Source organism: Lissotriton vulgaris, chromosome 6 (genome assembly GCF_964263255.1).
Source record: "Lissotriton vulgaris chromosome 6, aLisVul1.2, whole genome shotgun sequence".
In the NCBI taxonomy this organism is placed as follows: Eukaryota; Metazoa; Chordata; class Amphibia; order Caudata; family Salamandridae; genus Lissotriton; species Lissotriton vulgaris.
The window spans coordinates 1,909,561,953-1,909,706,131 of NC_141694.1; the positions used below are offsets into that span (position 1 = coordinate 1,909,561,953).

At 47.5% G+C, this 144,179-nt stretch overlaps 1 protein-coding gene across 1 annotated transcript; it reads left to right on the forward strand.

Annotated features, from left to right (window-relative positions):
- The first annotated feature begins 22,894 nt into the window (after positions 1 to 22,894).
- Positions 22,895 to 98,011, forward strand: LOC147709887 (uncharacterized). The gene is made up of 2 exons (XM_086928325.1): positions 22,895 to 22,947; positions 89,980 to 98,011. Exon 2 carries the CDS (start codon positions 90,446 to 90,448, stop codon positions 93,098 to 93,100), a length of 2,655 nt encoding a protein of 884 aa, XP_086784451.1. The 5' UTR covers positions 22,895 to 22,947; positions 89,980 to 90,445; the 3' UTR covers positions 93,101 to 98,011.
- Positions 98,012 to 144,179: the final 46,168 nt, after the last annotated feature.

The window sequence follows — 144,179 nt, forward strand, 5'->3', positions numbered from 1 at the left end:
CCCCACCCCGGTCACAACAGGTGATGATTATCGCGCAGCTGGACATTCCGCCAATTCACGGAATGTGTGGAGTTGATCGGATCTCATGGGGTGAAGGGTGTTCGATCGACTCGAGGGTCCTTTGATAGGGGGAAGCTTCCTACTGTACGGGGGCGTGATAAACAGTATCCGCAGGGCCAGGTGGCGGCCTGGGAACAAGGGAGACAAACGGGCACACAGGAAAAGGGGGTTCGTATCAAAGGACTTGGGACCATGAAAGGGATGAAGGGAGGTGTCGCGCTGGGAACAGGATGGGATTCCGAGGCAAAGCTGCGCTGAAGAGGGGTTTATGACCTGAGGCATATGGGAGCGGGAGGGGGTTGTCAGCGTGCAAGGGATGCCTGCGAGGTTAGGAGAGAGAGAGAGAGAGAGAGACGCGCTGGCTATCAGCGAGGGCAGGGAGGCCATGGTGCTTAAAATGGCTGCCGCTTACGCGCAAGGCATCTGGGAGCGGGAGTGATCAGTGCGTGGGGGTGTTTGTGAGGGTGAAGAGCCGTGCTGGGGGTCAGGGGTGTGCAGAGGATGGTTCTGATCAAGGCAGCTGAAATGGCGGGGGGTGTACGATAAAAAGTGTGGCATCGGAGAAAAGGGAAAGATGGCGCAGATAATGTTCACCAAACCGTATTAATTTTCCACACACTGGGCCCCCTGGGCCCTCTAAAACACGGATGCCATAGCAGCCTTCACCCACACTCGGCCCCCTGGACCCTCTAAAACACGGATGCCATAGCATCCTTCACCCACACTGGGCCCCCTGGATCCTCTAAAACACGGATGCCATAGCAGCCTTCACCCACACTCGGCCCCCTGGGCCCTCTAAAACACGGATGCCATAGCAGCCTTCACCCACACTCGGCCCCCTGGATCCTCTAAAACACAGATGCCATAGCAGCCTTCACCCACACTGGCCCCCCTGGCTCCTATAAAACACGGATGCCATAGCAGCCTTCACCCACACTGGCCCCCCTGGCTCCTATAAAACACGGACGCCATAGCAGCTTTCACCCACACTGGGCTCCCTGGATCCTCTAAAACACGGACGCCATAGCAGCTTTCACCCACACTGGGCTCCCTGGATCCTCTAAAACACGGACGCCATAGCAGCCTTCACCCACTCTGGGCCCCCTGGACCCTCTAAAACACGGATGCCATAGCAGCCTTCACCCACACTGGGCTCCCTGGATCCTCTAAAACACGGATGCCATAGCAGCTTTCACCCACACTCGGCCCCCTGGATCCTCTAAAACACGGATGCCATAGCAGCCTTCACCCACACTGGGCTCCCTGGATCCTCTAAAACACGGATGCCATAGCAGCTTTCACCCACACTCGGCCCCCTGGATCCTCTAAAACACAGATGCCATAGCAGCCTTCACCCACGCTCGGCTCCCAGGATCCTCTAAAACACGGATGCCATAGCAGCCTTCACCCACTCTGGCCCCCCTGGACCCTCTAAAACACGGATGCCATAGCAGCCTTCACCCACTCTAGGCCCCCTGGATCCTCTAAAACACAGATGCCATAGCAGCCTTCACCCACGCTGGGCCCCCTGGACCCTATAAAACACGGATGCCATAGCATCCTTCACCCACTCTAGGCCCCCTGGATCCTCTAAAACACAGATGCCATATCAGCCTTCACCCACGCTGGGCCCCCCGGATCCTCCTTGACACGGATGCCATAGCAGCCTTCACCCACGCTGGGCCCCCTGGATCCTCTAAAACACGGATGCCATAGCAGCCTTCACCCACTCTGGCCCCTCTGGCTCCTATAAAACACGGACGCCATAGCAGCCTTCACCCACACTCGGCCCCCTGGATCCTCTAAAACACGGATGCCATAGCAGCCTTCACCCACACTGGCCCCCCTGGCTCCTATAAAACACGGATGCCATAGCAGCCTTCACCCACACTGGCCCCCCTGGCTCCTCTAAAACACGTTGGCATAGCAGCCTTCACCCACACTGGGCCCTCTGGATCTTCTGAAACACAGATGCCATAGCAGCCTTCACCCACGCTGGGCCCCCTGGATCCTCCTTGACACGGATGCCATAGCAGCCTTCACCCACGCTGGGCCCCCTGGATCCTCTAAAACAAGGATGCCATAGCAGCCTTCACCCACTCTGGGCCCCCTGCATCCTTCTTGAACACAGATGCCATAGCAGCCTTCACCCACTCTGGGCCCCCTGGATCCTCTAAAACACGGATGCCATAGCGGCCTTTACCCACACTGGGCCCCCTGGATCCTCTAAAACACGGATGCCATAGCAGCCTTCACCCACTCTGGGCCCCCTGCATCCTTCTTGAACACAGATGCCATAGCAGCCTTCACCCACTCTGGGCCCCCTGGATCCTCTAAAACACGGATGCCATAGCGGCCTTCACCCACGCTGGGCCCCCTGGATCCTCTAAAACAAGGATGCCATAGCAGCCTTCACCCACTCTGGGCCCCCTGCATCCTTCTTGAACACAGATGCCATAGCAGCCTTCACCCACTCTGGGCCCCCTGGATCCTCTAAAACACGGATGCCATAGCGGCCTTCACCCACACTGGGCCCCCTGGATCCTCTAAAACACGGATGCCATAGCAGCCTTCACCCACGCTGGGCCCCCTGGATCCTCTAAAACATGGATGCCATAGCAGCCTTCACCCACACTGGGACCCCTGGACCCTCTAAAACACAGATGCCATAGCAGCCTTCACCCACACTGGGCCCCCTGGATCCTCCTTGAACACGGATGCCATAGCAGCCTTCACCCACACTGGGCCCCCTGGGCCCTCTAAAACACGGATGCCATAGCAGCCTTCACCCACGCTGGGCCCCCTGGATCCTCTAAAACAAGGATGCCATAGCAGCCTTCACCCACACTGGGCCCCCTGGGTCCTCTAAAACAAGGATGCCATAGCAGCATTCACCCACGCTGGGCCCCCTGGATCCTCTAAAACACGGATGCCATAGCAGCCTTCACCCACACTGGGCCCCCTCGATCCTCTAAAACACGGATGCCATAGCAGCCTTCACCCATACTGGGCCCCCTGGATCCTCTAAAACACGGATGCCATAGCAGCCTTCACCCACACTGGGCCCCCTGGGCCCTCTAAAACAAGGATGCCATAGCAGCCTTCACCCACACTGGGCCCCCTCGATCCTCTAAAACACGGATGCCATAGCAGCCTTCACCCACGCTGGGCCCCCTGGATCCTCTAAAACAAGGATGCCATAGCAGCCTTCACCCACACTGGCCCCCCTGGCTCCTATAAAACACGGATGCCATAGCAGCCTTCACCCACACTGGCCCCCCTGGCTCCTATAAAACACGGATGCCATAGCAGCCTTTACCCACACTGGCCCCCCTGGCTCCTATAAAACACGGATGCCATAGCAGCCTTCACCCACACTGGGCCCCCTGGATCCTCTAAAACACGGATGCCATAGCAGCCTTCACCCACGCTGGGCCCCCTGGATCCTCTAAAACACGGATGCCATAGCAGCCTTCACCCACACTGGGCCCCCTGGATCCTCTAAAACACGGATGCCATAGCAGCCTTCACCCACGCTGGGCCCCCTGGATCCTCTAAAACACGGATGCCATAGCAGCCTTCACCCACTCTGGGCCCCCTGGATCCTCTAAAACACGGATGCCATAGCAGCCTTCACCCGTACTGGGCTCCCTGGATCCTCTAAAACACGGATGCCACAGCAGCCTTCACCCACACTGGGCTCCATGGACCCTCTAAAACACAGATGCCGTAGCAGCCTTCACCCACGCTGGGCCCCCTGGACCCTCTAAAACACAGATGCCATAGCAGCCTTCACCCACTCTGGTATCCCTGGATCCTCGAAAACACGGATGCCATAGCAGCCTTCACCCACTCTGGGCCCCCTGGATCCTCTAAAACACGGATGCCATAGCAGCCTTCACCCGTACTGGGCTCCCTGGATCCTCTAAAACACGGATGCCATAGCAGCCTTCACCCGTACTGGGCTCCCTGGATCCTCTAAAACACAGATGCCATAGCAGCCTTCACCCACACTGGGCCCCTGGACCCTCTAAAACACAGATGCCGTAGCAGCCTTCACCCACGCTGGGCCCCCTGGACCCTCTAAAACACAGATGCCATAGCAGCCTTCACCCACTCTGGTATCCCTGGATCCTCGAAAACACAGATGCCATAGCAGCCTTCACCCACACTGGGCCCCCTCGATCCTCTAAAACAAGGACCCCATAGCAGCCTTCCCCCATACTGGGCCCCCTGGATCCTCTAAAACACGGATGCCATAGCAGCCTTCACCCACGCTGGGCCCCCTGGATCCTCTAAAACACGGATGCCATAGCAGCCTTCACCCGTACTGGGCTCCCTGGATCCTCTAAAACACGGATGCCATAGCAGCCTTCACCCACACTGGGCCCCCTCGATCCTCTAAAACAAGGACGCCATAGCAGCCTTCACCCATACTGGGCCCCCTGGATCCTCTAAAACACGGATGCCATAGCAGCCTTCACCCACGCTGGGCCCCCTGGATCCTCTAAAACACGGATGCCATAGCAGCCTTCACCCGTACTGGGCTCCCTGGATCCTCTAAAACACAGATGCCGTAGCAGCCTTCACCCATACTGGGCCCCCTGGACCCTCTAAAACACGGATGCCATAGCAGCCTTCACCCACGCTGGGCCCCCTGGATCCTCTAAAACACGGATGCCACAGCAGCCTTCACCCACACTAACCCCCCTGGATCCTCTAAAACACAGATGCCATAGCAGCCTTCACCCACACTGGGCCCCCTCGATCCTCTAAAACAAGGATGCCATAGCAGCCTTCAGCCACACTGGGCCCCCTGGGTCCTTCTTGAACAAGGATGCCATAGCAGCCTTCACCCACGCTGGGCCCCCTGGATCCTCTAAAACACGGATGCCACAGCAGCCTTCACCCATGCTGGGCCTCCTGGATCCTCTAAAACACGGATGCCACAGCAGCCTTCACCCACGCTGGGCCTCCTGGATCCTCTAAAACACGGATGCCATAGCAGCCTTCACCCACACTGGGCCCCTTCGATCCTCTAAAACAAGGATGCCATAGCAGCCTTCACCCACACTGGGCCCCCTCGATCCTCTAAAACACGGATGCCATAGCAGCCTTCACCCATGCTGGGCCCCCTGGACCCTCTAAAACACGGATGCCATAGCAGCCTTCACCCATACTGGGCCCCCTGGATCCTCTAAAACACGGATGCCATAGCAGCCTTCACCCACACTGGGCCCCCTGGGCCCTCTAAAACACGGATGCCATAGCAGCCTTCACCCACGCTGGGCCCCCTGGATCCTCTAAAACACGGATGCCATAGCAGCCTTCACCCACGCTGGGCCCCCTGGATCCTCTAAAACACGGATGCCATAGCAGCCTTCAGCCACGCTGGGCCCCCTGGATCCTCTAAAACACGGATGCCATAGCAGCCTTCACCCATACTGGGCCCCCTGGATCCTCTAAAACACGGATGCCATAGCAGCCTTCACCCACGCTGGGCCCCCTGGATCCTCTAAAACACGGATGCCATAGCAGCCTTCACCCGTACTGGGCTCCCTGGATCCTTTAAAACACGGATGCCATAGCAGCCTTCACCCACACTGGGCCCCCTGGATCCTCTAAAACACGGATGCCAAAGCAGCCTTCACCCACTCTGGGCCCCCTGGATCCTCCTTGAACACTGATGCCATAGCAGCCTTCACCCACGCTGGGCCCCCTGGATCCTCTAAAACACGGATGCCATAGCAGCCTTCACCCGTACTGGGCTCCCTGGATCCTCTAAAACACAGATGCCATAGCAGCCTTCACCCACACTGGCCCCCTGGACCCTCTAAAACACGGATGCCATAGCAGCCTTCACCCACGCTGGTCCCCTGGATCCTCTAAAACACGGATGCCACAGCAGCCTTCACCCACACTGGGCCCCCTGGATCCTCTATCACACAGATGCCACAGCAGCCTTCACCCACGCTGGGCCCCATGGACCCTCTAAAACACGGATGCCATAGCAGCCTTCACCCACACTGGGCCCCATGGACCCTCTAAAACACGGATGCCATAGCAGCCTTCACCCACTCTGGGCCCCCTGGATCCTCTAAAACACGGACGCCATAGCAGCCTTCACCCACACTGGGCCTCCTGGATCCTCCTTGAACATGGATGCCATAGCAGCCTTCACCCGTACTGGGCTCCCTGGACCCTCTAAAACACGGATGCCATAGCAGCCTTCACCCACACTGGGCCCCCCGGACCCTCTAAAACACGGATGCCATAGCAGCCTTCACCCACGCTGGGTCCCCTGAATCCTCCTTGCGGCCGGCAATCAATCAATCAAGTCAAGATGCAGAGCTTCAGTGTGGACTCCCACCTTGGACCTGGCCCACAACAGAAGGATGTGAGGCCCCAACATGAGCAACACGGACCCCAGCTGTAATGCCTCTGAGCTGCAACAGTAGTAGGCTCCTTGCTGTCACCCGCTCGAGCCTTGCCTGTTCAGTGCTGCATAGTTTTCAGACGTCTTTTGCAAGGATACCAGGTTCTCCACTCTGGCCGAAGCTCTTCAGAGGGGTGGCGCAGGGAGTCGTGCTCCTGAAGCCATACTGAGTTGAGATTGGGACTGTAAGCCTCGCCAGCTGGTCTTTACCTTTTGAAAGAACCATGGCGCAGTGCTACCGGCATGGAAGGCAGCAGGTGAGTTTGCACAACTTTCCAAAATTGACTCCAACAGCCCTTACACAGAAAAAGGCTCTACGGTTTGCATTTTTATCAATAATGCTATTTTATTTTATTTTAACGCGCAGCTCCTAAAGCTTCACCATCGTGAAGTATGAGCGGTTGCAGAGAGCAGCAATTAGGAAACAGGCAGCTGCACACATGGAGCAGCAGACTCACCCCATTGAACAATATAATTTAAACAAATAACAACATCTCTCTCTGTCTCAGTGACGACAGTTAAAAACGCACTCCGGAAACTACAATACATAGTTGCTTGCATCCATAAACTGTCAAGATACAAGAACGTGCAGCGGCCGTGCTGTTCAATACACTCCATTTACTCTGCAAGCGTTAAATAGACAATTTGACACTCAGCTGTTTTCACACTTACTGGCGAGGAGAGCACGGAATTTCGGTTTATGGGCCGACCACCCGGTCCCTTAGGGTCCGTCTTCAACTTCTTCATCGACTCCCATGGCAATGGTAAACGTGCCCCCACCCTCCCAACTCACCTCAGGCTCAGCAGCAGTGCAGAGCATCGCAGCAGACTGCAGCGGCCCCCGCGGTCCGCAGTGGCCGTGGGGGATTAGGTCATCATTGATTTTAATTTACTGCCGCAAGCCTTGTGCAAGCAGTGCTGTCATGCAACCTAGCCAGGCAGCCAACCACACATTTAACTGCGGCTGCAGGAGGAGGATATGACATCACATCCTGTATAACTAAAGAAAGTCAGTGTCGCTGTGTCGAACCTGAGTCGGCTGCCTGGTAAAGTCAGTCAGAACTTAATGCTGTGCTGCGGCGGGAATCTGGATTTCTTCATTCATGCACATAGCTGCCAAGGTTTCAGATTGCTATGTTAAAACTTAGGCTGCAAACGTCAACATTATTGGCGCCATCTTGCCCCATTTTGAGCCCATTCGTATGCGTAAGCGACAGCCATTTTGAGTACCATGGCCTCTCTGCCCCTCGCTGATAGCCAGCGCGTCTCTCTCTCTCTCTCCTAACCTCGCAAGCATCCCCCGCACGCTGACAACCCCCACTCACACATGCCTTGGGTCATAAACCCCTCTTCAGTGCAGCTCTGCCTCGGAACCCCATCCTGTTCCCAGCGCGACACCTCCCTTCATTCCTTTCATGGTCCCGGGCCCTTTGATAAAACCCCCTTTTCCTGTGTGCCCGTTTGTCTTCCTCGTTCCCAGGCCGCCACCTGGCCCTGCGGATACTGTTTATTGCCCCCCTGTACAGTAGGAAGCTCCCCCCCCATCAAAGGACCCTCGAGTTGATCAAAGCCCCCACCCTATGAGATCCGATCAACCCCACACATTCCGTGAATCGGCGGAATATCCAGCTGCGCGATAATCATCACCTGTTGTGACCGGGGTGGGGACTCCAACTGTAAATGTGTGTGGGAACGGGCCTGAAGAGGGGATTCCGAGGATGTCTTTCCGTACATCAAAGAATTGACAGAGATGTGTTTCATACAATAAAGCAATAAACTTGTGTATAAGAGGCCAGGCCTCAGAGATGCGGTTAGAGCACCTCGAGAAGATACCCTGTTGTCTGATTTGATGTGTTCTGCTCCGTCGGAATAAAACTTCTGTTTCCTGCCTTCCAGTCTCCAGCGCCTGCCTCTTTGTTTGGTAACTTGAGTGGGTATAGAGGCGGTTAACGCCGGGCAACTCTGAAAAAGGTCAACAGCCCTACCTTTTTCCACAATTGGCGTCCCAAACGTGGGGCCCATCAGCGACTCGTGGATACAGTGGGAGAGGTCCTGACGACAGAGTGAACGACTGCAACGATCGGGAGAGCTCCTGTCCGATAGACCCTCGTCTGACAGCCGATCATCCGAACTTCACTGGTTCCGAACAGACCTCTCTCGAGTGATCTACAGTCCTGACTGGGAACCATCAGGAGTGCCACGAGGATCACGAAGAATAGAGGACGATCGGGCGCTGGATTCGGAAGACAAGAAACTCTCCATGCGGTCCGGGTAAGGTCGTGTAAACACGACGAATTGCGAAATGATTGTTTGATTGTTTGGAAAATACTAGTATTACTCTTTTGTTGATTTGTTTGGAGATTCGCTGTCTGCAAACGGAGAAACAACAGGCTCTCTCTTTGCAAGCAGTGAAGGATAGGTAACGCAGACTTTTGTCCCCGTTGTAATCCGTCGTGCCTATCTTCCTCCCCCACTGATTGATTGTTTGACCCGAACTACTGTTCGTGGATTGTTCTCTGGAGATTCTCTGTCTGCAAACGGGGAAGAACAGGTTCTCTCTTTGCAGGTAGTGAAAGGGTAGGTAACGCAGACTTTTGTCCCCGTTGTAACCCGTCATGCCTACTTATTCTCCCCATTGATTGTTTGATTGACCGAACATTGACTGTTCGATATTGGTTCTTTTTGAGGTATTCACCGCCTGCAAACAACGAAGAATAGAAATATTCTGTCTAGTCTTTGCACGCAGTGATAAGATAGGTAGTGCAGACTTTTGTCCCCGTTGTAATCCGTCATGCCTGTCTTCTCCCCACTGATTGGTAGCCTGTTTAGCCCGGACCGCTTATTAGAGATGAACCATCCGGCTCCTCTGGAAGGCACCCCTAATAAGGACATGTTCATGAAGCATGGATTGATCGCCATAGCTTATAGCAAGCTGTGGCATAAATACACGAAAAAGGATCGAGAAAGTCAGTGGCCACTGATAGGATCCTTCGATAAGGATAAAATAAGCGCGCTAGAAACAGCCCTTGGTAAACACAAGACAACGCCCACTATGCTTGATAGTCTCGGCATGTGGCGCAAAGAAACCGAACAACGTAAAAAGAGAACTGAGAGTAGGTTGGGAAAAGAGCTGCGAAAGGCAGCCCACCTAGCTGCTCAGAAACTAGAAGAAGAGATTAAGGAAAGAGAGGAATCCAAACAGAAACTAGAGGTGGAAACATCAAGCCAGTGTCCGGTTAGAACGCCCTCTACGCTCTATCCTGAATTGCCTTTGAAACAGCGAGCCAACGATGATCTGTTGTTAGGTCCTCCGATCATCTACATGCCCCCTCCATATGCCCCTTCCCAACTCTTAGCACAGCACCCACCACCCCCAAGCACAGACGAGAGTAGTGCCAGAGCTTCGGCCCCCGTGGCCTCTGTGCCGGCCGAACCCCTTGTATTAGGTACAGCACAAGCGTCAGTGTTAAATGACCCAGAGGCACGAAAGGCTGATTCCGCAAGAACGAACAGATTAAGCAAGGAAGAGCGAGCAGGGATTGACAAGGTAGTGAGGACATTGGTAGAAAGAAAGGAAAGTGAAGAGCACGTCACGGACATGTTCAACACGTACACAGGGAGCCACAGACAACATTTTACCGTACGACTGTGTTACCACATCTTGAACGCGTACGAGGACCGATATCGAGAAAAGGGTCCCGAGAGTCTAACGACTCTGTACAGGAAGGTCGATATCGGGGATGAGGGTGAGTGTGATGTGACGGACCTCCTTACGCGTACGCTTGAGGTTTTCCGCCACCTCACTGAACAAGAATCGGAAGCTAAACCCCCGACATCTGTAGCAACCGAACCCCAAACTGAGCGAGCTAACACCATGATGCCAATAAGAGAGGCTGCCCCCTACTGGGTTCCTCCACGAGGTCTAGGAACTCACGATGACGTCAACCACAAAGATGCAAGAGGGAGGGTAGTGTACAACTGGGTCTACCAGCCATGGGATCGGCAGGATATTCTGACGTTCCGGAAATCTCTGCCTGATCTGCGTAAAAACCCCACTGCCTTCTATACTGAATTAGGTACAGCCCTAGGTTCAACAATCATGACCCTGGCTGACATCGATTTGTTTTTCGGGTTATGTCTACCAGCTGATGTGTGGAAGCAAATCCGGAAAGTCGACCACCTTGAGCTGTTCGGACATACCTGGTCACAACTCGATGACATAGATAGGCAACGAGAACCTGGACAGAAACCTTTGAAATCCATTTTAGACCTCCCAGATAAAATCGTACAGAAATTAAAAACCCTGATTCCAGAAAAGAAAGTAGACTGGTCGATAGTAACGGCTTGTCGCCAGAAACCCCAGGAGGATGTATCGGAATACTTCTCCCGGTTTGAAACGGTGTTCTCCGATTACAGCGGCCAGGACATGACCACTGCAACCGGACACCATCTGTTTGTCCAAAATTATGTTAAAGGTTTGTCACCGGAGGTCTCCCAGAAACTGCAGGCCAGCGAGAGTAGTTGGGCAGCCTCCAAACCTGCGGCTATCCTTCAGATGGCCCAATATTACGAACACCAGAAAAACGAAAACGATAGAGCGACAGAAAGAAAGAAGAAAGACTTAAAAGAGAGGGTGATGATTGCGCAATTGCAAGGGGTGACTATAGGACGAGAGCAATACAAAGGAAACTATCAGACGAATGTCCCTAAGAACGCACCTCCTAAAGACCGCACCTCGACACCCCACATTGGACGTACAGACATTAGAGAGGACCAGTGTGCCTTCTGTAAAGGATTCGGCCATTGGAAATCCCAGTGCCCGGTTCTTTCAGAGATGAACAGAAATAGGGACCCCAAAGACGTAGCGGGTGGACCAAGAAATAGAGGACAGCAACGGGGGCCCACAAATGACACGACAAACGACAGATCAAACAGACCGAATACATTTGACCGACCCAGACAGAATCAGTACCAACAGTCTGACTGCGACAATGCCCACGACTTTGCATAGGACTGCCAAGGGCAAGGGAGGGATCCAGTCGAGCTCTATGTTGACCAGCAAGGTCCTTATGTCACTGCTAAGGTCCTGGGTACGAAGTCTCCATTCCTGGTAGACACTGGCGCAACACGTAGTGCGTTATCTAAACGACTGATTCCAAGGGCACCCTTGTCTGGCTCACTTGTGACATCGATAGGTTTCGATGGAACGCCCTCCACTAACCCTTTGTCCGCTCCGATCCCCTTCGACTTAGAAAACAATACCACTGACACGACGTTTTTACTTTCCTCCAATACTCCTGACGCCATTATGGGACTTGCCTTACTGAAACACTTCCGAGCGACCATTAGGTGTTCCCAAGACGGAGTTCGAGTTTTCCTGTACGACAACCCCATTCTGCTTAGACATTGCCCTTCCCGACGCATGTTTTCTATCACTGACGCTGACACATCCCTGCTTGACACTCTGCCTCCGTATCTATGGGCCAAGACGGATTCGGACGTAGGGCGCATGATGATTGACCCAGTGCACATTACTGTCCGACCAGACGCAATACTCCCGAAACTTCCACAATATCGGATATCGCCCGAGGGCGAGAAGGCATTGGTAAAGATTATTCAGTCACTGATAGACGCAGGAGTGGTAGAGGAAGTGGTTAGCAACGTTTGCAACAGTCCTATCTTGCCCATCATCAAGAAACAAGGAGAGGGGGATGAGAAAGCATACCGCTTCATCATCGACCTTCGAGAGATCAACAAAGTGGTTGTACCCCAGTACCCCGTGGTCTCAGACATCACCACTATCCTGACCTTGATTCCCTCCACTGCCACCACCTTCACTGTCATTGACCTCAAAAACGCATTTTTCTCTATCCCCATCCACCCGGACAGCCGATATCTCTTCGGCTTCACCCTAAAAGCCCGCTCATTTAGGTTCTGCCGAGCACCCCAAGGCTACACTGAAAGCCCCAGTATCTACAGTCAGGCCCTCAAGAGACAACTGGATCAAGTCCAGTTGCCCGATGGAGTGGTGTTAGTACAATACATCGATGACATCCTTTTGGCGGCCGACACCACTCCACTAGCAGTCACAGCCACCATTCAACTCCTGCACTTCCTTGCGGAAAATGGCCACAAGGTCTCCAAAAAGAAGTTGCAATTCTGCCAACCCCAGGTCACTTACTTAGGCCACCTCCTGTCCAAAGACGGAAGGAAACTTACTCCCGACCGAATCCAAACCATTCTTGAAACCCCTGTCCCTAAGACTCAGAAACAGGTCCGCTCCCTACTAGGCCTCACCTCCTTCTGCCGACAGTGGTTACCAAACTTCAGCCTCATTGTGAAACCGCTGCTTTCTCTGCTAGCTAAAGATGTCCCCTTCCCACTCCCTTGGACCCCTGAGTGCCAAACCTCCTTCACGGAACTACGAGATGCCCTTTGTTCGGCCCCTGTCCTAGGTACCCCCGATTACACAAAGCCCTTCTCCCTCTACACTCACGAAAGGGAGGGGTGCGCTTTATCTGTCCTAACCCAGTCCATTGGCCCAAAGCAACGACCGTGCGCTTACTTCTCTGCCACTCTTGACCCTGTAGCCAGAGCCTTACCTGCCTGGCTTCGAGCTGTAGCTGCCGCTGCTATCTCTATCCGACAGAGTGAGGGGATCGTGCTCTCGAATTCCCTCACGGTACTAGTACCCCATGCAGTTGACACCCTCCTGAACCAAACCAAGATGCAACACCTGACGAGTGCACGACTGACTGGATACGAGCTGACTTTGCTTGCACCCCATATCACCCTGAAAAGATGCACCACGCTGAACCCGGCAACTTTGCTTCCCCTACCAGAGAACGATCCCAATGTGCCCCCTGTACATGACTGTGTGACTCTCACGGACGAACAGACTAGAAGTAGGGTTGACCTCAGAGACACGGCTTTTCCTGACCCCGACGGAGAGCTGTGGGTGGACGGCTCATGCATCAAACTCCCCGATGGCACCACTTCAGCTGCCTATGCAGTCACCACGGCTCGAACTGTAGTCGAGACAGCCCGCATCACACAACGATCTGCCCAGGCAGCGGAACTGATTGCCCTAACACGAGCATGCATCCTAGCAGCAGGAACCACAGCAAACATTTACACCGACAGCCAGTATGCCTTCGGGGTGGTTCACCATTTTGGGCTCCTTTGGAGGGAAAGGGGATTCTTGACCTCACACGGCACCCCTATCTTGCATGGAGATTTAGTCTCCGCCTTGATCGAAGCTGTCCTTCTCCCCAAAAGACTTGCGGTTATCAAATGCCAGGCACACAAGAAAGTGACAGACATTATTGGACAGGGAAATGCACTAGCGGACCTCACTGCTCGAACGACAGCTGAAAATAGGACGACAACACGCATGTACGTGACCAGGTCACAAGCAGAAAAATGGACTGACGCTAGGGACACTGTTAGGGACATTCAAATGGCTAGCACACAACGCGAATTGACTGAATGGGCACGGGTGGGATTAAAGGACGATGACGGCTGCTGGCAGACAAAAGACGCAAACAAATGGTTGTTACCTGACTCATACCTGATTCCCATACTGACTATGGCACACTCCCCTGCTCACATAGGGTCAGCCCCCATGATTGAACTTGTCTCCAGAGTCTGGCACAACGATAAAATCACGGACTCTGCCAAACGTCTGGTCCAACAATGCCTGATATGCCTGCAACATAACCCCGGGAAAGGAACTGTGGTCCCCCGGGGAGGGTTTGGGGTTCCCAATCACCCATTTGAAGTCCTACAGATGGACTACATCCAACTAGACAGATGCCAAGGCCTGAAATATGTACTCGTAGTGGTGTGTGCATTTAGCAAGTGGGTGGAGGCATACCCAACCCGTGATAACACTGCTATGGCCACTGCAAAGGTACTGCTAAAAGAATTCTTCCCTCGCTACGGCCTTTGTCGAATTTTATGGAGCGACAATGGCCCCCACTTCATAGCCAAAGTCATCCAGCTCATCTTAAAGGGGCTGGGTATCACACAAAAGTTCCACGCAGTCTTCCACCCCCAGTCTGCTGGACTAGTCGAGCGACACAATGCCACACTGAAGTTAAAATTAGCTAAGATAGTGGCTACCACAGGACTGAAATGGCCAGACGCTCTCCCACTGGCATTGCTATCAATGCGTTCCACCCCCACCAAACACCACCTGACACCATACGAGGTCGTTTTCGGCCGACCCATGAGCGTCTGGTCTGCACCTAAACCAACCTCCATTCATGACGTCCCGGACGTCCTAATGTCTGATTATTTGTACAAGTTAACTGAAACTCTGTCTGTCATTCATCAGCAGGTGCAGCAGGCCATCCCCGATGCTTCCAGGGGTCCGGGCCACGACATCCAACCGGGGGACTACGTATTAGTCCGAAATTTTCAGCGGACGAAGAGTTTGGAACCCCGGTGGACGGGCCCCTGGCAAGTGCTTATCACCACCCGGATGGCGCTTCGAGTGGAGGGGAAACGGCACTGGCTGCACGCACACCACTGCAAGAAGGTCTCCTCGACCCTGGCCACAACAGAAAACATCGACAACCAAGAAGAGCTCCTGAGCAAGGATCGACCATCACTGAACTACTATCCTGACACCGAGGCACTTGAACTTGCCAAATTCTCTGATCCCACTGTGCCAACCAGAGAAGGGTATTTCCTGCGTCGAAAGGAGGGAGCTTCGGCTAAGTAGACCACAGATTGAGTTAAATCTCAGAACGGTGACCTAAACACTACCAAGGGTTACCCGGAGAGAAGCTAAACAAAGTCTGTGGTTCTGCCCGCTACCGAGCACCTTGAAGATGATGGAAGCGCCAGATAAGAAGATGATGGAAGCGCCAGATAAGAAGATGATGGAAGCAACAGGAAATACCCACTACAGGAACCCAAAGACTGACAATATGCACAAATCAAAGACAATCGCCTTCTTCATTGTCTTCCTCTTTTGCCTCCTCCTCATGACCTCCTTCTGGATCTTGGAGGAAAGCACACCTGCTCATCAGATACTGCTAACCACTGCACAGCCTACCACCATGAAAGAACATTATTTGATCTCACTCTCTCCTCAACTCAGAGAAAGGCGAAAGGAGTTCTGGAATAACTCTTTTGTGCAGCTACTCCACCAGCACAATCTCGCCACCAATGCCACCAACTGCTGGATCTGTGGGTTGCTCCCCCACGCCACTGGACATTCGATACCTTTCATTCCTTCACCCTTTTCAATTCACGGCTCCTGCCTTGCTTGGCTGATCCTCCTGCAAGAAAGCTATAAGGACAATGCCACCTCCAGCAAAACCATGACGCACTTCTTTCACGGGGTCTGGCGAAACAAAACAAAGACACACTTCTGCCCGCAGACCTCCAACGATTCTATCCACATGGACATCCCTGCTAAAGAACGAATTGAAATGCAGGTGTTCAACAATCCAACCAGACCCACCTTCTCCTACTTGCGGAAACGAACGGCTGCCACTCTGACTGTGGCCCTGTCTGTCATCAACGTCACAGGCCACATGTGCATAGAAGGGCTTGGGACACAGCTGGTAGGCCGCAGTGCTTGCCGTTTCACCAGAACTTTGGACTCTACCGATCCACCTTCCTTTGTATCCTCTCCAAATATGTACTTCGTTTGTGGCACAAAGGCTTACACCTGGCTCCCCAAAGGCTGGGGGGGCACTTGTTTCATCTCCTTCATCCTTCCTCCGACCTATGTGGCCTCAGCAAATCACCATAGACAAAAGCGAGCCAAGGATATTGAACAAGCCGACTCAACAGGAGCACAGTTCCTCGATGCTATGAAGGGACTTGTTCCACTCTGGGGCCCGATGGCAAACAGCCGTGCCATCCGACATCTGACTCAGGCAGTCGAGACAACAATGAACATCACAGCTGGTATTCTTGCTAACAACACAGCCGAACTTCAAGCGGTCCGCCTGGTGGCTCTCCAGAACTGCCTGGTTCTAGACGTGGTTCTTGCGAACCGTGGTGGAGCATGCCGCATTATTGGGTCCAGCTGTTGTACATATATACCGGACAATTCACCCTCAGTATACAAGGCCATCGAACACCTCCACAGACTCTCTTCAGAAGTCCACCAGGAACAGGAAGAATGGTCGCTTGGTGGTTGGTTTTGGAACACCGTTAAGAACTGGGGCTGGAGACTGTTTACCATTATCCTGATTCCTGTAATTGCTATATGTGGGTTGTGCTTAGGAATTCAATGCCTGTCGCCTTTGTGTTACTTATGTATGAATTGTATTTGCCCTAGGACTGTGGACATTGGAAATGAACGCATGGGAGCATTATATGATGCCGAGGTTAGGAATGTGATGAAGATCGACATCGAATAGGCAAGCTGGCTAAGATATGTTGAAAAGGGAGGACTGTTAAAACTTAGGCTGCAAACGTCAACATTATTGGCGCCATCTTGCCCCATTTTGAGCCCATTCGTGCGCGTAAGGGACAGCCATTTTGAGTACCATGGCCTCTCTGCCCCTCGCTGATAGCCAGCGCGTCTCTCTCTCTCTCTCCTAACCTCGCAAGCATCCCCCGCACGCTGACAACCCCCCCTCACACATGCCTTGGGTCATAAACCCCTCTTCAGTGCAGCTCTGCCTCGGAACCCCATCCTGTTCCCAGCGCGACACCTCCCTTCATTCCTTTCATGGTCCCGGGCCCTTTGATAAAACCCCCTTTTTCTGTGTGCCCGTTTGTCTTCCTCGTTCCCCGGCCGCCACCTGGCCCTGCGGATACTGTTTATTGCCCCCCTGTACAGTAGGAAGCTCCCCCCCCATCAAAGGACCCTCGAGTTGATCAAAGCCCCCACCCTATGAGATCCGATCAACCCCACACATTCCGTGAATCGGCGGAATATCCAGCTGCGCGATAATCATCACCTGTTGTGACCGGGGTGGGGACTCCAACTGTAAATGTGTGTGGGAACGGGCCTGAAGGGGGGATTCCGAGGATGTCTTTCCGTACATCAAAGAATTGACAGAGATGTGTTTCATACAATAATGCAATAAACTTGTGTATAAGAGGCCAGGCCTCAGAGATGCGGTTAGAGCACCTCGAGAAGATACCCTGTTGTCTGATTTGATGTGTTCTGCTCCGTCGGAATAAAACTTCTGTTTCCTGCCTTCCAGTCTCCAGCGCCTGCCTCTTTGTTTGGTAACTTGAGTGGGTATAGAGGCGGTTAACGCCGGGCAACTCTGAAAAAGGTCAACAGCCCTACCTTTTTCCACAGCTATGTGTGACATTTTCTTAATTTCAGTATAATTAGGAGTGACATTTCAACAACTATGAGTGACACTTTCTCGCGAGCAAAATATAGCAATGAAGACACGAGAAATATATACATTTCAGAAATGACACCCATTTGAGCTACAAGGAACTCTAAAACGAGTCACATCAATCATCATCCACAAGCTGGTCCTCCATGCCACCCACTACCTGCCACACCCTGCTGGTGGCACCATCACTCCACTCGCAGTTTGTCACACAGAGATACACTACAGGCTCTGCTGACTCAGTGATGCTTGGCGCACTGAGAAGTTACGTTGGCAAGCACCAGTGGCTCTCGCAATCACCTGACCCAGGTGCGAGCAACTACTTACACAGCTTACAGTCAGTGAGAAGACAGACTGCTACGTGACGTACAGTCAGTTCTCAGCTGTAACAGGGCAGACAGGTGGCAGCTCAGAAGAAAACCATGGCTGTGGCACAATTATAAAAAAATGTACTATCAGGGGTATTGCCAAGCAGTCCTGCACACATGAACAAAAACAAGAAAAATAAAGATGCGCAGTTAAATTCGGCACAAAGCTGAGACTTGTACTCCATGAAAACTTCTCCGAAAACGAGCTGCTCAACGAGTCCCTATATCGTCTCTGCTACACTTTATGAGACCACTTGCAATTCTAGCATAACCTGATGTGAATACAGAGCCCGCAAGCTGCACAGATGAACAGACTCTGGGGGCCCTATATACATTGTTTTCAGAAGTATAATGTGATATTCTCTTCAACCATCTGGTTCTCCTTTGCACACCCTACTGTTGTATAATTCTGGAGACAGAGTGAGAAAAGCCACTCTTACAGTGCCGCCCCTACTCGGCAATTGATCAAGTTTAAACCGGCCTAGTTTTTCCTAGACCTGCTCTATTGCTGCATACAGTTATCGAAACTCAATCATTATAGTAATAGTAAAAGCATGAACAACTGGCAGCACGGCGCGCGCCATTAATAAAACAATTTGCAGCATAGAGAGATACATCACGAGGCACTACTTACTTACTTTCCGACACAATCATTTTTCATACGGGCCGCACCTTGCCTAAAGACTCCCGCCGCAGCAAACACCGGCCTGGGCATGATGGGTGGCTCAGCAACTCCAATGGCTGCCCCGGTCTGTGCGGGGGTCTTAGCTGAGCCGCTGGTTGGGTCCGTTGCCTATTTGAAATGAATAACCAGTGCACAACTTTGTCATACTGAGAGCAGCGCTGCCATTGCATTAAGCCTGCCATGAGTTTCATGGTACTGTAGCCGCTCTGCACTTCTTAGTTTGCGCCCGCGGTGACCATCACTAGTACTACCGATGTTGATGGCGCCTCTGATGATCTCTGGAATCCCCCGCCGTTCTGACCTGCCAACCCCCTTACCTCACTTCCTCTTGGCTCCTCCAGGATGTGACGGGGCCCGAGGTCCCAATCTCGGGGCCCCCACGGTGCAACACAGCTGCAGCAGCCACTGCTGAGGGGGCAGGCTCCGGCCGCCCTCGGGTCTGATGAGTGGCCTCTGAAAGCCGGGCCGCGGCAGCAAATGACATGCAGCCAGGCAGCAGGGGAGGCATGATTGTAACATTGTAGCCCTCAAGAGCTGAGCAGTCAGTTCTTTCATTATTAAGGTACTGAAGAGAGCGCTGCTGGTAACGCACGTCTGTTGGAGCAGCAGAACCGTGGCACAGAATATGCTACAGGCACCGGCGGCGCGCACTGGCACTGTAAAGTAGCCAGTTTGAGAGTGGCATGATTACAATTATGCGTGACAATGCATTTAAGTGCGGTGACGCGGAACACCACACTGAAATGCGTTAGTGTCACACACGATGCGTGATACTTGACAGGCATGCATGAATTGTAGCAGCCAGCGAGTTATCAGCTATTAGCTCAGTCAGCCCCCAAGCCTGCGGAGAATAGTGCGCTGCCACGCCAGCTTTAGTTTACTCATACAAGTGCATTAACAGCTCGACAGCCGAGCCAGGCGCTATACTCATTAAGCGTGACTTAGCATTTCAGTGTGGTGATACGGATAACCACACTGAAATGCGTTAGTCTAACGCACGATGCGTGGTTCTCGGTAGGGCCGCACCTCACCTAGCTAAGCTCCAGCAGGAACAACCGGAAGCAGCCACGCAGAAGCTCCGCCTTCCTGCCAAGCCTGTGCGAGATGGCGTGCCTCGAGGCCCCGCCCACACCGCGGCTGAGCCAATCACAACAATAGAAATTAATAACTGCTACTCTGTGGGCGTGGCAGCACGTGAAGCCGGTCCCTTATAGGTAGCGCTTCTGTGCTGGCAATGATTGATGGCTCTAGCGGTGCCAAATGGGCAAATAAAGGCCAGATGTGTGCACCTCACCATCAGAGGTCTATCCCGCTGGGACTGTGAAGAGTTGAGGTGAGAACCTGCGCATGTGCTGAGCCGAGATTAGTATTTTCTACTGTCTCTCCTGTTGCCTCTGACACACTCCTCACTGTCTTATTCACCACTATCTGCCTCCCTCTCTCGTTTACCTCACGTGCCTGCCCTTCTCTGTGACTCTTAGAGTATATCCAGTCCTATCCCTTCCCTATGTATATAGAGATAACTCTAATCACTAGTATATGCAGTAGACCTTTGTACTCTCTACCATTCCTATGTGACTCTTAGAGTATATCCGTGTGTATCCTTACCCTATGAGTATAGAGATAACTCTAATCACTAGTATATGCTGTAGCCTATGTGACTCTTCGAGTATATCCATGTCTATCCCTTCCCTATGTATATAGAGATAACTCTAATCACTAGTATGTGCAGTAGACCTTTGTACTCTCTACCATTCCTATGTGACTCTTAGAGTATATCCATTCGTATCCTTACCCTATGTATATAGAGATAACTCTAATCAGTTTTTTTTCAGTTTTTAACGTCTTTATTTCGAATTTTCTTCATAAAAGACACACATATAAGCAAAATTACATAAAATACAATTAGTGTGGCAAAGTCATAAATATTTATAACAAACTAGACATAAGAAAATAACGAGAATAGTTAAAAAACTCAATTAAACATACATATAAAGACGTCAAGGGAAAATTATTAGAACATTTAGGTATATGTATATATAAAAAGCAGATCATCAATACTGGTAAAATCAAAATGTAGTAGGCTAACATACTATTTGGGTTATTCAGGTCGAGGTGCTACGAACTGACTTAATCCTTATTAACCAAGCCCACCCAAGGAATTTGGCCAATCCGATGGATAGCCATTCAGAAGTGTTAGTTCTCAAAATATACAATGCTTCACTACTCACTCGGGTGTTTAATCTAGTACATATAGGTTTTAGCCACTTGTAACGTGGTTCACGGTAAGCAGTGCATACAAATAAAAAGTGACCTAATGTTTCTTTACAGTCGGTACAACAAGGACAGAGGGATGACTCTGACTTCTGCCAGCCACTAGAAAAAGCCCTTAGTGGCAGTGTACCTACACGAAACTGATGGTATAGTTTCCTATCTAATGTTTTAAGGATAGCATCCCAATAGGTCTCTGTGTGGGGAACTGCTTTATGGAGCAAGAACTGGCCTGTCAAGTTCGGTTTCTCCGAAAGAGCAACGTGTTCTTCTTTTACCATGGACCAAAGGAGAAGTTTAAAATCTTTCTTTGAGGGAAAGGTATGAGAGCCCGGCTCAAACCAAAGCAAGGGAAGACCCATTTCAATAAGAGTATTCCTGATTAGCTTTAACCATGGTATATCACCTGCCCCCTGTTGCATTCTCACATCCTGTAGTTCTAGAGCAAAAATGGCAAGTTCCGGGGTAGAGCATATGCGTCTCCATAACGCCACCATCCTATAGAGGGCTTGGTGTTTAATGGAATAAGTGCCCATGTCCATCAAGAGTGGTAGGACTGGTGTTGAGGAAGGGAGACTGACTAAATTTCGAAAGAATTTATTCTGTATCCTATCTAGGACAGCCAGGTCCACACAACCCCAAATATCGGCCCCGTATAATATGGCTGAGCTAATTTTAGCACTATAAATTTTGAGTGCGGGCAGTACTCTTTTGGTCAAGGAACACCGCTGCTCCTTCACTAAGCAACCGGATAACTCTAATCACTAGTATATGCAGTAGACCTTTGTACTCCCTACCATTCCTATGTGACTCTTAGAGTATATCCATGTGTATCCGTACCCTATGTATATAGAGATAACTCTAATCACTAGTATATGCTGTAGCCTATGTGACTCTTAGAGTATATCCATGTGTATCCGTACCCTATGTATATAGAGATAACTCTAATCACTAGTATATGCTGTAGCCTATGTGACTCTTAGAGTATATCCATGTCTATCCCTTCCCTATGTATATAGAGATAACTCTAATCACTAGTATATGCTGTAGCCTATGTGACTCTTAGTGTATATCCATGTCTATCCCTTCCCTATGTATATAGAGATAACTCTAATCAGTAGTATATGCTGTAGACCGCTGTACTCTCTCCCATTCCTATGTAACTCTTGGAGTATATCCAGTCATATCCCTTCCCTATGTATATAGAGATAACTCCTACGACTAGTCTCCTATGTGACTTTTAGAGTATATTCATGTGTATCCCCTCCCTATGTTGATAGAGATATTACTAGTATAGGCCTAGAGTATATCCATTTGTATCTCCTCCTTGTGTGACTTTATCTCTTGTACATTTGCAATTTTTTCTGTTTGTACCTTTTTTGTAAGGCATGTAATCCTAAATCCGTATGCTTTCAACTGGTTCTTATGTAATGCAAACATTTGCAATCTTTTTACGCATGTAACCGTCAGTCCTTATGTTTTCAACTGGATCCTATGTAAAGCGCTCTGACACCTTCGGGTAAAGTTCGCGCTATATAAAATCGCACAAATAAAAATAAAAATAAATAAATAAAAGTATAATCAGTGCGCACGCGCTGTGCTTCGGTCACAAGTTCGAATGGGACTCAATGACAGCGCTTGCATCGGACCGGAAGTTGGGAGCCGCCCATGCGCAGTTCCTGGTTGTGCTCGAGACGGCGGTTCAAAGCTCTGCGCATGCGCAGTGGGTGACCCTGCTTCCCGGACAGCTTCCGCCTGACCTTAGGGCGTTGCTGCTGCAGTGAAGAGCAGGATCCCTGCAGGGTGAGTGCGGCGTCAGCACTGTGTGTGTTTTATATGATAATGATGATGAGAATATTTCTCGCCCCGTCGCATGCTTTTATCTCCGCTCATACAAAGTCTCCGCCTGGGGCCGGTTGTTGTCGGTCTGTCCGGCGCTGCTGGACTCGGGGTCATTATAGGTTGGATCAAGTCTGCCGAAGCAGTGACCCCGGGAGCGCAGGGTTTGGGTTTGGGTTCAAGTCACAGACTCTCGAGGGATGCCCGGGCGGGGAGGTGTTCCACCTGGGGGGGGGGGAGGTGTTCCACCTGGGGGGGGGGAGGGGGGGGGGGACCATGGTGAAGGTCGGCAGCAGGGGGTTTCCAGCCGCCTATAGCACCGTGAGGAGAGCCTCCTGGAGGAGTGACCTTCACCGACCCCTCTCCACTGAAGGGTCACTCGGGGAGTTTAACAGACAGAGTCTAGGAGCGGAATAATCATGGACTTTGCATTTCACGCAGAGGGGGTCAAATGAAGTTCTCTGTGTATTGCATTGTCATATATAGCGCTTCCTACCCTCTGCTGGGCGCTGAAGCACTTGCCTCCATGCCTAACAGGCTCCCCCGTGCAGAGTGTGTTGGGTGTTGTCTAGTTCTGATCATATGTGGTAAGTGTTTTTATCTGATCATATGTGGTAAGTGTTTCCAGTCCATGTCCAGCTCGGCAGTCGGCTTCCTTCGGGGTCGGGTGCTGTCCTTACAACCCCTTCACCTCACTTGATGCGGACGGGGTGTGCTCCCCATGCAGGCGCCAGCACGGGGACCACTTTCCTCCGCTTTCCTCACAATTGGGGGGGCTCCTGATTTCACGTCTTCTTTTGGGGGTGCACGGACCAGGGTAGGCTCCTGGCTCCGCTTGTCTTGCAATCGGGGTGGACTCCTGATTTCGCGTACTCTTTTTGGGGGGCAACAGACTGGGGTAGGCTCCTGGTTTTGTCTTCTTTGAGCCAGATGAGCTCCCAACGGCACGGTTTTCGTTCCGATGGTCGACGGACCAGAGTGGGCTCCTGGTTCCATTTGGACATTGTCAAGGGGCCGCACGCTTCTGATGCCGATTCCTCATCCCACCTGATCGTCACCAGTTGTCATATGTTTGGAATGACCCACGCAGAGACAGGTAGGTGCTCACGTCACTCTTTATTAGTTTCTCTGCTGTGCCCACATGTATGTCCTTTTTTCTTGCCCTCGTGTCCAGTTATGATCCCTCCCCACTCCCTGACCGGAAGTTGTGTCTGGTCTCTGTCCCCTCCCCATGATCGGGACAAGGTCCCAGTGCCCCTTGACCCAGGTCACTACAGATATTTGAGAGCTACCTACCCAAAACTAGTCCTCTATGGTCACAAGGCCATATTCCTTCTTATTACAGGCCTCCTCTCCTGCCAGAAATGGCTCCTAGCTGCCACCAGAATATTATTTATGCAAGCTATCAAGTCGTCAACATATTTAAGTTAGAGGACAGGGCCCTCACTCAACAGTCTTCAGATACTTCTTTATTTAGTGTCAAGTAGACCGTGTCATAACTCCATCCTCCCTCCAACTGTCCCCACCTCCTAGCTTCCGCTGAGAACCGCACCCCAATAATCTATTACATCATTAACTAACAGCATTCCAGACATTAGCCTAGACATCCAGGGAACGAGGACACATAGGAACCATCATAAGCTTTATCCACAGTGTTCTGCGACGGGCACACTGTACAGCACGGCTAAAAACCATTGGCAGAGACAGTACGTCCCAAAGATGAGACCTTTTGGCTTTTCAACAAAGGGGGTTGCTGAACTGTTCCTAAAGAAGATTAAACAGATTGGCTTGACCGAAGGTGTGTGTGTTACACCTTTGGGCATCCATTTTGTTGGACGTGTTTGCCTCACACACCCGGAAGGGTGTCATGCTTCATCCTTCCATGACACCCTTCCGGGTGTGTGAGGCAAACACGTCCAACAAAATGGATGCCCAAAGGTGTAACACACACACCTTCGGTCAAGCCAATCTGTTTAATCTTCTTTAGGAACAGTTCAGCAACCCCCTTTGTTGAAACGTGTAGTCTACACGGGCACAAGCTGATACTGGACCTTCCTCCCTCTCCCTGGGTGGTAATTGGTGCCCGTCTGATCGACTGATCTTTCTCCCTCCTTTTTGACGACAACACCTTTTGGCTTTTAACATTGTTGTTTTGGTTTGAAGGTTTTCTTTTGACTTTTGTAGGGATTACTTTGAATGTATATGAAACACTGGAAATACCTAAAGCAGGGCTATAGTGCCCCCTACTGGCTGACTAATGGAATATTGCAGATAAGAGGAAAGCAGACAGAAACAGTGACTTGAAAACAATTTTAAACATGAATGCCAATACAGGGTGAAAAATCTTCAGTGTAAATTTGACATTATTGACATTGCCATAGGTAATAATAAGTGCGCCTGGTTTAATGGTATTTTTTTATTGTTTCCATCTATATTTATTTATTACCATTTTTTTTGCTATTTACCCATATCTATTTTATGTTTTGAGAATAGTCCTATAATGGCACATTTCAGCATTTATTTAACTGATAAACGTGCACTTATGCTTTGATGCCTGTTGTGTTTTAGCAAATGAAGCAGCCAAATATAACAACATTCTACACCCACGAGTAAATATTAGCATTATACTACAAACATATCTTAACATAGGCCTGTATTTAAGGAAATCCTGTCATGTTTTTCAACTCCCCATGCAGTCTATCTGTTCAGCTGTTGGTTTGGAATTCTTGGAAAACAGCACGGAGAGTCCCTCACAGGAAAGATAATTTTCAGTATTCTTCCTCCTTTAAAAATAAATACAGGCAGATTATATCTGCAACAGTCAGTAAAACCGGAAAACACAGAGCCTTAGTTATAATGAAAATCACAAAATGACCTGCGTAATTTCAACGCGACATTAAAATACGCAATATTTGACAGTGGTCTCTATTACATACATTCCATTTTCGACTATTCATTGGCCTAAGTGTTTTTAAAGAACGGGGCCACCTTGCCTCTACTATAGGTGAAAGCTCCACCTCAAACTAGGTAACGTTTTTGCAGAGATTTGTGCTCTTGCAGTTACCGTTTGTTTGCTATCTGCAGCTCCGACGTGACATTATACTATATTTACCTAGTATCAGAGGTTCCCACCTTTAGCCTACTGGCGAGGCGGAATATCTGCACCATATAAGATCCTCACCGTATATATCCCAGACATGTTCAATAAGCTGGGGGAGGCATGTGGGGGGATCTGGGGCCCCTGGAAGATGAATAAAGTACTTTAGTGCTGATGGTGCTTAGAGAAGTGGAGACTTCTACCGAGTATCTTTTAATAATTTTAATTAAAATACTTCTTTTCATAGGGCTTTTTTAACCCCATTACAACTGTGGTGATGCAGCATTGTCCTGACCCAAAGTTTACTCCACATGATCTGGCACTGTAGAATTATCCAGCCTTTCTGGGAGGGAATGGTAACCATGTGCAGAACAGATTCAGGCAGCCCGATATATCAAAGTCCTCCAGTGGCACTGCTAAGTATCCTAGAATATGAAGGGGGCACAGAGGCGAGAAGGTCCTGTAGAGATTGGGGTTGGTAAGAGGGAGAGTCCGGAGACACACTACTAAATCTGGGACAAAATGAATAGAGCACAAAGAAGGGAATGAATACAAGATATACAAATATATTGTACTTGAAGGCTGGAGACTGTTCTACGAGAGGTCAAAGTCCACTTTACACCACAAAGAGAGGATGGCAGTCATGAATTTGGAGCATTGCAGCCACCAGTGCTCATTGTTTGGTATCTGTGTGTTTTTTCGATAACTGTACACAAGATAACAATAAGAAACTTGCAAAAAGAAAACCATAAGGGCACACACACCCAATACAGCATTTAATGCTTAAAGAAGAATTCTCTGGTGAGTAAACACAAAGACATCTTCCTGCTGTTTTACCGTTCCTTGCCATTAATTTAATTAACCTAGTATTTTAGGTCTCGCCTTTTCCATTGGAAAATGGCGAGAATTCAAGTGCTGGATCCACTAGTCAAACCACTGCAGTTTCGACTGCAGTTTCTTCACAGTGCATGTGAAAAGCGGGAGAATCACGTGATCACAAGCCTCTTGTGAACGAGCCCAGCCAGCCCAGCTTCCCTCACACAGCTTCTCCCAGCCATATGGTCGTTCGAGTTGCCCACCCCCTCCCTCTCCAGCGCCTGCCTTCCGTGACTCGCATTAGATCATCAGAGGCAGCCCAGCCCACCCCCCTCTCCATATGGGCAGCCCACCCCCTCACGGTCGCCAGGCCGTGAGCTGCTTCAAAGCGATCCGCTCCGCCCCCTGCTGCACCCAGTGCTGGCCTCACTTCTCCCCCCTAATTGCTTACCAGCCATGTCACACACCACCATTTGCTGTGCCTCGCATCGGAGCATCAGACCTTCTCTTTCCCCTCATTAACAGGCTTATCTCGCCTGCTTTCCTGGCTGGGAATCATGGTGTCACAGTGCATGCCCGAGTAGAACCAGCTATGGCTGGTCAAGTTGTATGCTCGCAGGAAAAAATAAGCTGGCAATTGGGTGCATGTCCCGGGTGTAACACAAACATACCCAAAATGTCCAGTTGCAGTAACACAGAAACATTCTTGTTAACATTGTGAAAGTGTTCTCACAGTTTGTGGGCCATGAATTGATGCATCTCCTGACACCCCGTTAGCATAAAAAGTAACTCCTTTTCACCACTGTCAGACTGGGCGAAACAGGACATTTTCATCTGCACGTTTCCAGATGACGGCCTCTTCTGCGGCTTGAGTGCATGAAAGGGCACATTGTGCTAGGGGGCGCACGCCTCGCTGGGAAATCACAGGCTCAGCGCAATTATTATTGAATAGGATACACTGACTACCCCAGTGGCGTTAGCGTGCAGTTAAAGACTAGGTTGAAATGCTACGAGGTTGACACATCTCCCACGCAGGTCACTGCTGTGTATTTTAAGTTCTATTTAAAAAAAGCCAACAGGCGCTTAATATCTACTAACAGCCACCATCATGTAATGGCGAGTATTAGATCGTTTTCTGTGGCTGCTGTTGGTCCCCACTCAGCCGTGTGTGGCACAGGCCTGAACCCCGGCGTTCCAACTGCTTCCGGGACACACGCACCATTTGCGCCCTGGTTATGCCATAGCTGCTTTTGCAGTATCGTCCAGAAGAGGCCAGTGGGTGCTGCTCTGTTCGCGCAAAGCAAATAAGCATCTGAATAAATGCACAAATGAATGAATGAAGAGTGGAACCGCTGCGGCCTTATGTGTATTCATTGGTCGGGGTGGTGGCACTGCGGCCACGTTTCCTGCTTCACTGCAGTAGATGGAGCACTCGGGGGTGGAGGGGGCACACGCATCCCACAGCTCGTAGGAAAGGGGCTGCGCCATCTGCACGCTCACCTCCTGCACACTAACCTCCTGCACACAGGGCACTAACATCAGCGGCGTGCACCACCCCAGCCGCCCCTGCACACTCTACACCCCTACCACAAGTCCTGCGAGCTAGGTAAGGGGCTGCGCCGCCTGCACGCTCACCTCCTGCATATGGGGCACTAACATCAGAGACATGCACGCCCCTGCACACACTACAGTCTGCCACAAGTCCTGCAAGCTAGGTAAGGGGCTGCACCGTCTGCACACTCACCTTCTGCACACTAACACCAGCGGCGTGCACCACCTCAGCCGCCCCTGCATACACTACACCCTGCCACAAGTCCTGCGAGCTAGGTAAGGGGCTGCGCTGTCTGCACACTCACCTACTGTACACGAGGCACTAACACCACAGACATGCACCACCTCAGCCGCCCCTACACACACACACACACACTTTACACCCCTGCCACAAGTCCTGCGATCTAAGCAAGGGGCTGCGCGCAGCGTGTGCACCGCACTAATCTCCTGCACACGGAGCACTAACACCAGAGACATGCACCACCCCGGCCGCCCCCTACAACCAGAGGCGCCTGCAAATGGTTCTGCGAAGTAGGTGTCGGCTTGCATACTGTGTGTGTGTGCGCTTGTGTGTACAGCTGGTATGTCATGCTGGATTCCAGGCTCATTACACACCAAACACTAAACACCCCAACAATAGCACCGCTGTCTATGCCTTGAAAGACCAAGTGACATTTGACGCCATGTGGACTTGCGTTTTAAGCGCTGAGGAGGCTCTTGGCACCCTCGCGCCACTGTAACATGTAACTGCCACGAGGCACCAGGGCGCTAAGTGGTGTATTATGCGCCCTACCTAAAGCATGACCCCATGCTCCAGGGGCGCCGTGCTTTCTCACAGGTTGACCTGGGCATAGAAAACACTGCTCCGTTCACCTAGCACACACTGATCCAGCATGCTTCTATGTATACTGGGGCTGTGCACATGTGCTGCTGCAGTACTCTGGAATCTCACATCTATTGCACTGGCATGCATAAGCACATCTATTGCACTAGCATGCATAAGCACATCTATTGCACATCTTCTATACAAGTCTGTATATTCACACCCCCTGTACTCGTCTTCATGGTAACATCTCTAGCACTGGTCCGTATAGTCACACGTTCTCCACTGGTCTGTATAGTCATACCTCTTGCATCACTCAGGGCAACCCCTGCATCACTCAGGGCAACCCCTGCATCACTCAGGGCAACCCCTGCATCACTCAGGGCAACCCCTGCATCACTCAGGGCAACCCCTGCATCACTCAGGGCAACCCCTGCATCACTCAGCGCAACCCCTGCATCACTCAGCGCAACCCCTGCATCACTCAGCGCAACCCCTGCATCACTCAGCGCAACCCCTGCATCACTCAGCGCAACCCCTGCATCACTCAGCGCAACCCCTGCATCACTCAGGGCAACCCCTGCATCACTCAGCGCAACCCCTGCATCACTCAGGGCAACCCCTGCATCACTCAGCGCAACCCCTGCATCACTCAGCGCAACCCCTGCATCACTCAGCGCAACCCCTGCATCACTCAGCGCAGCATCACTCAGCGCAGCATCACTCAGCGCAGCATCACTCAGCGCAGCATCACTCAGCGCAACCCCTGCATCACTCAGCGCAACCCCTGCATCACTCAGCGCAACCCCTGCATCACTCAGCGCAACCCCTGCATCACTCAGCGCAACACCTGCATCACTCAGCGCAACAACAACTGGTTCAAATATGTTCTCTCAATGTTTCAAGCTTTATTACAAATGTCACAAAAAGATGTTAATGTTTCATTTCTGTTCTTGGATTTTCATCACAATAAAATACACTGAACATAATCTTCACAAAGTTATTTACAAAAGTTTAAGCTATTGCCATTATAAATTACAATCACTTTTATTTAAGTATTAATTATTTAAAAAAATTAAAAGCCATTGTAATTTGTAATATCAATACTTCCAAGTCACGTAAATACAAAACATGTTGCATTACAAATGCTATAGGTGTCCCATTTGCGAACGTTATAACTATTGGCATTGAAAATGACAAAGCTATTAATTTAGCTATTTTCAAAACCAACACATAAATAAAAAATGTGTCATTTACAAGACCAATAGCTCAAACTTTCATACTGCGAGACATATTGCATTGTGTCCCAGCATAAGCCTAAACAGATGTAAGCCACACAAACAACATCATCCTCCCAATTCGCTGCTCTTTAAAACAAAATTTATATGTTAAAAAAGCTTCCTTTGTTTTTCACCTTTTGTAACATTACTTGTTCTATTTTGCCACTATTTTATCTACTTCGGACCATTGCCATTATAAATTACAATCACTTTTATTTAAAAAAATTAAAAGCCATTGTTATTTGTAATATCAATACATTTAAGTCACGTCAATACAAAACATGTGGCATTACAAATGCTAAAAGTGTCACATTTGCTAAAGTTAAAAGTATTGGCATTGTAAATCACAAAATATAAATATAAAATGTCATTTACAAAACCAATAGCTCCAACTTTCCTACTGCGAGACCTATTGGCAACGCCAGTGCTTGTTAATATTTTTAATTTATTTCTACTAAGTAAAAAGCACTTTTATAAGTTATAATTTGTCATAAGGATCTCAAAGTTGCATCATTTGACGGTACTGGCCGATCTATGAAGAAAACATGTAATATGGCTAGCACCTCCCTTTAGAGGGTTTTTTTTTTAGGTCGAGCCGGAGCCAGCAGACAAGCGCTGCTCTGGCGAAATGTTAGTTAAATACGGAGGAGAAGCCCCGCCCATATTTTTCATTGGCTTAGGTCTTTGTCCTTCGGACATGCTGGTGTTTGATTCCTTAATAGACTTGTTAGTCCCTCCTAGTATGGCTATGTCGTCATTTGTCTCCTCCCATGGCTACCGGCCCCTTTACTTGGTTGTTACACTGTAGTTTTTTTTTTTTTTTTAGTGTGCATGTTTTAATATTTGCTGTCGTGTAGAAGTGCCGGCGATAGATTTGCCATAAACGCCCAAAGACCGCTCATTTGCAGAAGAAACTGTTGCGGATGGGCAGAAGTGTGCCAGGCATGGCGCAGCAGAGAAACTATACTTCTATGTTTGGAAACCAAATTAGCCCTGACAGCAGGCGACCATGGGTGACAGTGTTAGAGTTTGTTTTCAAACTCGTTCCTGTTTCAGCAGCTGAATGGGTCCAAATCTGTTTATTTCTTCTTTTACTGTTTTTTGTTATTCCTGTCCCCATGCGGAAATAGCCAGATCAGACGTCCCAAGTATGCTCTGTAAATAGACCTTTGCTTTTGTTGTTGTTGTTAGTGATTGCACAATTAAAGGCTTGATTGGTGAGGATAGAGCAGTGGCAGGGTCGAGGGAGGGCAGATCGGTAACAGTTGAAGCTAGGAACACAGTTCCTCAGGGAGCTGTGAGGTAAGGGGGTGCTTCTGCTCTGGGGTGGAGGAGGAGTACTGAGGTTTGAGAGGTGGGGGAGAGGAGAACAGTGGCTGTCCGCCCTCTCGGCACGTAGCAGTGGTTTGTGTTATGTTAAGTGTGTGATGGTTGTGGTAGTTTGAACTGGTAACAGCCACTCCAAGCAGACCCCCAGGATACAACGGCATGGATTAGCAAATTTAGCGGCACAAAAATGGAAATTTAGCGGCACAAATATGGAAATTTTGCGGCAATTATGCAGCATTTTATTTGACAATTTTTCCTGCAACAAACACATATCTTTGTTTTTTAGTTATTTAACAACATGAAGCTATGTATATTTGGTTTATTTACAATATAGACACTTTGGCTTTAAGGCTACATATAGGACATAAACATGTTAAAGAATAAATGCCCCAAAAGCAATGCCCCCCGGGGCCCGCCACACACCGGGTACGCAGCGAGCCACCAAGAAACATTAATAGACAAAATAGTTTGTCAGCGCGGTCTTTACGCGCAAGAACCCGGCATGCTTCACCGAGGAGGCCCACACTTTGTACATGAAAGTCAGCTCCCGTGGGCACTGAGCATACTCCAGGTCCTTTATGAAAGGAATAATGCACCCGTTGGACACCGGCGCCAGGGCCAGAGCCTGCTGCATCTGCTACCCGCACCAGCAATCCTCCAGGAACCGTGAGGTGATCAGGAGCACCCAGCAGGGGCTGTTGGAGAGCGCATCACAGAGCTCTCTCCCTTCCCTCTCTGTCTCCCTCACTCTGTCGCCCTCCTCACTCTGCCGCCCTCCCTCCTCCCTCCCTCTGTCTGTCACCCTCCTACCTCCCTCTATCTGTCGCCATCCTCCCTCCCTCCTCCTTCTCTCTGTCTGTCACCCTCCTCCCTCTGTCTGTCACCCTCTCTCCTCCTTCCCTCCTCCCTCCGTCTGTCACCCTCCTCCCTCTGTCTGTCACCCTCCTCCCTCCCTCCGTCTGTCACCCTGAGTCTCTCTCCCTTTCTCTGTCTCCCTCCCTTTTCCTCTCTTTGTCTCCCTCTCCCTCTCTTTGCCTCCCCCTGCCTGTCTCCCTATTTCCCTCCCTCACCCTCTCTTTGTCTCCCTCTGTCTGTCTCCCTCCCTCTCTGTCTCCCTCTGTCTTGCTCCCTTTCCCTCCCTCGCTCTCCCTCTGTCTGCCTCCCTTTCCCTCCCTCCTTTCCTTCCCTCCCCCGCTCTCCCTAAGTCTGCCTCCCTTACCCTTGCTCTCCCTCCCTTTCCCTCCCTCGCTCTCCCTCGGTCTGCCTCCCTTTCCCCCCTCCCTCTGTCACCCTCTGTCTCCCTCCCTTTCCCTCCCTCCCTCTGTCACCCTCTTCATCTCACCCTACCTGTGTGGCCCCCGAGTCTCTCAGAGTCGCAGTGCGCAGTGTTTGCTGACACTCTTAATTGTTTTTTTTTAAAACACTGTAAATTGTCTGCAAGGTCCGCGGGCTGCCAGGGAAGGCTTGCTGGACCGCTGGCGGTCCGCGGGCTGTACTATGAATACCCGTGCTTTAGATTGATAGAGCAGTGACTGCTGAGGTGTGGGCGCTATAGAGTTGTGATTGCTGGGATGGTAGTGTCAGACTGGAAACCAAAACCGACCCTGGCAAAGTACTTGCCTGGCCCCCTGGGGGGGTTGGGGGTGTAGCCGAGCTGTTTGCCAGGGCCGGTTTCGGCTAATTTTGTTACAGGGGCCGGTATTGAAGCTATGTTGCAAAAACGTCCCTGTAACAAAAACGTCCCCCAGGGGCCCATAACCGGCTCCCACCATGGCAGCCCACCGGGGAAATGCCCGGTGCCCGCTACTATATTTGCTTTTCCACAGCTAAAAAAACATTCATAATGCTTTGAATTAACCATTGCACTTTCTTACAGATTGTTACCCTTCATATGATTTGTTTTGTGTATTGTGAAAACTCTGTTTTTATGAATCTTCGTCTAAAGCTAAACTCGTAGTAAAGTAGTTATTTCCGGCAAGATCCAGTGTACATATTTTCCTTAGAGCCCAGACAAGCCACTAGGTGATTTTATTACTTTAAAAAACCGCTGCTTCCTTCCTGTCTCATATTATATACATGATTATCTCAATACCATAACAAAAAAACAATGACCTACCATATGTAATGTGGCTTGGTGGAAATCGGCAGGGGGAAAAATGCCATTATCACACCCATCAACAAGTAGAAATTCTTAATTTTATTTATTTTATGCGTTTTTATATAGCACGGACTTTACCCAAAGGTGTCAGAGCGCTTCACAATAGGAACAGTAATGATACATGAGGAGAAAATTACAAGTGGGCGTGTTACAAAGGCAAACGTTTCGTTACATGAGGAAAAAGTGACAATTGTGCATGTATCTAGAGCAAACACAATAGCAGAAGTATCCAGCAACACTTCCACTTCAATATGCGAGATACAATAAATACCCATCACATGGCGGGTAAAAGTTTGTGCTTTGCCAAAAGAAATGTGCTTTCCACAGAAAAGTCCATACATTTAGACCAATGTTTTGAATTATAAGGTACATCTTTATAGTTTCATTTATTTCTTGGTGCTGTTAAGCCAGTGATATTGTGCAGCACTATTACAAGTAAAATGCACAAAAGAAAGACTATGGTTTGACTTCAAATACAAAAATAAACCTTCCCTATATAAACCTGCTTGCTGCTCAATATACACAGCTGGGTGTATGTAGGTAGGTATATATGCCATTTATGTGCCATCTACAGATATCCATGAGCAACTTGAACAGATTTGGATTCTAGCAGGGCTGTCTAACCTTTCACCTTTCACAGGTGATTAAGTGGATATCACTGAGTTAAGGTTAGAACATGTTATTCACAGTGATGCAAATATTGGAGCATGGCTGGTTCCTGTCAGAGATGGGGTGGCGAGCAAAAAAATGATGGATGGGAATGCAGCCTCAAGCTGTTACCAGTGGTAGAGAGTAATTCAAGCGTTTCACCCATTCCTTTTGCGCTTTCTTCAGCGCCATGCTTTAAGAGCCTAGACTTGGGCCCTGTGCTCACTCCATCATAGGACTCAATCACGCGACTGACCAGGGAAAATAAGCCAAAACAGGGTTAGAGCTGTGTGTGCTCTTGTTCTGAGGGCTCTGGCTCTCAATTTTTGCAGGACTATTCCTATTGAAGCAGGGTCAAGGATAATGTGACTGTTTCTGTCTGGGGTGATCCTCATGGCATAACTGTGCTCCTCTCACCAGCCTTCAGACAATTCTGGTGTCAGCCGGGGCCCTAAGTTCCTCTTTCTGCTGCCCATGCTGTATCTGTACTGTCTTTGAGGTAAACGTCTATTGTTTATGCCAATGATGTATATGTTTTGTGTGTGAGAAAAACATGCATAAATGGTACTTATACTCTGGCTGTTTAGTGTGTCTTTTGGAAGGTGCAATGCTGCGACTGCCATTGAAGTAACATTTCATGTTTGGAAGGCGGAGTGGGGTAATGTATCACATAATATTAAGGCTGTACTACTAACTTTGATTATAGACCCAACTGCTGGCAGGGAGGATGGTGGTCATCTGGCAACATGCTTCCACTCAAGTTGGCCTCTCCAAAATTCGACCTTTGTGAGGCGTCTGTTCTATGCAAATATCACATGCAGCTCACCTGGGAGAAGCCTTCTTCTAGGGTTTTTTTGTCGAAGGCCCACTAGGCCAAAGTGGTGAGGTCTGAGGGAGAATATGATGATGAGAGCAAAATGATTTTGCAATGGGGAAGTGAGGGGGAGAAAAGTAAGAGGGGAGATGAGTACAAGGGACTGTGGTGGAGGTAGGAAAAGTGAAGAAGTTGCTAAGGATGTTGATAGTGAGGGGATGAGTAGAGTCAGAGGAGGAAAGACTCTTTGTTGGAGCTAAAGAAAGAAGGCAGAATAGGCCTATGGATAAGTCGAGATTAAAAAGGGAGAGGAAGTGCTTTGTGGTTGCAGGATGATGAGTAGAGGAGGAACTCAGAAGGAAGAGGTGTGAAAGAGAACAAGAGAATGAGAACGAGAGAGTTAGAGACCGGAAATGTTTCTAGAAAGAGCGATCCAGGAGGGTATCAAAAATCTAGAGGAAATGCAAGACCACTAGAAAGTTACAAAGAGGGGAAGAGAGAGAGAGAGAGAGAAAACACTGGGTTGAAATTCAACAGACTTCAGGCTGTAGAATTTCCTGTTCTTGCACTGTTACTATTTTTAGAAATCACTACTATTTAATACTCCCCTTCTACTAATGCACATATATGCGATGCATGCTTGGGTGTTGGTCCTGTGATGTCATGGACGTCAAACAATTAAAGAACCAAAATGAACCAGATATTTCATGCCCTTTAAACATGAATGGCAATACATGGTTGATCATCTGATGCACCTTAGGCTCTCAGACCTCCTTTTGATTGATCCGTGCAGGACTTTCAGAGCTATTTTATTGTTTTTCGTTAACCTTTGGGTAAAACCATGCCCACACCTCAAATACAAAATAAATGCAAGTTAAACTAATCAAGGGGAAAAATGCAATTGTTCCTTATGAAACCTCAGTTGGCTATTGTGATCAATGCAGATGGCTTTGTGTGTGACCAGGCACAGAGTCACAGAATTACATCCTGATTGGTGCAATGAGGAATGGTGACTTGTTTATAGTGCTGCGAAGCCCCAGTCTGTGACAGAAAGCACTATGAATGCCCTCATTTAAAAATTGTATTACCCTATATAAAACAGGCTGCTGCATACAACTGTTTATAGAAAAACAAGTGCTTTAAAAGACACATTTCAGTGATAAGCATTTAAACAATATTTCAAATGTAAATCTATTTTTATTTGTCCATTACAAAATGTGCGCTCCTTTTAATGGACACATATATTACCTCTCAAAAAGAATACATGTTTGTACCATGTAGCTGATTGACTCCTTTAATCAAAAGCTACAGTGACTCCAAAGCAGCCTTTATATTTGGTGAATAACCACTGAACACATTTCCATTTCTTTCAAGTCCCAGGCACCTTGGTGAGAAGGCATGCTTCTTCTTTAGTTCTCTCCTATCTGTTTCACAGGACCACCTCTCCCAACCACTGTGAGGGAACCCAGTTATGGCAGTCTTACTATTAAAAAATACTGGTGCATTTTGCTTACTAGCATTAGGGCTCAAGACACTATTGTTGAGCACAGAACAGGGTCCAAGCAACTGGGGAGGTGGGAGGAGTAAATGTGCTTTTTTATGCTGTTTTTACACAAAGTGGCAGAAAACCTGTTTGGGCATCTGGCCTAGAAGTAATGGCCCTGTTGAGTGGGCACAGTGGACAGCCTGAAGCTGTAGGTATTATTGGTGTAGCCGTTACATTAGAGAGCCAGGGCATTCTTGCTGTGCCAGTGCTTCTTTGAAGCCTTGGAGAAATGAACGTAAGAGAGAGGAAACATTAGTGGAGAGGGGACACCTTGATTTGGACATCAAAGAGATGAGAGGGATGCACAGAGATAGGAGGAAGAGGGATGGTGTGAGATGGGAGCCTATGTTGTTAACTGTACCTATCATTAGTGAAACAGGTGCAGTGACACTTTTTGTCCATGTGTCCACTGCATCACACATTTGAATCTAAAAAGGGTGCACGGGGGCTCGTTTTCTTTGTTAGCATTAGGACAGATGGTGCCCTTGCAGCAAAAAAGGTGGGCAGCATGCAGTAGGTCATTAACTTTCAGAAAGAGACCAGGCTTGTTTCGAAATTGAAGTGACAGTCAGACTTGGTGTGGAAGGAGTGAAAGAAGAGGAGATTGCCTGCTTCTCAGGGCTACAGCCCTCATTAGTGTGGCATATGGGGAGTGCATTGAGGCCCACAGCACCCCAATTATGGGCAGTAGTGTTTTGTGTCAATTTCATTCCTGTTTGATGCTGTTGCATTTTTACAAGTCGCACATTTAGTGTGGATTACGAGCTACAGAAAAGCAATCCTGAAATTAACACATAATCCCCGCCCCCTATGTTCATCACTCCCCCTCTTTGCCATATAGTTTTGGAGGGGGTGGGGCAACTTCAAAACATTTTGCTTAGGGGGTCTCAGAGCAAAAAAGTTTGAAGACCTCTGCTCTAGACCTAGGGCTGGGAGGTTGCCAGATCAGCTAACCCAGGCAATTTAAGCCTTATCTCAATTCGGTGCTAGAATTCCCCGAAGTTCATCCCCCATCCATGGTACACAACCCCACATGCCCCAGCTGCTCGGATATCATAAACTTCAAACCATCCAGTAGAGCTCTTGAAGGTAACTGGGAGGCTCAAAGCAGTTCTGGATAGCGACACCACCGCTAGGGGGGTCCCAGCCTTCCAGAGTCCGACGTGAGCCACAGGGTAATCTGCCTCAGGGTATGCTCAGGCAGCAGAAGAAATGACAGGAAACGAGCTTGAGGACAAGCCCCTACCAAGTAGAACCATGCACGGCACCAAGCGAAAGAGGCAGTCAAGGTTAGGAGAGGCGTGGACTAAGAATGGAGAAGAGCTCTTGCCTGGGAGACTCAATGAGTGAAAAGAACTGCAGACCCTCCCCTGGAGGAGAGCGGAGCTTGGTCCTGCACTCGCAGAGAGGAGGCTGAAGTAGCACCAGAAGCATAAGAAAGAGGCCGACCAAGAAATGGATCAGGGTAGCCTAGCTCAAACTCACCTAAAACATAGGAGAAGGAAAATTACACTTTATGCACGCACGAGGAGAGCAGTGATGAGGACATTTGCCTCTCCCTCCGAAAGCACCGGTCTATCAAGTTGAATCGGGAAAATTACACCAGGGTCCTAAAATGATACATAACAAGATCACATCAGCTCTTTGTGTAATGACACCATGCAACAGAGTCCGCTTTATTTCTGTGGCCATTCCATTCACTGTCAGGTATCCCTTGTCAATGATGTATATGATGCTTTGTGTGTGTGTATTGATGTGTTATATGTCTTCATCTCACCACTTGTCCTGTACTCCACACACCTTTACAGCCCGCAGAGGGAGCACCCCTGGGACAATGCATCCCCAAGAGTGAGTGGAGATGTTCAGTTAAGATGGCCGAGAGTGTGAACGTGTGTGAGAGGGCCAGAGCCCTCGTGTGACTTGTTGCCAATTCATACATCAGGCCCATGTGTCAGCCATCCTGCCGGTACATTTACTTTTAACGTCATGGACTGACTAGTCCCAAGAGTGCTATTTGTTCTGGATAAGAAGGTATGTGTAGAGCAGGCCTTGATAGTAGTTGAAGTAATTGAGGAACCTCCTCCTCCTCCTCCCCCACAGTCCAGATAAGGCCCCATGATCCATGCTTCCATTATAGGGAGTCAAAGTTTGCATTCAATATGTCTGACAGTGGGGTTGTTGAATAAGCAGATTTTCCCTAATTATCATCGAGCACTGCTTGGCGTTAGTCGCCTCTAATTCACTCGGTTAACTATCAAATAAAGAGGCGGACGTTGGAAACTGGGAAGCAAGGAACAGGTTTATTTCTCCAGAGGAGAACACGACAAATCGGACAAGCAGAATGTCTTCTCGAGGTACTCTAACTGCATCTCTGTGGCCTGGCCTTTTATACACATTTGCAACTCTTTATTGCAGGGTAACACATTCCTGACATTACTTTAATGCATTGTAAAACATCTTTGGAATCCCCGCTTCAGGCCCGTTCCCACACATACCCAACAGCAAATGTCCCCCACCCCAATCTCAGCAGGTGATTGCTATTGCGCAGCTGGGCATTCCGGCAGGAGCTGAAATATGCGCAATCAGTTGGATCTCATGGGGTCGAGGCATTGATAAATTCCGGCCCCCTTGATGGGAGGCGAGATCTTACTGTATGGGGGCAATAAACTGTATCCGCAGGGGTTGGTTATGGCCTGGGATCGGATCTTACCACGCATGCTTTTAAATCGCAAGTTTTACAACGCATGCCTTTACAACGCATAGCGCTTTGGGGTGCTGGATAGTGAATAGTTTAATTTACTATTCCAACTCCAGTCCCCGTGGATAGTAGGGAAGGTGTTGGATAGTAAATTAAATCTATTCCCTATCCTAGAGCGCCCCCCCAGCGCAACGCGTTTTAATGGTTTGCGTTGTAAAAGTTGCGATGTAAAAGCACTGCGTGGTAAAAGTTGCATTGTAAAGGATGTTTCCCGTGTCCCTGGTAGTTCCTGATGTGTGAGGAGTGCAGATGCGAGTTTGGTATGTGCGGACTCGTGTGATTAAATGCTGCGCGATGATGTATGCGGCGTGATTGTGTCTAGTGTGGAAGTGCCGCTGCTACACATTGGTGTGCGTGTGCAGTGAGTGTGCTGGCACGTGATTGGCTGGTGAGCCTGGCTCCAGGAGTCTGGATGGGTCTGCCCCAGTGGTGAGTGTAGAGATTAGCATGCTGATGGCTGGGGAGAAGTGCACCTGGGTCCTGAATAGGGCTGGGTTTCCCCACACAATGCTGGCTCCGCCCCCAGTGGTGCGTCTAATGTCCCTAGCCCTGCCAGTGAATAGAGTGAGGGGCTGAGCCCATCACAGTGCTCACAAACCAGCTGCAACTAGTCTTCCCCCTCACCCTGAACAAAGACAAAGGTTTACTGTGTATAAAAAGGGACTGTGTCCCCTTATAATTTTTCCTGATCCTACTTGAGGTGGGCTGCTGCTGCTGCTGGGCGCCAGGAGGAACCGCCACTTGGGACTGCCTTCCTGCCTGGAGGGCCCAGTGAGCTGGCCCTTGGACCAGCCTTGCCGCCCCCACTTTTCCTTGCTCTCTGAAAGGACTTTTGCTGACCTTTGTGCTGAACTGGTGTTTTCCTAGCGCCTGGGAACGCTTCATGGTTTCCCTAGCGCCAGGGAGCGCTTTTATATGCCACAAGCACCAGGGAGCGCTTTTATATGCCTCAAGCGCATGGGAGAACTTTTATATGCCACAAGCGCCTGAGAGCGCTTTAACTTTTTTTACTAGCGCCTGGGAGCGCTTCATTTGATTTGGCCGGTGCCCACCCGGCCTTTTTCACCCCGTACTGGTGGCAGGAGACTAAGTGTGCGGCCTCAGCAGCACGCCCCGGAGCTTGGAGGCTCGTTTGAGGGGCCGTGCTGCCATTTGCACCCACTTCACGGCCGGAGCCGCACCGCACAGCTGAAAACCGCCACGACCTGCAAGCGCCGAGCAAGGTAGAGTTCGGAATCACACCAGGCTCCTGAGAAGCGTACGCTCGAGGCGTACTGAGACCGCCGCCCTCACAGAAGCAGAGGAGTCCGGAGGAGTCTGCGGAGCGGTGAGTGGGGTCCGGTGTCCCTTAGGGAAAAGGAGGGCGTCGGGGCACGTTGTCAGTGCCTGCCCCTCCCCTCCATCGCAAGGACAGTTGTTGCAAGCCCACGAAGGCGCCTGGGGCATCTTCTTGACCGCGGGTCCCCCGAGAGGCCCCCCCCAGCATGAGCGGAGGCAGTCTTGTGTTGCGTGGAGCGGCCCTGGTTGGCAGCGGGCCGCTCCCACGAGAAAGGGGCCATTGTCTTTTTGAGTCCCCAGGAGGGGGACTCCAGCAAAGCAGGCGCCACCGTTTGTCCAGAGCCCCGAGAGGCTCAAAAGCGCCACCGTTGTTTGTAGAACCCAGAGAGACTCATGGGGCACCTTTTTGCGTGGTAGAGCGGCCCCAGAAGGCAGCTGGCTGCTCCCACTTGCCCTACATTTGCCAGGAGGTTACCAGCGACTCCTTACGGCCCAGTCAGTTGTGCAGAGCCTGCGAGGCTCCCAAGTTGGCCCCCTCATTGTTGCACCAGCTGCCCAGCACTTAGTGGGCAGCTGCTACGTTTAGGCCCCTGCATCTTTCTTTGGCTGCCTGCGCAGCCTGCCCTGACTTTGGGACACAGGGCGTCCTAGCCCCAGCGAGGCCAGTTGGCCTAGGGACAGCCACAGGTGGTGACTAAGGTGATTTATGCGCAATTATGTTCTCCTACACCGCTGAATGTATGGTTATGCATCATGTGTTTTCCTTCCCTACACCTCTGAATGTTGTGATGCATCATGGGTAATATGTTCATGCTTATACCCCTAAATGTATGGTGATACTTAGGTGGTTGACCTTTCTAGTACAGGTGGTGCTAGTGAGGTCCTGATTCCCTACGTAATATTTTCCTAAGGTGGTTAGGGTTGCGTAGGTGGTACTTACCTGTTACCAGTGATTACTGGTTGCGTGCTACATTTTTCTAATTTGTGCTACAGTGATTTTATATTCTATGTTCTAAGTGCTAGTTCTAAAAGTGCCTATTCTTGGCAGTGGTCTAGGTGGCCCTGTCTTGTACATATCCCCTGTAAATTCTGCCTGTGCCTGTTGGCACATTGTAAAGTGTGTGTTTTTATCTAATGTGTTTTGGTATAATACAAAGACTATTTTTACATATAACCTTGTGTGGGGTTTCTGTTGTGGTGGGCCTTGGGTGTTGTTGCTGGGTGCGCGCACAAACACTTAACCTACATAGCCTCCAAGATTAGCCTTGCTGCTCGCTTCACGTTACCTAGAGGGTGAGCAGGGGTTAGCTTTGGCGTGTAACGCCCTTGCCCTGACTTAGAGTGGTGGTCTCTGACTGACTTTGGCGCAAGCCTTGGCCAGCCAGAGATCCCATTTCTAACATTGGGGCAAGCAGTGAGGATCCGGATTTGTGTTTGCGTTGTACCGCAGTGGCAACTGGCCGCACCACAAAACTTTGTTCCCCGCCCTGCACCCAGAGTTGGTACCTGTGTCACGTGTGGTTGAGGTTAACCTACATAGCCTCCAAGATTAGCCTTGCTGCTCACGTCACATTACCTAGAGGGTGAGCAGGGGTTAGCTTTGGCATGTAACTCCCTTGCCCTGACTTATAATGGTGGTTTCTGCCTGACTTTGGCGCAAGCCTCAGCCAACCAGAAATCCCATTTCTAACAAAGGGTGGCTGAGAAATAAGTGCAAGGGCGCTGCTTGGGACCAATCGATTGTGTCAGGACAGATAATGCACATCCCCCTCTTTCGTGTGTGTAGAGGGAGAATGGTTTGGAGTAGTCTAGGGTTCCTAGAACGGGTGCCGAACAAAGGGCGCCTCGTAATTCTTTGAACGAGGTCTGGCATTCGGGAGTCCAAGGGAGTGGAAAGGGAATGTCTTTGGCTAAAAGGGAAAGTAGGGGTTTGACAATGAGACTAAAGTTCGGCAACCACTGTCGACCGAATGAGGTGAGGCCTATCAGTGAGCGGACTTGCTTCTGGTTCTTAGGGACGGGAGTGTCTAGAATGGTCTAGATTCTGTCAGGTGTGAGTTTCCTCTCTTCCTTTGATATGTCACTTGGGGTTTACAAAACTGTAACTTCTTTCGGGAAGCTTTGTGACCATTCTCTGCAAGAAAGTGTAGGAGCTGGATGGTGGCTGTGACTGCAAGTGGAGTGGTGTCTGCTGCTAGAAGGATATCGTCTACATACTGTATCAACACCACCCCGTCTGGTAACTGAACTGCGTCTAACTGTCTCTTGAGTGCCTGGCTGTAGATGCTCAGGCTTTCGGTGTACCCCTGGGGTGCTCGACAAAATCTATACAAGCAGGATCTTAGGGTGAACCCGAAAAGATAGCGGCTGTCTTGGTGAATGGGTATGGAGAAGAAGGCTTTCTTGAGTTCAATTACAGTGAACGTGGTGACAGTGGATGGGATTAGGGTCAGGATGGTGGTGATGTCAGAGACTACAGGGTACTGTGGCACAACTATCTTGTTCATCTCTCGTAGGTCGATAATGAAGCGGTATGCTTTCTCATCTCCTTCTCCTTGTCTTTTGATGATCGGTAGGATTGGGCTGTTACAGACATTGCTTACTACCTCTTCTACCACTTCTGCGTCTACTAGCGACTGTATTATCTCGACCAATGCTTTCTCGCCTTCTGGTGATATCTTGTACTGGGGTACTTTCGGTAAGGTCGCGTTCTGTCGTATCGTCACATGCACTCGGTCTATCATCATTCGTCCTACGTCTGAGTCAGCTTTAGCCCATAAGTGTGATGGCAAAGTATCCAGTAGGGACACGTCTGCTTCGTTAATGGGGTAAATGTGTTGGGATGGGTGAGGTCTTAGTTGGTGGTGGTTGTCATATAAGATGACTCGGACTCCGTCGGGTGAGCATCTGATACTCGCTCGAAAATGTTTCAGCAGGTCGAGACCCATAATGGCGTCTGTGGTATTGGAGGAGAGGAGAAACGTTGTGTCAATGATATTATCTTCAAGGTCAAAAGGGATCAGTTTAGATAAGGGGTTAGTGGAGGGCGTACCATCAAATCCTATTGATGTCACGTGCGAGCCAGACAAGGGTGCCCTTGGAATCAGTCGTTTGATAATGCACTACGTGTTGCTCCCGTGTCTACCAGAAATGGAGACTTTGTGCCCAGGACCTTTGCGGTAACATAAGGGCCTTGCTGGTCAACATAGAGGTTGACTGGTTCCCTCCCTTGCCCTTGGCAGTCCTCCGCAAAGTCGTACGCGTTCATCGTAGTCAGATTGTTGGTACTGATTCTGTCAGGGACGGTCAAATGTATTCGCTCTACCTGGTCTCTCTTCACTAGCGTCGTTTGTGTACCCTCTTTCGTGTCCTCTACCTCTTGGTCCATTCGCTAATTCTCTCGCTCCTTTGTTCCTATTCATTTCTATCAGGACCGGGCAATGAGACTTCCAGTGTCCGTACCCTTTACAAAATGTACACTGATCTTCCCCTAAGTCCCTACGTCCAGCGTAGGGTGCGGGTACATTGCTTCTGGGCGGTGGGGTTCTAGGAGTACTCTGTTGATAACCTCCCTTGTATTGTTCCTTTCCTATATTCACTCCTTGTAGTTGTGCTATCATAACGCGTTCTTTTAAATCTTTCTTTTTCTTTTCAGAGACTCTATCGCTTTCGTTTTTCTGGTGTTCGTAAAACTGGGCCATCTGGAGAATGGCCGCTGGTTTAGATACTGACCGCCTGCATGTTTTGACGAGATCTAGTCGTCACAGGGGTCCCGATCATCAGTCCTTTACCGGTGCAGCCGAGCGCAGCGCTCTCGCCGGCTGGGTAAAACGGAACCGCCATCTTGGGGGGAGGCAGGGTAGCGTTCCAGCTCCTGGACGCCTCCCACCCTCCTCCCATCCCCCAGCTGGACATGGATATAAGGAAGGGGCCTTCCCGTCCGCGCAGCGGACGGGCGCAGCGGGCGCGCCGATGGCGCGCCGAAGGCGCGCCTAAGGCAAGCCCGTCTGCGCCCGTCCGTGCCGGACCCGCGCCCAGCGCCAGTACCCCTGCTCCATTTGCCTCTAAAATCTGTTGGTCCTCACAGCAACTGCGTCACCTCCGTTATGCTACTTGTGTTCCCTTTACCTGCTGTAATACCGCTAACCTAGAAAATGCTGTATATTCCTGCCCTCAGTGTAATTTTTCTCTTCCCATGGTACCTAAAGCACCGTTACGTCACTCAATTATCAATGAACAGCCTCCTACCATATTAAAGGCCGCACTACTCAATTGCAGATCTCTTCCAGCCCATGCCCATGACATCTGGCTATCTCTTGACACCCATAATTGGGATTTATTGTTTCTCACCGAAACCTGGATAAAAGACTCCTCCAATCCGGACATTACCTTGGCTACTCCCCCTGGCTATTGTCTCACTGGCATCAATCGAGACAATTCTAAGACCGGAGGGGGTCTTGCGATTGTCGCTAAATCCCATCTTAAATTTAATTTGACAAAAATCCCCAACCTGGGCCTCATTGAAGCCGCTCATTTTATAATAATGGACCCCGCTGGTACCATCTGTGCAGGCATACTAGTCTATAACCCCCCTGCGGTTACCTCTTCCTCCCTGACCACTTTGATGCATACTATCGCTGATTTCTCGCTTAAACATCCCCATTTTACCGTATTAGGAGATTTCAATATTCACATCGATAATCCTTCCTGCACTCTTGCATCCTCCCTGTTAGATACCCTACAAGGTCTCACCCTGCCCCAATTGGTAACTGGTCCGACCCATATAGCAGGTCATACACTTGACCTCATTTTTTCTAATCTTCCTTCTCTTTCTACCTTTCCCCCCATCCCTTTGACTTGGACCGATCATTTCCTTATTCCTTTTTCTTTCCCGGCCCCTTCCCCTCCTCCCCCTATTCCCCTTAATCAAGGAACAAGACGCAAATGGACCAAAGTTACTTGTGTCTCCTTGGAGGCTCATTTTCATTTTCACCTTAATCAGCAAAATGACCTCGATTCTGAAACCTTGAGACTGAACTCGTCTCTCTCCGATGCACTTGACCTGGTTTCCCCTCTTGCTCCTGTCACCTCCTCCAGATCCCGTCCCTCTGCCCCCTGGTTTTCTCCTCTGCTACGCGAAGAGAAGAGTAAATGCAAGCGGTTGGAACGTAAATGGAGACTCAACTATGATCCTTCAGCCAAATTGGCTTACAAATCTGCCCTGAATGCATTCCATAAACTTAAACGCTCCTCAATGAGAACCTACTTCTCCAATCTTATTCAGCAGGCGCAGAATTCTTCAAAAACTCTTTTTTCTATTGTAAAAGATTTTGTTCACCCCCCTGCGTCAAAATCCCTTTGTACCCCCTCACAAGATCTTTGTAATGGATTATCTGATTTTTTTCAAGAAAAGATAGTTAAACTCTCCTCTTCCTTTGCAACGACTTCGGACCACCCTGACGATTATTTTTGTCCTTCCTCTTGCTCCTTTAATTCCTTCACTGAGCTAACTCCAGACCTTGCGTTAGCTTTGCTACGCAATGTTAAGTCTGGTTCCCCTCTGGACCCTGTCCCGGCCAAAGTCATGGGCGTTCTTGCCCCTATTCTAGTGAACCCGTTTCTTTCCATCTGGAATTCCTCTTTGTCACATGGTTATTTTCCCTCAGTTTGGAAACAGGCTAGGCTTGTCCCCATATTGAAAAAACCTGGTGCCGACCCCTTACTTTTTAGCAACTATCGCCCTATCTCGCTTCTGCCTAAACCTGCTAAAATTCTGGAGAAGGTGGTACAGAAACAAGTGGCACTGTACCTAGAGTCTAACCAGTTGCTTCATGATTCTCAGTCCGGCTTCAGGTCCGGTTTTAGCACTGAGACCGCACTGCTTGAAGTCTCTGAAATCATCAGGGAATCAGTGGATAGGGGCGAGGAGGCCATGTTGGTCCTCCTCCGACCTATCCGCGGCTTTCGATACTGTCTCCCATAAAATACTTACCACCCGTCTACAACAGCTAGGGGTCGGTGGGACAGTGCTGGCATGGATCACCTCTTTCTTATCTAGTCGCTCTCAAAGGGTTATGATGCACCCTTTTGAATCCGAGGACAAACCTCTACTGTGCGGAGTGCCCCAGGGCTCTGCTTTGAGTCCACTACTATTTAATGTTTATGTGGCTCCTTTGGCCAAAGTAGTGGAGTCCTGGGGGGTCAGGGTGGTCTCCTATGCTGATGATACTCAGCTTATTTTTTCATTCCGAGACCATTCTGACTCCCTCTTCTCCAATTTTAGAAACTGCCTTGGAAACATCTGTACCTGGATGTCAGCTAATCATCTTGCCCTGAACACCGATAAAACGGAGGTTCTTTTCTTTAGTAAGAAATCTCCCCCTCCTGCAATCCTTTGGTGGCCTCCCATCTTGAATCCCCCTCCCACTCCTGTGCAGGCAGCTCGCAATCTCGGCTTCACTTTTGACAATTCCTTGTCTGGAAGTGCTCAAGTCAACAAAGTAGTAGGGTCCTGTTTCTCCAAACTACGTATGCTCCGGAAAATCTTTCCCTTCCTCCCTCAATCTTCGCGTAAAACTGTGGTTCAGGCTCTTATCACTACCCATCTAGACTATGCCAACAGTCTATATGCAGGTGCCCCCCTCTACCTCATTGATCGCCTGGAAATAGTCCAAAATGCGGCAGCCCGGCTTATCGGTAACATCCCTGCCCGTACTTCAGTCAGAGCCTATCGACAAGAGCTTCACTGGCTCCCCATCCTACGACGCATTGATTTCAAAATACTGATCCTGACATTTCGGGCTATACATGGAATTGGCCCGTTATACTTGAGAAAGCGTCTCAAAATTTCTGCCTCAGTCAGACATCTCAGATCCAACAATCTGCGTCTGCTGATGGTTCCTAGATTCAAGCTTTCTCGTACTGGCGGCAGATCCTTCACCGTCACTGCCGCCGAGCTCTGGAACGGTCTCCCCCCTTGACCTCAGGTTTTGCGAATCTGAGCCTATCTTTCGTCGCAAACTCAAGACCTGGTTGTTCACTAAGCGGTAGGATCGGGCACTATCAATTTCGCTTTTCTTAGTCCCTTTGTATGATTTGATTCTGGTCTCTCTTTATGGGGATAATCATGTAATCCTAGCGCCGGGACACCTCCGTCGGAGGTAGCTGTGCGCTCTATAAGCTTCAAAATAAATAAATAAAAATAGAGGCTGCCCAACTGCCTTCACCAGTCTGTAGTTTCTGTGATACCTCCGGCAACAGACCCTTAACATAATTGTGTGCAAACAAGTGATGTCCGGTCGCAGTGGTCATGTCTTGTCCACTATAATCGGAGAACACCGTTTTGAACCGGGAGAAGTATTCTGAGACGTCTTCTTGGGGTTTCTGGCGGCAAGCTGTTACTATGGACCAGTCTTTACTTTTTGTACTATCTTATCTGGGAGGTGTAGTATAGCTTTCAGGGGTTTCTGTCCAGGGTTTCGTTGCTTGTCTAGTACATTGAGTTGCTCCCAGGTATGCCCAAACAGGTCAGTGTGGTTTATTTTCCGGATTTGTTTCCACACGTCAGCTGGCAGACATAGCCCAAAGAATAAGTCTATGTCGGCAAGGGTCATAATTGTCGATCCTAGAGCAGTACCTAATTCCGTGTAGAACGCGGTGGGATTCGTTCGCAAGTCCGGCAAGGATTTGAGTAACGTCAGGATGTCCTGTCTATCCCAGGGCTGATACACCCAGTTGTAAACTACTCTTCCATTAGCATCCTGGTGATTTATGTCATCGTGAGTTCCCTGTCCTCTAGGGGGAACCCATTAGGGGGCAGCTTCCTTTATGGGCATCATATTATCTTATCTCTCTATCAGGGGTTCAGTTATTACAGGTGTGGCGCTTTTGACTATTCGCCCTTGTTCTATGAGGTGGCGGAAGACTTCTAGGGTATAGGAGAAGAGTTCTGTTACGTCACATTCACTCTCGTATCCACCTTTCTAAATAGAGTCATGAGTCGGTCAGGTCCTACTTTCTTATATTTTTCTTCATAGGCTGTGAGGGTGTGGTAACAAAAACGCACAACGAAGTGTCTCTTGTGATTGTCAGCTTAGGAGTTGCACGTATCTGTTATGTACTCTTCTGTTTCTTTTCTGTCTACTAGGGTTTTGACTATTTTCTCAATACCGGCTCGCTCATTTTTGCTCAAACGGGAGATTCTCGCCGGTTCTTTCTCTTTTGCTTCGATTCTTTCCGAGGTGTCTTTTGACGAGGTATTTAGCACGAGAGGCTTGGTCGGCGCGGCGCCCGTGGGTACCAAGGCCCTGGCGCTACCTTCAGTTTCGTTCTGTGATTCTTGGTGCTGTACTAGAGGATGGGTAGGGGCATAAGGAGGGGGCATATAAATGATCGGTGGACCTAAGCGTAAATCATAGTCTATCTTTTGTTTCGATGGTAGCTCAGGATAAAGCGCTGAGGGTGTTCTGTCAGGGCATTGGCCTGAGATTTCTGATTCTCGTTCCTTTCTAGCTTTTTCTCTTTCCCTAATCTCTTCTTCTAACTTTTTACCAGCTAGGTGAGCTGATTTTCGTAGTTCCTATCTATTCTTGCTTCGTCTTTCTTCTTTCATTGCATTGTTTCTTTTCGCCACATGCCGAGACTATCAAGCATAGTTGGCGTAGTTTTATTTTCGTGAACAGCTTTCCCTAACGCTTCTATTTTAGCGAGATCAAAAGATCCCATCAGTGGCCACTGACTTTCTCGATCTTTCTTAGTGTGTTTATGCCATAGTTTACTATAAGCTACGGGGATTAGTCCATATTTTACATACATGTCCTTATTAGGGGTGCCCTCCGGTGGAGCCGGATGACTGACCTCTAATGAACGGTCCGGGTTGAACCAATTACCAATTAGTGAGGAGAAGATAGGCATGACGTATAGGCGGTCAATAAAAAATCTCAAACATTTTTGGACAAAGGTCCGCACTACCTATCCTTCACTATCTGCAAAGAGAGAGAAAATATTTCTATTCTTCGTTGTTTGCAAACAGAATATCTCAAAGAGAACCAATATATCGAGTAGCTAACAAGCTAAACGAACCAATCAATGCGCAATACTAGTATTTTCAAACCAAACAATTCCAATACAATCAATCAATCGTCGTTTTTCACAACCTTACCCGGACCGTATGGACAGTTTCTTGTCTTCCACTTCCAGCGCCCGATCGTCCTCTATTCTCCGTTTTTGCCGCGGCACTCCTGTGGGACTGTAGATCACTCGAGAGACGTCTGTTCGAAACCGGTGAAGTTCGGATGATCGGCTGCCAGACGAGGGTCTCTTTCAGGCATGTGCACGTTCCCGATCGGTGCAGTTGTTCACTCCGTCGTTAGGACCTCTCTACCGGACTCACGGGTCGCTGATGGGCCCCGCATTGGGACACCAATTGTTGAATATGCAGATTTTTCCTAGTTATCATCAAGCACTGCTTGGCGTTAGTCGCCTCTAATTCACTCGGTTAACTATCAAATAAATAGGCGGGCGCTGGGAACTGGAAATCAAGGAACTGGTTTATTTCTCCAGAGGAGAACACGTCAAATCGGAAAAGCAGAATGTCTTCTCGTGGTGCTCTAACTACATTTCTGTGGCCTGGCCTCTTATACACATTTGCAACTCTTTATTGCAGGGTAACACATTCCTGACATTACTTTAATGCATTGTAAAACATCCTTGGAATCCCAGCTTCAGGCCCGTTCCCACACATACCCAACAACAAATGTCCCCCACCCCAATCTCAGCAGGTGATTGCTATTGCGCAGCTGGGCATTCCGGCAGGAGCTGAAATATGCGTTCAGTCGGATCTCAGGGGTCGTGGCACTGATTAATTCCGGCCCCCTTGATGGGAGGTGAGATCTTACTGTATGGGGGCAATAAACTTTATCCGCAGGGGTCGGTTATGGCCTGGGATCGGGTTGGAGAACCGCAGCCTTAGGGCCCGGTGGCGCAGGGTACGCCTAAGATCCCCTGGATTCACCTGCCTTGTCAAATACAGAGACACGGACTCTTCGTCTGGCGTAGAAGATGATTTTTATTAGCTGCAGCTAGCACAGTGGTCTTAGAAGTCGTCAAATACAACGAGGTTCAAAAGAGACTGCCACTTAACTCCGTGGCGCACAGGTTTATATATGGTACAATACAATGTAAAAATACAATCACATGAGAGCAGGAGACATAAACAAATGTTATAAACAATGCCTTTAGCCTAAAGTAACTCAAGTTTCCCGGTTGCGTTTGTTACTCGACCCCTTAAGTAAAACATCGAATGAATCCACACAATTTGGTTTACAAGCAGAGAAGACAGGGCTGTATGTGTTCGAAGAATAGTCGTGAAACAGGAGAATACATGAGACATGTAGCGAAGGACAGCAGATAAGATAACCTGGAGTTAAGAATGGTGTGAGCCAACAAATAGCCCGGACAGGGATTAATTAGCTCAGACAGGAATTAGTGTACTCGGCCAGACCCTGACACTCGTTAGTAAACATGAGCGAAGAAGACACCTGACACGTGAAATGCAGAAACGACAAAAAAATTGTGTTCGCCGCGCTGCCTGAGTGAGGGCAACACAAAATGGCGGCGATTACAAAATGGAGGTTGAGCACGAACGAATTCGTAATTTTACAGAACCTCAGACCCTCCTTTTGCCATTACTCAGGCAAGAACAAACCAACTCATGCTAATCTGAGTCGGAATCAGCATCGATGTTCATAAGTCTTCAAGCTGTTGCTGCACCATCATCCTAATATTCTTCGTCCTCTGTGTTGCAGGACGTGGGACGCATAAGGTAGCCAACAGGCCACACACTGCGGGACCACACTGAACACACAGACAACAAGAGAATATGATGGCCAAAATTGCTCCCACGAACGTCAAAATCTTCCATCCCCATGTTGACAATATTCTCCAAAAGCATCCCATAAAAGACCAATCCCCTTCATCCTGATGAATCGATTCGGAGATGGTATGCAATTTAGAAATGGTTTGATATACTGCCGGAGCATCGTCTGGAATATAAATGCAGCAACTAGATCTGATCAATTTACAGACGCCTCCTCGGTCTGGATCACATCTAACGCAATTCTATTTTGCAACGTCATAAGACGATCAGCCTGAAGCTCTGCTGTGATGTTACCTATTGCACCTGCGGTAACATTGATAGTGGTCTCGACCACACAAACCAATTGCCTGATGTGTCTGCAGTTAATCATCGGACCCCAGAAAGGGAGGAATCCCTTTAAGAAATCCCCTCCTTCTTGGGCTGCCGTGTCTTTGGTGTCAAATATGCCTCTGCTATATCTGCTTCTGTGATGGTCTGATGGAGCCGAATATGTAGGGGGAAGAAGGAAAGCTACGTAACAGGTTCCGGAAAAGTTGGAAGGGAGCCAGGTGTAAGCTCTGTCTTTACAGACAAAATACGTTCCTTGAGATGGAACCAATGGAGGGAAATCAGAAGATGAGAAAACGTAAGTGTATAAACAACTCTGCTTATTGTCAGTTTTCTTACTATTTACTTGGAGCCAAAGATTACCTTGATGGGGTACAGTCCATACGGGAGAGGACTCACCCCTTTTAGTTTTGTCACCAAGACTCGAAACATAGTGGGTGGCATACCATCCATCATAAACTCTCTTCTCATCTAACGGAATTTTTCCCTTTTCTACAATCTTAGCCATCACCACTATACCTTTTATAAAGGAGCTGTGACTGAAATCCAATCCGGTCCCGGAAGTTTTTACAGGATTTCTAAGCTTGTTGTGGTATGCGGCCGAAAACATAGTCAAATAGGCCCAAGCCGAACCTTTATATGAGAAAGGGAGGACCAAATAAGGCATTCCCTTCTGTGTATTATGTGGCATGAGACCGCACACCCAACAGTCAGTCATATTGATGGCCAACTGGTGTTGGTGTAACAACTGAATGAATGTATTATTCATGTATTCAACTCTCCTTATCTGTTCGTGAGGGGGTAAAGCATGCATTTTATGTGAAAAGACAGAAAGACGAAAGGGTAAAGAAGTTGTAGAATTCACATTATTTCTTGGGTGTAGAACATGGATAACCCAGCCTATGCAAGCTAATAAAATACACAAAAACATTAAAATACACAAAGTTACGCCAAATCGACTACGCAATGATTTGCAATATTTCAATCTCATTTCTTGTTTCCTATTTTCCCTACCTATGGTTGTTGTACCATCCATCTTTATCTAAAAAAAAAAGTCGCTCACGGCAATCTTCTTCAATCACTCAGCTATGTCCTTCTGTATATCCTGAGGTGCTAGCCACTTACTAAAAAGAACAAAAAAACAGGTTACAGTCTGAGTCTCCTACCGTGACCCTGCGACGGAGACGGATGGCACATCTCGTACTAAATATCACACAAAACAAAAAGGCAAGAGATCTGTTCATTAAAAAAAAATGTCTTTGAGTATCAAAGAGAAAAAGTGTTCAAAATGTTCAGTTTTTCTGGTCGGCTCTCGACCTTAGGTTGTAGCGAGTTTTGTTCGGCACTGTCTGGTTTTTAAACAATAATTTTGGATCCGTAGTGTCTATTCAGAGGTGCGCAGGCACTGCGGCTTGAAGAATGTCATCATCTGTTTTCTCGGACTGAGTTCCATAAACTTGAGCATCACTGAAGGGCACAAAACAAGGGACTGCTTCAGTATCTGATTCTTTTACACCACTGCGAATCCACTGGTCAAAGGGTAATGGTAATGGCACTTTTTTACAGTGCACACCATGCACCCAGCTTCGCTTGCCGACCACTTTCATGGCCGGGCGGGTGACTAGTACAACTTGCGTAGGCGTAGACCATCGAGGCTCCAAGTTCTTAGTCCGTTGGAAGTTCTGAATACAGACCCAGTCACCGGGCCGAATAGTGTGACCTGGTTCTGTGGAGGCCTCTGGCAAAGTACTTTGTACCTGTTGACGAATAACACTCAATTTAGTAGTCAAATCATGAAAATAGTCAATTAGCAAAGGATATGGTATATCAGAGTACTTCTTGGGGCGGGGGACACCCCAAACATTTGCTGGGCGTCCAAATACCACTTCATACGGGCTTAGTCCTGTACGAGCGTGTACAGTAGTTCTGGTTGACAAGAGAGCTAGGGGCAAGGCATCTGGCCAAGCAAGACCTGTACTGGTTTGAATCTTGGCTAGTTTAAGTTTGAGTGTACCATTATAGCACTCAACCAAACCTGCTGACTGTGGGTGGTTTGCCGCATGAAATTTCTGTCTGATCCCAAGACCAGAACATACTTTCTGCATAATTTGACCCACAAATTCACTGCCATTGTCACTCCAGACAATTCGCGGCAAACCAAATCTAGGGAAGAACTCTATAAGTAACACCTTAGCAGTTAATAGAGCGGTGTTATCTTTCAAGGGGTAGGCCTCTATCCTTCGGGAAAAGGCACACACCACCACTAGAACATACTTGAGGTTATTGCATCGATCCATATGAATGTAATCGATCTGCAGCACTTCAAAAGGATATGACGGGGAGAAAAATGACCTGCTGGGGTTGGGGTACCCTTTCCTGGGTTATACATTAGACAAACAATACAATGCTTAACCACATTCTCTGCACATTTTGGAATTCCCTCATTCTGCCATACTGGAGCCAAGAGCTTACAAATGCCCTTCGCACTGATGTGAGCTGGACCATGAGCCATAGTTACAACCGGCAATACATAAGCATCCGGTAGTAACCATCACTGATGTTCTGACAATTCTGTCCAACAACCCGTCGAGTCTAACATTCCTGTACTTTCTTTCCATGTTCTTAATTCTGTCTCAGTGACTTCTCCCTGAATCGTTTTCACACTCTCAATCGTCTATTCACACATGCCAATTTCCCTAACCCAATTTGCAGGACCTGCCACATACATTCGACCAGCTGTATCTCTAGCTGTAGTTCTTGCTACTTCGTCTGCAAACGCATTTCCACGACCCACATCATCTGTAAATTTCTTATGCGCGCTGCATTTTATGATGGCTATTTGCACAGGTAAAGTAAGTGACTGAAGAAGATCAGTCACCAACTGGCCATGCTGAATCTTCGTGCCGTGAGAGGTAAAGAATCCTATCTCCCTCCATAACCTACCAAAACTATGTGCAACGCCAAAAGCATACTGACTGTTTGTGTACACATTCACTCTCTTTCCCTTTGCCAACACACACGCTCTAGTCAAGGCTATCAATTCAGCTGCTTGGGCTGAATTATGTACGATACTTGCCGTCTCAACAACTGTACATAAGGTGGTAACAGCATAGGCAGAAGTAGTCTCTCCGTTAGGAAGCTTGAAACAGGAACCGTCTACCCATAGGATCCCATCCGGGTCCTTGAGCGGACTGTCCTTCAAGTCAATCCTACCCTTCGTTTCTTCTTCTGTTCGGAGAAAACAATCATGCTTTTCCTGACCATCTTTCTCGTCTGGCAGTGGCAACAATGTAGCTGGATTTAACATGTTGCATCTTTTAATGTGTATATGACTCGCAAGAAGTGTCAGCTTGTATCCAGACAATCGAGCACTCGTAAGATGTGTTTTTTAAGGTATCCACTGCGTGTGGAACCATACCAATGAGTGTGTTATCCAACACTAATCCAGCAGATTGTCTGATAGAGGTCGCTGCCGCTGCTGTGACTCTAAGACAACTGGGCAAAGCTTTAGCTACTGGGTCAAATGTAGCGGAGAAGTAGGCACATGGTCTCTGTTTATCTCCAAATAATTGCGTCAAAACTGACAATGCGCAACCCTCTCTCTCATGGACATACAATGTAAAGGACTTGCTGTAATCTGGTGTACCCAACACTGGAGCAGAACATAGAGCAGCACGTAGGTCAACAAAGCTTTTCTGACATTCATCCGTCCAAGGGAGCGGATGTGGCGTATCTTTCAACGTTAATGTCAACAATGGTATAGCCAGAAGTGAAAAATTAGGAATTGTCTACAGTAGGAAGTGATACCCAAAAAGGCACACACTTCTCTCTTTGTGGTAGGTACAGACACATGTGAAATAGCGTGAATACGTTCTAGGGTCAATCGCCTTCCCTCTTGGCGGGCATATTGCAACTTAGAGGGAGACACCTTATGATGCAGGGTAGACAAATGTCGCAACAACGCAACAGTCACTTCCTTACACACTTCTTCCGTATCAGCAGCCACCAACAAATCACCAACACACTGAACAAGCGTAGCACCAGGAGGCAAGGAAAAAACATCCAGTTGTGACTTAAGGGCCTTGCTATAGCTAGAAGAACTTTCACAATAGCCTTGGGGAGCTCTTTTAAATCTAAAGCTTCATCCACCAAGAGAGAAACCAAAGATATCCCTACTTTCTTCAGCAATAGGAATATTAAAGAAAGCATTTTTGAGGTCGATAACTGAGAACCATACTGCCGAAGCAGGAATCATCGTCAACAAAGCCGTAATGTCCGGAAGAACAGGAAACTGTGGCACAACTATTTTATTGACCTCTCTAAGGTCAATAACAAATCGATAGACAGGAGGCTGTGAAGGATCTGTTCTTTTAAGGATCGGAAGAATAGGACTGTTACAGATATTGCCTCTTGTCTCTTCAACCACACCTTTCTGAATGAAATCATCGACGATAGCCAAAAGTGCTCTCTCTCCATCACTGGAGATACGGTATTGGGGAATACGTGGCATCCTCACATTTTCTTAATTTTGACAACATACGGTGGGATCGCCAGACAACCCACGTCATTCGGGCCTGTAGCCCAAAGACTTTCAGGAAGAGAAAGCAACTCAGATGGGAATTCGTCTCGGGACAGATACACAGAAGATGTCATTTTCTTTCCTAATGTGAGATGCACACCCGAAGGGGAACAATACAATGTTGCATGTAATCTTTTCAACAAATCCAAACCTAGCAGGTTCTCGCCGCAACCAGTTGTCAGAATAAGCGGAGCATTCAAATCATAGGGACCAATCGAAACAGGCCAGGGACAAGAAACCGGATTACGAACTGGGGCGCCAGAAAATCCTACAGAATTATTTATTAAGCCAGACAAAGGTGCCCCAGGGAGTTTAGTATGCATGATAGGACTTCTCATCGCACCAGTATCCAAAAGAAATGGTTCTGAAACACCCATAGTATTGATCGTGACACATGGCCCATTTTGATCTACTGGAATCGACACAACTCCCTCACTTCGTCCATGGCTGTCCTATTCGATCTGAAAATCATCAACCTTGTCCTCACAATAATCGTCATTATAATACTGCGTGGATTGAACTCTCTGTTGATCAAAATAATTTGTAGTAGATGGAGGAATAGAACGCTGCTCCTGAGAGGGCACACCTCGTCCTCTACATCTAGATCCTGACTGAGAATTTCCACGTCCCCGTGGAGCAGACATCCCATTATTACGCTGTAATACAACCGGACAATTATTCTTGAAATGTCCCTCTTCTCTACAATACGCACATTGATTAGGACCCAACGGAAGACGTGGCGTAAAGTACTCAGGTTTCTGAAACACTTTCTGAAACTGCGGGGGTTGAGAAAACTGAGGCTGTGCAGAACGCGGAGGATAGGCTTGCTGTAAAAGAAACTTTTGTTTTCAAATCTTTATTTTTCTTCTCTTGTTTCTCCTCCTCCTTATCTCTATTCTCATAATACTGTGCAGTAACCAGTATTTTAGCAGGGGAAGAGACAGCCCATGCACTCTCTGAACTCTTTAATTTAATCGATAATTCAGGAAGCAAGTTGTATACAAACTTGTCCACAAACAACCGCTGGCCGCCCTCTGTACTCAAATCCTGACCACTATGATCAATAAACGTCTCTTCAAAACGAGTGAAGAAATCCAAAACACTTTCGTCTTTCTTTTGCTTGCACGCGGCCAACTTATCCCAATTAACTCGTACCGCGGGCATCATAGTTTTCATCAATTCAATTATTCTGCCTGGTAGGGCCGTAATCAGATCGTCGGGTTTCGCACCACCCACTTGACCTGCATCAGCGGCTCTAATAGCAGCCCAATCACCACCTAGTTCAGCATTATGATTTTCCTTACGAATTTGTGCCCATAGTGCTCGTGGAACAACATTCCCAAACAACATATCGATATCGGCCAAATTCATAATACAAGCATCAACTGTTTGAGACAGTTCCTTATAATATCCCGCCGGATTTTTACGAGGGTCCGGAAGAGTTTGTTTAAGCGCCAATACTTCAGACCTTTTCCAGGGTTCGTGGACCCATATACGCTGGAAATGAGCAGGGATAGCAGGCGGACCAACTATTGTGTCCCTCCATACGAGAGGAACTTCACGCATCGGATAATTCTTAACGCCTTTAGTTTTGGGAGGACCAGTCTCGGAGAGGGATAAAGACAAGAACATCGTTCGAAACGCAATAAGTTTATTTACCGCGTCTTCGACTTGTGGTCCTACAATAAAACCCTTATCAAAATCGGCTTGCAACTTCAATAGCTCAGAAGGGACTACCTCCAACTCCATATCTTCCCAACCTCTAATAAGAGTCTGACACGTAACATTAAAAACATATCTCTGTGTGGGCTCCACCCATTGATGAAAAGAACTCCTAATGTCTTCTATACCATAGTCTAGTCCTTTTTCAATCCATTTACGAGCGAGGGAACCCAAAGCTATTTTCTCGTCTGTCATAGGGAGTGGACAACGAGACAGTTGTTTAGAGAAAGCTGGAGACAGATTCAAGGAACGAAGAAGAGGAGAAAAGTAATTGGAGACAGCATCAGCTAATCTCCTGCGCGACATAGGAGAATCCCTTGAGAGAATAGGAGGCAATACAGACACAGAAGGTAATGGAGACTGGAATGGAGCCGACTGAGGGACAGGAATAAGCATTTGTATAGGTGGGGGCTGGATTGTAGAAGCAGAAACAGGCAGAGAAGCATTAATGGGCTGAACCGGTTGCTGAATAATCGGCAATTGAGCAACCACTTGTTGAGCAATAGGTGGGGTCAACAAAGGTGCAGTAGGATTTTGGACATAGGGCGGAGGTGAGTTCAACAAACAAGACATTAAAGAATCTTCTTCTAATTCCTTACTTTTAACTGAGGAGGAAGTAGGCAACACGGGATAGCATCTATCTATTGCCATGCGATGTTGTCTTTCTGATATTTCATTCGCATCATCCGTTTCATTATTTTTAAACTGCTGAGCAGCCTCTATAATTGACATATCACGAGCTTTCTTATCCTTTTTCGCTTACTTAATTTCTTTCTGTTTGGCTACCTTACGCCAAAGGCGAAAAGAGTCAAACATTGCCGGCAGGGCTTTTCGTCTGAACAGGATCGTTTCCAAATTATCTAGTGTAGCAGAGTCAAAGCTACCATTTTGGGGCCAGTTCAAAACTCCACTATTTTTCGTATATCGGACCCATGTCTCATTAAAGGTAATGGGACCAATACCATGTTTAGAATAGAGCTCATAAGTGGGAGTTCCAACCGTAGGAATCGGACATAAATCCTCCAACTGGGAATCCCTCTTACAGCCTAAACAACAAATTCTTTTGAACTTACTTAACCCAGGCATCGTTACTTCTCTAGGCTATTCACAAACAACAAGGGGTAAAGATTAATAAAAACAGTACAAACACACTTACCCCTTGGCTTCAGTTATTGCAATGACTGAATCAAAAACAAAGCAAAACAAAGGATTGTGGGAGCGACCCACGAAATACTTAACTAAGGAGCGTTCTACACCAGCGAAGGTCCGTCTATCGGTCCAAGGCAGGGCGACAGTCAGGGCAGCAGTCTTCAGTAGCGGTTGGAAAGGAGTAGCCGCGCTGTCAAAGACCTTCGGTCCACTTACGACATACAGGGGTCGATCACGTGGTGCGCGTCCTCCAGAATTTTCTTGCGGGGCTCCTCACGGCCCTCGGGCTTAACCGCTACCTCTGAAGTCGCCCCATTGTGGGCGCCAGTTGGAGAACCACAGCCTTAGGGCCCGGTGGCGCAGGGTACACCTAAGATCCCCTGGATTCACCTGCCTTGTCAAATACAGAGACACGGACTCTTCGTCTGGCGTAGAAGATGATTTTTATTAGCTGCAGCTAGCACAGTGGTCTTAGAAATCGTCAAATACAACAAGGTTCAAAAGAGACTGCCACTTAACTCCGTGGCGCACAGGTTTATATATGGTACAATACAATGCAAAAATGCAATCACATGAGAGCAGGAGACATAAACAAATGTTATAAACAATGCCTTAAGCCTAAAGTAACTCAAGTTTCCCGGTTGCGTTTGTTACTCGACCCCTTAAGTAAAACATCGAATGAATCCACACAATTTGGTTTACAAGCAGAGAAGACACAGCTGTATGTGTTAGACGAATAGTCGTGAAACAGGCGAATACATTAGCCCTGTAGCGAAGGACAGCAGATAAGATAACCTGGAGGAAAGAATGGTGTGAGCCAACAAATAGCCCGGACAGGGATTAATCAGCTCAGACTGGAATTAGTGTACTAGGCCAGACCCTGACACTCATTAGTAAACATGAGCGAAGAAGACACCTGACACGTGAAATGCAGAAACGACAAAAACATTGCGTTCGCCGCGCTGCCTGAGTGAGGGCAACACAAAATGGCGGCGATTACAAAATGGAGGCTGAGCACGAACGAATTCGTAATTTTACAGAACCTCAGGATCAAACAGCCAGGTGCAGGGGAGGAGGTTATTGAAGGTGCCTGTTCGTGCGCGTGGGATGAAAGGACACGAAGGTTTGGCACGGGAAGTGGCTCCGGGGGAAGGGTCGCGCTAATGATGCTTTATGACTCTAGCATGTGTGCTTTGGGGTTGCCAGCGCGCTGGGGTTGATAGCGGGTTCAGGGAGACGCGTAGGTGATCGGCAATATGCAAAACGGCCACAGTGTCTAAAATAGCTGCCGCTTACGTGCTTGCAGAGGCTTAAGATTGGACAAGATGGAGCCGGTAATGTTCACATCTGTTAGACCCGGGACCCCGGGCCAAGGCTCACGCCAAAGTCAGTCAGGGATCACCAAGTCTAAGTCAGGGCAAGGGAGTTACACACCAAGATAACCCCTGCTCACCCTCTAGGTAACGTGGCACGAGCAGCAAGGCTAATCTCAGAGGCGATGTGAGTTAAGTATTTGCGCACGCACCCCAGCAACAACACCCAAGGCCCACCACAAAGGAAACTCCACACAAGGTTATATAAAAAAATAGCCTTTGTATTATAGCAAAAACACATTAGATAACACACACACTTTACAATGTGCCAACAGGCACGGGCAGAATTTACAAGGGATTATGTACAGGACAGGGCCCCATGGACCACTGTCAGGGGTAGGCACTTTTCAGAAATAGTACTTGTAGGTATAACACTTAGCACATTAACATATAATGACTGTAGCACTAAAATAGTAAATGTAGCACACAACCAGTAATCACTGGTAAGTTTAAATACCTCCTACGCACCCTAAACACTGTAGAAAAATCACGCAGGGAACTAGGACCTTATCATCAGGACCTATAGAAGGAAAACCATCACCTAAGCAGGTCACTTTTAGCAAAGGGAAGGAAACCTAAACAATCACCTAAGCAGGTCACTCTTAGCAAAGGTAATACATAAAACAATCCTCTAAGCAGGTCACTTTTAGCAAAGGGGATAAAACATAAAATACCTAAGCAGGTCACTTTTAGCAAAGGTAATAACCATAACACAATCCTCTAAGCAGGTCACTTTTAGAAAAGGGGATAAAACATAAACACATTGCACATGAGGCATTAAAACACATTCAGAGGTGCAGGTAGAACATTTGCGCAGGAATCACATAAGTAAGCAAATCACAATGCGCAGGGTGCATGTAGCACAACACTAGAACTGTCCCTCAGGCCAACTGGCCTCGCAAGGGCTGAGATGCCCTGAGTCCAAATTGTCAGGGAGGCTGCGCAGGCAGCCAAGAACACAAAGCCTAAACGTAGCAACTGTCCACTAAGTGCTGGACAGTTGTAAATCAAGATGATGCCAACGTTGGAGCCTCGTGGGCTCAAGAACACAGGTGAGGGCAAGTACTGCCCTCACCTGTGTTCACCGCGCCGCCAAGAAAACTGCATTCAAGGACCGGCTGGACAACAACGCACACAACTGCAAGGAACTCTTCAACATCGTGAAAGAGCTCTCCAACCCCAACGCCGGAAACAACAACATCACCCCTTCGCAAGACCTCTGCAACTCCCTCGCCTCCTACTTCCACAACAAGATCGCGGCCATACACAACAGCTTCAGCACCCAACCGACGCACGCCACAACCACAGCAACGCCGCCCACCACCACCCTCCGAGCCTGGACTCCGATCAGCACCGAAGACACCGTCCGCATGATGAACTCCGTCCACTCCGGATCTCCGACCGACCCCTGCCCTCACCACGTCTTCAACAAGGCCGACGCTGTCATCGCACCCCACCTGCGGGACATTATCAACACCTCCTTCGACACTGCCACCTTCCCCGAGAGCTGGAAGCACGCCGAACTCAGCGCTCTACTCAAGAAACCTACAGCAGACCCCACGAACTCAAGAATTACCGCCCCATCTCTCTTCTCCCGTTTCCAGCCAAAGTCATCGAGAAGACCGTCAACAAACAGCTGGCCGCCTTCCTCGAGACGAACAGATCCCTCGACCCCTCGCAGTCCGGCTTCCGAGCCAACCACAGCACCGAGACCGCCCTCATCGCCGCCACCGACGACATCCGAGCCCTGATGGACAACGGAGAAACAGCGGCCCTCATCCTCCTAGACCTCTCCGCGGCCTTCGACACTGTCTGCCACCGCACCCTAGTGCAACGCCTCAGCTACGTCGGAATCCAGGAGAAGGCACTGGAATGGATCGTCTCCTTCCTCGACGGAAGAACACAGAGAGTCCGCCTGCCACCGTACAAGTCAGAGGCCACCGAAGTCATCTGCGGCGTCCCTCGAGGATCCTCGCTGAGCCCTACCCTCTTCAACGTCTACATGAGCCCCCTCGCGGCCATCGCACGCCAACACAACCTCAACATAATCTCCTACGCCGACGACACCCAGCTGATCCTCTCCCTGACCAACGACCCCGCCGCCGCCAGAGCCAACCTGCACGAAGGTATGAAGGAGGTAGCCGAGTGGATGACGACCAGCCGCCTGAAACTGAACTCAGACAAGACGGAGGTCCTCATCCTGGGCTCCACACCCACCGCCTGGGACGACTCCTGGTGGCCCCCCGCCCTGGGCACCGCACCCAAACCGACGAACCACGCACGCAACCTGGGCTTCATCCTGGACTCCTCCCTCTCCATGACCAGACAAGTCAACGCCGTCTCCTCGGCGTGCTTCAACATCCTGCGCATGCTACGGAAGATCTTCTGGTGGATCCCCACGGAAACCAGGAAGACCGTCACCCAGGCCCTCGTCACCAGCCGACTGGACTACGGCAACGCCCTCTACGCCGGAACCACCGCCAAGCTCCAGAAGAGACTCCAGCGGATCCAGAACGCCTCAGCCAGACTCATCCTCGACATCCCACGAAACAGCCACATCTCCGGACACCTGAGGGACCTGCACTGGCTCCCCGTCAACAAAAGAATCACCTTCCGTCTCCTCACCCACGCACACAAAGCCCTGCACGATCAAGGCCCGAGCTACCTCAACAACCGAATCAACTTCTACGCTCCCAAACGCCACCTCCGTTCAGCCAGCCGCGCCCTCGCCACCGTCCCACGCATCCGTAGAGCGACAACAGGAGGAAGGTCCTTCTCCTACCTGGCCGCCAAGACCTGGAACTCCCTCCCGGCCGACCTGCGCCTGACCCAAGACCACCTCTCCTTCAGGAAAAAGCTCAAGACCTGGCTGTTCGAGCAGTAACGACACCCCCCCCCCCCCCCCCTAAGCGCCTTGAGACCCATCGGGTAAGTAGTGCGCTCTATAAATGTCCTTGATTGATTGATTGATTGATTACTGTGTGTGAGCCTCGGGGCTTCTGACCACACTCGTGTCCCCAAGAGCCTCTCTGGGCTCTACATAAACAAAATGGCGGTTAAGAGCTTCTACGCTCTAAACAAATAAAATGGCCCCAGAGCCTCTCAGGGCTCTAAATCAACGAACTGGCACTCGAGCCTCGCAGGCTCGTAGAAATCAAGGTGCCCCCCTCGAGCCTCGGGGCTCGTAAATACAATTAGGGCGGGAGCCTCTCGGGCTCTAAATAAACAAATTGCCCTGAGGAGCCTCGGGGCTCCAATCTCAATTGCGGGCTTCGTTGGAGTCCCTCACGGGGGACTCGGGATCAGCACAACTGCCCCCCGGAGCCTCAACCGGCTCTTCACTTTGACGGGGAGGGGCGGGCACCGGCAATGTGCCCCGACGCCCTCCTCCCCGATTTAGCACACTGAGCCCCACTCACCGGCTGTCTCGCTGGCGGGACGGCTCCTCCTCTGGGCAGCGTGGGGCTCCCCAATCTACACGGGAGCCCCGCGAGCACCAGCAGTCTCTCTCCTCTCCTCGCGCCGTAGTGCCGAGCGCGGGACTTCCGGGTCTCTCGGTCGGGCCGCAGCGGGATTGGCCGTTCAACCAGTCACTTCCGGGTCGCACTAGGCAGCGGCCCGGCAACAGTTTTCGATGCTCCTGGGCTGCGGCGGTGATCACGGGCAATGCCGGGTGGGCACCGGCTTGTAAAAAATAAAAATACCACGGGGCAATGCCGGGTGGGCACCGGCTTCCAATTCAAATATAAAGCGAGGTGGGCACCCGCTCGGCCGGGCAAAGCGCTAGTAAGCGCTTGGGGGCAGAACCATCAGCGCGCCCAGCGCTATAATCAAAATAAGGTGCTCCCAGCGCTTAGGGGGCAAAGAGAAGCACTCTCAGCGCTAGGCAGGCAGGGAAAAGCGCTCCCAGCGCTAAAGGGCAGAAACAAAGCGCTCCCAGCGCTGGGGACAAGGGAGAGCGCTTCCCAAGCACAAGGTCCAGCACAAAGTCTTTTAGGCAGGCAGGGGGGGCAAGGCTGGGCCCAGAGCCAGCACACTGGGTCTCCAGGTAGGTAGACAAGCCAAGTGGCGGTCCTCCTGGCCCCAGCAACAGCAGCAGCCCCCTCTGGCAAGGATCCAAAAGCAGAACAGAGAACCAATTGTATGGGGACACAGCCCCTTCTTATACTGTAAATTCCTTTGTCTGTAGGTGCAGGGTGGGGGAGAAACCAGTCGCAGCTGGTTTTGAAGTACCCTTGATGGCCCAACCACCCATTTCATTCACTGGCAGGGCTAGGGTCATCAGTCGCACTACAGGGGTGGAGCCAGCATTGTGTGGGGAAAGTCCAGCCCCATCAGGTACCAGGTGCACTCCTCCCCAGCCATCAACATGCTAATTTCACACTCACCACCGGGCAGACCCATACAGCCTTCCTGGAGCCAGGCTCACCAGCCAGCTCCAGCCAATCACACGCCAGGCATATTTTACATTAATATGCCAAGTCCTAGAAGTGGCATTTCTACACAAGACACACTCATGCCACATACATCATTGCGAAGCATTCATTCTCACGAGCTCGTACATACCAAATTCGAGTCTGCACTCCCCACGCATCAGGAACTACCAGGGACACAGACATTCCCCATGCATTCCTATGGGAGAGCAGGCCAGCCTAACTACATGCACGCACTTTACTCTGGGACACAGGGAAAAAGTGCGCACAGACCAGAAAATCATCACACAGATCACAGATCACAGATTTAAAAGCAAAAAGAATAGGGGTGAACCTGCTAGAAGGGCCAAGTCCAACAACATCGAAATCTAATTTTCAACAGGGTCCTGGTGTTTGTGTGACCACAACTCCCAACATGGCCTTGTCCTCCCCACACCAGAGCCCAGTGTCAGCCATCTTGACAGCACCTTTCCTCTCCCTGTGAGCTGAGCATAGGTCAAGGTGGGCTTGATGGGCCATGTGGGAGGAGGACTGTTGTCTGTGGCTAATACTCCCATCATGCTTTTGTCTACACCCACCTTCACAGCACTCCTAAACTCCCTTCTTGTGACTCTGCTTTCCTGGGGGTGAATGTGTGTAAACAAGATGGCTGCTGTATGTGACTGGTGTTTGGGTCACATTGCCCTGCTGTGAGTTAGTGCTAAGTTCTTAATTATTTTTACATGGTGTGCTTTGCTGTTACATTGTATGTGTTGTTGGTTGCAATCTAAATTTGATCAGATATCCCATCATGGACTGGTGCAACTCACACATGGGCCCAATGCCTGGCATCTTGGGAGTAGATTTACCATGAGTCTCAGGTTATGCATAGTCACCGGTGTGGGGTTTGGAGTTGGTGAGAGGGGTGTGTGTGTTGGAGAGGGGCTGCTGGTAGATATAGCACTCCTCCTCTCTCACAGCCCAGATAGGCCCCCATGAACCATGCTTCCATGACAGTGAGTCAAACTTTATGTTCAAGATATCTGACAATGGTGTCCTGGTGTTTGTTTGAGCACTACTCCCAACAGGGCCTTCTGCTCCCCACACCAGTCGCCAAGGTCAGCCATCTTGGCAGTACTTTTCCACTCCCTGTGAGATGAGCATGGCTCACGATGTGATTGTTGGGCAATGTGGGAAGAGGACTGTTGGCTGTGACTATGGCTCCCATCATGCTTTTGGCTACATCCACCTTCCCAGCAATCCAAACCTTCCTTCCTGTGACTCGGCTTCCCTGTGAGTACATGTAATAGTGCTGGCAAGATGACTTCTAGTGGTGGTTGGTGTTTTGAGGCTATATCCTTGCTGTGTTTGTTAGTAAGGTTTTACATATTATGACACATTTACATATTGCTCAGAGATTTCTGGTATCTTGTTTCTGTGAGTGACATAGACATCACAGGATCATTTGCTTAATGTTGATATGGCTTTGCCAACAGTGATTGGTATCACTGTCCCCTTGACAGTGATGTCTCTGGGTATGTATTGGATCACAATATTAGCTTGTTGGGTATGTACTCGCCAGGCTCAGGTTCTCCTGATAATCCATGGTGCCCTCAGGTGGAAGGATGGACCGCACCTTCTCCTCCCTGGAAGTGAAGTTTGTAGGTTTTTTGCAAGTGGGCCACCACTTGTCCGCTGGCTCAGGGCACGTTCTCTGCCAATCAGCTTCTAGACCCTCCTTCGCACATCATAGTACTTGTTCCTGATGTTGTCCTTTGTGTGCAGGCACAATCCTCTCCCACATCTTGGTTTTCTGGGACAAGTGGGTCTGTTGGACCAATGTACCAACTAACTTTCAACTCATTGTCTGTGAACTTTGGATTCTTCTTTGGGGGCATGGTGATGGGTGGTGGTGGAGACGGATGTGTGGGTGGGTGTGAAAGTGAGGGTGAGTGACTATGAGAAAAGGTGTGTGTTTGTAAGTAAGGTATTTGACAGATGCTAGTGGTGACCAGATTGTGTGGTGGTTGGGTTGTATGTGTATGTCGCAGTGTAGTGGTGGTATCTGCTGGCAGGTCTGTTGAATTTGCAAAGGATCATGTTAAGGATTTTGGCTCTTTATATAGGTGGAGTCGTGGGTGTGTCATACATAGTTGATTTATTTTTTTGCCTTTGACAATGCTTGTATGAGCTTTTTCTCTCTGTTTCTGTTGTGTTTAGTTGAGCATGACGGAGACGTTCAGTTGACCGCAACGGATGCTTTTATCAGCATTTGCGGGGGTAGTTCCGAGCCTGTCCATTCACGTTAAGCTATGTTGCAACGAACGAGTCGTTCGCGTAGGGCTCTTTTCCGACCAATTCACTCAGACAGCTTCATTCCTGTATGTGTTGGTCATCCGTATTCTGCCCCGCTCGTACAACGCGTGTTCGTGTCGGTAGGAATGCATTCCCGGTCCGTGACGGTCGGAACGGTTTCCAAGCTGGATCGGAATCGGGCCCTTTTTGGAGAAGTCTCCAAACACATTGATTAAAATGATAATAGCAACCCTGAATTGCTGTGTGAGGGTAGGTTTTTAGTATTGCTTGTATCATTGACTGTTCAAAGTCCATGATTATTTTTGGGGGAAAATAATTATTGATTTCTTGTTTAATTTTTGTTAATGGTTCATTATCGGTGAAGTTTTGCTTATTTGGTAATAAAGCATATAGAAAAGTGATGTTTGTATGTTGATAAAGTGCATGTATAGTATATAACTGATAAAATGGTTTAGGACATATTTTATAAGTCCCGTCCATCATCCAAGTCTCACAGGTTTGGAGTATTTGTAAATTAGTAGCAGTATTCTTTTGTCAGTTGATTTGTTATCATGAAGAAGAAATTGTTCTTCATTATGTGTAATTGTGAGTTCTGTGGGAATTTCTACTTCTGCAAATGTTTTTGGGACAGGTGTGGTGGTGGTAGTAGCTTTTTTAGTTCTTTTTAGGGACAAAATAGATGGCATTTGGCCAGTTGCATGTCGTGGGATTCTGGGGAGTATTTCTCTAAGTACTTCTGTTGTAGACTTTTCTGATTTAATGCTAGCTTCTTTGATATCTTCTAAAGCATTTCTAACTTTAATTTCAGCAACGTTAGGGGGTGGTTTTGCTCCCTAACATAGTACAGTCATTTCCTTTGTTGCAGCACTCCCATAATAGTATTTACTACATTTCCAGTTGACTTTGTCTCCTGTTTGCTTTTCTTGGGTGTACAAATACCCCATATAACATAGTAAAAATTGTACTTTTCGTCAAGTTATGAATTGGGCGCCTTCAGTCATTGTGATGTTTCAAATGCTAAGAAAAATGTATATAAAAATGACAAATAATATTCCTGTACTGTTTTATTTTCTGAAATCTATACATTGTCAATTTTATACTTACAACATTGAATTTGAATTTGTTTTAAATGCTGATGGGTCTTCTTTACTGTTTGCCTTTAGTTTTCTTGCTGAGATTCCTGTTGGTAAAAAAAGTAATTTTAATAATTTTGTTTAACTGTGTATTAAGGGGGAGGATTTGGGATTAACTTGGACTTCTGTTGGGTACTTTACCAAATTGTTTTAATTTATTTATGTTTGATACTTTATAAGCAAGTCGATTTTTCACAGTTTTCTGTAGGCGTTTGAATGTCTTCCAATTTATCTGTAGAGGAGATATACATTAAAAAAATATTAATTATTTTATTTCTGGAAGTAGTGCTTTTAGAAGATTAGCAGTAGTATTAGTTTCTAAGTGTTATTTTACTTAGTTTGTGGAGCAGGAAACATAGTTTTCTCTAAACTAGTCCTGTGTTCTGGTAACAATCCGGCTGAGTTTCTCCTTCTTTCTGTTTTGTTTGAAGTGTAAAATAATGCTTAATTTTTGTGTGTTTAAATAGTGTTTAATTAATTGTTGTTTTAATTTCATTTGTTTATTTAAATAGTGTGTATATTTCAATGTTTGATATTTATTTTAATTGATTTGGTGGTTGCTTTCCATATTTGGAAAACACTAATTAAGATTAAGTTATTGCATGTATTTATTTTAAAGAAGTGTAGTATATTATATGTGAACTATATATTTTTCGATTATAAATATGCTTTTTATTTAGGTATAATACTTTAAATAGTAAATAATTGTGTGTATTTAATATATTTTATGATATTTTTAAATGTCTTTAAAATGTGTTTCAATTGATTTCTTTTGTATGTTGTGTGTGTTTATTAATATATATTATTTGGGGTACGTTTTGTATGTTTATAAATGTTTTTAACATGTCTATATAATTTTTCTAACGATATTATTGGTGTCTATATTGTGCTAATCAATATTATTGACGCCTTGTATCTTTTTAAAACATGTTCAATATTATGTCAGTTATCCCAAAAAGCCGGATCCCCATTAAATGGATGAACGCACACCCACCCGATTATGCAGAGTGGGTGCGAGATATGTGTGAGTGGGCAGTGGTTGAAGAAGTAAGGATGAATCATGTGGGATGGAATGAAAGATTACTTGGTGGCGTGGAGACGGATGCTGTTAGACCTACGAAATAAAGGGGTTGAGCCAACATTGAGAAGGTATAACACAAAAAGGAGCAAAAAAAAGGCTTACTAACAAACCTGGACAAAGAGCTACTATGCTTAGCACAAACATAAGGACACTCGGTCACAATGTGGCACTGAAAGGACGGACACAAGAACACTTAACCTAGTACTACATCTGTGCAGCACCGAAGAGTGCTGCGACATCGCCACATTACTAGGGTGGCTCCTCTGCTAAAGCGCAGATGGTTACCAATAGCTCCTGGAACAATGAAAAAAGGGAAAATAAAATGATAATAACTGTGCTATTATCACTTTCTTTTTTTGTAGCTACGGAGCTCGGTTAGAGCAGGGCGGGGCTGCGGTCACAAGGGAAGGAGTTTTTAGTTTGCACTTCTGTTTGGCCAGCCATCTTGGGCCTGCCAAACAGTCATGCACACTTTGCATGATCCTGACAAAGCTGTAATGCACAGCCTGGTGGGTAACATGTACAGGCTCCAAGTTCCCACCTGAGCGCTGTACCACGCCCCTCAGAGCAATAACAACACTTATTTTTTGGGCCTTCTCCCATACCCCGATTCTCTGCCAGCCACCACTGCCATATCTTTATATAAAACATTTAACTGCAACAAAACATGAGCAACTAGGAGGGTGGGGGGTGTTAGAAAATGTTTAATCAAACCACCTGGGAAATAATCCTGTCACTCAATGTAAGTTTTATCATGATAAAAATGATTATAAAATACAATTCATTGAGAAACCATAAAATAATATATTAAAAGATGTCTGTGAGAACCCAAAAAAAGTACTACCTCCCTTGCGTGGGTGCACCAAGTGACCGCAACAGGAAAGAGCCCAAAATGTATTGTGGCGGCATCAAAATGATCTATCACAGAACAACCTGTTTTTTCAAGAGGGGCACCTGCGTTTCTGGGCCCGGGCTCAACAGCCGTCTAGGGTAACTTGCCAAGCTCAGACTTATCAGAAAATTAGACACCAGGTGATGTCCAAGCAAGTCTGGTTTGCTTTGATCCCTCAACGTTTCTTACTCCTAATCCCCTGCAAATCTCAAATGTAGCTAATAAATCAAATTTCTGAGTGGGAGAGTTGTGGGATTACTGGCCCAGACAAACTTCCTACCACCCAGCATTCCCTCAGGTCTCCTGACAAAAATGATATTCACTTGTGTGGCTGGACCAAGTGCCCGCGAAAGGGAAGGGCCCAAAACGTGTTTATCTAACACTTTTGCTTATTGCCTTTTTTTAAAATACAACAGTGCAGTACAGAATACATTTCAAGTCAGATTCCTGGGTTCACAGCTATTAGTAATGCAGCTCAGAACAAGTTCTAGTTCAGTTTTCTAGATCTACAATTATATGCCCACAATCTGGAGACATCAAAATTACCTTTCACAGAATGACCTGGTTTTACAAGGGGGCACCTTTGTTTTTAGTTCTCGCCTGAGCCAGCGCATGCACTGGTCTGGCAAGACATTTAGTAAGTGGGCTTTAAAAATCCAACCACACGCTTTTGCTTGTGGCCTAAAGTTTGTGGTTACGCGCAGAGACGCCATCTGGCTTTCTTCCTCTCTCTTGTCATGGCTCTTTAAGCTTCCTTTTAGCGCGCACACAATTCCTGGGCTTGCTCCTCTCTCTTGTCATGGCTCATTAAGCTTTCTTTTAGCGCGCTCGCATGCGCGGGCACACAACTCCCGGGCTTGTTCGAGAAGCTTTTTATTTTGGTCTTTTCACAGGGTTCGTCCTGCCCTGCTTTTAGGCCCAACCACCAGTCGCAGTGCTGTGCTGTGAGTGCTGTGAGTTTTTATTTCCCTCACTTCACTTTATAAATCAGCACGCACCCGCTTCTTGAACACCACTTCATGTTAACAATGCTTCTTTATTTTGTAGCAGTTTGTCGAATCGCTACACCTCCATCAGAGTGCGCACCGCCCCTTCAGCAGTAGTCCATCTCACTCCTTCGTTCCCCGCTTCGGCGCTTCATGTTTTGGACAGCAGGATTCGAACAATGCATATTTATTTTAGCAAACCGCACTAAAATAAGCAAGCATTGATAGCGCTGTGCTGTCTAAAACATGAAGTGTGGTATACTCCAACACAGCGCTTCATGTTTTATTCCCTGACACCCGCTTTATGTTTTGGACAGCAGGATGCTAGCAATGCATATTTATTTTAGCAAACCGTACTAAAATAAGTAAGCATTGATAGCGTTGTGCTGTCTAAAACATTAAGTGCGGTAAACTTCAACACTGCGCTTCATGTTTTGTTCCCTGACACCCGCTTCATGTTTTGGACACCAGGGTGATAACAATGCTTGTTTATTTTAGCTATCCCGCACTAAAATAATCAAGCGTTGATAGCGATGTGCTGTCTAAAACATGAAGCGTGGTAAACTCCAAAACCGTGCTTCATACTTTGGACAGCACAATGCTTGTTTTTTTAGCAGACCTGCTGTCAGCTTCATGGTGTGTTTTTGAATGTTTCCTTTCTATATTGGGCCAACCCCCACCCTCCCTTACTCCGTCTCCGCCTCCACAGCACACACAGCGCTGCCTCTGTCCCGGTTGTAGTCGGTGCTCCTGCAGCTGCTCAACACCTGCCTTTAACGCCTTCAGGCTCGCAGCCCGGACATGAACGAAGGGGAGGAGGAAGAGCAAGGATCTGTAAACATCCCTGAATCATGGGTCAGAAGCAGGTAAAACTAAAAATTACACACATGGAAGTCTTGCGTGCATATCAGTTATTTCTTATTTATATTTAATAAATTAACATTTTGGATAAAAAATATTTGATGATTTGGGGCCATTTCATATGGTAAATGTTAGATTTGGGGGTCTCTAGTTGGCACAGGTAGGTACTTGTGACAAATAGGGACCCTCTCCTCCAGTCAGGGAAAGGGGGATTACCCTCTTAAAATAACCCCTGCTTACCCACAAGGTAGCGTGGCGAGAGCAGCCAAGGCTTTATTTCAGAGGCGTTGTAAGTTAAGCAGTTGTGACCAGATACAGCAAGCCTGTGACAACACTACAAATGGACACCACACAAATATAAAAAATACGTAGACTTTATATAGAGTTACCACAAGACCATTAACTACAAAAATACACTCTGATTACTTTTCAGTTCAGTTCTTAGATGCGACACACTGCGCCAATGTACCTTAAGTTGTGTTGCGCTTCCACGACAAGCAATGTCGCAGCGATGGGAAATGCGCCAAAGTTCAGATACAAAGAAATAAAGACATGAAGATCTTCCAGATGCGGCACACTTCTCGGGGATGCGAGAAGATTCTCGGTTCGATGCGTGGACTACATCGGCGACATCCAAGATGCGGCAGCTCCAGCGGTGACGCTCTTCTCCCACGAGAAGTGAAGCTTCCGCTCGATGCGACAACTACAGCGGCGACATTCAAGATGTGACGGCAGCAGCTCCGACGGCGGAATGCTTCTCGGGGATGCGAGGTGCTCTTGGTCGATGCGGTGCAATGTGGCAGTTCCAGCGGCGACACCCTCCTTCTCCGGATGTGCGCCAGCAGGGACATCAACGGCGAGACGCTCCGACCTCGTTGCGAGACAACTACAGCGGTGACACCCTACTTCTTCGGAGTTGCGACGGCAGCAGCGACGGCGACCCGCTTCCTCTTTGTTGCGGCACGCTTCTCTCCGATGCGGTGCAGAGCGACCGTTCCAGCAGCGACACCCTCCTTCTCCGGATGTGCGACGGCAGGCACAGCGACGGCGACACGCTTCTTCTCGTTGAGTTGTGCTTCCAGCTCCTTGCGACACGCAGTTCCTCAGAAGGCCCAAAACAGCAGCAGGCACTTCCACAAGAACTCTGAGGAGCTGGGAGTTGAAGTCTGATGTCCCTGAGACTTCAGCAGGAGGCAAGCTCTTTTTCCAAGCCCTTGGAGATCCTTTACAAGTTGAAAGCAAAGTACACAAAGTTCCTTTCTCCTTCCTTTGGCAGTAAGGCAACCGCTGCAGGCCAATCCCCCAAGCAGCACTTCAGCTTGGGAATAGTCTCTCCTCAGTGTCTTCAGGTTCCTCTCCCCAGTAAAGGTTTCTTCTTGTAGTCCAAAAGTGATCTAAGTTCTTGGGAGCAGGGTCCCAATATTTATACCCCAAAATCCTTTGTCCTCTGAGAGCAGAGGGGCCTTTGCCCACTCCAAACCAGTTCTGGAACACTCTGTTGACATGACTCCTCCTTTCCTTTCACAGTGCAGGGCAGAAACATCAGACGCCCCACAGGAGGTGGAGCCAGCATTGTGGGTGGGAATGCACAGCCCTGGAGCACTTTGTTGACATGATTCCTTCTCTCCGTTCACAGTGCAGGGCAGAGACATCAGACGCACCACAGGGGGTGGAGCCAGCACTGTGGGGGGCAGGCACAGTCCTATTCAGGTCCCAGGTGCAACTCCTCCCTCCCATCTAGATGCAAATCTCTCTATTCACCACTTGGCGGACTCGTTCTGTCTTCTGGAATCCCCCAGCCCTGTCACTCAAACTCCAGACAAGGAATACACAACCTAGCAGAGGCAGGCTTGAAAGGTTAGGCAAGCAAATACCTACTTTCTAAAAGTGGTATTTGCAAACACAGAATGTTAAAGCCAACTTCACTAAAAGGTGTATTTTATCATTCTGAGTTCATGCCATAACTATGGGGCAACATTTTGCCCCAACCAATTGCACTGGTAGATAGTGCCCACATGGGCGACATCATTCTGAACATACTCCTTTTAAATTTGACTTTAGTTCCAACTTTATTTTCGTTCATTTCTATTGTCATTTTTCACTACTGAGTTGTGATTCCACACACGGAGTGAAACTGCAATTTTCCAGATTTCTAATGTTCCCTCTGTGACCATCCGGACCTCTTTAAAGAACACGAATGAGGCATACTTCATTCAGGGCAGTATTTTATTCATTAAAAGACCCAATGCATTTCGTGCTTAGCGGCACTTCCTCAGGGGTCACTACAATCAATAGAGAATAATCAACAGTCAATATGGCGATATAAACTATCATCACATGCATATTCAATTTTAATGCTAAACAATTTCAGTTCATTTTTCAGTGCATGTTTATGACTAAAGAAAAATAACAATCAATCCATTCTTTTTCAGAACAGCATTACATATACCCCTTGCAAATAAACATGTCGGTAACAGCATGTGCATTCCCTCCTGTTTGAGGTGCTCTACCCTTCAGGCTGCCTAACAGTCTCCAAAAGGTTTACCAAGTTTTACAGCTCATCATTCTGAGTTCAGGCATACTAAACTCGAATTTCTACCATGTTCTCTAAGTCAGTTAGGATTATAAAATGTAATAATTCTAACAGCCCATTCTGGCCTATGGAGAACAGGTAGCCTTGCAATAGAGAAAAACGAAAATGGCTGTAATTCACTATTAGGACATGCCACACACATCAGGGCTTGTCCTACCTTATACTTAGAATGCACCCTGCACTTGGGCCTACCATAGGGGTGTCTGATATGAAGAAAAGGGAAGGTTTAGGGACTGGCATGTGGGTGTACTTGCCCAGACAGCATGACAGTACCAGACTGCACGCAGGCTCTGCAATGGCAGACCTTAGACACATTTTACAAGGCTGCTTCTGTGGGTGGCACAACCAGTGCTGCAGACCCACCAACAGCATTTTATTTTTACACGCCCTGGGCACACTCAGTGCACAGTACTAGGGTCTGACAAGTAAACCAGATAGCCACACATGGAACCACTGATTAATACATCAATTTGCAATAAGGAGAGCACATGCACTTTAGCACTGATCAGCAGTGGTAAAGTGCCCAGAATCAAAAAATAGCCAACAACAGGTGTAGAAAAAATATAGGAGGAAGGCAAAAAGATCAGGATGACCCTGCAAAAAGGGCCAAGTCCAACAGTAAATACGCTCCGACACTCCCCCTCCCCCGTTGCACGACTCTGAGAGAAGCGGGCACTCTGTTAATTAAAGAAATCTGTGGATGCTTCCACCGTTTTTCCCTCTAGCTCCATGTAGCTCGTTATTGTTTTGAAGTGCAGTCTCTGAATGAGCAGTAGTTAAAACAGTGAAGGGGCTCTTTGATGATGTGTTCCTAAAATTTTTAGTAGATGCGCGGTTACACCTATTTTATAAACACGTTTAATTAAAACCAATCCCCTCCCGTCCCCCTCACCCTCCACAAACGCGTAATACTATTTGCCTTTTCCCACATTGTGCCTTAGTTTTGGACCAGTACTACACAATCTTTAAAATGCAAACACATGTTTGTTTTAAGCAATAGGTTTTAAAAAACAAAAAAGCCCTCCTACCAGCATAGTCTTAGCATTTACATCTGTGTCCTGCTGGTGCACAGTTGGTATAACAAATGATAAGGCCGTGGGATGGCTCCAGGGCGCGCTCTGCTTGAGCGCTGAAGTTACTCACTCTGTCCCAGCCCTACCATCTACTGGCTTCTCTCACACACTGTGCTGTCACAGTTATGCGGTTTAAAAACACAGGCACAATCGCTAAAATAAAACACGTGTGTTTTTCTTGATAACCTGTTATCGCTCTATTTCTCTGTATCTCTGTCTATGCTTCCTTATCTATCTACACCTCTTTCTGTCTTACTGTGTCTTAGTTTTTTGTTTCTGTACACTACTTTCTATAATGTCTATTTCGGTTTTCTTTTGTTATGTTATGTTATATTAATTTATTATGCGCACAGATACTCCAGCCAAGGAGCGTCCCGGCGCAGAGACAAGGTAGAACATAACACAACGGAGAGAATGGAAAAACATAAAAGCGGCTAAAACAGGAATGTTTTTATAGCCCTCCGAAAAGTCGAGAGGTCCTCCAGCAGGCGAATTACAACAGGAAGAGAGTTCCATGCTGACGCAGCTTTTACACTAAACGAGCGGCCTCCCATGCGACTGAGCCCGAATCTGGGGACTACAGCAAGGGCCAGGCCCTGGGAACGGAGGGTACGGGTGGGGACGTAAAAGGAGAGACAGCTAGATAAGATTTCCGGGCCTATAACTCTCAGGATCTTAAAGGCAAGACACAGAACCTTAAAGAGGATGTGCTTCCTTACAGGGAGCCAGTGTAGGGAACGAAGGACATTTGCCACCGAACTGAATCTGGGCAAGCCAACGATCGCCCTCGCCGCAGCATTCTGAACCCGCTGCAAACGGGTCAACTCGGCCTGGTTGGCCCCAGCCAGAAGAGAGCTAGCATAATCCAGGCGAGAGATGATAGTTGCCTGGATCACTAGCTGTAGCACTAGCGTACGTATTTCTTTCTCTCCATATCTTTTTATTTTAGTGCAAGAGGTAATGCAATATTTTTTAAACATGAAAAACAATGTGTTTATCAAGAAGTTTAGTCATTCCCAAACGTTTGCTCACTTCTTTAATTTCTAGACCTGCTTTAAATTTTTAATGTTTAACGCGCTCCTCCTGAGGAAGTTTTCACATCAACATTTGGTTCCTCAGCTGCACAGTGGGTATAACAACAAATAAGGCTGTGGGATAGCTCCAGGATGCGCTCTGCTCACATTAACACTGCTAATGACATGCGTTCAATAGAAAGGCCCAACTCCCCACCTCCACAATGCTACATTATGCCTGCTAGCTCACCATTCCTGAGGCGGAAGCCAGGAATGCAACATCGCTGAATATTTTAACCTGTATTTTTATATACCTCCTCACGCTCAAACTTTACCACCGCAGCCGACTAGGTGCTGTCAGGTGGGTAGCCTCCATCTTAGGTGAAGAGTGGGTCGGCGGACTAGTTGCTCGCCCCTCCCGCCACCATCCACTTAAAGGCCGCACTGTTCCTGATGCGTGCAGACCTGCTATCTAACCATTCCTGAGGCGGAAGCCGGGAATGCAACATCACTGAATCTTTTAACCTTTATTTTTAAACTCACGTTCTTTGTTTCATTCTCGTGTGTTTGTGTGGCTCATTTGCACATACCACCTCACGCTCGCACTTTACCACCGCAGCCGACTAGGTGCTGTCAGGTGGGTAGCTGCCATCTTAGGTGAGGAGTGGGTCGGCGGACTATTTGCTCGCCACTCCCGACACCATCCACTTAAATGGCCACACCTCACAGGACGCGCTGCGGACGTGCGCAGCGGGAGCTCCGGAGGCAAGCCGTCTGCGCTCGTCCGTGGCCGACTGGGGCCAGGGGCCATAAACCCTGCATCTTCCGCTCCAGTTCTCACATCATTCAGCTCCGGGAAGCTCCTCGACCTTAGGCCCAACATCCAAAAACCCTGTGATCCCTCCTGGGACCCAGCCTCCCCCCAGTCCACTTGCCCCGGGTGCGGTCTTTACTTTCTGGGATTGCCTCCTAACGAAACCCTTCCAATAACGTACAAGATGTACCTTCTAAACTGTAGATCCATGGTTAAACATTCTTTAGAAATCAATCTTCTCATTCAGGACCATGACCCGGATACCATTTTTCTGACCGAAACATGGCTCACCAATGATTCCGAACCGGATCTGGTTCAGGCCATCCCTCCTGGGTACCAGATAATTCACCTTGACCGTAAAACCGGGAAGGGAGGGGGATTAGCCATTATCTTCCGGGACACATTTCAGTGCCGTAGCTCTCATCACCCTATTCCGGATTGTGAAAGCATCTAATTTGTTATAGAGTTTTCCCCTACTAACACATTCTCAGGAATCCTCATATATCTCCCTCCTGGACTCCTGGGTGACTTCACCTCCAACCTTCCGTCAACTCCTAGCTTGTCTAGCAACCACGCCAGCTAACTTCACTCTCCTGGGTGACCTTAATATCCATTTTGACGATCCTACCAACCCTACTGCTCAGCACTTGCTGGCCAGTCTAGCTGCCCTGCAGTTGACCCAGTTATCAACTAATCCAACTAATTTGAAAGGCCACCTCCTCGATCCCATCTTTAGTAATTGTCCGGAACTGGTCGTCCATACTCCCTCCCCATTTCCATGGTCAGATCATTATTTGATCCCCATCACTTGGACGGTCTCCAAACTTCCTCCGTTCTCACAAGCTTGTAGGAATTGGTCCAAACTGCTGTTGGATGACTGGCGGTCGACCCTGGTGAATACCAGACCCCCTGACAACTCTGACGCCACCTCAGTTAATGAGGACTTCAACCGCTGGATCTCCAACTCTCTAGACTTGGTACTCCCCCTAAGTTGCATGGATCCTAACCGGAGCTCCAAGATGGCCCCCTGGTACTCCCCCGCACTTCGGGAACTAAAAACCAAATGCAAACGAGTCGAAAGGAAATGGAGACTAGACTTCTCCCCTGTCAATAAAAGCAACTACAGACTCCTGCTCAGAGCATATAATAAGGAGATCAAAACGGCCCAATCGATTTTTTTCGCAGAACAAAATCAACACAGCGGCATCCAAACCAAAAGAAATTTACAGGATCGCAAAAACCCTCCTGAAGCGCCCAGAGCAGCCCTTAGATCCGGGCAATGCACAAGTCCTCTGTAACGATTTAGCAGAGTTCTTCTCGAACAAAATTCAAATCATCTATTCCGGTTTTCCGCCCCCCCCACACCCTCCCCCCCAAAGTCCGATCTCCAACCACCCCTATCTCTGACACCTACCCCACGGCCACCCTACAATCCCTTCCGCCACTCGGCCCCATTCTATTAAACTCCATAATACCTCAGGTCAAATCAGGCTCTCCTAATGACCCAGCCCCCCAACGCTCTATGAATATGGTCAACGACACCATTCTCCCCACAGTACTTAACCTACTGAATTCCTCCCTAGGCTCAGGTGTTGTTCCATTACCCTGGAAACGCGCGATGGTTAGGGCCCTCTTAAAAAAACCTAATCTCGACCAGTCCGAGTTAAAAAACTACAGACCCATCCCTCTGCTCCCTTGGATGAGCAAAGTACTAGAAAAATTTGCCAATGCCACTCTGGTAGATTTCATTGAATCTAACCATCTACTCGATGACTCCCAAACCGGCTTTCGTCCCAGGCATGGAACAGAAACTGCGCTGCTGGCAGTGACAGAGGAGGCACAAAAGATCTTGGACCAGGGAGGATCAGCGGTCATAATCCTCCTGGACCTAGGTGCCGCTTTCGACACTGTCAACCACAGCACACTTCTCTCACGGCTTACTAACATCGGGATCTCTGGCACGGCCATTTCTTGGCTTGAATCGTTACTCACTGACCATTCCTTTCAGGTATTTGAGGGTTCTTCCATCTCCCCAAGCAAGTCTCTTCCTTGCGGTGTCCCTCAGGGCTCGTCCTTGAGCCCTACATTGTTTAATGTCTACATGGGGCTACTAGCTGAGGAGGTCCGTCCATTCGGTATTAAAATCATCACATACGCGGACGACACCCAGCTGGTGGTTTCCCTCAACCAACTCAACACAAACCCAGACAACCTTAGGACCTGCTTGGAAGAAGTTTCAAACTGGATGACCCAGTCATACCTGAAATTGAACGGTGATAAAACCAAGCTAATGTTTTTAGGCAATCCCTCCCCACTAGCTCTCAAATCACTCTGGCCTCCCTCATTAGGCCCGCCTCCTTCACCTAAGGAAGAAATCAAGAACCTTGGTATATGGCTCGATAAAACCCTCAGCTTTAATGCCCAAGCCACCAAACTCTTGGCAACCTGCTTCGGCCTTCTCAGGCTAATTCGGAAGATCCTCCCCTTAGTACTCTTCAAAGCGAGGAAAATAATGGTTCAAGGCCTAGTCCTATCCAGACTGGACTTCGGAAACGCCCTGTATCTAGGTGCCCCCCAACTCACTCTTAACATTCTTCAGGTGGTGCAGAATTCTGCGGCTCGGACTCTCCTTCAAATCCCCCGGCGTCTTCCAATAAAGGCCGGTCTGAGGACCCTACACTGGCTACCAGTGAGGCGTAGAATCGAGTTCAAGACTCTGTATTTCCCACCAAGCCTACTGGAAAACTGGTCCATCCATAAATCATTCTCTGATCACCCCACACAAACCTGTAAGACATCTTAGATCAGCATCCTCCTCGCTGGTAACAGTCCCCAGGATTAAAAAATCCAGAAGTGGAGGCCGTTCTTTTTTTAATAATGCCTCAAAACTCTGGAACTCCCTTTCCCTTAACATGCGCTCAGAATCCAATCTGCTTTGTTTCCACAAACAGTTAAAAACTCTACTGTTCTCTCACCCTGATTAACTTTCTTCTTTCATCAGCTCGCATCTATCTGTAGCGCTGGGACGCCTCAGGGTAACCATCGCGCTTTATACATTTTCCCTTTCATTTCATTTCTTTAATGTTATCATATAGGTTTAAAGAGTGGGTCTAAAAAGGAAGCAGTTTTGGAAAGAGAATTTCGTGACACTTTTTTACAAACAAAACTGTTACAGCGCAAACAGAATATTAACTTTTGTACAATATTTGTTTCTGTGTAAGGCAATTGCCAGCCTGTAGTTTAAACAGCCCCAATATGTGCAAGTTGATCAAAGCCACATTTACATCCCATTTACAAACTATTGGAACGCTTCGTACCACTCCAGACTTGTTGGCGGCTTCAGTTGGTCGTCTTTTAGAAGCAAGGTGTTAATGCATTTCAAACACATGTGAGGGCGTGCTATACAACCTGCCCACACACATCTTGATTTTTTGCAATGTAGAGGTGTACCCTAAATGCAAAAAAAACGGAGCTTCACTGGTAACCTACGTGTACATACCTAGGAAGTTGCAGTTTACTAATGTCCACAGTTACTAAAAAGTTACCATAACTTGTGCTGCAAAGTGGTGCTGCAAAGTGGTGCTGCAGAGTGGTGCTGGAAAGGGATGCTGCAGAGTGGTGCTGTAAAGGGATGCTGCAGAGTGGTGCTTTAGAATGATGCTGTAAAGGGGTACTGTAGAGTAGTGCTGTAGAGTGGTGCTGTAGAGCTCAACATAGCTTAAAAACATTGCAAAAGCCAATCACTGTGGCCAAAAACGTACAAAGGTCCCAAAGGCAAGACCTATTGGCTATGCCAATGCTTGTTGATCTAGGGCTCTGCAACCACCTAGGAAAACCTACCAATCCCAGACATTTCTGAAAACTAGACACCCAGGGGATTCGAGGGAGGTGTGACTTGCATGGATCCCCAACGTTTTCTTTCCCAGAATCCACTGCAAACTTCAAATTTAGCTAAAGAAATCACATTTTCCTTACATTTCTGTGTGGGATCATTGCGTTGACATTTCCTACCACTCAGCGTTCCCCTTAGCTTCCCGATAAATGATACCTTTCTTGTGTGGGTACTCAATGTAGAGTTAGCCTAAAAAGTATTTTTTAAAACTGTCCTTTTGGTTCCCCCTCAAACTCTACATGTTTTTGTCCCTTCCCTGGTGCAGGCACTTGGCCCACCCATATAAGTGAGGTATCATTTTTTATTTGGAGACCAAGGAGAAAGCTGGGTGGTGAGAAATGTGTGCACACAGAAACGTGAGGAAAATATCATTCTTAGCTAATTTTTAGGTTTGCAGAGGATTCTAGGTAAGAAAACTTTGGGGGTATTTACGCAAGCCACACCTGCCTGGTCTCCCCGGGTGTCTAGTTTTCAGACTGGTTTAGAAGGTTTCCCTAAATGGGCACCGAGCCGGGGACCAAAACCGCAGATGCATCCCTTGTAAAACCAGGTTGTTTTGTGATAGATACTTTTGATGTCTCTACAATACGTTTTGGACCCTTCCCTGTCACAGGCACTAGGCCCACCTCAACAAGTGAGGTACCATTTTTATCAGGAGATTTTAGTGAATGGTAGTTGGAAGGCAGTTGGTGGCTCTCTGCAGATTCAAGAATATTCCAATACAGAAATGTGAGGAAAATGGTTTTTGAGACTAATTTTGATGATTGCAAGGGATTCTGGGTAACCGAACCGGGTGAGAGCCACACAAATCACCCATCCTGGATTCCCATAGGTGCTTAGTTTTCAAAAATGTCCAGGTTTGCTAGGTTTCCGTAGTTTCTGGCTGAGCTATGGTCCAAAATTCACAGCTAGGTACATTGTAAAACAAGCATTTACAATGCAATGGTTTTGCCTTTGTTAAAGTTTGAGCTATTGGCATTGCTCTTGACATTATTTTTATTTATGTTTTTTTTTAACAAATAAATGGCATTGTCCTTTACAATGCCACTAGCTTTATCTCTCGCAAATGACACACACAAATACCCACAGAGAGCCCCCCCAACACACACTCAGAGGCCCCCCCACACACATACCCACACAGAGCCCCCCACATACACAGCCACACAAAGCCCCCCCACACAGAGCCCCCCACACACTGCGAGCCCCCCCACACACTGCGAGCCCCCCCACACACTGCGAGCCCCCCCACACACTGCGAGCCCCCCCACACACTGCGAGCCCCCCCACACACTGCGAGCCTCCCCACACACTGCGAGCCCTCCCCACACACTGCGAGCCCTCCCCACACACTGCGAGCCCTCCCCACACACTGAGAGCCCCCCCACACACTGAGAGCCCCCCCACACACTGCAAGCCCCCTCACACACTGCAAGCCCCCTCGCACACTGCAAGCCCCCACGCACACTGCAAGCCCTCACACAAACTGCAAGCCCTCACACACACTGCAAGCCCCCACAAACACTGCAAGCCCCACACACTGTCTGGCAATGTACATCAGGCCCTCAGAGTTCCATACAGCTTTGGAGAGAGTAATTCTGCAACTGTTCATTATAAAGAATATATTCTTTCCCAACTATACATTAAAATGATATTGCAAGACATCTGCAGTTCCAAGACCTTTTTAAGTAACCCGCTTTCGGACTCTTTCTCCTAGAAGGTCACAATGCTCCTTGGTGACTTGAATTGCCCATATTACAAATGTTATGGTGACTTGAATTTCCCATATTACAAATGTTATGGGGAGCAGTCACAACTGCTGCGTGGAGTGCCCCTCCCACCCGCCGTAATCCGCTAAGTACTGCTATCACGGGGGTCTTGGTTCCCCCACAGTTCGCTACCAGCGGGGCCCCAGGCCGCCTCCTGGTAGCGAGGTGTAAAGACCGCGTTGTAATGGTTGAATCCCAACTAGCATTAGTCCTAGTAAAGTGACATATCACACAGGCCTGGCGAAGTGTATCCGCCCTTAGAAATTGAAACATGTAAGGTAAGTTTAGATATGTGCAGGGTTCTTCATCTTCCAATGAATAAGGGCAGGGGCAGCTCATAAAAATATGAACATTGGTTACATTTTTGTGACGCAGAAATTGACTGAACAGGAGATACAAATGAACAATTCCTAGTAAGGAAGAAAACCAATGCACCAAGTCTAATGAGACTGTATTATGCATAAACAAATACTGGATAACTGATCACTGTATCAACCCTGTGGTCTTTTGTGGAGGGAGAGGGGTCTAGGAATTTATGTGATTGAATATGGAACTTGAAATATAATGTTTCTGCAAACGTCAGTAAAAAGATCTCTAAGAACAATGTGAAAAACACAAGAGGCCATCACATTACTATCTCTCCCTCACACTTCAGCTTCACTCCATGCATAAGTGGAGCCACAATTTTGCTGCCATATGATTGCAGCACGCCTCTATCACCATACACACAACACAGAATGCATCCCATGTAAGCTACACAGTAAACCTACACTCTACTAACAATGCACAACAAATGGAGGAGCCTCTCACTTGCAAGCACTTCAGGGCCTCGTTAGGGATAGGATGCCAAATACAAATTCTAAACACAAACACAATGAGTGAGAGGATGGGAAAAGCCGATGAGATATGAAAGGGTTTGTGGAGTTAAAATTAAGCCAGACAACAAGCAGACCAGAAATGCAACGCTGTTATTATATGTCCTCAAGTTTCAGCTTCATTTCTGTCTGTACACAGTACCAAACACAGTAATAAATATCTTTTAGTACATAGGTCACATTGCAAAATATATACACATTCACAAACGTGATAGGGCGTAATACCTACCAGGCACACAATCGTGAGTGGCTAAAACGTTTCGCAGTTAATAAACATTAGGTGCTTAATGTTAAAACAGCACACCTTTTGGCCTTGTTGCTGAGCGTATGAAATAATCCGGACTGTAAAAGGGTTCTGACTATTTGCTCAATATCTCTTTGGCTTCTCTGCTGAACGCACTAAGTGATGTGAAATACTTGGTTTGCTTACGCAGAGACCGGACTGCTTATAGCACTATAAAGCGGGGGCGGGGTGCCCGGCTCCCGCCTCCACTGACATGGAGTTACGGTCATACCAGCGCACACCTATTGCACCTCACATGCTCATGCGGTCCCTGCCAGTACCCCCAGTTACAGTGTAGTAGGTAGGTTCATTTTATCTAACACACCGTGCCGGAAAGGCTCAGTCAGTACAGTGCCGGCTGCCTGATTCTGGTCTGTGCTTTGCATCTGGAGATGAGACACGTGAGGCCAGGGGCTAATTCCTTTATTAGATATCTGCATGCCCCCTCCCAACGGACCTGGGTTCGAGTCTCGGTAACGACGCCAAACATCCTGTGATTCTGGGCAAATCACTTAATCTCCCCGTGCCTAGCCACACTATGAAAATGAACTTTTCCCTGCTTTGTCAGGAGTATGTTTGTGGGTGTAAAATACCTTTTCTGGTTGCCACACAAAAGAACGCCTAGAACCCCACCCCTGATCTTGAATGTGTGAATGCCGCCGTTCTGCCTTGGAGGCCGGTGCGTAAGTGCACTTTACGACCATCACATTCCACCAGTTTTGATTCTGTAACCAGGATTAGAAGCCGACGTTCGTAATGTGCTTCTGTTATACCATCTCCTGGTTCCCATCAGTATTTACAGCTCTGGTCTTCCATTTACCATGGGCGGCTCTCACACATTCACACACCTGGGGTGCATTAGAGAAGTTGTGTTTCCGTTTCTCTTCATTCTCAGTCTGGGGTGTCTGACGACCTCACCGGAAGACCATGGGCCGCTTCTGACTTATTCGAAGCAATTCACGGAAAGTAACTTTGTAATCGTGAGTGTAAATGGAGGACATGTGCATACAAAATCTGTCACTTCAATAGTAGTGTGTGTGCTTATTTGAATGAAGCACTACTGCCTACAGATGTCTGAGGAGTTACCTTTTCTTAAAGTAATATTTTCAAATAAATGTTGCTCTACATTCAAGATCGAATCAACAGACACGTAATAATGTTAATTCCGAAGGCCTGCAAATGATCCATTTTGCCTAACTTTGTTAAGAATGCAAGGCAAAGTCCGTAGAAAGACACCAGCCACTAAAAAACTGTGCATCCAGTGAAATAAAAGAAGAAATCTAGCCCACCCGACTTCCTATCTATTTTAAAAGTGAATCAAATCACTGCTTTTGTTCCAGTGTGAGAACAAGCACTTGGTGCTTTGCATGATTTTTATTTTTGCAGTGTGCGCTTTGCTGTTTTTCTTTCTGAGTGTATATTCTGAGATGCAGCTTTTAATGAGCCCGACCCCCACCTTTCTCTCACCCTATTGCTGCCTCCAGCACCACCAAAGCACCCCACCTTTGAAATGATCCAGCCCCTCTCAGTCAAACCCCGTAGCAACAGCCCTTGAGTGTGGGCAATCAATATGACAGCGCTACGGTAGGTTAAAAACAGCAATGGATTCTGCCTGATCACAAAGACACACACATCACATGCGCCCCACATCTGGCACTCATCAGAATTGAGGTAGAAGCTGCGTTTATGCATCAGATTTACTTAGTGTTTATCAAGCCTCGGTGATTCCACGGAAACGAACACAAGAGATCATTTGAAGTCATCCAAACATCATGTTCTAGAGGCTTTTTTTGTTCTCCTTGCCAAATCATTAGGGTATCTGGAATACTTACAGTGTAAATGCCTTGCACAAAAAAAAGGAAGTTACCAGGGCTGTGTGCCAGTCACCGGCAGTTGGGAACGAGCAACGCAATCTGAAAGCACATACAATGAAACATAATATACCTTTAGCCCAATGCGCCAGTGATGTGAGCAGGCGGCCTCGAGGACTCAGCGCGCACCATCCGTGCAGTGCGAGCCCTAAGTTGGAAAACACTCCGGTCTCTGGGAAACCCCTTGGCATGGGGGGGGGGGACGGGAACACACGGACAGCGGGAGGGGGGGGGGAAGACAGGACAGCACACGGATAGCGGGAGGGAGGCGGGAACGGGCACACGGACAGCGGGAGGGGGGGCGGGAAGGCAATAAATAAAATAAAATAACACTCACCTGGACTTCTTCCGGCGGCGGTCGGCATGGACTCAAGAAAACAAACCCAAACGAAACTCCGCCCACCGCACATTTACCAACTCCGACGGCTGCAGCAGTGTAATCCGGCTCGGTAGAGGAGAGGCCGCCTCCAAGACGAACGGAACCACGCCCAGGGAAAAAACGCAGGAACGCCCCCGAATCTGGTCCGGCCTTGACGGATAGATCCGGCTCCCAATGGCTAGCCTCCATTTATGGAGCTAGCCAATGGGAGCCGGGGGCGGGTCATCGATCCCACATAAGACTCGTAAGGTTTTTTAGCGCATGCGCACTAGGTGCGCACTTGCAGGCAAAACCTAAAAAGGGTCAGTTTTCATTGGAAAAAAAGTGATGTTTTCACGCTGCCTTTTGGTCCATTTCTTGTTGCAGGCACTAGGCTTACCCAGACATGTGAGGTAGAATTTTGATCTAAAGCCTTGGGGGGAATACTGGGTGGAAGGAAGTGTGTGGCTCCCCTCAGATTTTAGAGTTTGCAAGGGATTCTGGGTAACAGAACCTGGTGAGAGCCACACAAGTCACCTAGTCCGGGATTCCACTAGGTGTCTAGTTTTAAAAAGTATACAGGTTGGCTAGGTTTCTGTAGGTGCCGGCTGAGGTAGGGCCCAATATTCACAGCTAGGCATTTTGCAAAAAAGGGTCAGTTTTCAGTGGAAACATTTTATTTTTATCAGGAGATTTATGGGAATACGGATTAGTATTAACAATTGTCTACCTCGGCGTTTGTGCATTTCAAATGTCAGACTGTTGTAAGAAAGAAGTAATTTTAAGAAATGCCCTCTAATTCACATAATAGTATGTGTAGCCATCATTTCAGGGATGTGCAAATACAAACTGCTCCTAAACTCCATATCTTATGCCCATTTCGGAAATACATAGTTTTCCTTTATACCTATTTTGCACTCTTTATATTTTACCAGATGATTTGCTATATTTACCTGGTACATATTGAAAAAAACATTACAAGGTGCAGCTCAGTTATTGGCTCTGAGTACCTCGGATTCTTGGTGAACCTACAAACTCTGTATATCCCTGCAACCAGAAGGGTCCAGTGAATGTAATGGAGTATTGCTTTAAAAAATATCTGACATCGTTGGAAGAAGTTACAGATGAAAATGAAATGTACAAATGGCAGTTTAAAAAAAAAAAATCAATTTCAATATTTGTTTATTTCAACTGTTACTTTTTATAGGAAAAACTTGAAGGATCTACGCAAGTGACCCCTTGCTGAATTCAGGAGTGTGACTACTTTTCAAAAATCTATAGCTTTCTGGTATCCACCATGGATTTCACAAGCTTTTCTACCACTAACTGGAAAGAGGTTGAAATCACAAAAAATAGTTAAAATGGGCCATGTCCCAATAAAGTGCCACATCATTGTTGAAATATCTGCTTTTATTCAATTGTGATTGTTGCTGGGAGGATGGTGACTCTAGCACCGCAAACCCTTCATTGATTCCATTTACAGGGGGAAAAAACAGATGTTTTCTTCTGCAGCACCTTTTCCTCATTTTTCCCCAAAAACCCAAAATGTAGCTGTAATTTGGCTAAATTATCAGTCCCCTTCAGTGGAATCCATCAACACCTGATACCTTTAGAATCCGCAGGATGTTGGAAAAATAGAAGCTAATTTGGCGTGGATACCTTACCGGGATAAAAAGTTATGAGCGTGTAAGTGCGAACTACCCCAAATAGCCAAAGAAAAAGGCTTTTCACTGGGCGTTGGGGAGGGGGGCTAGCAGAGAAGGGGTTAAGAACCTTTGATCTACAGAAATTACTCCTTACAAAATTTAATATTTCTGCAACTTTTAGGATTGTCTACATTTCTCTATTGTCTGTATTTTTGTTTTTAGATGTTTCAGCAGAAATGTTGTATCATGTAGAATCCAAGGCTTAAAGCAAACAACTAAGAAAATCTCTGTGGATGTAACCCAGTGCCAGACTGTAAAGACAGGCGTAGAACAAACCATAAGCACTATATGCTCAAAAGATTGTCAAGGGGTGTGTTGCACACTGGTTCTGGCAGGACTGCCATTGTCCTTCCCAATGCATGATAGTACATGTACGCGAACACATCTTTTACTCACTGTAGCGTGGTTGCTTGTATGATAAAATGAAGCGCAGTGTGTAGTCACCCTTGATATATGTTTCATACTTTGTGTTTTCAGAAGGGCAGATCTTGGTGAGGAGCTGGTCATGTTGTGCTTCTGCAAGCATATAATGTACTAGAGAGTGTATCTAGTGTTTTTTTCCCTCTGGTCAAGGGAGCTCCTGGGCAAAAGTAATACAAATGACTAGTATTGTTCCATGGAGTACCCACAGCACGGGGAACCTCATATACACTGTTTATCCTGCAACGCTCATGCACAAAGCAAACAGTAAAAAGCCCTAGATAAAAACTGTGAAAATGAATTTGCTCAGCTTAAAAACATCTAAACACTGATAACCACTGATTTTTACACTGAATAATCCCCATCTGCAGTTCACATCAAATAGAAACTGAATACAGGGACGACTAAGTGTACTTCAGAGTTTATTTCACTTTTTTATAAATGTGCAGTATATGGCTTTCTGAAAAAGATTAGATCATAATTATAGTTTATTTAGTATTGATGTACTTTTTTTTTTTTTTTTACAGATGAAAGAAATGCTTTAAGAATGGAAGATGGAAAGGACAGAAGGCTATTTTTAAAGGCAAAGTTGGGCATTGAAACCTACCCCAAGAAGACCTGTTTATAATCAATAAAATATCTTAATCTACGCTCTCAAGCAGCGTGAAAAAAAAATACTCTACTCAAAAAGACTATCCAGAGAGACACTAGGGAATAAAGAACTTTCTAAATGTACTAAAGCACTCAAAGCAAATTTTATAGTATTCTATAAGGAGCACATGAAGTCAGCATAGAAGAAAGACAGTATTTATTTATTGTGACTTTGGTTCGCATAATGGAATGACTATAAATATTCTCAATGTGATCAAACATTTAGGGCCACAGGCCATCTAAAGTTGCACACGGTTGCTCACACAAGACTGAGAGCATATAAATGTAAGGAATGTGGGCAGACATTCAATTAAAAGAGTCTTGACACCTGGAAGAAGTTATATGAATGTACTGGATGTCAGATTGCATGCAAAAGGACACCTGCTGATAGATCAGGCAAGCCCTGCTGAGGAAAACATATTCATAACAATGGGAAACTTGCAGTCGCATCAGAATGTCCATACTGATGGGAAACCTTTTAAACTAACTGAATCTAATCCAGCATTCATTACAAAGGCAGAGCTAATACGACAACCAAACCTCCACATTGGGCAAAAATCATATGAATGTAGAGAATATGACAAGGTATTCATTGCAAAGGCAAACCTAACGCACAGTCTGAAAACCCCCACTGGAGAGAAGCCTTATAAATGTACTGAATGTGAGAAGGCATTCCATAGAAAAGAGCTGTTAAAGCAACATCAGAGATTCCACACTGGAGAGAAACCCTTTCATTGTACTGAATGTGACAGGTCATTTGTTGCAAAGACAAACCTAATGCAACATCTAAAAATCCACATAGGAGAGAAGCCATATAAGTGTACTGAATGTGACAAGGCGTTCATTAGCAAACAGCTGTTAAACCAACATCATAGATTCCACACTGGAGAGAAGCCATATAAATGTAGTGAATGTGACAAGGCATTCATTGGCAAAAAGCTGTTAAAACAGCATCAGAGATTCCACACTGGAGAGAAACCCTTTCCTTGTAGTGAATGTGACAGGTCATTCGCTGCAAAGACAAATCTAAAGCAACATCTGAAAATCCACACTGGGGAGAAACAATTTAAATGTACAGAATGTGACAAGACATTTGTCGGAAAGACATCTCTAATGCGACATCTGAGAATGCATACTGAAGAGAAGCCATATAAATGTAGTGAATGTGACAAGGCATTCATTGTAAAGGAATCCCTAATGCGACATCTGAGAATCCACACTGGAGAGAAACCCTTTCATTGTAGTGAATGTGGCAGGTCATTTGTTGCAAAGACAAACCTAATGCAACATCTGAAAATCCACACTGGAGAGAAACCCTTTCGTTGTAGTGAATGTGACAGGTCATTCTCTGCAAAGACAAATCTAAAGCAACATCTGAAAATCCACACTGGGGAGAAACCATTCAAATGCACAGAATGTGACAAGACATTTGTTGGAAAGACATCTCTAATGCGACATCTGAGAATGCATACTGAAGAGAAGCCATATAAATGTACTGAATGTGACAAGGCATTCATTGTAAAGGAATCCATAATGCGACATCTGAAAATCCACACTGGAGAGAAACCATATAACTGTACAGAATGTAACAAGCCATTCATTACAAAAAACGAGTTAATGCGACATCATACAGTCCACACAGGGGAGAAACCATATAAATGCACTGAATGTAACAAGGCATTCTGTACAAGGGGAGAGCGAAATAAACATTATGCAGTCCACAATGGGGAGAAACCTTTTGCATGTTCTGAATGTGACAAGGCATTCGTTACAAAAGCGCTGTTAAAGCACCATCAGAAAATCCACACTGGAGAGAAACCTTACGGTTGTAGTGAATGTGAGAAGGCATTCATTACTAACAAAGAACTAATACGACATCAGAGAGTCCACACTGGAGAGAAACCATATGAATGCATGGAATGTAACAAGGCGTTCAATACAAGTGCATCCCTAATACGACATCAGAGAATGCACACTGGAGAGAAACCATATACATGCACTGAATGTGACAAGGCATTCATTACAAAGAGAGCCCTAATTGTACATCAGAAATTCCATACTGGGGAGAAACCTTATAAATGCACTGAATGTGATGGGGCATTCTTTACAGAAAGATATCTCTTACAGCATCAGAAAATCCACACCGGGGAGAAACCATATATTTGTAGTGAATGTGACAGGGCATTCATTGCAAAAAACTATCTCTTGCAACATCTGAAAATCCACACCGGGGAGAAACCATTTGGTTGTAGTGAATGTGAGAAGGCATTCTTAAGAAAAGGCCATCTCTTGCGACATCAGAAATTCCACTCTGGAGAGAAACCATATGGTTGTAGTGAATGTATGAAGGCATTTGTTACAAAAACGGAATTAAAGCAACACCAAAAAACTCACACTGGAGAGAAACCATATGATTGCGCTGACTGTGGAAAGGCATTTACTACAAAGTACAACCTTATACTACATCAGAAGAGACACACCGGAAATAAATCATATTGTTGTAGTGAATGTGAAAAGGCATTTATTACAAAAGAGCAGTTAATGCGGCATCAGGAAACCCACACTGGGAAGACATATCAGTGCAATGAATGTGACAAGGCATTTTTTGCTAAGAGAAGCCTAAGGCGACACCAGAAAGTCCACTCCGGAGAGACACCATATAAATGTACTGAATGTGACAAGGCATACACTCTAAAGCACCAGCTTGAATATCATCAGGAAGTCCATACTGGGAAGAAACCCTATGGATGTAGTGAGTGTGACAAAGCATTTTTTAGAAAACAGCACTTAATGGTACATCAGAATACCCACACTGGAGAGAAACCATATGAATGCACTGAATGTGACAAGGCATACAGTAGAAAACACCATTTGTGGGAACATCAGAAAACCCACACAGGGGAGAGACCATACGAATGCAATGAATGTGGCAAGGCGTTTATCAGAAAGACACACTTAATGGAACATCTGAAAGTCCACATAGGAAAGACACCATAAGAATGTACTGAATGTGAAAAGGCATTCGCTCTAAAGCACATGCTAGTACAACATCAGAAAACCCACACTGAAGAGAAACCATATGAATGTGCTGAAAGTGATTCACTCTAAAGCACATGCTAATACAACTCTATCAAATCCACTCTAGAGAGAAACATTATGGTTGTAGTGATTGTGAGAATGGGGTTCTTTCAAAGGACTGTCTAATGCTACATCTGAAAGTCCACGCTGAGGAGAAACAATATGAATACACTTGATGTGACAAGGCATTTGTTGCAAAGAACATCCTAATACAGCATCATTAAGTCCACACTGGAGAATGACCCTGTGAATATACTTTCAATAAGCTCACTTGAGCACTATTAGGAGTGGCGAACACAGGGCTGGTCCCTGTGTAGTCCTGAGGAAGAGCTTGGGGAATGCTCGAAACATGTTGACAGGAATCTATAGGTACACCTAAACTCATTATTCTTTAGGCACCTTAGTATTCCACCCTGTTTTTAATTTACCCACTAGGAGCAAGAATAAATCATTTGTAGCTTACTAGGAAGGTAGTTTTAACTCACTTACACATAATCCACTCCACCCCATCACAGTCCACGCACCACACATAGTCTATCACTTAAAGTGTTCCTACGTATTTCGCAAGTCGCAGCACACCCCAGTCCGTAGAGGGCTGGGATGGCCCCAATGATGAAGCATGTCACCGTGGGGCAACCCTGGTGAGTGAGGAGACACTAAGAAAAATAAACATTTTCCTTCTTTTTCTCAAAAAACAGCAATATTCCAACTCCAGTGAGTGTTTTGAATATCATTACACAAATATAACACAGGGCAATTAGTAGAAAGGATGAGCTAATGCAATAGTAGATATCCCATTCTGGAGGGAAAACATATATGAATTTTTCAAATGTGATAAATATTTCATTACAAAAAGAAACGTCTTGGTACACCAGAATGTCCAAACCACAGAGAAACAATATGAATGTTATTGAATGTGACAAAGCTCAGAGAGTCCACAGTGGTTAGAATTTTCAGACTGTGACAAGACCTTCATTAGATAGGAATATAAAATGTAACATGAACGTTCACAACTGACAGAAACCACAAGAATGAACTGAATATAAGAAAGTATTTACTACAAATTTCACTCTAGTGGGTTACCTCATATCACACAATGTAAGAAGGGTAGGGTGACCAAATTACTGAAACTGAAAACTGGGACATGCCACAAACATATAAGTAGAAATAACAGTTTTGCAGTTACCAATGAGCACAGACTGGCATAATTAACAGCACTTGACAGAATAGAAATCAAAGTAATTAGGGTATATTGGGAATTATATGCAGCGTTATACTCAGTAGTATATGTTATTCAATTGCTATCTGTTTGAGCCTTCTAACTGATTTTGCACTGGGACGGAGAAAGAAGTATTAATTTAACCCCCTGAAACAAGAACATGCTACATTTTCAAAATCTGTCAGGACATATGGTTAAAAAACATGACTTTCTCACTAAATATGAAACATCTGGTCAGCCCATGAGGTGTTACAAAAAGAGTAAGCTTTCTTATTCAGAAGTTATTTGTTCTTGACTGACTTGAATTTGAAATGCCCCATTAAATTGTGTGATTTATGGTTTTTTTCAGTGACAGGCACCCCATAGACTAAACAATGGTTGTGCTAAGCCCTTGTAAAAAAAGATAAAAGTATCATGTAAAACTGATCCCATAAATTAAGAACTGCTCTACATTACTTTTCCATTAATCCAGTGTGCCAATCATGTCACACATATGTTGCTGTCCATATGCACGAGGTGTTATGGAGAGTGTGAAAGTAGTTGAAGCCACACATAATATAGGTCTTGAAACCCCAGTTTGAGATAAACTGCATTTCCAAAGATCAAAGGATCAGTAAGACACCATTGACCCATCTTCTGGTCATGGGTAATTGTTCCATGATTGTAGATGAGTTTCAGGAGGTTCCACTTGAAAAACTAATACAACAAAATGATTTTCCACTTTGTCTGACTGTGAATAATGCAGAATATTGTGACATTCTACTAGTGCTTCCCTGTTGTATGAATCCCTGTGATGCATAATGTGCAAAGAGGTTCTATCTGCCCCCTAGCCATCAGAGTTCTATCCTCCACCGGTGCTCCAAGGTTCTAACATCCACCTGTAAATAGTGGTTTCAACCCTCACCTGTACACAAGGATTTTAGCTTCCACTTATGGTTTTATCCTCCACATTTGTCAATGGGTTCCAGAGTTTTCACTATCCACCTGTGCTTGGGGTCTTAACCTGCACCTTTGCAAGGGGTTTTAAACTCCAGCTCTGCATAGTGGTTATAGCTGCCAACTATGCACAGGAGGTCTAGCTTCCACCTGTTCATGTGGGTGCTAGCTCTTGTTCTAACTGCCACCTGTGCTCAGAGGCTCTACCCTTGACTGTATAGTTGCTTTATTTACTCTGCCCATTTACTTTTTTGGTTAAACTCCACAAAGTCTTAATAAAGCCATATTAATGGAAAAAACACTTAATATTGGCAATTTTAAAGACATAGTACATGAGTTAAGGCAACTGTGAAGTTGAGTGTGCAGGAAGGAGCCTGTGCAATCAACAATTAATATATCAGTATCCGTGTACATGCAATGATGCTCTCCTACAGGTGAGGCAGTTGTGATTACTGACTCCGTAGGAACGTTCATCAGGCACTCTGAATGATCAGGCAAGAGGAAAGTGAACATCTAGCCCCTATCATTTCCGTAGATGTCGCAAGCCTTCTCAAATTACATAGTACAGTTTGACCAACCAGAGGATCTGATTTAGCAGTGAAGTGTGATCCATAACAAATTGAACTCATAATGAAGGAAGATTACTTTGCAGGTGAGCTCCAGGTTGCAGAATATCTGAGTGCCTAGAGGAGTGAAGAACTGATATGCCTGGACAACCCAAGATTCACTATAACTGCCTATGCTATGGCGCTTCACTATCAGCTCAGATTCTCTGTCAGCATACATGACTTTCGGTCCATAGCTCTCGGAAAACTTTGATCTAAAATTTCATTTGCTTATGATATTGATTCTTGGAAACCCACAAGTCATTTGATGGCATTTTTATAAATTTGTATTTTCTCAGAAGATTAATATGTTTTTTGTATTGAAGTTTATCAACCAATGCTCTGTATCGTTCAGGGGTCACCGTGCCCTTAGAAGCAGAAATTAGCAAAATAACGAGGTACAGTAACTAGTCAACTACTTCTGCCTGAGCTGGTCTTAAATATAAGTGCCTTAATGTCAAAGTTCACAGAGTAATTTCTGTTGATAGTTGTCTGAGCAGACCTCAGCACAATATTGTTGGAATAACCAGAACAAAGCTCACCAAATGCAGCACAGCACTGCATAGCAAGTCTAGCAATTCGTTTTATATTACAGGTTGTTTCTAAAGTCACAGAGGAGGTCAAATCCAGGAGGACAGGGTTATCATTATTACGTAGAGAGAAACATCTTTACGGGCAATAGCTTTGTGTACATGTCTTCTAGTGGCGACACTCATAAGTAATGACTGGGACGAAGAAGGCAGTGGAAATAGCAATGATGCCGGAGGATCTTTATACATTTTGTGCCCTGACTGTAAACACTTACTTATTTCACCAGCATCATTTTTCTAAGTGTGTTTACAGTCCATCTTGCTGGATTCAAGCATGCTTCTCCTCTGTAGTAAACCAGGAGGGCATGAAAGAGGCGATGGATAAGACATTAACAGTCACGAGAAAAGAGAGGATATCTTAGGAGTGAAGAGGTTAGAGGAGGACAAAGACAGGATAACCAGAGAGTGCAGGTAAGAGACGTGGCGACAGAGGAGGACGATCTATCCTGGCACGAAAGGTTGGGGCAGTTCGTACAAAAACATTGCCTTTGATATGCAGTTCTTTACATACAAAGAAACTGGTTTTAAACACAACACTGCTCATACTGGTAACTAGTGGTGTGATTGCGGTCAAGGATGCATATTGTAAATCGGACAAATAGCAGATCCTGGGGGATGGGCCAGTCCCCTGATAGAAAGTCTAATTGAAATAATGGATGGAACAGATTTATTTGTAGAAAGAATGAAGAGGAGAGGTCAGTTATTGTTTCATAAGAATGTGCCATGGTCTTATGTAGAAAATGTGTTCAGTCATGACAGGATAAGAAATCAAAGCATGGGTAGTCCCTTTCTGATGCAAATTGATAAGGTAAGCGTACTGGTTGTGATCTGCAGTAGGATGAAGGAGCTCAAGATGGATAAAGGAATTTTACCAAAGCCAGATAGTGTATTAGGATATAATGCACTTGTAACAAGGACGAAATATCCATTTGGCAAACTAAATCAATCAATCTGGTTTGTTGAGCGTGCAACTAACCTGTGAGAGTCTCAAGGCGCTGGGGGGAGGTGTGGTGGTTCACAGTTCCATTAGCCGAAAAGCCAGGTCTTGATGACCTTCCTGAAAGTGTTCAGGGAGGGGGCGAGACTGATCTCTGCTGGGAGCCTGTTCCAGGTTTTGGTCGCAATGTGAGAGAAGGATCTCTCACCTGCTCTAGGTCTGCGGACACGTGGGCTTTCGGCCAGTGCGAGGTTGGAAGATCGGAGGTTCCATTTGGGTAAGTGGTAGTTGATTCTGTTGTTGAGGTATTTGGGCCTGGTGTTGTGCACGCATTTGTAGGCATAGGTGAGGATTTTGAAGGCGACTCTTTTCTCCACGGGGAGCCGGTGGAGCATTTGAAGGTGTTGGCTGATGTGTTTGTGCCGGGGAATGCCGAGGACGAGTCGGGCGGGTTTAAATCAGATCCTTAGATGGATGCTCTCACCTGCCATGTAGTCTGTTGAAGATACAAACAAAACCTGTTGCACACTAAAGAATAAAGTATAAAGCAATAAGACGTCTCAATGGACATAAAGTTCATTTGTTAAAGGCGAAGAATTCGATCATCAGTGTTTCCGATTTTCTTTTATTGATTCCAGAAGGCCAGCCGAGACGTGTTTCGTCGCAGGAAAAACACACTTTTCCGCGACTCCTCAGGGCTGGGGAGGATACAAACAATGGATGGAGTACATAGTGTATACAACAGCATGAGGTCAAATGTGACTGATTGTGGTAACTGGTGAGGGTAAGTGACTGGTGAACATGGTGAACCAAAACGTATGAGTGGATGCACAAAACACCACCCTGGTACCTGTGATACACATCTTGATATTTGTGGCAGGGTAAAGAAGGGGGGGAAAGTGGGTCGGCAGTGATAATAAGTTGAGGAATAAACCAGTACCAAATATAAACTGGTATTCAATGCATACTTAACAGGTAGATGTGTCGCAATGGGCAGGAGGGAAGTGACATTAAAGAAAATCACAAAATAAAGTAGTGTGATGGGAGTAACAAGAAGAGAGTAAAGCTAGCAGGAAGGTTGGTAGAGGTCGTTATAAAGTGAGGTGGAGTAGGGAGAATCGAAGTGTAAGGAAGAAAGTAATCTCGCTTATAGACCAGGGTATAAGGTTTTAAAGGGGGGAGTGCGCATCCTACCTGTAGATTAGAGAATTATAGCTACAGGTCTGTGGTGCCACAAAAGGAAAAAGGGGGAGACAAAGGGAGAGATTATAGGTTGGTGTCCTACTGGAGATACATACAAAATCACGTCTAGTGTGACCCAGACACGAGGGTGCACATTGGGTCACACGTAATGATGAAAAAGTATACAAAGGGGGCGAGTGATAAGGGGGTATGCTCACCGCGGTGCCGGTGAAAATTCCGACCCGGCTCCCCTCGAGACCGGGTTGTTAGTATCTGTATGTGTAACGATTCCTTGTTTCAATGAGGTTCTCTCACATTAGTGGTGTGGATCCTGTGGGACAAGAATTAATCTTTAGGAATCTTAGAGCATTGAGCGCTGAGTTAGAAAAACCTAGTAGGGCTGGTGAAAGGATAGTATATAACTCACCTCTATTCAGTGGTAAAGCTGAGTTATTTTGAAGCCTCGGCGTTTAGTTGACTGTATAGAGTCCTCATATTTTGAGGTGAAGGTAAGGTAGCGATTTTCGTGATAGGAAAGCTGATCTCCTGAGGACGTCATCATGGTATCGCAAAGACAGTCCACGTTGTGGTGCATGAAATGTAACATGAAGGGGAGAGAGAAAAGAGGGGGCCAAACTGTCAGTTTATATGGCCATCACGCGTGTTGAAATGCAAGAAATGGTATCTGCCATTGCAAATAAATATAAAGTACAGGCCAGGAAGGAAGAGGATTATCTTTCCCGGTTGGAACTCTTGTGTGAGAATAAGGAAAGGATATCAAGAACCAACGGACGCCGTGGTGTCCCTGTTATACTACTTCTAATTGGTCATATTCAGAGGAATGTATGTTATTACTAATTATTTTTAATGCCTCGACTGTGACGACAGTTAGGGCCAAAAGGTAGTTGGCATTCACAGTCGGGTTCATGTTGTTAAAATTATAAACAGCGGCAAAGCGAAAATAGTCTCCTCGAGGTGCCGCACTATACTAGATAAAACGGATTTCAGGTTAGGCATGTTTATATAATGTAAGCGGTGGTCTGCGTGTAAGATGCTGGTTGTTAAATATGCAAAAGTATCGGAGCCCGCAGTTAATAGGCATCCCACTGATAGTGTCGAGGGAGATCGTAGCGTGGAGTGGGCGGAGGCAAGAAAACATGTGTCGCTATAAAAGATAATTGGTGCCCACAAAACCAGCCCTCCCTCTGATAACGTCGGGGTAGATCGTTACACTATAAGGGTACAGGCGCGATCACAAGGCAACACACTTACCCGTAATGCGGGGAGTTGTTCGGCGGTGGTGCCGTTCAAAATGCGCTCTGGTTCCGGGTGCGGTCACGAGTTTACTGCACCCGGAAGTAGGTTAAATACTGCCTACTCAAGACCCGGATTAAGAAAACTAGGAAGCTAACCTGTACTTCCATGTTATATTGTATAAATCATGTAGTTAAGCGTAAACGCGATAGGAATTGGGTAGGTAATAAATTGAGAGAAAGAAAATCGAGGAGAATTACAAATTCAGGGGATAATTGTATAAAGCATGTAGTAAAGCGGAAGCGCGATAAGAATTGAGTAGGTAATATTGAGAGAAAGAAACTCGAGGAGAATTAAAAGTTCAGGGGATAAGAAAATATCCGTGAATCATGCACAAGTATGAAAACAATCAAAACCGTATATTGCAGATAACCACGTAGTCCCGAAGGGTGATTTGATATATTGGTTAATAAGCAGTTTCCAAAACTATTATCACATTTTTTAACATAAGTAATTGAAGTACATTGTGATACCATAGATCTTGTTCCATATTATTCGTAGTTGATTGACTACTAGTATTGCTCTATACTACTAATAGAGGACTATCTTTGTAGGTCAAGTGGGAACATAAAAACAGCAATGTTTCCCATCAGGACCTCTTCACTTGTGGTAGGAGGAATGGATCAGTGATAACTGATAATGTTCATCGTGAACATAGCCTCATGTAGGTCTCATATGGAGTCCAGACTGTAAATCATTTTATGTTTCTATGATTTACTGGGGACAAATTTGAAGTTCTCAGGTTGAGGGCAGAAAAAAGGGGCCAGGATCAAGGCAATATGAACCTAGTCGCCTAAAAAATACTGCATTTCTTGATCAAAGTTCAAGCCGTGGTCTACACTCCGAAGGCGGAGAATCCACGTGGCTTCTAAGCGTCTAAGTTTGAGTTCTCTGTTCCCACCTCTTATTCCCGGCGGACCAGTGTCTATTCCATAAAATTATACCTTTCTGTCCAAGCTCTTGTCACCGCATGCAGCCGCATGCAATGCCACTGGATATCTAGGATCCTGTTTGTGAATGGCTCTGATGTGTTCCACTATTCTATTTTTCAGGGGGCGAATGGTACTGCCCACATACATTTTTTTACAAACACATTCAATTATGTAAACCACAAAGCGTGTCGTGCAGTTGATATTAGTCCTAATATCGTATTTGGTGCCTTTGGCGTCATAAAATTCTTTAGTTTTGTGTTTCGCCCAACGACACATGGAGCAGAATCCACATTTAAAGAAGCCAATATTTTTTGCTGTAAGCCAAATGTCAGTAGGGTTCTCTCGTGGTATGGTAGGACTGAGCCTGTTGCGTAGAGTCCTTCCTCTTCTATATGTAATTAAAGGATGTTCTCCTATGTGGAGAAGTGTGGCTCACTGGTTAGAGCAGGCAGACCCTGAAGCAGAGGTCAGACCCGGGACCAGGGTTCAATTCCCGACGCGGCAGGGTCTTGAGCTCAAATGTCCATGGACTCGATAATTCTCGCTTCGGTGCCTGACCTAATCATGGGTTCACACTCTGCAACTATGGGCATTAAGCTTGCTTAATCTCCACAACGGCCCCCCGCGGCGGGATGCCTGGCTTTCACCTTGGGGATGCCCTGTAGGGGATATCTCACAGGGAAAAGCCAGGACGGGTTCCCAAGGCAAGCGCGGAGATACCCCTTCGGGGGTCGATTCTGGCGCTATATAAGAAACATAATAATAATAATAATATGTGCTCATGAATGTTTTTATCGGCTTTGAGTATATTCCAGTGTTTAGTGAAGCTCCTGCGCAGTGTTCTGTTTTGGCTGCTGTAGTCCGTGATCATACGAATTTTGGGAGATACAGTTGTTGTGTTTGTATGTTTACTCTTTAATGTATCTATTCTAGTGATATTCTTGACCCGAATAGATGCTTTGTGTAGTAATTTATCAGAGTATCCTCTCTTCTTGAAACGTGAGTTCATGTCCCTCAAATTGAGAACAAAGTCTTTGTCTTCGCTGCAATTTCTGCATGCTCTTAGGAATTCCCCATACGGAATGGTGTTAATCTGGTGTGGTGGATGGGCACTGTCTGCGTGCAGGACAGCATTGCAAGATGTGCTTTTTCTGAAAAGTCTGCTATTGAGTTTGTTGTTGGAAATGTATATTTCCAAATCAAGAAATTCTACTTTGTCAAGACTTGCCTCTATGGTGAAACTCATGTCCAATGTATTATGATTCAAGTATTTGTGGAAATTCATCAAGTGTTCATGCGTACCTGACCATATTAGAAAGCAGTCATCAATATATCTTCCCCAAAAGACTATGGAGTCAATAAAGGGGGCACCTTTGGGACCCCAAATAAGATCTTTTTCTAATGCGCCCATTAATAAATTTGCAAAAGAGGGGGAGAATTTGGACCCCATGGCTACACCTTTGGTCTGTTTGTACCAGGAATTATTGAACATGAACACATTGTTTTCGAGAATGAGTTTCATCATGGAAACTAACATGTTTGTATGTTGCCACATGGTGGCTGGTCGGTTCTGTAAGATTTTGGTCAGTGTTTCTAAACCCAATAGTGGTTTGATGCTCGTGTAAAGTGCCACCACATCCATGGTTACAAGGATGTTACCTGGTTGCCACTGTAGGTCGGAGAGAAGACTGAGAATATGTTTCGTGTCCTGAATGAAGGAGGGAAGATTGCGTACAAGAGGCCCTAAGAACAAGTTAACGTACTCAGATAGTTTTTCAGTGGGCCCCCCTATGCCAGAAATGATCGGTCTGCCGAGGGGAAAAGGAAGGTTCTTGTGGACCTTTGGAAGTGTATAAAGCCATGGGTAAGAGGGTTTGTAAATTTTCAAATATAGGTATTCGTCTTCATTAAGAAGGCCTTCTTCTTTCCATGTTAAGAGAAATCTGTTGATGGTAGTGGTTAAAGAGGGGATGGGATTGTACTCTAATGCTTCGTAACACGTAGTGTCATGTAGTTGACCTAGTATCTCTTCATTGTAATCGGTTCTGTTCATGACCACAATGTTCCCACCCTTGTCCGCCTCCCTAATGATAATGTCATAGTCTTTAGTAAGGGAGTTTAAGGCTGCCCTTTCACCCGATGTTAGGTTGTCCTTGTATTTAAATGCTTGTTGGTCTTTCATGCTGTCAAGTCTATCTATGTCCTCCAAGACTCTTTTGTGGAAGTTGTCGATCGAGTTCCCTCCTGGTAAGGTGGGAATCCATTTTGATTTAGATTTAAGTCCACTAACAATGCTGAAATCTGACTCAATATTGAGTTCTTCCAGTAGTTTTTCCATGTCGTAAGGCGTGTGTTCTTGGTCTGTTATGGATAGAAGAAGCTGAGTAGTTTGTATGTCATTAATTGTCAAAACACCTGGTTCGAAACAGGTAGGGATGTTGGTAGAACTGTGGGCACCAATTATCTTTTATAGCGACACATGTTTTCTTGCCTCCGCCCACTCCACGCTACGATCTCCCTCGACACTATCAGTGGGATGCCTATTAACTGCGGGCTCCGATACTTTTGCATATTTAACAACCAGCGTCTTACACGCAGACCACCGCTTACATTATATAAACATGCCTAACCTGAAATCCGTTTTATCTAGTATTGTGCGGCACCTCGAGGAGACTATTTTCGCTTTGCCGCTGTTTATAATTTTAACAACATGAACCCGACTGTGAATGCCAACTACCTTTTGGCCCTAACTGTCGTCACAGTCGAGGCATTAAAAATAATTAGTAATAACATACATTCCTCTGAATATGACCAATTAGAAGTAGTATAACAGGGACACCACGGCGTTCCGGGAAAGATAATCCTCTTCCTTCCTGGCCTGTACTTTATATTTATTTGCAATGGCAGATACCATTTCTTGCATTTCAACACGCGTGATGGCCATATAAACTGACAGTTCGGCCCCCTCTTTTCTCTCTCCCCTTCATGTTGCATTTCATGCACCACAACGTGGACTGTCTTTGCGATACCATGATGACGTCCTCAGGAGATCAGCTTTCCTATCACGAAAATCGCTACCTTACCTTCACCTCAAAATATGAGGACTCTATACAGTCTACTTAACGCCGAGGCTTCAAAATAACTCAGCTTTACCACTGAATAGAGGTGAGTTATATACTATCCTTTCACCAGCCCTACTAGGTTTTTCTAACTCAGCGCTCAACGCTCTAAGATTCCTAAAGATTAATTCTTGTCCCACAGGATCCACACCACTAATGTGAGAGAACCTCATTGAAACAAGGAATCGTTACACCTACAGATACTAACAACCCGGTCTCGAGCGGAGCCGGGTCGGAATTATCACCGGCACCGCGGTGAGCATACCCCCTTATCACTCGCCCCCTTTGTATACTTTTTCATCATTACGTGTGACCCAATGTGCACCCTCGAGTCTGGGTCACACTAGACGTGATTTTGTATGTATCTCCAGTAGGACACCATCCTATAATCTTTCCCTTTGTCTCTTTTTCTCCCCCTTTTTCCTTTTGTGGCACCACAGACCTGTAGCTATAATTCTCTAATCTACAGGTAGGATGCGCACTCCCCCCTTTAAAACCTTATACCCTGGTCTATAAGCGAGATTACTTTCTTCCTTACACTTCGATTCTCCCTACTCCACCTCACTTTATAACGACCTCTACCAACCTTCCTGCTAGCTTTACTCTCTTCTTGTTACTCCCATCACACTACTTTCTTTTGTGATTTTCCTTAATGTCACTTCCCTCCTGCCCATTGCGACACACCTACCTGTTAAGTATGCATTGAATACCAGTTTATATTTGGTACTGGTTTATTCCTCACCTTATTATCACTGCCGACCCACTTTCCCCCCCTTCTTTACCCTGCCACAAATATCAAGATGTGTATCACAGGTACCAGGGTGGTGTTTTGTGCATCCACTCATACGTTTTGGTTCACCATGTTCACCAGTCACTTACCCTCACCAGTTACCACAATCAGTCACATTTGACCTCATGCTGTTGTATACACTATGTATTCCATCCATTGTTTGTATCCTCCCCAGCCCTGAGGAGTCGCGGAAAAGTGTGTTTTTCCTGCGACGAAACACGTGTCGGCTGGCCTTCTGGAATCAATAAAAGAAAATCGGAAACACTGATGATCGAATTCTTCACCTTTAACAAATGAACTTTTTGTCCATTGAGACATCTTATTGCTTTATACTTTATTCTTTAGTGTGCAACAGGTTTTGTTTGTATTTGTGTACCGTGTGTTCTTCAAACACACTTGGAGGGGTTTCAGGGACTTGCCCCTCTCCTGTATGCACCTTGGCCTTACTGCATTTCCCTCACACCGAAAACCCTGTCCTTTGTTGCTATAGTCTGTTGAAGATCTCTCACCTAGTAGGGTCAAGGAAGGGACAGAAACAGAGATCACAGTTTTTTACAACATGTACCTACAGTGGATGCCATCTTCTCTTAGGTCCTTTTTGACAATCTGGGGTTAGCCATGGTCAGCCTAGGGGCTGCGAGCAATGATCACAGTACATTACAACATGAGTGTTAGGTGATTATGTTATTAGAATATTTATGCTTAATATAGGCTTTGTTCGGTTACCATAACTTTTCTGCATTATTGAGAAATTCTTGCTTATATGTTGTGCATGAGCAATGTCTTCATTCTTTCAGAAAAGGTTCAAAATTCAATCTCGACCATGGTCTGTATCTGTATGTGCAAAGTATAATTTCTCCAGCTTCCTTGATTGAAAGGATGCATTTGAAATATTGCAAGGTTATTCAGCTAGGCCGCCGTTGCTATGTCCGTTGTCGTGGCTGTGTAGAATAGTCCACTGTATTAAAAGTATGATTTCCTTCATGTAACAGATAATGTGATTAATGAAAATGTTTTTGAAGTTTCTGTTGTTTGGGGTGATTTGGAAACTAATAGTTTGACTGGTTTGCTGTGCATGTAGCATTTCAGTTCCACTACTATCTGTAGTGGCATGGCGTTGAATTAGTGTACTTCATTGTCCAAAACATTGTAGAGGATTAGTCAATGTTGTGGGTGTGAACCTTTTCAGGAGCCCACCTGGTGCAGGGGTTCGCCCTTCTGAGCACTGGACCTTTAGACTGACAAAGTAGAGATTGGCACGGAAGCTGTAATATCAAGAAAGTATTTTATTAGGACTCGTGAGTGGAACTACATTGATACAGAACCCTCAGGCAATGTATGAGGTAGCACATGGAGTACAGAAACCATGGGCTTTATATATATATATATATATATATATACTGTAGTAAGTGCAGTGTAAGCATGGTGGGTCAAAAAGAGGCAGTACAAGTGTACACATAAAATGATGTTCACATACAAGGATACATGAGAATCACGTAGTCAACAAAATGGGAGGAGTTATAATACTGCTGGCATCAGTTAAAATAGCCTGACAGTTAAAAACATGACAGGTAAAACTTCCCTGAGCATGCACAGTACTTCGGGTCAGTGCTGCGAGGAGCTAACTATAGATGATGACTCAGGCGTAATAAAGAAGCAGGCAACAGGGGGGCGTGGCTTGGACGCTGATGGCGATGGTCGCCTGAGAGCTCGGCTCCGGGACTGAGCCCGCTTTTATCCTGCAGATCGAGGATTTTGGGGCACCCCGACCCCCACAAATCGAAGATCGGGTTGGGGCCGACCTGGTGAGGCACTCGGAGACACCCGAAAACTGGGTGTTCTGACGGAAAAGCGAAGTTGCGGAGGAAACGGAGCGGAGCCCAAGATGGAGCCCGGACCCTCTCGATAGCCTTGCCGAGACCCCTAGCCCAGAGAAGCATATCAGAGCTGCATGAATTTTCTCCACGTCTCATCTTCCCGAGAAGCGACCGTCCGGCTGACGGTTTGGGAGTGTCTGGGCACCGTGGTCATCCCTGGACTGATTGTTAGTCGCTTTTCTCAGCGCAGGCTGGTCACGGACGACCGGAGGCCCTGAGCGGAACGGCAATACCACTCGAAACGATCGGCTGCCTCCCGCCGCGCACCTGACTTCGCCGGATCCCTGGGAACTTTATGGGCGGCACGGCGACTTGGCGCCATAGGGATTCCGGCCATACTGGTGATTATAATTCGAGGTCTTCCTCGACCCGACGGGCCTACCCCGTTGGCGCCGATCGCCCCCGCCTCCCCCTTGGTGGCCTACGGGGTCTCAGCGGTGGTACATCCCGAAAGATCGGAGAAGTGGTAGGACTTGGCGAGGACGATCGAAGGCCCTCTTTAATATGACCACACACCAAGGGAACTACAGCCGACTCCCACACCTGATGGAGAGCCTGCCGAGCTTCCTCCCTCGAGGCACATCCGCCATGGGAAAACCAAGGGGGCCTAAAGGAACCACCCCGGCTGCCTCGGACACGGAGGCGCCGGTCAAGGACGATCGAGTTGACCCGGAGTGCTCTGGTGGTCCCCACCTACAGCAGCAATTTGACCGGGTCCTGGAGGCGATCGCAAATACGCGATCTGCCCTACAGCAAGACATCGCCCAGGCTGCGACGAGTTTGGGCCTCCTCAGGGCAGACCACGGTAATCTCTCGGACAGAGTCAAAGAGTTGGAGAGCTCAGTGAGGGTCCTGGAGCCGGCACAGAAGACTCTGGCTGCAACGATGAAGGATGCCCTGTCCCGGATCGATGCCTTGGAGAGACAGGCAGAGGACGCTGAAGGGCGTAACAGACGGAACAATATTCGTGTGGTGGGCCTACCGGAAAAGATCGAAGATGGCGACATGGTGGCCTATCTAGAAGCTTGGCTCCGGAACGTGGTGGCCCCGGAAGGTCTGTCCTTCTACACCCTGGAACGTGCACACAGAGTGCCGGCGAGACCACCGCAACAAGGTCGCTCCCCACGCCCAGTGGTGGCACACTTATTGCATTTTCGAGACAGGGACCTGCTCCTCAACGCTGCCAGGCACAATGGCCCTTATCAGGTGGAGAATAGCCAGGTGAACATTTTTCCAGACTATACTTATGAGACCCAACGGAAACGGACCTCTTTCCTGGCGGTCAAGCCTGAACTCCGGAGCGAGGGTATCCAATACTCGCTCCTCTTTCCTGCGAGGCTCCGCATTATCCTTGATGATAAGACGCAGTTCTTTGATACCCCGGAGGACGTCTGTACTTGGCTCGAACTGTATAGGGCTGGCAAGGATGGTTTCGGCTCTTCCTCCCAGTCGACTACGGAACCCGGACAGCAACGACGTTCCAAGAGACTTCGGAGCCGCCGCGGCAAACTGGGCAAACCTTTGACTGTAGAGACTATGGCGGAGCCGCGAGGAGTGCTGGAAATGGTTTCTAACCTGTCTGGTTCACAAGGCGGCCCCATTGTTGAAGAATCGGAACCGGGCGGCGAGGGGGCTCATACGGACACGGAGGAATCAGAGACTGATAGTGTTCACTTGCCAGTGGTTACTCCGGACTCGGCTGAGGGCATACTGGATGGGCAGGGATGAACTCGGGTGAGCTGATTCCGTTTGGGCGGGGGTTTGCCGGGGGGGATGTGGAGGATGCGGTTAATGCCATGACCCATTGGTGGGGTTGGGGGGCCCTGATCTGGCTGACACTTTTGACTTGGGGCTCGACTTAGTCTCGGTAGACCGGGACTCGATGGCCCGTTACTGGCGCCCGGCCCGCACCTAGCCCTTAAGGCTTCCCTGCGGTGGCGACTGCAGGATTAGTCGGGGAACGGGGGGTTTCCGGGGACACGGTTTGGATGGGAACTAGATGGTGCTATTTGGGTCCTATTCTGGGGTGGGTGGGGAGGGGTTTGTTTTCAGACGGGTGTTGGGTTGTTGTTGGGGGGGATGGCCGCCATTAGTGTTGACTTGATTGTTGCTTGTTTTTTGTTTGAGCGTTGTTGGGAGAGCCCGGGAATGACGATGTGGGACAATGGCTGAGATCGCTAATGTAAAATGCATCACTTGGAATGTGCGGGGGCTCCACACTATGTCCAGACGTCACAAGGTTTACGCTTATCTAGTGCGTAGAGGGGTGCAAATAGCGCTGCTGCAGGAGACACATCTCACCAAGGCGGAAGGGGCGGCGCTGCAGCGTAGGTGGAGAGGGCAGGTCTACTGCACTTCATACTCAGCTTACGCGAGGGGGGCGCTAATATGGATAAGAGCTGGGGTTCCCCTGCAGGTTTCGAAATCGGTGGTGGATCCGGAAGGCCGCTATGTAGCTATCTCTGGTACATTGGGGGGTAGGGACCTGAACATTTGTTGTGTTTACGCACCTAATGTGGACCAGCTCGCCTTCCTCTCCGGGTTGTCGGGCTTCTTGGCCCATTTCCTCTCGAGAACCCTCTTGCTAGGTGGTGATTTTAACTCGGTGGTGGATGTGGACACCGACCGCTCACACCCCCCCTCCCGGACTCCCCGGTCCGGCGGGTGGCTAAAGGTAGGAAGGAATGGCAGACGCACTGGGGGCTGACGGATATTTGGCGAGCGCAACACCCCGACACTAGAGACTACTCATTTTTTTCTGGCCTACACGAATTACATGTGCGGCTGGACGGATTTCTAGGGTCGGCGGAGTTGGTGTCCGCGGCGGTGCGCTCTGAATATTTGGCTAGGACCATCTCTGATCACAACCCCCTCCTAGCGGACTTCCGTTGGTTCCCCGGGACCCCTAGTGTGCCTACTTGGAAACTGCGCCCAGAGATATTAGAGGATATAGTCTTCAGGGCGGACCTGGAGGACAAAATTTCTGATTATTTTGCGACCAATGGGGGCACTGCTGGATCGAGAGCGTCGGAGTGGGATGCGTTTAAGGTAGTGGTCAGGGGCTATTGTATCTCTAAGAAAGTGGGAATGCGACGTGTCATCCTTGATGACTTGACCACGGCTGACCGAAAGCTCCGCAAGATGGAACTTCGCCGCCCCGGCCATCCAGAACTTCAAGAGCGTACTGCCGCGGCGAGGGAGGCGGTGGCAGCGGAGGTCGAAAGACTGCGCTGTTTTGATTATAAGGCCTACACTACCAGGTCGCTCACGGAGGGGGATAAGTCGGGCGCGCTTTTGGCTTGGTTGGCCAATCCAACGCGCCGGTCCTCCCTGACGACGTCCATGGGCACCGTGGAGGGTATTGAGGTGTACACCCAACCGGAGATATTAGGTTGCTACCAGCGCTACTACGAACGGCTGTACCGCAGCAACCCGACCCGAGACCCCACCCTGATTGATGATTATCTGCAACCCTTAGAGATTCCCGCGCTGGAGCCCGACGTGGCGAAGGCCCTGGGCACCGATATTGAACTGAGGGAAATCCGTAGCGCCATAAAGGGGATGGCGAGAAATAAGACCCCGGGCCTTGACGGGCTCCCGGTCGAATTTTACTCCACCTATGTGGACCTATTGGCGCCCCGACTGCTGATAGTCTACAAAGAGGCGAAGCGCTTGGGACGACTCCCCAGCTCGATGTTTGAGGCCTTAGTAGTTCCCCTCCTCAAACCTGGTAGGGAGTCTGCTGACCCGGCGTCTTACCGACCGTTATCAATGTTAACGGTCGATTATAAGATCCTAAGCAGCATATTGGCATCGAGGCTGCTAGGGCACATGCGCTCCTTGGTACACGAGGACCAGGCAGGATTCATACCGAAACGTAACACGACCATGAATATTCGCAGGTTGTTTCGCTTGCTAGAGGAACCGCACACGGAGGCCCTGTGCCCGTTGGTCCTTTCGGTCGATCTGGAAAAGGCCTTTGATAGCCTAGAATGGGATTATCTGCGCAGAGTGCTGCAGAGCTTTGGTCTGGGAGAGGGCTTTATCAGGTGGACTACGGTGCTTTATGCCTCGGCGTCGGCCAGGGTGAGGGCAGGCCCGCTGATCTCCCAACAGTACCCAGTAGAACGAGGCACGAGGCAGGGATGCTCGTTATCCCCATTGCTCTTCGCGTTAGCGGTGGAGCCACTGGCGCTGTCAATCCGGTCCGGAGTCTCTTTCGGCGGATTGCGGACCTTATCTGGTCAGCACTATATCTCACTGTATGCTGATGACCTGCTGCTCTTCCTTGAGAATTCGGATACTGCTTTGGATGGGGCTGCTGAGGCTCTGACATCCTTCGGGGAGGTCTCGGGCCTTCGGGTGAATTGGGCCAAGACCTGTCTGTTCCCGGTTCGTAGAGATGAACCCAGACCCGACACCAGCAGAGAGATTAGGTGGGAACCTAGCTGCCTCAAATACCTGGGGGTATATATATACCATGACCCCGCCGACCTTCTAGACGGCAATATAGCCCGCTGTACTCGCGCGTTGCGAGGTAACATGGATTTTTGGGCTACCCTGCCACTTTCAGTGGCGGGGCGGTTTGCACTGTTGAAAATAGTGGCACTTCCCCGGTTGATATACTACTTTAGAGTGCTTCCGATTTGGATCCCGCCGGCCACCTTTCGGCTTTTGAGATCCATGGTGGTGGGGTTCCTCTGGGAATCGGGCCGCCGGAGAGTGGCTCTCAAGACTCTGATGAGACCAAAGTCGGAAGGAGGCCTTGCGGTGCCAGACTTTGAGAAATATTATCTGGCAGCTCAATTGCAGACCTTCACCCAGGAGATAGCGAGAGAGTTTCGTGGCCCGGAGGATGGGAGGGGTAGGGGAATGCCCAGGCATGTTATTTCCTTCATCGCACTGCGCCAGCGTCTGGCCCTGCAAGACCTGACGCTCGAAGAAAAGACTATTAGGTTATGCTGGAATCGTGCCCACGCCCGGGGGGAGCTGCGACTCCCATATGCACCGGAAATACCGCTGGGGATGTTAACGGCCTTACCGCACGGGGGAGACTGGTCGCGCCTAGGACAGTGGGAAGATGCAGGATTGCAATTGGTGGGGGACCTTTATGAAGACGGGGTGTTACTGCCCTTCCAGGAGATCCTGGACCGTTTCGACGTTCCCCGAGGCGACTTCCTCCTGCAGACGGCTCTGGTTAGAGCAATTCAGACGCACTGGAAAAGTGGTCTGGAGGAACCGCCTACGTCTCCGGTGTGCCAATACGTTATGATGTCCGCGGGGACTGTCAAGGCAGTCACGTGCTTATATAATAGACTGATTAACGAGGGTTTGCCCCCGCTCACCACGCTGCGGAATCGCTGGGAGGCCGACATAGGGAAAGAGATACCGGAGACGACGTGGTCACAACTCATGCGCCGAGCCTGGAAGGGAGCACGCCATGCCCGGTTTCAACTGGTCCATTTTTATATACTCCACAGGGCCTATTTGACCCCGGCGAAAATTCAGCAATACTTCGCCACGGACACAGCGGATTGCCCCAGATGCCGAGCGTCTGAGGCAGATCTCATTCACATGCTGTGGTCCTGCCCGGCGCTGTCCTCATACTGGCTTTTGATCGAGGACACTCTTAATAGGGTTACTGGGAGAACCTTGACGGTCGACGCGGCGGTGGGGCTTCTACACTGGTTCCCGCACACCCCTAAAAATAAAATTTCGAGCAAATTTATTGATTTAGGGCTCGTTCTCGCCAAACGAGAGAGAACCAGGAATTGGAAGGCAAGAGTTGGTCCAACAGGAGCTAAATGGCACAACAAACTTCTGAAGTGGGCCACAGGGGAGAGCACTCTGCGATACCAACTGGCGAGGCAGCAGCAAAACGAGAGGGCGCTAGAAACAGCATTGGAATGGGAGACGATAGTGCAGGCCCTTAGGGATTACTGCGCTTCCAGCGATTCCGAGGGGGATGATGCAGCACAACTTGAGTCCCGTTAGACGACCACGACACTGATCTCTATCCAGTCACCTAGGGTTTCTTCCCACAAGCTCTTTCTACACGAACCACTACACACTGATGGCGGGGTTGGGTGGGGGGAGGGAGCGGAACCAATAGACTGTTGGGGGGGGGAGTTTTTTCTGTTAGGTTGATCTAGAAAAGCCGATGAAGGCCGTTGGATTATCCGGAACAGCTTTGATGTTATACCGGATCCCCACCTGTGTTCTTTGTAAGAAGACGCCGCCCGACCCTCGGGTTGTGGGCTGAATGGCTGTGTATTCAAGATGTTTTCTCACGGGGGATCGGATGTTTTTATCTTGTTTTCCTTGCAGATGTGTTGCTGATCTGACATGTAACTTTGGCTAATTCCTGCAATAAAAATATATTTAAAAAAATAAAATAAAAAAAAATAAAGAAGCAGGCAACAGTGAAGACGGGGAAGCACATGGCAAACACATGGCGTAACTAAAATTGATGCCAAAAACAAAATGCCTTCAGCTCATGCTAAAAGTAATCTCTGCCAAGTTTCCACAATGTGATACTTGTATCAGATTTTCCTAGATTTCTTTGGGGATTTTCTATTCTAAATGTTTTGCTTGTTCAGCTTGGTTTGGTTCTGTTATGTTTATATTAAATTGGTTTCTAATTCTGTCTTTTTACTTTCTGTAATGATTATTTTGATATTTGAATAAATAAACTGAGTTTAAACAGTCTTCCCTGAGTCTTTGAGTACCAGTGTTTGGATGGAAAAGTCCCTCGCATGGTGACAGACTTGTTTCCCTGCCCTGAGTGAATAGCTGCAAATTTATCATTATTTTTGGTCATGCGTGTGCACCTGGTTTTGATAGTTTTCCTAAAAATGGACAGAGGGGCTGTAATCTGAGAGAGACGGGGAGAGAATTCCATAGTTGGCTGCCAGGAATGAAAAGCGTTAAGCCTGACCCGTTTCAACTTTGGGGGAAGAACCAACCCATTGTCCGAAGACCTTAAGCAACGCGAAGGAATGTACCGGGGGAATAATCGTTGCACGTCTTCTGCCCCGCCTCCATAAAGTGCTTTGTGCACTAGGCATAGATAGGGCTTTGAATTCCACCCGTCATCTCACTGTTAGCCAATGTAGTTGTTTTATACTGGCCGAAGTGGAATGGTGCTTAGGTAGACCATACAAGAGTCTAGCTGCAACATTTTGGAGTGACTGAAGCTTATTCAGCTGCTTCACTCCAGCTCCCCAATAAAGAGCATTACAATAATCTATCCTTGATAGAATAAGGGCGGCAACCACCATTTTCCTAAGAGAGAATGGGATGAATGGAAGAATTTTATGCAGTATCTTGAGAGTGAAAAAACACGTAGAAACCACTTGATTAATTTGGGGCGCACAGGTCAGAAAGCTGAGGTTTCTGGCATTGGCCACCGGTTACAGGCAAATGCCAGCTGTAGGGGGCCATCAGTGGTGATTCCAAAAGGAAGGTTGTTTGCCAAATTCCAGAATCTCGTTTTTTTCTGTGTTTAATTTTTAAAAGTTGACATTCATCCAGGACATAACAGAGGAAAGACAGTTACAAAAGCGTTCAGCTGACATATTGTTGTTTTGAGTGACTGACACTACCAATTGTGTGTCGTCAGCGTAAGACACAAGCGTTAGTCCATGACTTTTGATTAACCTTGCTAATGGTGTTACATAGATGTTGAACAGGGTGGGTGAAAGTGCTGAGCCTGAGGTTCCGTAACGATCGTAAGTGGTGTTTTCGACTCGCATGAATATGGTCGAGTCTGGTATCTACGAACCGCAAATGACGAGTTTAGTGGGTGTGCGCAGTTTCGCTGTGCTAGCCTAAACCGTTTGTTTGTTTCGTGGGTTTCTCTATCTGTACCCACGGGTTCCATCTTAGATACGGCATCCATTTTGTTTCTTGCCCTCAAGTAGCCAGCGAACGGACGCTGTCCGCTTCGCGACCCTGGGATTCCCATGACTTCTGCGGAAGACACGTTTCCTTTGAAAGTGTCTTTATGATGAGGGGGATGACACTGTAAGGTAGATGGCCCCGCTCGAGGCTCATCTTGCCGTGCCGGTCTATTGTCTTAGCCGTGCATCTCATTAGGCACGTCCCTTTGATGCCTGCAGCTCGTGTTTCCCGATACCACCCCTTTTACACCCTTTCCGATCTCCCCACTGTTTCTGCCTTCCTCTGCACCTGTCTCTGTTCCTTCTTCGATCTGTTTACTGCCGATTGGAATGTACTAATGGTGGGAAGATGGGTTTTACAGTTGGGAACCACCAAATGTTTCCGTACTTATGTTCCGGGCCCTGAATGCATCAAAGCAACCCCTCCTGGAGATTATGATGGGAACCAAGTTGTAAACCTTTGTGTACCATGTCAGCCTATGAGCAAAATGTGTATAAAAGGAGCGACCTACAGTAGCAATTTGAAGCAGGCTCCGCGAACCTACATGTGATGTACTTCTCGTGACTTCTGTGTTCCCTGCAGTAAATAAACCTCGAAATCTTTGACGCCGAAGGAAGTGCCCCGTGTCTCTGTCATTTGTACGCCGGAACAGGTTACCCACGAAGGTTTCAGGTGTTGTCCCCTGGCACCGCTGGGTCTTAGAAAAACCCAGTCCTTCAGTTGGGCCCAACGTGGGGCTGCATCAGTGGTACCGGTCCAAGCCCGACGATCGTGAGTAACTTCGTGTGAAATCTCCGAGGGAAGGTGCACCCCGCTTCATCGATCCTGTTGTCGAAACAAGTGGCCCGACGACTTTTCCCGCGAAGATTCCCGCCTCCTGACGGCTGCGACGGACTGCTGCCCTGACTGTAGACCTGTTTTGGCGCCTGGCGTAGACCTTGGTACAGCGAGACGATTGACGGGCCTTCCTGGTAACGCCATCGATCTTTGAGTTAAGTATTTGTGGGTCGCTCCCAGAGTCCTTAGTTGTGGTCGCTTAGTTGTTGCATGGTTCCATTGCATTTGTGGTTCTTAGTACTTGGTTCTTTGTTGTAATATTTGACGTCTGCAGCCGCCAAAAACCGAGGGTTTTTGCTCTTTGCAGGGACTTGGTAAATCCCGTAACCCTTGAAGTATGTGAAACTCAGCTAGTGTGCAAGATGCCTGGTCGCAGTACTTTGTTCAGTTGTTTTAAACGTTGTGGTACGGATTCCCGACTGGAGGACTCGTGTCCGATACCTCCGGTTGGAACTCCAACTTATGAGCTCTACAGCAAGCATGGGTTAGGTCCGATTACCTTTAATGAATATTGGATTCGCTATACTAAGAAGGATGGTGTCCTTAGTTGGCCACCTCATGGTAGTTTTGAGACCCCGTTTTTAGATAACCTTGAGGCTAAATTGTTTAAGAAAAAAATCAAGGCCGGCCATGTTTGATGCTTTTCGGTTATGGCGTAAAGAAGCCAAACAAAGAGAAATTAGATTGTTCAAACGTAATCAGAGAGATGGAGTTGCTACCATGATAAGATAAGAAAAGCGGAGCAATTTCAGCAAGATAAGGAGGAAAAGGAAAAGGAAGTTTTCGATAGACTTCAGCGCATGTCTATAGATAAATGTTATCCCGCTTTGCCAACGGAGTCGGATAAGAAAGAGGAATCAGTTGAGGATCCTTTACTGTCTTATCTTCTGAAGTCACCACCTCCGTACGCACAGGGTACCGCAGCTCCTGTGGTTCCTCCTGTACCTGCTCTTGTACCTGTTCCTCAACCTGTTCCTCAACCTGTACCTGTTCTTCCGACTGTTCCTGCTCCCTTGCCTACTTCTGTTCCTACTGCTCCTCCGCTTGTACTTCCTCATACTCCTGCTCCCGCTGCTGCTCCTGTTTTACTTACTCCTGCTGTTTCTTCTGTTCCCGATTCTTCTCTTGTTAGTACCCTATGTTATACTTCTCCATCTACCCGACGTCGTACCCCTTTAGTTGCTGCTAACTTTGTTAATTCTCTTGGACCTATTTCTGAGTCCGCTGGTTCGGACGGTCCACAAAGACGTAGTCAGCTCCCCGGTAATCGGGAACGTGCTGCGCTGTATAATATGGCGATGGCATGGATGCTACACCCCATTCGGAATCCTCCACGTTCGGTATTGAATACGTTTGGTCAATTCAATATACCGACACAAAGATATGTTTTTGAAGAAATGTGTAAGGCTTTACGTGACCAAATATCGGCTGATGCAACTGACGATGTATTGACTGCTTTGACTAATCTACAACTCCAGTTTTCGAGCGGAATGATAGTAGGTTCTAATGTTCGACGCGCTGTTGAGCAATTTTTATCTCTTCGTCCCTCTATAATGCCTCGAGCATTGTTCATAGAAGACATTGAGAGACCATTAGATGCACCTGGTCAGTATCCCATGCGCGAAGTTCCACCGGTATGGATGCCTGGTGATGCACAGGCTGTCCCTATTGTTCTGCCACATTTCCAGAGAGAATGGATCCATCTTCCATGGAAACGATCAGAAGTTTTGCAGGTGAAGCAATCTTTGCCTGACCCTCGCAAAAATCCTGCAGGGTATTATAAAGAATTATCACAGCTCGTAGATGCTACGATAATGAATCTTGCTGATATCGATATGCTGTTTGGCAATGTCGTTCCGCAACCGGTATGGGCAAAGATTCGTCAAGAAAACCATGCGGCAGAATTAGGTGGTGATTGGGCTGCTCTTATTGCGGCAGATACACGACAAATTGGTGGGGCTAAACCTGAACAGCTTATTACCGATCTCCCTCAGAGAATCATTACACTAATGAAAACGCTTATGCCAGCTATGAAGGTGAATTGGGACAAGTTGTCCGCTTGCAAACAGAAGAAGGACGAGAGTGTCTCCGATTTCTTTACGAGATTTGAGGAGGCATTCATCGATCATAGTGGTCAGGATATGGGTACCGAGGGTGGTCAGAGGTTGTTCGTGGATAAATTTGTCTCTAATTTGTTGCCTGACTTGAGCAACAAATTGAGAAATTCTGAGAGTGCGTGGGCTGTCTCTACTTCTGCTCAAATATTGGCTACGGCACAGTATTATGAGAATAGGGAGAAAGAAGAAAATGATCGCGCCGATAAAAAGACGAAAGAACTCAAAACTAAAGTGTTGTTGCAGCAGGCGTATCCTCCGCGTTCGAATCAGAATGATTCGCAACAACGTAATCGATCGCAGTCTCAGTCTAATAGATCACAATCTCGAAATGACTCCTCTTCGCAGAGGTCTTCGTTGGGGTACAATCAGTGTGCCTATTGTAGACATGAGGGTCATTTGAAATTTGATTGTCCGGTCTTACGTGATCGAAATAGTGGCAGTGCATCAAGAGGAGGTCGTAGTGGTCCACAACAGGCATCACGTGGTAGGGGTCGTGGTGCTCAAAATGATCGTCAGATTCAAACAATTGTTTTGACCAACGTGGATCATCGCAAGGAAGATCTGCGCAGTACAATGTAGATGATTACTACGTCGATCAGGGAACTGACGACGGTAATTACTAGGACAGCCATAGACAAGGAGAGGGAGTAGTATCAGTTCCGGTTGATCAGAGAGGGCCTTACGTCGCAGTTGCCACCTCGGGCGTCGTTGAGCCTTTTCTGTTGGACACTGGTGCAGCGAAAAGTTCTATCATGCATTCAAAACTCCCTGGCGCACCTTTGTCTGGCTTAACAAATGTTTCCGTTGGATTCTCTGGCGCCCACGTTAGCAATCCAGTTTCGCGCCCTTTGTCTCTTACCATTGGGCCTCGTGAGCTGCAAGCTTTCCTTTCATTTAGAACACTGGTTGTGGTGAAAATCTCTTGGGCCTGGATTTGCTAAAACGTCTGTATGCGACTTTGTATTGTTCTCCTGCGGGAGTAAAGCTTACTTTGGGTGAGAGAGTTATCTCTCCAATGTACTTGTCTCTCGATAGGCTTCCACCGGAATTGAGTTCTCTTCCTGCATCTTTGTGGGCAACAGGTCCCAATGACGTGGGCCTGCTTGACATCTCCCCTTATGTTGTTCACTTGAAATCTAACGTGCGACTGCCACGTATTCCCCAGTATCGTATCTCTCTTGATGGTGAACGAGCATTGTTAGCAATTATCTATGATTTGATCGAGAAAGATGTTATTGAAGAGACTCGGGGGAAACGTGTGCAACAGCCCTGTACTGCCCATTTTGAAACGTACTGACCCTTCGAAACCACCTGTTTATCGTTTTGTTATCGATTTACGGGAGGTAAATAAAATTGTGATTCCTCAGTTCCCTGTGGTGCCTGACATTACGCTCTACTGACTCTGATTCCAGCTTCTGCATCTTGGTTTTCAGTGATCGATCTGAAGAATGCATTCTTCAGTATACCGATTGCTGAAGAGAGTAGAGACCTTTTCGGTTTCTCTCTTGGAGGCCGCAGCTTCCGGTTTAAACGTGCTCCTCAGGGCTACTGTGAGAGTCCATCGATATACAGTCAAGCCTTGAAGGGCCAACTCGATGCATTTGTGTTGCCGGCTGGTGCAGCCTTGATCCAATACGTCGACGACCTATTGGTGGCCGCAGACACCCAGGACATTTGCAAAATTGCTACAGTGTCGTTGTTGCAACATCTCTGTGACTTACACCACAAGGTGTCACCTTCTAAACTTCAATATTGTTGTCAAGAAGTAACCTATCTAGGTCACTTATTGTCAAAGGAGGGAAGAAGGTTGACCCCAGAGAGAATTGCAGCAATTGCGCGAATGACTGTGCCAACGACTCAGAGAGATGTGCGTGCCTTCTTAGGTATCACGTCATACTGCAGGCAGTGGATTCCAAATTTTTCATTGCTAGCGAAACCATTGGTAGCTCTTACGTGCAAGGATGTTCCAACTCCTTTACCATGGACGGAAGAATGTCAGAAAAGTTTTTCTGAATTGCGTGACGCATTGTGTTCGGCTCCTGTGTTAGGTACCCCTGACTACAGCAAGCCGTTTACATTATACGTTCACAAGAGGGAAGGTTGTGCGTTGAGTGTCTTGACGCAACCTTTTGGTGGTAAGCAGCGTCCATGTGCATATTTTTCCTCAACCTTGGACCCGGTAGCTAGAGCATTGCCGAGTTGTTTGAGAGCAACAGCGGCAGCTGCGGTGTCCATCCGACAATCCGCAGGATTGGTCATGGATAATATGCTTACGGTGATGGTTCCGCATGCAGTTGACACTCTTTTGAATCGTACAAAAACCCAACACCTGACGAGTGCGAGGTTGTCTGGGTACGAATTGACGCTGTTGGCAAGTCATATTCAGATAAAACGTTGTAATGTCCTCAATCCGGCGACTTTATTGCCAATTAGTATGGAATCAGATGAAGCAGCACCTCATGACTGCTACTTGCGGACTGAGGAGGAAACAAAAGGTCGTGTGGACCTTAAAAACACTCCTTTGGAAGATCCTGATGGAACTTTGTATGTGGATGGTTCATGTTTTAAATTGCCGAATGGTGATGTGACAACTGCGTATGCTGTGGTAACATTGAATACTGTTGTGGAGACTGCGAGATTGAATCAGAATTCTGCCCAAGCTGCAGAACTGATCGCTTTAACTACAGCGTGTGTGTTGTCGAAAGGGAAACGTGTGAATGTGTTTACCGACAGCCAATATGCTTTTGGCGTCGCTCATAGCTTTGGACGATTGTGGAGAGAGAGAGGTTTTATGACGTCGCATGGCACTAAGATTCAGCATGGACAGCTTGTGAATGATCTTTTGGATGCACTTACGTTGCCTGAGCAGGTAGCGATTGTTAAGTGTAGTGCGCATCGTAAGGTGACGGATGATGTTGGCCGTGGTAATGCATTTGCGGATGAGACTGCTAAGGAGACTGCCCGGAACTTTAGCACTAGAATGTATGTGACGAGTTCGGTTAGGTGGCCTACAGAGACTGGTATGTGTGAGGATACTATCGAGAGTGTGAAAGCAATACAGAACGAGGCCACTGAGACTGAAAAGACGAAGTGGAAAGAGAGTACGGGAAAGTTGGATGCGAATGGTTGCTGGATTGATTTGTCGGAGCATAAGAGATGGATGTTGCCAGATGCGTATGTGCTAGCTGTTGTGACGATGGCACACGGGTTAGCGCATATTAGTGCGAAAGGTATCTGCAAGTTGTTGTCCCCTGTGTGGAAGAATGATGGTATTACTAAATGTGCTGAAAGATTGGTCAAGAATTGCATGGTATGTATGTTGTACAATCCTGGTAAGGGAACCCCTACACCTCCTGGCCATTTTGCTCCCCCTTCATGTCCCTTTGAGGTCATCCAGCTAGACTTCATCCATATGGAGCGATGCAATAACCTGAAATACGTTTTAGTAGTGGTTTACGCATTCTCCCGATGGATTGAAGCCTACCCTCTTAAAGGCAATACTGCCCTGTCCACTGCAAAAATCCTACTGAAGGAATACTTTCCTCGGTATGGAATGCCACGAATTGTATGGTCTGATAACGGAAGTGAGTTTGTGGGGAGTGTGATGAAGAATGTGTGTAGGGGCCTTGGAATTACTCAAAAATTCCATAGCGCCAATCATCCCCAGTCAGCAGGTTTAGTCGAAGGGTATAATGGCACCCTTAAACTAAAACTAGCGAAGATTCAGGCTACGACTGGTCTCTCGTGGCCTGACGCTTTGCCTCTAGCTCTGTTGTCAACAAGGGCGACTGTACACTCCCGAGTAGGGCTCAGTCCCTACGAAATAGTGTTCGGCCGTCCTGCGAATGTTTGGGGGGTCCCTAGACCGAGTGTGTTTTCTGATCTTGAATATCCAATGTTGATCGATTATCTTCATGATCTGACTGCTAAACTGAGGTTAATTCACCAACAGGTCTTTGAAGCACTGCCGACGCAGACGGAGGGTCCAGGCCACCAGCTCCAGCCTGGAGACTGGGTGGTGACGAGGAACTTTGGAAGAAAACGCAATCTCGAACCTCGTTTTACTGGACCCTACCAAGTTCTTCTCGCCACGAGGACTGCTGTCCGTTTGGAAGGTCGAAAGCACTGGGTGCATGCCACCCATGCTAAAAAGGTTCCGATACCTTTACCAGCGGACTCGTGGGTGAGGAAGGGCATTGCCTCGTCTGAAACTGAAGCATCGCAGACCTTTGTACCTTTTAGCGACGCTCAGCCTGTCGGAGAATCCTCAGTGCAGCAGAAAGACATTGTTGAACATTTGCCATCACAAGATTCAAGATCTGAACAATTGACTGATCAACAGAACTCTGTCCCCTCATCGGATCCATTGTTTGACGAACAGACACGTCCTGGGAAAAGCCGCTACTCTTTGCGATCTAATACCAAGGACAAATAAAATTTTCGTTTCTGTCCCTCGACATCTACATTATCCCTTTTGCCACGATCAGTCTGAACACACGTATAACTGTGATTTTTTTAAATATTGAGTTTTTTCCACATATGTGTTTTTGCTTCCACAGCTGAGAGACTTTGTATATACTTGTGAATTAAAATACCTTGCATCCAGGTGAGCCGTAGGGCCGCGCGTGTACTTCCTTCTGGTTAGTAGGTCTAGACACTAGGTCAAAGACCGTCGGTTCCTAGGAACTCCTGGGGATTGACTACTGCTACACAGAACGAAGTGCGTCAAGAAACGTTGCGGACGGTTTTAGAGGATGGCGTTTTCTAAGCTGATGGACTTGGAAAAAGCTCAGGCGCAAAGATTCAAACTGCAACAGATTACTCGTACAAAATGTTTTATGCTTCAGGTGTTCCTTCTGTTTCTAATTGTTTCTTCATTATTGGCGGGTGGGGTGTATTACATGATACAGTACTTCCTACCTTCTGCCATACCTACTCCTACTTCTGAACCTAAAACTACCTCCACTGTGTCCCCTCATTCCTTCCATGTCCTACCCCAACACAAACAGGCTAGACGTGCGGAATTCAGAAATAATTCCTTCATTCAGCTCCTTCATCAGCACCAGTTAGTGGTTAACACTACTAATTGTTGGGTGTGTGGGTTAATGCCACATACAACGGATAAGGGAATTCCATATCTGGTCCTTCCTTATAGCTCCCAGGGTTCAGCTCGAGCATTGCAAACAATGTTTCGAAGTGCACTAGATTCCTACCCCAATCGAGAGCCACGTCCTCCGCACTTTGGTCCCGGTCCGTACCACAAGCCTTTGGCCATAGCGATCGCTGATTTAGATAGGGATATCTATGAGCCGTCGCTCATCCCAGAGGAAGAGGTGCGAGCCTATAGGGATCTGAGTGAGGCTGAGTATAGTGCGCTCGTGGGTGAAAGACAGCTTAAAAGCTCGTCTCCAATATGGATCGTACCCCACCTTGGTAATTTTTGTCTAAAAGGTCGTGGCCGAAGCCCGAGAGCTCATCTTGGAGAGAGTGCTTGCTCCGAGACGTATGTCTTGCTGATGCTCTCTTCCCCTGTGTTTCTGACTGCCAAGGGTACGTACTTTGTCTGTCATGATCGTGCATATACGTGGTTGCCCTCCGACTTTGCGGGCACATGCTATATAGCAAATTTGTTGCCTCCGACGTTTACCGTTGATGCAGACTATCACAAGACTAGAGTTGTGAGAGGCGTGATTAGCGAAGAGGACACTGCCGGTCAAGAGGCAGGAGACTTTTTCAAGGGTTTCTTTCCGTTTTGGGGGCCTATGGTTAATAGTAGGAACCTGAGACAGTTGACTCGAGTGGTGGAATCGACAGCTAATATCACTGCCAGTGCCCTTGGTAATATCACCGCAGAACTTCAGGCGGACAGGCTTATGACGCTACAAAACCGTATGGTTTTAGACGTTGTTTTAGCAGATCGAGGTGGAGTATGTAAAGTGATCCATTCCAGCTGCTGTATTTTCATTCCAGATAATGCTCCGACTGTCTATCAAGCCATCTCAAAGTTGCATAAGATCTCTGAGTCCATACACGTGGACGTAGGGGATTGGACGCTACTTGGGTGGTTTTGGGGCCTAATGTCGACTTGGGGTTGGAAAATTCTGATGATCATCGGAGTTGTCGTAGCATTTCTGTTCACGTGTTGCCTTTGTGTGCAGTGTGGTCCTGCCTTATGTGGCCTTTGTGCTACAACGTGTATGAGACAGCCACCTGTTACCAAAGGAGCTCGGATGGACAGAGTTATGTTGCAGCAACATCTAGATGGTCTGATGAATATCGAATATGATTCCGACTAGTGCTTGCCTACATGAGGGCAAAAGGAGCGTCTGAGGTTCCGTAACGATCGTAAGTGGTGTTTTCGACTCGCACGAATAAGGTCGAGTCTGGTATCTACGAACCGCAAACGACGAGTTTAGTGGGTGTGCGCAGTTTCGCTGTGCTAGCCTAAACCGTTCGTTTGTTTCGTGGGTTTCTCTATCTGTACCCACGGGTTCCATCTTAGATAAGGCATCCATTTTGTTTCTTGCCCTCAAGTAGCCAGCGAACGGACGCTGTCCGCTTCGCGACCCTGGGATTCCCATGACTTCTGCGGAAGACACGTTTCCTTTGAAAGTGTCTTTATGATGAGGGGGATGACACTGTAAGGTAGATGGCCCCGCTCGAGGCACATCTTGCCGTGCCGGTCTATTGTCTTAGCCGTGCATCTCATTAGGCACGTCCCTTTGATGCCTGCAGCTCGTGTTTCCCGATACCACCCCTTTTACACCCTTTCCGATCTCCCCACTGTTTCTGCCTTCCTCTGCACCTGTCTCTGTTCCTTCTTCGATCTGTTTACTGCCGATTGGAATGTACTAATGGTGGGAAGATGGGTTTTACAGTTGGGAACCACCAAATGTTTCCGTACTTATGTTCCGGGCCCTGAATGCATCAAAGCAACCCCTCCTGGAGATTATGATGGGAACCAAGTTGTAAACCTTTGTGTACCATGTCAGCCTATGAGCAAAATGTGTATAAAAGGAGCGACCTACAGTAGCAATTTGAAGCAGGCTCCGCGAACCTACATGTGATGTATTTCTCGTGACTTCTGTGTTCCCTGCAGTAAATAAACCTCGAAATCTTTGACGCCGAAGGAAGTGTCCCGTGTCTCTGTCATTTGTACGCCGGAACAGGTTACCCACAAAGGTTTCAGGTGTTGTCCCCTGGCACCGCTGGGTCTTAGAAAAACCCAGTCCTTCAAGTCCTGGGGGACTCCACCGGGAGGATGAACTGTTCCGATCTAAGACCTTCCCAGTATATTATTTGTTCTCTGGACTCGAGAAAGGAAGAGAGAAGGGACAAGGCCTTACCGGTGACTGCCACGGACTCCAGCCTATCAATTAACACTGTATAATTTTCAGTGTCAAAAGCTGCTGTGAAGTCTAACAGTATTAGAGCCGTCCTGCCACCCTCATCCAGTGCCTTTCTTATCTCCTCTGTAGCCAGGATCCGAGCGGATTCTGTAGAATCCTGTGCTCTGAGCCCATGCTGGGTGGAGTCAAGAATGACATTCTCTTCCAGATAAGCAGTTAGTTCCACATTAATGGCCTTCTCTACAATCTTAGAGGGGAGAGGTAAACAGGAGATCGGGCGGTAATTTTTGGCCTCCAAAGGATCAGAGGACGTTTTTTTTAAATTGACTTTATACAGGCCTTTTTCTATCCAGCTGAAAAAATCCCAGTTCCAATAACTAGGTTAAGCAGAGGGGTCAGCGATGCACAGACTTTATCTGGGGCAAGGTGTAAAATGTATGGAGGGCAAGGATCAAGTGGAGATCCTGACTTAGTTAATGAAGTATGTCTGCCACTTGCTTTTCTTCCAGCCTAGTGAATTGTGCTAGCCTACTTTGGCCAGGGTGGTTTTTCCCAAGTGTGTGACAAGTTTGTGCTGTTAGACTCCGCTAAATTCAGAAGCTCCTCATAAACCATTGTGACCTTTATTGATATATGCTGGTCGTTTTGTAGGACCTTGTATACTTGGGTCAGCATCTTGAACTAGTATCTCTCCTGAATGGAGAGTCAGTGTAGTTTCTTGAAATGTGGTGTGATGTGGGTCCTTCTGAGGAGGTCAAGTTTGAGCCTTGCTGCTGAGTTCTGTATTGTCTGGGAGTCTCATTAGGAGGCATGCAGTGATTCCTACGTGGAGCGTGTTTTCATAGTCCAGTCGGCTTGTGATGAGTGCTTGCGTGATGGTCCTCCTGGAGTTTGCTGGGAGTCACTGGAGTATGCATAGGGTGTGGAAGCATGCGGCTGAGACTGTGTTGACTTGCTTCTCCATGGATAGCTTGCTATTCTGGATGATGCCGAGGTTGCAGGAGTGGTCTGTTGGGCCGGGTCTGCAACAAGCTCCACAGGCCACCATTTCTCAGTCCATGGCAAGGTGTTGTTCCCAAACATGAGGACTTCTGTTTTTTCGGTGTTGAGTTTGAGACAGTTGTCCTTCATCAAGTCCACAATGTTAATCATGCATCTGTGGAAGTTAGCTTTAGTGTTGGAGGGATATTTGGATAGTGAGAGGATGAGCTGTGTGTTGTCGGCCTTGCCCTTTGCCTAAAGCTTGTAATTAGTAGCTCTGTGTATTACGCATGTGTTTCATGTGGGCACACTGGGAAGTGTGTGTGCCTGTCAGTTGCAACGTACATGGAAGCCTGTGTGGTGTTTTGCATGTATGTGTGCCTGTGGGTAGTACAAGAGAGGGAAGCCTGTCGGTTCCATATTGGAAACCAAAGGCCTTTGAAGAGGCTTGAGGAGGAACCCCCAGATGATTTATGGTTTGCTCCATTCTTGAGAGCTGAGCGGGACACACACTGGAGGAAGGAAGAGTCAAGCTATTATACACTTTTCAAAAGGGATGTTTGATTTTGAAGGAGGTCACTGGTCTGATGGGCCTGGGCCTACCTCAGAAAGGGGATGAGGCTGATAGCATCTCTGGCATCCACACCAGTCCACTTCAACCCTAGAGTGCTGCATGCTTCGAGGATCTTCTGTATCACAGCAGAAGCAGGTAAGACTGACCGTTAGGCAGCAGAGCCCAGGGAAAACGTGCCCTCTTCCTACAGCGCTGGAACAAAATCAGCCCGATTTACAAACTGCCCTTTATGGTATGTTTTGTGATAATAGAAAATGTACGAATAAATGCAATTTGCAACTACGGGTGAAGTTTTATGACTCCGCACTACCAATGCTTATGTGTGTGGAGTTCTTCCTTCCTCCCCAAGCTGCAGTGCCTGCACACATGTAAGCTTAGAATTTAGTAGTATGTGGGAGGGACACATAGAAGTGTGGAGGACAAGACGCAGACTTGCTCCTTAAGGGAATTGGATTAAGGAGAAGGGCTGTGTGTGGATTGTTTATGTGTGTTTTATTTGACATTGTTCATATATGTAAATAATGCTGTTGTCATGAAAGCAAGTATTTGGCTTGACATTCATGTATTGTAGTTACGCATTTTGAGTCTTGAGCCTGTAAACACCTTGAACCCACTTATGCCACCACTGAGAATTAAGTGCTGAGGAATACGTGACCCAGTTGCTCAGGACTACTAGTTGGTCGGACCCTAGGACATCAGAAGTAAAATGCCTCAGCTACTAGAGTTAGGCCCACTAACCCCTGCTTGCCCCTTGGCCTCTGACAAATGGATGCCCCTTTTCCTGTGAATCGACCCTCCTTAAAGATTAAAGAGGTTGGAGCTTCAACACATGCTAGTTATTTTCTAAGGATGACTGAGTCCATGATCTGAGTACAGTAAAACATGTACCTATTTATGAAGGTTGCCTTCCTCCCCTAAGCCTGTTCATGGGATCTATGGCTAGGCATGGTCAGTGGAGGGGCTGAGAGCAATTGTTAGCGCAATGGTTATAGTACATTACAACTTGTACCTAAGTAAGATGAAATCAAAACCCTCGTAGGTCCTCTAGTGAAGGTCATCACTGGGCATTATCAAGGGAGCGGCTTAGGCAGTAATAAAATGGAAGCCACCTGTTTCCAAGTCCTCTTGACAATCTGTGGCTATGCTTGGTAAGGGGCGGGTGGGTGGCAATGATCACTCTTCGTTGCTCCCACACTGCTCACACAACAATCCCAAGGTTTATGGCAGTGATGGAGGCTTGTAGGAAGGTTTTACTCTGTGCCTCCTATCCCAAGCACAAAATACAGGGCTAGAAAGTATTTGTTTTACTCTTAGTCCCTGTTTTTCACACAGCTTTCTTGTTGCAATAGAAGGTGCTTCCCAGCCCCTCCCTCACACCTCATCTTTCACTCCATCAAGAATTCAGAGTGGGGAAGTAATGAGAATGTCTTGGATCATTGTCTTCCAGCTCTTGCCTCTACCGGCCTTCCTTGAGGTCTGCCTTGTAAGGGATGGAAAAATTCCCCTACCCAGTCCAATTTGTAGATAGCGTTTGCCCCATATGAATGAGCAGCGACATTATGTATTGTTTGCCCCATATGAATGAACAGCAACATTTTGTATTGTATTGTAATTGCATTTATATAGTGCTTACTACCCCTGACGAGGCATCAAAGCGCTTTTACGGCGGGTAGCACGCTACTCCGGGACCCATAGAGGATTAGTGTTGAATTAGTATAGTGAAACATGCAACTACATTTTAAGTAGTGGATAGGTTAGTCAGTTATTTGGATTTGGAATGATAGCAGAAGGATAGAGGAGGACAAAGGTTTGTATTTATTTATTGCTTGTTGACGCACGCTATTCAGGAAGCCTATAAAGGATTAGTGGTGAATTAAAATGGTGAAATATGAGGTAATTTCAGTGATGGATATTAGTCTGTTACTTGGAGTGAGAAGAATAGCGGAGGGATAAAAGGGAAAGAAAGATTTGCATTCATACAGCACTTGTTACCCCTGAAGGGTGTTGAAGCGCTTTTCTGGCGAGTAGCACGCCACTGCGGAACCCATAAAGGATTACTGTTGAAAATTATTATAGTAAAAAATATGAAGTAATTTGAGTAGTGGATATGTTATTCAGTTATTTGGGTAGTAAATTAGTATAGGTTATTATGGAATTTAGATGTGAACATGTTAGTCTGTTAATTTCGATTGAAAAGGATAGTGGAGGGATAAAAGAGTGAAAGATTATTATTATTAATATTTTTTAGGTCTTAGCAATAGGAGGAGGCTTTTGGATGAGTAAAAAGGAGTTTTGGAGGGGAGGACTCAGAGGAAAGTGCTTAGAAAGGTATGTTTTAGGGGATCGGTATAGTAAAAGAGGTGTAAGATGATGCAAGGAGGGGTAGAGTAGGAGATAACAGGTGGTCTGTTAGGTGTAATTATAGCAGGGAGAGTGTATCTGAATGGGATGTAGTTATGTATGGTGTTGATTGGCGTTGTGTTAGTGATGAGTGTATTGGTTAGTGATATAGGATAGAGTTGTGTACTGTTTGTGGGTGATGGTGGATATGTGTGGTAGTTGGGATAGTAGGGTGTGTAGATGTGGTTTAGTTGGGTTGGTGGTGCATGCTTGTACATTAATCTGTGCATAGTGTTGTGCGTGGTGTACATTTGGTGTGAGTGTGTTGCTCTGTTTGTGGATGGTGAAAGGGCAGCATTTCTGGCCCTGGTCCTGGTCAGTCTTGAAAAAGCTCAAACAGGCAACTACCCTTGTCCTCTCTGCCCTTAACAGGCTCAAACAGGCAACTACCCTTATCCTCTCCGCCCTTAGCTGAGACGCCCTAAGCCTGGCCTTTTATAGCCCTAGTAATCAGGTGCCCCTTACAGCCAATGGGAACCGTAGCCCTAACATTATCCAATCACAACACTAGCCCTAAAATCTAGAACCAATAGGAGACCAGGACCTTACAGCCAATCTTAGCCCTAGTCCAAGCACCCAATCAGTTAAAAAAAACCCTGATCTCTACATCAAATAAATGCCTTAGCCCTGCCAGTAGTCCCAACCCAAGTCCAAGCAGCCAATGGTACAGGTAGCCCTAGTCCCTACTTCCAATAGAAAGCCTAACCCTACTCTTAGTCTCACAACTAGTCCAACAGCCAATCACACCAGAAGCCCTAAATAGCTATTTCCAAATAAATGTCTAACCCTAGCCCTAGTCCCACCCTACTTCCAACAACCAATAACATAGGAAGCCCTAGTCCCTACTTCCAAAAGAAATCCTAGCCCTAGCCCTAGTCCCAACAATACAATGATTGAATCACAGACCCAGAAACCAATAAGAACCCTCAAATACCCAACCAATGAGGACATTTACCCTAACCTTATAGAAACACCAGATACAACCACCAATCAGTGTACACATGTGCCAACCACTTGCAGACCATATAAGGTCCCAGAGACCTCAGACAAGGTTTGCTGGCCAGGGAGTTGGAAGCTGCTACTCCTGTTCAGAATCTCCTAGGAGACAGACAGGCTCAATCCACACTTTGGACTTCTGCAGGTAAAGGCTTCACTAACTCGAAATCTAACAATACTGTTTGAGTAAAACTTTACTCCCCTTGCTGGCCAAAAAACGAAGTGCACAGGCCCCAGTAAATACAGCTTAAACAGCTCACAGAAGCACCCTCTGATGTAGAATATCCCTGTTGCTGGGGGGAGAGGCAGGGGGGCTGGACTCACTGGCTTGTGAACACAAAGTGGTGGCTGGGGGTGCACTGTTTTAACACACAGGTCTTAGCACAGAGCAAAGGCGAAATTTGGAGGGAGAACAGATTTGTCACCAAGGAATGAGAGGGACAAACTACAGAGGTTGGACTGCAAATCCCACAATTCAACACGTTAAACGCAAGCACTCATGGGCAGGGAGGACCGCAAGTTTAAAACACAAAACAGGTGATAAAATATGCAATCACAGGCAGGTAAAAACTGCAATTTTAAACTGTAACAACCACATGCAAAGACAGTAATCACAGAAAGGGAAAATCGTTTTTTAAACAACTTTTGTTTTGGGAAGAGACAGCACTAGTCTGTCTCCTTACCACTTTCTGGACTCTGCTCACTGCAATCTGGGGCAAAGGTAGGTTGCAATTCACAAGATGGAGGAGAATGATTTGGGGTGCACCCAGCAAGGCCTTAAGGGGCCTAGGCAGGTGTGAGAGGAGGGCTCAGACTTGCCTGGTAGCTGAATAGCCAATGGTGTGCTGGCCTGGGGGTGGGGGCTGGGGAGCTGCTTCTCCTTTTCAGAATCTCCTAGGAGACAGACAGGCTCAATCCACACTTTGGACTTCTGCAGGTAAAGGCTTCACTAACTCGAAATCTAACAATACTGTTTGAGTAAAACTTTACTCCCCTTGCTGGCCAAAAAACGAAGTGCACAGGCCCTAGTAAAACACAGTTTAAACATATCACAGAAGCACCCTCTGATGTACAAAATCCCTGTTGAATATTAATCTTCAATAGTGCTATATAGACTAATTTATTTTATCCGCTGACGTGCACCACTAAGCAACGTAACGTCCTCGAATCGACGAGCACCGTGACAACTAGAAGCGCTCCCCGCTCTAGTCTTTTTCATCCGGGACCTTTTTACCCATTTGAAAATGCTTCCGGGTGTCGGATCACATGTCCGAACCCGGAACAAGACTCATTGACGTCTCAACGGAGAACACGCTCCGAACTTTCCTCCCCGCACCGGGTAAGCCCTCACACTGAGCAAAAGCCACACTACCGGCGTTTTAAAATAGAAATACTGTGAGAGCATCTCTCACCAATTCTTCAACACACAGATAAGGAGAAGCCATGATGCACACTCTCCTTGACGTGTTTACATTTTGGTTTCAGGGCAAGGAATCTACAGGGAGCCTCCGCACCCGAAGACCAACACCCTACAAGGCAGTGTTTACCTCGTATTTACACACAAGGTTTTATTAGCCTCCGCACCGAAGACCCACACCCTACAAGGCAGCAATTACCTCGCACTCACACATGAGGTAAAATTATGAATTTGTGGCATTCTTTGAATTCCTGATTTTTGGTACACCACGATCATGTCATTTAGTCCACTCTCACTATTTGACCCCCATGTTTTTTCTAATTATATTTTCAGTTAATCACGTACATTTTAAGGATCCCAAAGCCACTTTTGTTACCAAAACTAACAGGGTTTTTTACCAAACTACCTACAAGCGAATTGGCCTGAGGTAAGCTAGTGATCTACCCCGTGCCTCCACATCAACTAGCAATATAAGCTGACCAGCTTTTTCTGACCGAGTGAACTTTCTCTCCTCCTCCTCTTTTTTCCCTCCCCCCCCCCCCTCTCTTGACCATTACTTCACCAGGCACACAAATAGAAACGCGCAGATACAATCAGGACCCGTTTCTACTTAACTGGTCTCAAGCGGGGCCGGGTTGGAATTATCACTGGCCTAGCGGTGAGTTTCTACTTTGTATTACAAAACAATCCCCAACATCCATTTTTATGTGTTGAGCTAAAGCGTAATTTCCATCACTCAAACACAGTGTGGATCTTACTGGTTGATCCAATTTTCAAATATCCTTTTCCCTTTTTCCTTCCTTGTTGTCAAACCCCCCTTTTTTCACAGACCTGGAGTGCGCCACCTCAAACCTTCAGGTATAACGCACATCTTTTCCTCCATGAGGGGAGTATACTTAAGTTATAAGTGATATGTGACTCAGTGTGCCCCAATGGGCACTCGCTGTTCCACCAACTTCTCCCGTCCTCCCCCCTTTTTTTGTCCTCACTACATTCACCAGGATGTCCTTGTCGGGAACTGCTCCTAAACCCTTTGTTCGCAAAAATCTTTTTAGGGCACCTCTAATTTTGTGTACGCTCTTCCGACACTATGTAATTTGGGAATTAAAATAATGGACCATTATCCACACGCTATCGCCCGCATTGGTATGTGGGGTCCTGTCCTAGTTTCCACTTTTAATTGCCCCTTGTCACTTTTTTCAGAATTTTGAAATGGCACGGGATGATCACAAAGTCACATCACATATACAATGAAAATGTACATTCCTTGTATTGCTGTATGTTCCATACATATTGTTTGTATCCTTCCAGCCAAGATGAGTCGCGGAATCATTACATTCCCACGCGACGAAACACGTGTCGGCTGGCTATCAAGATTATTAAATGAAGATTGAATCATAAAGACATTGGTGTTTCTCTGACAGCTACAATTTGATCTCTTTGGGTGTCTATTAAGGCACAGAATTCTGTACTTTTTACGTATTGGGTGTGTGCAATAGGCATCTATTCGGTTTTGTGCTTAGCGTGTGGTTCTTACAACACACTTGTTAAGGGGTTATAGGGCTTATCCCCTTGCCTTGTTGCACCACCACCGTTCCCTTCACTACATCACCTTTGTGTGTCAAACAGGGGCTGTGCGCCTGGCATTTCCCCCATCCTATATAAAAAAAAAAAATTCTCAGTAGAATTCTCTGACTAGAGTGGTGGTTTCTGCCTGGCTTTGGTGCAAGCCTTAGCCAACCGGAAATCCCATTTCTAACATTGGTGGCAGCGGAAGGGATCCGGATTTGTATTTTCGCTGTACCGCAGCAGCAACTGGCTGCACCACAAAACTCTGCATTTTAGATAATCACATCTGGGGAGTATTGTTTTTTGAAGTTCTATTATTTCTTCTCCTAAAGGTGTCATTTTGTGAATTGTGTACTCCTATTCTAGCTCAGACACCTAGGTTCCCTGTGTTAAACTTTTCTCAAGAACGTCCGCCAAAATGGAGCCTGCTTTTAATTCCTGTGGTCTGTTTAGATACAGTATGTTGGAGTTGGTAAGGTTCTGTGAAGAGAGGGACATAGAGGTGGGTGAGTCAGATACCCAGTCCAAACTTAGGGACAACCTAATCCTATGGCAAAAGGATCAAGGGGATCTTGAGCGCAGTGAGGAGGAAGAAAATTATACTGCCTGGACGCCTGTAGATAGTGAAGACCCCACGGATAGGGAGTCCCTTGCTGGGTCCAGTGTAGGGAGCAGCGCCCCATCCCTTTCCCTGTCCCCAGAGGAGTGGGAAGAAAGGAGGAAAGAAAGGGAGCACCAGCTGGCTTTAGAAAAGCTCAGGTTAGAGCATGCCCAGGCGATGGCGCAGCTGGGTGTTAAGAAGCAACCGCTAGAAACTGAGAGGGTCTTAGCGCAGGAGAGGATAGCGGAGGCTGAGAGGGCCTTCACCAGAGACAAATTAGCTCAGGAGGGTAGACTATCCCCTGCGCACAGTTATAATTTTCTGGACTCCCCAGGGAGGATTGAGTCCAGTGGTGGCAGCTATATAGAGCCCAGTGCAGGAAGTCCCATTCCCAGTTCCCAAAATGTAGTACCTGTTTCCCAAGAAGAGAAGTTAAGGTTGAAATTCAGGGGCAGTAAGGAAACTGTCTCACCAGGATTGGGGGGATTTTGTAGATGACTGTTCAGATGCACTGGATTTTTGGCTGGCGATTAGCCCGGAACAGGAGGTGGACGGAATAGTGAATATGTTCCTCAAAGAGCAGTTGCTCAGTATTTGTTGTCCAGAGTTGCGCCAGCACCTGTTGAAGTCTGAATACTTTAGTCCTTGGTCGCTTGCAGAGGAAGCAGAGCGCAGGGAAAGTGCCAGAGGTTCTTTAGAGTCATTAGTGAGTGATTCCAAAAGTAGTGGTTCAGGTACCCTCCATCCCTGCATGGCAGAAGAGGTTCATAGTTGCCCAGCTAGGTCCCAGTATAGCGAGGGGGGTGTAGGGGCTTACGGCCTGTGTCACTGGAACGGGATTGAGTGGGTTACCAAGAGTCCCCAGACGCCCGAAGCCCTGCCTTAGACTCTAGGTGGTTTCTTTAGGGAACACCAGGTTAGGGACCTAGGCTGTCCTGTGAGTCCACTTGAGGATGAAAACCTAGTGATTAGAGAACCTGGAGCGTCTGTAAACGGAGCACTAGTGATTCTAGGGTCCGGCAGTTCTACTCCAGTTGGGAGGGCACAGGAGTCTGAAGCGAGGAGTGATTGGGGGATGAGTTCCCCAGTGGAAGAACCAGTGGGTCAGGGACTACCCAGTTGGGCTAAGTTCCAGTGTAGTGACAATGGTGGCACCACTTCTGTTATGGGGGATCTTCCCGCACTGTCAAGTGGACAGGGGACGGGAGATCTGCGCCAGACAGACGGTCACACAACATATGAGTCATTTGCTAGCCTCAGGGGGGTGGTGTGCAAGTCCCCAGAAGTCCTGGAGTGCCAGGCAAGCATTTTACCAAGGGTTTTAGACCAGAGGTTGGGAGGCCAGGTTCAGAATCTGCTTGACCAGGAGGGAAGGACGTCTGTAATCAGTGTCCTGACCGGTTCATCTTCGAGGGGTACCACTCCAGTTGGGAGGGTGCAGAACTTTGGAAGAGGGTGCAGAGGGTGGGAGAGCCCGCCTCTGACCCCGGTGCAACCTGAGGGGGTTAAACCCTAGGTTGGGATAATGGCCTTCTAAGGGTACCTCTCAAAGGATGAGGAACCCTAGGAGGAGAGGTGAGGGAAGAGAGCCTTCCCTGTGACTCCTGGTCCGCCTAAGGGTGTTGACCCTGGGCTGAAAAACAAGTGGCAGTCTAGCCCTGTCGTACAGACAGGAAGAGTGGAGAATGGCTAATATATACCAGGGGTTCCTACCCCCCACTCTGTGAATAGGCAAGGACCAGTGGCACCTGGGTGGCCTAGGGCCTGATCCTGGCCGCGAATAGCTTGGGAGTACCAGTGGCGTAGCCCAGTTGTTCGAGACAGTGGTTTTAAAAGGAATCCCATGGGTTTACCGTGGCGTAGAACAGGAGGGTGTCCTTGCCATTGCGGGCCCGCGTCCGTGTTCTATCGCCCCAAGCAGGGAAGCCCATCACGGTGGTGATTGGTCTACCCTGCGTTTTGGCAGGAAGGGGGTTGTGTTGGACTTGGCCCTTCTGGCAGGTTCACCCTCTAAACTTTTTGCTTTAATATGTGACTTGGCGCTAGTTATTTTGGGCTTCTGCGCACTTTACCACTGTGTCCCAGGGTGCGTGTAGTGAGGTTGGCGTGCCCTCCCATAGGAATACATGGGGAATGTATATGTCGCTGGTAGTTCCTGATGCGTGTGGAGTGCAGGGTCGAGTTTGGTATGTGCGGACTCGTGTGATTAAATGCTGTGCGATTATATATGCGGCGTTAATGTACCTAGTGTGGCAGTGCCACTTCTAGAAGTTGGCCCGGTCTGTGTATAAAAGGTAAATTGGCTGTCTGGCTTGTGATTGGCTGTGACTGGCTGGTGTGCCTGGCTGCGCCGATGGTGAGTGGAGAGATCTGCATGTTAATGTGAGGGAGGGGTGCACCGGGGACCTGAATAGGGCTGGGCTTTCCCTACACAATGCTGGCTCTGCCCCCTGTGGTGCGACTGATGACCCTAGCCTGACTAGTGAATAGGAAGAGTGGCTGAGCACAACAGAGTGCTCCAGAACCAGCTGCAACTGGTTTTTCCCTTCACCCTGAAGCCTAAACAAAGGAATTTGGTGCATAAAAAAGGGGCTGTGTCCCCATGAATGTGTTCTCTGTTCCTGATCCTAATCTGAGGGGGGCCTGCTGCTGATGGGCGCCAGGAGGACCGCCACTGGGACTGCCTTCCTGCCTGGAGGGCCCTGTGAGCTGGCCCCTGGGTCCAGCCTTTGCCCCCCCTGCCTTTTTCTTCCTAAAGGCTTTGTAGCTGAACTCGCAGTCTCACCGGTGAGTGGGGGATCCTCAGGCCAGTGCTGTGGAAAGGAGGGCGTCGGGGCACATTGCCGGTGCCGGCCCCTCCTCTCCAGCGCTAGGACATTTGTAAGCATGGGCGAAATTTGCAAATTCACATTCTGCGAATTCGCGGATACCCCTCATTGGGTAAATGTATAGTGCGTTTACCACACTGCAAGTGCGTAAAGGGCCAGAAGATGTGTCTCCAGTGACCATGTGTGCCTGTAACACAGGCACAGGCACACATGGTCACTGGAGACACATTTTCTGGCCCTTTACGCAACTACAGTGTAGTAAAAGCACAATGGGGCAGATTTACAAGCCGCTTGCACCTCTTTTGCGCCGCAGTTGCATCACTTTTGTGACGCAACGGCAGCACAAAAATGCGTGTTGGACTTGGCCCTTCTGGCAGGTTCACCCCTAAACTTTTTGCTTTTAATGGTGACCTGGTGATGGTAATTTTTGGGTTCTGCGCACTTTCACTGTGTCCCAGTAGAAAGTGCGTGCGCACTTTGAGTGCATGTGGTGAGATGGGCCTGCCCTCCCATAGGAATGCATGGGGAATGTATGTGTCCCTGGTAGTTCCTGATGCGTGGGCTGTACAGGCTCGAGTCTGGTATGTGCGGACTCGTGTGATTGAATGCTGCGAAATGATGTATGCGGCATGAATGTGTCTAGTGTGGAAGTGCCACTTCTAGACATGGCTGTACGTGTGCTGTGAGGGTGCTGGCGTGTGATTGGCTGGAGAGCTGGCTGGGATGCCAGGCTCCATGAGTCATGATGGGTCTGCCCGGTGGTGAGTGTGGAGATTAGCATGCTGATGGCTGGGGAGGAGTGCACCTGTGTCTTGAATAAGGCTGGGTTTTCCCCACACAATGCTGTCTTCGCCCCCTGTGGTGCGACTGATGACCCTAGTCCTGCCAGTGAATGAAAAGGGTGATTGAGCACATCAAGGGTGCTCCAAAACCAGCTGCGACTGGTTTCTCCCCCACCCTGCACAAAGACAAAGGAATGTGGTGTATAAAAATGGGGCTGTGTCCCCACAGTTCTTGTTCTTTGCTGATCTTACTGAGGGGGGCTGCTGCTGCTGCCGGCGCCAGGAGGAACCGCCACTTAGGACTGCCTTCCTGCCTGGAGGGCCCAGTGAGCTGGCCCCTGGCCCAGCCTTGCCCCTCCCCGCCGCCTTGCTGCAGTCCTGGGAGGACTTTTGTTGTACTTGTGGACCTTTGCTCGTGCCCTAGCGCTGGGGCCGCTTTATTTCCTGATTATAGCGCTGGGAGCACGTTTGTTATGGTCCTATAGCGCTTGGGGAGCGCTTTATCTCTTCACCAGCGCCTGGGAGCGCTCGATCTTTTTCTAGCGCTTGGAAGCGCTTTAATCGTACTGTAGCGCTTTGGGAGCACTTTATTGATAATTAAAGCCGGTGCCCACCCGGCATTGCCCCGTGTTTTCACCGCCGCCGGCCCGGAGAGAGATTAGGAGGCGACCCGGAGTGCTCGCACCATAGCCAGAAGAGAGCCCGGAGTGCAGTGACGGGGGTGCGACCGCCGGCGAGGACCCAGAGGAGGGGAGCCCCGCCCGCGGCACCAGAGGAAGAGAAGTCCCGGTGAGTGAGGCGACTTGGGCGGGGGCCTCGCAGTATCAGGGTAGAGCGGCCCCGGCAGACAGCGGGCCGCTCCCCTAACCCCAGGCGGCATCTTCTTGTTTCACTAAGCCCACGAGGGCTTCAGGGGCATTTCCGTTGGTTGCGAGCCCAGAGAGGATCTTCCAGCATCCTGGGGGCGTTCGGTCCTGTTTTGCCCACGAAGGGCTCCGGGGCCCATTTGGTGTTCAGCCCCGAGGCTCCAGGCGGCATTGTTGTGCCACGAGTTCCCCGAGAGGGACTCCACCGCCCCCCCCTTTACTTAGAGTCCGGAGGGGACTCCAGCACCACAGTTCTAATTCAGAGCCACGAGGGCTCTTGGGGGCATCACTTGTTTGAAGAGCCCACGAGGCTCAGAGGCATAATTGATGTTCAGAGCCCAGAGAGGCTCAAAGGCCCCATTGATCTTGAGCTCAGAGAGGCTCTTGGGGGACACAAGTGCTTGGTGCAGAGCCTGGGAGGCTCCAATGTTGTCCCCACCATTGTCTTCACAGCTGCCCAGCACTTCGTGGGCAGCTGCCACGTTTAGGCCCCTGACTTTGGGACACAGGGCGTCCTAGCCCTAGAGAGGCCAGTTGGCCTAGGGACAGTCACAGGTGGTGACTAATGTGATTTTGCGCAATTGTTTTTCTTCCCTGCACCTCTGAATGTGTTTTTATGTGTCATGTGCCTTGTTCTTACACCTCTGAATGCACCTCTGAATGTATGGTATGCATCACATGTGTTATGTGCTTATACCCCTACAGGTATTGTAATACTTAGGTGGTTGTTCTTCTAGTACAGGTGGTGCTAGTTAGGTCCTGGTTACCAGCAGTTACTGGTTGTGTGCTACTGTGATTTTACATTCTATGTGCTATGTTCTAAAAGTGTTACTTCTAAAAGTGTTGATTCCTGACAGTGGTCCAGGTGACCCTGTCTTGTACATATCCCCTGTAAATTCTGCCCATGCCTGTTGGCACATTGTAAAGTGTGTGTTTTTTATCTAATGTGTTTTGGTGTAATACAAAGGCTATTTGTATATATAACCTTGTGTGGAGTTTCCTTTGTGGTGGGCCTTGGGTGCGCAAACACTTAACTCACATTGCCTCCGAGTTTAGCCTTGCTGCTCGCGCCACGTTACCTAGAGGGTGAGCAGGGGTTATCTTTGCGTGTAACTCCCTTGCCCTGACTTAGGAGTGGTGGTCTCTGACTGACTTTGGCGCAAGCCCTGGCCAGCCAGGGATCTCATTTCTAACAATGCGCACATGGTGCTGGGTATTAGCAATGTGACGCATCTGAGAGATGCGTCACGTTGTAAAGCCCTGCACCATCAGGAGGCGTTCCGGCGCAGAGGAGGGCGTTCCTGCGCAGGAAGGCCTCCTAAAAGTGGCTGAGTGAAATCTACAAAATTTCACCGAGTCACTTTTAGGCCAATGCTGCGTCTTCCCTGCACCTCTGAATGTGTTTTTATGTGTCATGTGCCTTGTTCTTACACCTCTGAATGCACCTCTGAATGTATGGTATGCATCACATGTGTTATGTGCTTATACCCCTACAGGTATTGTAATACTTAGGTGGTTGTTCTTCTAGTACAGGTGGTGCTAGTTAGGTCCTGGTTACCAGCAGTTACTGGTTGTGTGCTACTGTGATTTTACATTCTATGTGCTATGTTCTAAAAGTGTTACTTCTAAAAGTGTTGATTCCTGACAGTGGTCCAGGTGACCCTGTCTTGTACATATCCCCTGTAAATTCTGCCCATGCCTGTTGGCACATTGTAAAGTGTGTGTTTTTTATCTAATGTGTTTTGGTGTAATACAAAGGCTATTTGTATATATAACCTTGTGTGGAGTTTCCTTTGTGGTGGGCCTTGGGTGCGCAAACACTTAACTCACATTGCCTCCGAGTTTAGCCTTGCTGCTCGCGCCACGTTACCTAGAGGGTGAGCAGGGGTTATCTTTGCGTGTAACTCCCTTGCCCTGACTTAGGAGTGGTGGTCTCTGACTGACTTTGGCGCAAGCCCTGGCCAGCCAGGGATCTCATTTCTAACAATGCGCACATGGTGCTGGGTATTAGCAATGTGACGCATCTGAGAGATGCGTCACGTTGTAAAGCCCTGCACCATCAGGAGGCGTTCCGGCGCAGAGGAGGGCGTTCCTGCGCAGGAAGGCCTCCTAAAAGTGGCTGAGTGAAATCTACAAAATTTCACCGAGTCACTTTTAGGCCAATGCTGCGTCAAAACCCTGCGCCTGCTTGAAGCAGGCACAAGGCTTGACGCAGCATTGGGGAGATAGGGCCCCCAGAGCATTGCTGGAGCTGCGTCACGCTGGATCTGCAATCCCTGGCGGACCGGAGCAGCGGGCTTCAGAGCGAGGCAAATCGCGGCGACAGACAGGATCCTGAAGCTGCTGGCTGTCGTTCTGGCGTTCTGTATCAGACTCCTGCGGCGCTGGGGGCGTGTCCGGAGCTGGTCGAAGCAGGCCGGGGGAGCCGAGGGAAGAGCAGCGGGAGGAGCGGCTCTGCTCAGTTACTTGCAGCGGAGGCTGCATTCAGTGGATATCACACCAATAATGGCCCCGAAAACGGCAGCAGGAGTAACAGCAAAAGCTGCGGCTGCAGCAAAGAAGAAAGCCCAGGCAGCACAAGCAGCACAATCAGAACAGGCAATGCAGGCAGCACAGGCGGCTCAAGCTTCAGTTCCAATTACTGAGCAAACACAGCACAAGACAGCAGAGATATCTCCGTCCACAGTGGTCCCGAATATAGGTGCCGCAACCCCCGGTCCAGGAGTCAGCGACACAGGAGCTCAAGGAGACTAAAGAGTCAGGTACCGATCCAGCACTTACCCCCCTTCCTGACGAGGTAGAGGGGCTGGAGGATGCGACGTTGCCAGTTGTTGTGCAGGCAGAAGATCTGGCTGAAATAGAGGGGCAAGTGGCAGCTGATGGACTCCTGGTGCTTATAGGTACTGACAAACAACCTGGTGGGGCTGCATCTGTTAGTGGGGGGTCAATTGAACTCACTTCGTATCCCGTACAACCATTAAATGTGCCTGTACAGTCTCTACAGCCAAGCAACCAGCTGGAGGTGGCTCTGGGGAAAGCTCCGGTGTTTGGAGGGGATACGGGTAGAGTGAAGAAGAAAGAGATTACACAATTGTGCCCTCCTTTGGCTGCTCAGCTGACTCTTATGGATGAAAGGTATATAGAACAAGAGAAGGAGAAATACAGTAGCGAATGTTTCTTTTCGGTATCAGAGGATGCAGAATGGTCCGATGAGGAGAGGAGCTCCACTCAGGAGAAAAGCATTTTGGGATCCAACAGTGATTTGAAACAGAACCCCCCCAGCACGGCTAAAAGACTTGGTGTCTAGGGAAGTGGCCATGTACAACCCATGCGGGATTTGGCCTGGGATCACTCCTCAGCTACACCTCTTCAGGGAAGCTCTAATGCCGAGGCCCCAGTATCCTATCCTCCATTATTAGATGTCATATATCAGACCATCCTTACGCATAGGGAAGAAGCAAGGCAGGACACCCGGAAGGCACAGGCGGCAATACGTAAGATGCAGGGTGTCGTTAGAAAATTGTCTAAGGCATACACTAATGTGGGGGATAGGGTCACCAACTTCGAGGAACGGATTGTGGCAACTGAAGCAGAAGCTGCTGTAGCTGTAAGGTAGACTCCCAGAGCACCCAGGTTGTTGATATTCAGTGGAAACTGGAGGACATGGAAAATCATTTAAGGCGCAATAACCTGCGAGTTCTGGGGGTTCCGGAAGGGGCAGAGGGCTCAGACATCAGGGTCTTTATGATCAACCTCTTTAAGTCGGCATTCCCCGAATTGTCTGAGTGGAACTGGGTGGCAGAAATGCAAAGAATACATCACACTCCGTTTAGAGCTCGCCCGGGGGCTTGAAGCAGTGACAAGCTAAGGGCAGTTTTGATTTTCTTTGGGAACTATGGTCTTCGACAGCTTATTTCTGAAAAGTCCCGCCCCGACGCAAAAAGATCTAGCGAGGGAGTGACTTTTTTTGTGAGACCAGACTTTTATCACGCAACGGTCGAGAGGCGGTGGAGACTCTGCCAGTTGATCAAGCCCCTTCAGGATAAACATCTCCAAGCCTACTTAGTGAACCCAGCGCAGCGTATGATAGTTAAAGATGGAAGGACTCTTTACTTCTCGTCAGAAGTTAAAGCAAGGGAGTTTTTGGACTCTTTGTAACTTAAATAAGCTTGAATGGCGGAGTGCTTAGTCTGCCGAGGGGTTTAAAACTCATAATGTGATTGTTGTTTAAATCTCTTGATTTGTCTAGTTTAGCAGTATGACCTTTTGGTATAAGGATTTAAGCTTTGTGCTGGATATTTTCCTAGCCTAGATTTACTTTCTTGGCTTCTCTTTTCTATCTAGGTTTTTCTTTCTTTTTTTGGGGGGAATGGGGGGGGGGAAGATATGATTCACATGATTGTTTTGTTCTAATTACCAGCTGCGCCCATGCTCCACGCTGCTGCACTCAACCATCATTAGCCCAGACCAAGGTCTGAGTGCTTCCAGTGGGAGGGGGAGTAGGAAGGGGGAAGCTTGAGGGGTGGGGGGGTCACGGGTTGGGGGGGTGAGGGAGGGAAGCAAAATAAAATGAGAATTTATGATACAGTGATTTTTTTAGTTCTCGTACTCTCAGGAAATGGTTTATACGTTATGGAAAAAGTTTCCTTTTTCTATTCTCTGCAGGCAAAAGTAGGGTGTTTTTTTTACAATGGGTATGGCGAGCCTTAGTGTATTCTCAATAAGTATAGGTGGGCTGAATGATTGGAGGAAGAGAGCAAGACTGGCACAGTTTGTCAAAACTGAACCTATCGGAATTCTGTGCCTGCAGGAAACCCACCTACCATGGGCTAAGAAGCAGCTCCTCAAAAAACAAAAAAAAGAACACTCTTTAACTAGATTTTGTTTTTTTTCAAATAATGTGGATGTTATAAACATCCACATTATTTGATTTCCATATAAGTTTCCTATAATTGATGGTACATGTCTGACCTTGCGTTTTCAAATACTTTTTAGGTTTTGGACAGGACAGTTTTATCTTCATTATTTGATGGCTGTGGTTGCTATCAGGCACTTTATTCAGATAGTAGGAAATCACTTTGTTGAAGGTATATAATGATACCATTGTATAATCGATTTGTGAATTACCATTTTGTGAGTGAAATGTCCAAGCTGGTGGTATGTCCATTGGAAATCTACCGTTCAATACTCTTAGTCCCAATGCTTCCATGTCCATCAAAAAGTTTTTCCCCATTCTATTTTCTTTGATATTTATTCTAGGTTCTGTTGTTTGTTCAGGGATTGCCCATTGATGGTTTTGGGACTGAATAAAGTCATCCCATAGGAAGGATATTTACAAGTTTATATTAAAATCACCTGTTACAATATAATCTGCCAAAGGCTCTTCCAAAATGTGCTCCAGTAGAAAACTATTAAGAGCAGCACACATGTCTTTCCTAGAGGTCTGTTTTGAGGGAATATGTATGTTTATTAGAATTAAGGTTTTTGGTATTCTACCTTTGCCAGATATATATCGCAACTTTGCTGCAAGAAGATTTGAATAATTCGTAATTAGCTGCTCATGATTAACTTTCAGATCAATCAATATTAATATTGCTAGCCCCCCACATGGACGACCAAATTTGTGTTTTTTGATTGCAGGTTCAAAGTATCCTTTATATTGTTGTAACATAAATGGGTCCATTGTCCTCGTTACCTGCAATAGTATAATATGACTGGAATTTGATAATGCATCTATTTGGGTATCTTTTAGTTTTTTACATATCCCATTTATATTCCGTGAGCACATCCTTATTATAAAACTGTCCATATTCTGTTCTTCTAATACTGCCTGTGATGTTTTCTATCAATGTTCTTTGTTACCATGTAAAGCTGTTACTATCCGTTTTTAATTTATTCCATTTATATTTTCTACTTTTGCTTCTTTGGAGGACTTTTCATCTTCATGACATCTTTTTCCAAGGGAATTTTTTAATATAGAAAAGACTAAATCGTCTTTTGCTGGCTTTGCCCTTTTTGTCGGGCTTTCTTCTTTTAAAAAAGGTGTTGGATAAACCTTTGGAGTTGGTTGGCTGATTAGTATCCCCCATTTTTGAAATATTCCTTGCTCTTGCATGATTAAATCCGCTGTAGACACAGTGGCCACTGTTAACAACGTTAGAGGAGGATATCTGCCTTCAGGATTTGGTAACAAACCTTCACATTCAATATCCTCAGTTGTTACTTTTTCTAATGTTGTTATTGATTTCAACAGCCGAAGGATATTTCCTCTATTCAAA

Bases quoted from the DNA above. Each gene is read 5' to 3' on its own strand.
- LOC147709887 (XM_086928325.1), top strand. From the start codon at position 90,446: ATGAATGTACTGGATGTCAGATTGCATGCAAAAGGACACCTGCTGATA.